The following is a 144,179-nucleotide window of genomic DNA, read 5'->3' on the forward strand; positions in this document are numbered from 1 at the left end:
GATGCAGCATGGTGTCATCTCGATCGAGCAGCGACAAGGAGATGGCGGTGGTTATTTTTGAAAGCAATCCCAGCCTTCCTTGTAAAGGCTTGTCAATGATATGATTTATGTGTGCAGCAGCATTCTCCCGCTCACGAGGTTGAAGATCTGCTCATTTGAGGTTGTCCTTGAGCATGTCTTTATACCATTTGTTGGGACGGCCTTGTGCTTGCAAATGTCGTACGTGTGCCAGCTCGCTATAAAAGAGCTGACGAGAGATCTTCGACTCTTTTATGCGCCTGACATGGCCGGATCATCGAAGCTGAGCTTGGGGGATTTAACATTCAATGCTTGTTGCCCTGGCTCTGTCCAGGACATCCTATAATTTGTGATGAGATCTTGCCAACGTTTGTGCGTGATGGACGGCAGAGAGCGCATGTGATACTGTTCGACCTTTTTTTTTCCGTATGTCTGCGGCACAGGGTCTATAATACCCCGTTTATACTGCTAGCGGGTTTCAGAGCCTCCTCTAGGAGGTTCGAAAGCCCACTCTGAAAAAGCAGCCTCTCGTCTGTTTATACTGCTCACCAAAAGCAGACCCTAGCAGGCCCTAGCAGGCCCAACCTTCTCCTCCCCTCTGATTATTGTTTATGGCGCGGGCTTTTGAGTGACAGTGTGCAAGTTGAAAGGCTTTCTGCAGCGGGGATTGGTCGAGATGGCTGGGTTGTTTATGCAAGCAGGCGATGACCTTCAGCAATTACCTCCGGGTCGGCCAAAAAGCGGCTTCTCGAACCCCCTATGCGTTTATACTGCAATCGAACCTCCTCGAGGCGGCTATAGCCGCCTCTGAAACCTCCCCCTGTAGGTGGATTTAGAACCCGACCTGATCGGATCTCCTTTTCTGAATTCTGTCTGTTTATACACTGAGCTGAAAGGCGACTCGAGGCGGCTATAGCAGACTTCAGAAACCCCTTTTTCCTTAGTATAAACGGGGTATATGTTTCGCAGTCGAAAGGCAGAGATGAGAGGACTGCTGCGTTGTTCACCTTGAGATTGGTTGAGGCAAAACGTTCTTGTGCTGTATGATTTTCGTTCGTAATTTTCCAAGTGCCAGGCTGGCCCATCTGTATCCTTGCTGCGATTAAATCGTCCAGAGTAACATCATTGGAGAGTGTACTGCCTAAGTATTCGAAGCTGTTGGCATTCTTTAACTGTGTGCAATTGATAGTGATGTTTTTTGATAGTGATAGCGATGATAGTGGTTTTGGAGAACTTATTGACGGTAGCCTATAGGTAGTTCTCCTCGTGGGCCATCAAAGCACAATCATCCGCAGATCTTCGAGAGTGAATCTCTTTTAATAGCACCTCGCAACCAGGTGCCACAGATCAAACAGTGATCCTTCAAATCTGTATCTATTGTAGATACTACACTCCAAGTCCATGACAACATGGAACAGGACGTGTGTAAAGAAGAGGTTGAACAACACAGGGGCTAGCACACAGGCTTGTTCTACACCTTTGAAGATGGCATTTTTTTTTTCGGATGGTTCACTATTACACAGTGCTACTCCAGTCATATTTTCATGAAGCAGTCTGATAAGTGTGTTGAACTTTGCTGGGCAGCCAAATTTCCTAAGAATGATCCAAAGTGCTTCTCTGTTGACAGTGGCGAATGCCCTTGTTAGGTCTATACAGACTTCATAAAGGTTTATATTCTGCTCGATGTATTTTTCCTGAACCTACTCATTTCAGACATATGTCGACAATGCCACGATTGCCGTGGAATCCACAATGTGAGGTTTTTCTCTGCAGATAAGCCTGTTGAGGATGACGCGGGAAGATTTTTTTTTTCAGCAATGGACAGGAGGGATATGTCTCTATAATTCCCGCAGCCTGCTCTGGAACTTTTGTTTTTGTATAAGACGACTATCATCTCTTGACTTCGACCATGGATGGGGGCATCAAGTTAATCTTTCACTGTTTGCAGAGGGACCTGGTCAAGCGCAGCCTGCTCAACTGCAGATGGGCGACTCAGGAGTTGGCTGAAGTGCTCCTTTCATCTGTCGTTAGTACCAGTCCGGTTCCTGATGACACAGGAGTGAAACCGGTTTAGAGAAGTGGTGACAGATGCTGCGAAGTTAGAGATTGGTCCCATGAAAAAAGAAAAGAAGAACGCATTCATGGAATGGCAGAACGATGTAATCTTCACCTCTGAGAGGGATAGATTCAAATCTTTGCAAACAAAGACCAACCAAATTTGCGCAACATGCAAGATAAGAGGTGGTAAAAAAAGCTGAAGAGATTCAAAGCTTTCCTGACTCAAACCAATGTAAAGAGTTCTTCAGCTCCATTAAGAGAGTCTCTATTGGTCCTGCAAAAGCTGACTCCTATCAACTGCTGCCAGCAGAGGGAATCATTATCATCAGTGTGACCGTATACGTGATGCAAAACGTGTTGGTTGTTCGTCCACAGAGGCGAAGATTACCATTTTCTCCATGAAAACAGCGAAATTTAGGAACGTATTATTGAACATTATCTATGTTAACGCGTAAGTGCTCCGTATATCCCGTGTTTTGTAATCACGACCACAGGGATACGGCAGATAGGGGGAGTTGCAGTGTAAATATTAATGAGAACGCGGGTTTTTCGCTCCCTGTGCTTTTGTTCTGCATCGGTGGCCCTTCTCACCTTCACAGCCTTTGCGTTATTCTTGATAATAGCTCTCCAGTCTATGCAATAAACCAACTTCAATATCAAACTCCTCCAGGGATCGTCTGACAGCGTCCCAGGCAGCGCTTCTCAGGGGCACCAACTGGCCTTTGCCCATGTCGGAGCTTGCCATGTGTTTTCTTGGGGAAAGGGTCATCCGTTATACAAGCTATATGGCGAGTCCATCTAAGATGGGCCTTCTAAAGGAGAGTGTGAAGTAATGGTAGTCAAGCCAATTTGTATCTAGAATTTTGTCTAGCCATCTGATGCAGAGAATTCTCAGAAGGCAACAAAGATGGGAGTTGTTTAGTAGCTTGGTATGTCTCCTGTACACGGTCCAAGTCCCACAGGCATTCAGGCAATGGGGACATTTAGCTTTGTAGAACGCCAGTTTGGTACGGCCGGTTACACCTCATCGATACCAAAAGCAGAGATGACTTTCACTATTCGGTTAATAACTCTTTTTTTTTTTTTTGGTCAATGTTAAAAACATCAGAGAGGGTGCTTCCCAGGTTAGACAAAGTTGTCGACCGCCTTGAGGTCTTGTCTCTGTAATACACTGTACATCACTTCAGTCTTGTTTGTGCTATTAACTTGGCCAAAGTTGTGACAGGCAGAAGAGAAACGATCCTTATCAAGCTGCATGTCATGCTCAGTGACTGAATTTGTAAGGCACTGTCGTCACCAAACAGGAAATAACATAAAGTGGTTTCTTTCACTTTTGTGACGGATCTTTGACGAGGCTTTGATACCCTCATTTTGTGTGGAATACATCCAGTAACCTGGGCGAGAACATCATGACCTTCTAGAGACTATTTTCTGCTCACCGTGTCGAAAACTTTGGTGAGATCAACAAAAGTGATATCGAGATCAGATTTTTGCTCCCTACATCTCTCCTGGACTTTTCATGCAGCAAAAATTAAGTCCAATTCTCCACTGTCAGCATGAAAGCCACGTTGATATCCAGGGAGGAGGTCTTGCTCTACATGATCTGAAAGGTGATTTAGTAATATCCGGGACAGAGTCTTTTCCATAGTAGACAAGAGGGGTACACTCGTATGGTTGTACCAATCTTTTCAATTACCCTTTTCTTGACGTGGACAATGGTGGCTTCCTTGAGCTGATGGCGGAAGTTTATCTTCCTTCCACATGGACTGAAAGAATCCTGTTACTTTCTGGAACATGGTACTGACTCCCTCCTGCAGACCTAAGCTGGAATGCAGTCAGACCCAGAAGCCTTACCACATGTATATTTAAAAGCTATCTTCGCTCTGAAGGGATATGGTTTATCTTTACCTGAGGTAAACGAGTTCCATCTTCATCGAGGACAGTCTGGGGACTGTTTTTTTTTTTCTGTCAGCAACGTTGTTCCGTCAACATTAAGCAAGGGAGATGACCAAGATGATTCTGATCCATGCACCTCTTTGAGTGCATCATAGGAACGCTTGGCATTGTGAGATTGTGGGTACGAATTTCTTTAGCTCTACTCGGAAGCCACTTATTCCATCATTTTGAGCTTCGCTTGTAGCCCTTGCCTCATACATATCAAAACTGCTTTCTTGAAAGGAGAGGACGGGTTGTTATGGGCTGTCAGGAGACCGTGCTTGTCTCTGAGTAGGGCTTCAATTACTCAAGTACCTCATCAAACATGTCCTAGCATTTGAATGAACAGTATCCCTGGAAGGAGGCCCACTGATCACCAATAATAGTCAGCTCAATAATCTGCCAGCTTAGACACATACAGTCTCTTTATAGGCTCCTCACCTTGTGGCCTTATCAATGACTGAATATAAAGTGTAGACTTTGAAATTATGAGACGATGTCTGTCCAACAGTCAGCACCACTCATAGTCTTTGTAATGAGTATATCCGTTCTGTCATATTTCCTGATGATGTGTTCAATCATGCGCTAGTACTTTACCGGGTGGGGCAAACGGCACAAGGTCTTTGTCTCAGTGGGACTGTGGGTATCACATAATCTCAACAGAAGGGGGCCGTTGCTATCATATTCATTAATACGTTCTACCATCTCTGTCGATGACTCCTTTCCAAATCTGAAGATCAGATCCTTCCCTTTGGACAAACGGAAGATGGTATATGTCACAGTGAGATCGTGTGTAGCCAATAGTCTCAACAGTATCAGACCATTGCTATCAGAATAAGTTTACAATCTAATCATACCATATCTGCCAATTTATGACTCATTTCGAAGTCATATGATTGGATTTTACCCTCGGCTAGTGATTTGTCTCAGTCGGTAGTGCGTTTGTTTCCCCACTCCAGATGACCCGGGTTCGATTAACCGAGTCTAACTGTACGATTTTTGGGAAATAATATCGTCCCCCTGTAGTAAGAGGCCAACAGCGTCCTTGGAACATTTCGGTTCCGTGTGTGAGTTAATCATGACTCATGCACCATAAAGATTAAAATTCATTCATTCATCGCAAAGAGCAGGTTGCAACTAACTCGATGAAGTGATTCACCTAATTACGTACACAAGAAATTCCAGGATAATGACGCCGGCCCCTCGTGGTTTGCCCTATGTGACTAGCAAAACACAACGAACGGTATTAACTAGGCGCAGCAACTTGTAATAACAAGGCACACTGCGTCATAGAAGACCCTTGCATTGAAGTCACCAAGAATGATGGGCTTCTCACTTCTAGGGACTCCAGTATTCCCAGAGTAGATGATCTTCACGGAAGTTGTCCTTCAAGTCAAGATTGATCATAGTTGGGGCATAGGCATCTTACAGCAGTTCCCTTATGGCCCAGCGATAGGTGTCATGTTATTAATCGGTCATTAACACTCATAGGTGGCTGAATAAGCGTATGCACCGGATTGTCTTTGATGGCAAAACCGACGCCAGCCTCTATGAATACCCACTTCAGAAGAAGGAATAGCTACTACCAATTTTGATGAAATGACCCGTGTATGGTAGATAACTCTAACTCAGAGCTATGTCGATGTTGTATCTTGCTAGACCATGTGCAACCAGTGTTGTTGTAAGGTGCGCACATTCCATGCGTCAATAGTGACCCCTACAGATCATTATTATTTTACCTTAGTTGTCGCCCGCTAGGAGGGATTCCCCACCAGCTGCGGTATGCTGGCCGGAGCACGGTGAGACAGCCATGTTTGAAAGGACAGCGTTCCTGTAGTCCATTCTTCCTTCCAGCTTACCTCAAGATCTTTGGAATGTGCAGACAGGTGAGACAGGTTGAGTAGAACTCCCATGAACTACGGCCAGTGAGGCGATTAAGTGTCTTCCAGGCCATCCTGCTATAATGAGTAAAGTCGACACCCAAGACCATTTCCTCCCAACGCTCCCTGCGTTTCTTGTCAAGACAATTTGCCAGCTCCGTGGCAAAGGAGGCGCTTTCTTCTTCACAGTCAGCATGTATAAAGGCTACGTGCAATTTATCGCACTCTTCATCCAAGATAGACATGTAACATTGGAGAAATCCTCGAGGAACAGCACTCTATGCCGAGTCTATGAGAAGCTTGCAGAAGGCTGAGTAGCATCTGTCCAAGTTCCCAGGACCTGGTAAGGAGAGGAAGGGTGTCTGTCCAAGTTTCCAGGAGTTCCCTGTATAGTGGTCCCACTTGGCTTTCCTGAATTTCCACCACTTCACAAGTCTAGAAGTGATTGGTTCAACAGGGTTATCTGGAAGGATCAGTGATGGTTTATGCTGAGACTATAGGGGAAAGGATCCAGAACAGTGTGGTGTGGAGATGGACCATTTAAATTCACAAAATCTAGATCAGGATTGGAAGTTGTGTTCCATACTTGAAGGTATCAGACTCTTTCGAGTCACACAGAAAGTGGACATCAGAAGCTGAAGCTTTTTTGTTTTTATTCATCACAAGCTAATCTTGAGTTTTTACTTTCCTTTCTACAATAGGTCTTCCATAATGACAAAAATTATACTATTCCATTTGATTTCCCGTGATGGCCATCACGGTTCACGGTTATGAAACCGAAACACACGAAAAAGAAATCAAAGGAGCATGTTGAAACCTACTGAAGAACTCATGGCGTGTATAAATATTGTTCCTCATCGCTTTCGGGAAAAGCGCGACATCCATTCATCAAACAAGTTTAGCCCTTTGACCTCAAAGGCTGTAATGAAATAGCCGTCGAATTACTGTGCTGCCACTTGACAGTGAAAGAATAGAATAAGATGCGTTGAAACACGAAAAAAAAAAAATGGCTCAAACACACGCATTTAGCAGTGAAACATAAGATTATTCCCCAATTATTTTTCTTCTGAGAATATTTGAGACGTTTCCCACTCCCCCTTGCTTTCCTCTGACAAAAACCTTCTCCAATCAGTCCTAATGTGAGCGTGATATTCTGTCTCTTGAAGGGATAGTCCCGAGATGATCCTGATCTGATTCTTATATCTTTCTATATGTTCTTGAAGATGTGAAGTCATAGTTGTATGGATGGTATACATGGTCGAAGGGAGAGAATTCCCGTAACAAACTAAGTCATTTGCCGTTTGTCGATTTCTTCGGTAATAATTCTGTCGATATGAAGTTTTCATCTGACGTGAACATTTCTCACTCAGTTTTTAACTCTAGCAATGTCCTCAACACGTCTCATATTAAATACTTCAAGTTTGTTTTTGTCTTACCGTCTTAGTGCCAAAGATTTTAAGCTACACGGAACAACTGGTAGAATTAGGGCTTTGCAGATTCTCTCCTTGATAGTCCGAGAGATGTTTTGGTTAGACCAGATATTGTATCTTAGCCTACCAACCTCTCTAAGCTGCAAGATTGATACGTCTCTGGACACCATTAGCAACTGCAGGAACCATCTCCCGATGAAGGTGAATTTGTCCACTGTCTATATGGCTTCCCCGGTTAGAGTTACACTTCTCTTGTCACTTTATATTGCTTTGTGTTTAAGTTCATGCCCAGTTTAAAGGGATAATACAGTATTGGTGGAGATGAGAATTGGGCTTTTGACTTTTTGTGAGATACCAAGAAAACACCTATGATATAGTACAGAGCATACCATTTTAAGAGGAATTTGATGAAAATCAGGTTTGGGATGACTGAAACATCCAAAAACAAAGTAAAACAAAGCAATCGTAAAAAAGTGTGAGTCCCACACTTTATTAGAATCGCTCTTTTTTGGATATTTCAGCCATTTCAAAACCAATTTTCATCAAATAAATGTTGAAATCCTCATAGAATAACATGCTCTTTCATATTTCAGAAGAGGTTTCTCATTATCTCACCAAAAATGTTAGAAATCTGAAATTAGGTCTCAACCAATACTATACGATCCCTTTAAGGGCCCATCCCAGTTTATCTATGGGTATCTCTATCTATCTATGGCCATCATATCGCAAACTTTCCCATTTTACAAAATATGTAGCTGGTCAGTGGTAACGTTCACTTATCTAGATCTATTGCAAACCGGAGCCCCAACATGCCCACGTAGTTATTACCAGCATATCATACAAGACCCGTCAGTTTATGGACTACAGAGAGACTATACTCTAAAATTACTTATCAAGTAAGATGACGTAATAATATCAGTGTGTTTAACGTCAGCAGTGACCCATTAATCATTGCATCAAGCTGTGGCCTGAGAAGTCTCTTGAAAATACAGTATATTAAAGACAATTTGGTCAAAAAGCAAGACTCATACTTGTCTCGTCTACTATGACATGGATCACGATACTGACAAGCACTTTTACGTTGAGAAAGTTGGATATCTCATTGTTGGAAGAATCAAACACCCATGTTCAATTAGCAACTCTCACAGCAATTACCACTAAGAATTCTGCCAAGTTTTTTATTTTTTAATGACATTCATGATCAGATTTGCACGAGTCAAATTTCAGCACAGATAACTGCCAGGTTTTTCAGTGCAAGAGATACACATACAAATAGATATATCCTCTGTTGTCCTCCCGCTCTCTCCTTCCCAGATATAGCAGCCTATAGGTTACCAGTATAATCATGTCCTAACTGTGAATCGAACGGTGTTATACACAATCGTGAGGAAGCATCACTGCCACATAAATTTTCATCAGAACTATCATAGGGTATGAAAAAACCCCAGTAATTTCCCAGCATTAGCAGGTAAAGAGGCGAACGAGATGGCGAAACTTCAATTTGTCGAGAAAAGTAGCACGTAACTCATTTTCGTTTGATCAGTGGTCACGTCATTGATGACAGTCACTGTAGGGAATGAATAACATACGCTCAGTCGTGATTAATATCGGTCCTCCCTCAGCACCCTTCTTCTCTTGTGGGCTCTGAAAAGTGGACGTGCTTGTTCACGGTTAAATGGGCCAAAGACACATACAATGCTTTGCCACAAAACACTAGGCAGCAAGTTGGTGTCACGACTGAATCCTTACTGCGCTTTGTTAGCCGTCTGGCACAACTGCTGGCGTGCTTGTTTGGAAAAACAGCACAGCTGTCCTGAGGCTAACTGTCAATAAATGTGGATCACACTATCCACAATTTCAGAGCATCTCAGAGTTGTCTGTGGCTGAAATCATATCACCTACACTGTATGTACATCAGTATACTAAGTTTGGGAGTATGCACTGCATGCCCATAGCAGAACTTGGCAATCAAGTTAAGAAAAGTGCATGACACCGTAAAGACTCCTCGGGGCAGGTTTCATTGAACAAAGGGAAAACTAATCTGTGTATCAAAATCAATACAAATACTTGGCAGGTTTATGTGAGAGGTTGTTATTTTTTTCTCTCTTCTTCAGTGAATTTCGTAATCATTCTCTGCTACATTTTCGCACTATAAAAGGAATGAGTACCCTGAGGAGGTTATCTAAATCAATGTGAAGCAATGTGTAATTGAAGCAACCAGTCAAATAAATAGCGAACAAAATCAGTAAAAGGATAAGAATCATCTTGTGGCAGCACACATTGCTCCATCTGACATGCTGCCCACTGGGACTGCATAAGGCAATGTTCATCACCGATCTTGGCTGCGTACATTGGGATTATATTTCTTGTACGCATCGTCATTTCATGACACATATTATCAAAGATATCCACGCTTTACTCAAGATCTCACGCTTCGCTTGAGACAACATTGAGTTCTTTATACGCACTCAGACCACCGAGTTCTTGAAGCTAAATGTGGAGAACAGAGGAGTTACGCCGGAGTCGCTGGAGCAATGAAGCCATGCAGGGGCTATTTGACTTTTTCCCTATTCAGTATGGTGTGAGGTGAGATATCGCCATTAAATCTGTTATGGCTTTATCAATCATCAGCTGAGGTTTTGAATTATATTTTTGAGAGTACATTACTGAATTGTTATATGATATATATATATATTTATATATATGTATGTATATATATATATATATATATATATATATATATATATATATATATTAATCTACTTTTGTTTTGCTTGTACTAGTATATTAGGTTGTTCAATACTAAGATACCGAAATATTTGCGGAAAGCAAGTATTTATCATTAGGAATTAACTGGTTTCCAGTATATATAAAACAAAGAGTAAGAAAGCAAATGATTTGTGTAGGACATTCCATACAACATAGGTATCGAAGTTGGAACATTAAATCTTTCTTGGGGTCGACGAATATGCTTGCGATTCAATTCTCGACTGCATGAAGACTCGTATGCCATGCCATCTACCATGAAACCTTTACAAATATCGCTATAACGGTACATGCCAAAATAGAATGGCCATTGGTAACTGTTTTTCTTCTTCCTTTCTTTTTTTCAGAGCTGTGTTGGATTTTGTCCTCGAGACATTTCACCTTTCCAGTTCAGAAAAGCCTCTGGCGCTGATTTGATAAGTATTCAGATATCACGACATGAGATGTACTCATCTTGGGAGTCGACTGAATGGCGGTATGATCATAAAGGAGAGAGAGAGAGAGAGATCAGAAGGAGAAAGGAGACGGATGGGAGAAAGCAAAGAGAAAAGGATTAACGCAATCATGGTTACAGTGGTTCAGGTAAAATTAATATGGTTCGAGAAATTAAAGACATGGACCGTCTACAATTTTGTTTGCATGAGATGTGTTGTTAATCGAGGTCACACAGGAAGACGGGCAGGTACGGGAGAAAGAGAAAAGAGTAATACGTTCACGTGCATGAGGGAAGGGGAGGGGGAAGAGATAAAGTGTGTGTGTGTGTCTGTGTGTGTGTGTGTCTGTGTGTGTGTGTGTGTTTGTTTATAATAGAAACAAACAGTAGGCATACAGGTAAAAGACTCGCGTCTCCATTCACTCAAAGCGCAAGTACACTACGTTAAAATTACAATTGATACATACAAAGGAATCACAAAGAATGGTGAACTGTTATCATTTCGGGGAAAAAAGAAATCATGCATTCATTCAGCACCAAAATCAGTCGCAGTCATACAATAGTTGTACGCCTAATAGAGCATGAGATGTTCTCACATTAGAAATCCCAGTTGACTGGCATATAGGCTCAATAAAGTCTTCTGTATCTTTGTCTTCCTATAAACGAAAACAAAGAGAATAAAATCATATTCTTCGGGCCAAATCAACCGAGTGTGCGAGTTATGCTGATTCTGGAATGACAGGAGTTTTGTAGTTCCTTTACGATTTTACCATCTATGATATAACTCTGTTGAGAAAATGTTAAGAAAACATAGTGTTAAAATCTATAAGATTTTATTCAAGATTGATCACAGTGACCTTTTTACTGCTTTCTTAAATTCACTACAATTATCCTGAACATGGAGCGCAGATTCACTTTTAAACTGCGCACGAAAACAATCAAAAACAAAACAAACAAACAAAAAACCTACACACAAATATTTGCCGTGAAAAGAATTGCAGAGATGTGTCGATGAGCAACAACCATTACTGATCTGCGAATTGTTTTTTTTTTTAAACTGCGTACCTTTTTGCTATCGAGGTTCAAAAACTGTTGATTGAAATTAAAGAAGCATGTATATCCTTGACTGCCTATTGCATACATGGTCCAAATATACGTTAGAACAAGGAGCCTTAAAAACTCCATGGTTAAATCATCATTACAGTGAAAATCGGCAGCATACACGCGCACTTAATATATCTCCTTTTTCACTGGACGTTCATTCACTATCATGCGTCTCCCTATACTATATGCAGCTGTATCCAACTGACTGAGGTAAAACCAGTGAATGGTATTCCATGCTTAGATTACTTGCTTGAGATTGAGTTCTTTATTAAGAGGTTTGGAAGAAACAATTTCTCCTGTATTGTCTGAACAGGTAGCATGCTCAAAATGTTTCTCATATTCCAAATTTCATTATCTGGTTAAATTTTGGGTTGACATGAATTGTGTGCAGCACACATCAAACGCAGAAGTTTGCCAATATTCGTTTGCTCGTATCAGCTATTGCCTGTTCTTCCCTGTCACTGTGGCATACGTTACCAAACAGGTGAATCGTGGTTTAAGTGGGAGCTGATTTGTGCTCGCACAGTAACATGTGAAATGAGGCTAAAGAGAAGTTATCCCCTTTCCCTTCCTCCTGCCGAGCACGGTCAATTTAGAGCAGGCTGTAATTGACGCGCGGCATCTGCAAAGCGCTGCTTTGCAAAGCAGTCGCATAGCAATATCAGAAACAGCTTACACTTGAGAGGGAGAGCGAGCGACAGGAGAGTAAAGGAGAAAGGGAACGATAAGGAGAGAGGAAGAAAGGGGGGGGGGACTATGAAGTGGATGTAAGAGATTATGAAAATGTATGTAAAATGTCAATATCCTTGAATCATTTGTATACATTGATAGGTAACAGCTGAATTTAAAGTACTGCTGTAGGAATAGAAATAGCAATATACAAAAAATTCAAGCGTATTGCAGCACTTAAGACAAATTAATATAAGATGGGCACTATTTGAAGTAATCATTATCGACACTACGCAAGTGGACATGTATATTGATCTCGAAGCGAGAACACTTTATATAATAGGAACTGGATCTATTGTAACAGTAGTCACATCCATTTTTTTTTTCAATGCACCAGGCACACTATCTTCCCAGTAAGCCCCCTTTTGCGTGAAAGTCATCATCCGTAGATCGTACGATTTAGCGGCTGAGATAATGATCTCCCGCTAAGGTAGAAAATTCATGCTAACTCGCAGTAATTCTTGTGAGAAGAGGGATTTTGTTATCATCGCAGTGCCCTCAATCGAAAAGCTTGGGTGAACTTCTCCAAGCTTTTCACTGAAGGAAGCCTGAATCCGATGATAAGATGAATGATGAATGGCGAGTAATCTAAATTTCTCGTCAGAGTTGCCGAGGCTTCTTGATAGTAGAAGTTGTGAAACCATTTTAAAGTTTCAGCAAAGCTCTTATCTCGTATGAGAAGTTAGAAATGTGCCTTTACACTGTTAACACAGCCAATATTATTTTTGACAATCTCTGTAAAAGAATACACGTCAACGACAGTGACATGTCATTCATATCTTTGTCAACGTTTTTTGAATTGTATGTAGCTCAGAAGGTCAAGAAATAAACGCAACAAAGGTGTTCAAGAGACATGATTGTACTTTATACATATCGCACTAAACAAACGGTTACGTTTATTATACTCGGGGTTCTACCCCATTCCAAGGATACTGAATGTGAATCTGGATGATGCAATTCTTGCCCCCTGATTGAGGGATTTGTACTAAGATTCCCCAATTAATGTTCTTCTCAATGTTTCATGCGCACTGACAAGTTTGATATTAAAGGACAAGTCCACCTTTATAGACATGTTGGTTGAGTGAATGCAGCAATATTACTAGAACACATCAGTGAGAGTTTGAGGAAAATCGGACAATCCGTTCAAAAGTTATGAATTTTTGAAGTTTCTGCTCAGTCACGGCTGGATGAAAAGGCTACTATAGCTTGTGATGTCACATGAGTACAACGATATAAAAAAAGAATAAAGAAAATTCACATATTTCCATTTTTCTCGCATAACAAGAGAACACTCGACTTCTCTCTTTCAGAAGGCAGGGGGAATAATATTACCCTTAACATACATCAGTATCAAGTCGAAGAAATGAACACCTTATTCATAAAGTAAAGTTTTGTGAAATTCTCTTTTTATTTTCCTTATATCGTTGTACGCATGTGACATCATACACTGTAGTAGTCTTCTCATCCAGCAGTGACTACGCAGATACTTAAAAAAAAATCATAACTTTTGAATGGATTGTCCGATTTTCCTAAAACTTTCACTGATGTGTTCTATTAATATTGCTGCATTCTCTCAATCCTTATGTATATGAAGGTGTACTTGTCTTTTAACATTCTCACGTACGTTCTTGCAAAATGGCCGCCAATATGGCTCTGTTAAATAATATAAAGTTACCTATACCTATTGCGTGACATGTGAAAAATAGTATTTTCTATTTTTGGAACTCATAACTGACGACTGGACAACGGGGGGAGGGGACATTTCATGAACCGTTTTGTCATTTCTGACAAACTTTTATAAGCTACTGGAATCCTTGCATCCGATTGGTTGAGAGCAATGTCAGATAAAATACCAGACAAAACGCTTCATGAGATGTCCCCAGATCTCTATTTTGATGAAGCCCTCTTTTACATGTTATCAGTAATGACTGTTAATATGACCATCATTCTTTAGATGCAGAGTGTTTTGCGATGTGAATGAGTTTATATGCTTTGTTTTCCTTACCCGTTTTTTTTTTTAATCATGTTAGTGACATTGACATGGACACATGCAAATTATGCTCAGTCTAGGAAAAGGTGCAATCCAATGTCTCTTGTTAATCATATTAGTACTAAAGGAACGATTGACAAATGATGTCATAGGTAGAATCTTGGTTTGGAATATCTTAAACTATAAGGCATGTATTTAGATATTCACTTTTGATCACATAAAAGTGACGTTGAAGGTAATACTATCATGAATCAACACAAGTCAATATAAAATGCATTGGGATTATACAGTTCCTTTAATATGGAATGATCTAGTGTGCCCTTTGACTTATGCTACCTTTGAAGGGTACACGTACCAGGAATAGAAGCGAGTGTAGTGAAAATGTTGGCACCCGCATTTAGTCTTGTTCGACTCGTTTACGAATAACAGGAAACCGGAACACACATGCCTTCATTTTCTGCTGCATGAAGGCTAGTCCCAAGGGTTTCAAAAGTTGTTGCCCGTACTGTTGCGCATTAGCCGGTCGACATGCGCCTGACACAACAAATTCAGTGCTAGGGGTGAGCAGCATAAACACTGTCATGGTAACAAAAACGAATGTGATCGAAGTTGTTATATCTCATCAAGGTTAAGGACAATTGTTTATTTATTGGTATTCCCTTCGACTCGCTGCTTGAAAACCTATGACGGGTTGTCTGAAAAAAGGCACTGTGGATCTTCATTGAACTCCTGCTTCGATCCCTTTCCTGTTCCTCTCACTCTTGACCATACGTGAATTAAATCGCATTGACAGAAAACAAATACACTGTACCGAATCACGTCATTCCACTTCCATGATGTGGTTGCTACTAGCATCAGTTTTGTGAAAGCATCTGGACCCGTAACATTTCATGTATTTTTTGTTCATCTTTTTGTTATAGTCAGGGAGGTAGTATAGGCGGAGAAAAAACCAATTCCTCTCCTCTGATGCCATGTTCGACACCGTCAGAAAAATTCTGCACTCAACTACAAGTGGTATCCACGTGCTTTGACAAAAGAGCGCATCACTAATCAAGGACTTGCGCTCTCGCAGCAGGAAAGACCTTTCCCTTACTGTAATTCGCTTTATCTTTCAATGGTACTAGCAACAACGAATGTGTGTGCTTTGAATTGGAGCATCGAATGAAAAGCAATGCTATATTAAACTTTCAGCTGCTAAAAAAAAATGAAAGAAAGAAAGAAAAGAAAAGCACGCTAAATCAAATATGCCAGATTAAAAGATCGGAAACTAACATGCGTAAATGTGCTCCCTATGAAAAAATATCACTTTCAACTAAACCCTTCAAAAAAAGTTTGGAAATCTGAGTTTGATCAAATCATTTCTCATCTTTCCTTAAAAAATGATTCACTTGTGCTTAGTACCACACAAAGATTGTTTAATTCTCTTTAAAATGATACCATACTTGTTATGATTATCGTATACATGGAGGTGCAGTACTTACAAATATGAGGTAAAGTCAGAATTGAAAAGCTGCAAAATGGCCCGATTTTTGACGTCCGTAGTGCAGTTTCCTCGTGATGAGTGAGTTCCCTATTTTTTCTTTGGAGTTCATTTACTGTAACATCAGCATTTTTATGGAGTGAAACATGTATGCGTTCAACAAAACAGATAAACACACACACACACACACACACACACACACTTACACACACACACACACACACAAACGATCATGACTCAAACCATTTCATCTCACTGAACCTCGCCACATTAACCGCAACAAAGACATAAAGAGGTGAAATGGCATGGTGTTGATTTTATTGGAGTTTCATCTTTATTTTGTCTTCATTTTGTGTTTACTTTATGTTTACTTTGTCTTTATATTGTCAATGAACATGATCGGGGCTCAGCATCTGGTGAACGAGCCAAGTGCTTGCACCACCGCCTAGCACCGTGTCCTCATGCCGTTGATTAGCGTCAACCAGTATCTGACAGAGTCCTGCCTATGTCGTTGCATTTGTGACCCTCTTCCCCACAGCTCGACCAAGTTGATCCCCAAAAATGTGCTATGGGGTTGAGGTCGGGGCTGCATGAAGGCCAGTCCATTTCTAATGATGCCCTCTCGAGAGAGAGAAAGTTGCGCACAATCATGTCTCGCTCTATTTGGTTTTGCGTTGTCATCTTTTTGAAGCATCTCAGCTTCAATTTGCCCTATTGGCGCGTTTTTTTTTAAACATTGCTTACAAGTGGCATGATGTACAACCATAAAACTTGATGAGCTATCAAAATTGCCTGGCATGCCACCACTGAAAGCTTGAATGTGAAGTTAAGATGTCTATTAAAATTTGCCTTCATGGCTGACCAGTTGAGAACAAAAGACATCTTCACAAAAGAACATGTTCTTTATGTACTCTTCACGACCATTCTCATTCATAAGGACAGTTCTTGTTCGTTTTGCAACTTTTCAATGCAGACCTTATTAGACACTGTTGAGTATAGTTCTTTACTTGATAGCATAATCATAATGTGTAGGATATCATTTTAAAGAAAATTTAATACTCTTTCCACTGATATAAAGCACGTATTGTATAGTGCTTACAAACTGGAGAAATTTACAACTGAAGTCAGATTTCCAAACTTTTTTGAAGGGTTTATATAGAACGTAATGTTCATATAAATTCGATAATACAACAAAGAAAATAACTATAACTTTGAATTCTTTCATAGAAATTTTCTAAACAGATTGTAGCATTTCATACAAAATTCTACGTTGAAATACAGCTTGTAACTTAATAAAATGTGGAACTTTTTCTTCCTCTCCAAATGTATCAGAGTTAGAGCATTGGATGAAAGCGTAAAGGAATGTTAGACAACCCAGTAAGATGCTTCATAAACAAAACACGGATGTAGATTGCGAAGAGTTTCTACTCCTATAACACCATCCTGATGATACAGCCAACTTGACATGAAGTGGAACTGCGCTTTGAACGCCGAGCGAAAGGCTACCCACCCACCGAACTCCAAAGCACGTCGCTTACAATGTGAAGGCGACGCCAAGAGTCAGCTTGATCTTTAGTGCAGACGAGAGGGCGAGAAGGTAACATTCCTAACACCACCTTGTTTTCAGCGAGCACAGAAAGCGACCAGGCGACTCGCGCAAGACCAAGAAGAGCCTTGGTGCCCTTGGCGAATTAAAGATAAGAAAAAGCCGCCTTCGTCAACTACATGACGAGTTGCGTTCTCGACTTCTCGTCCTAAATAAGAAACCCAGACGCTTGTTTTAATAATCTCCAATAAGCTTCACATAAAAACGAAATTTGAACTTCTAGGTACAAGTATGAAGGGTTCCATGACATTGGCTCCTGCGACAATATCTCCCATGAAAATATCTGGACACAAGGCCAAACATAGAACCTACCCACAAACAAAAACTCTAAACCCTAATCCTAATCCTCACATCAAACTAAACCTAAAATTATATCACAACCTGTTCCGCAAGTTCTTGGGAGAAAATAGACAGGAGCGATATTCCAATTCGGAGTGAGCTCATGTGCACATGGGTATAATAACCTTTCTGTGTTTTTTTTTTTCTCAGTTGGTTAGGCACTTCACTCGTTTTCAAAGCGACAAAATGTATAAGCTTGCCCGATGTAACATGGCGGAATTCATGAGCCATGTTCAAGCACAAGATGAAGTTGCATAGAACAGATGAACAGAATGAGGCCAAAAAAAAAAAATTGTTTGTTTGCCCTTAATTGTCAAAACCCAAGAGGGTCGGTAGGTCGTTTTTTTTTTTTTTTTTTTTTTTTTTTTTTTTTTTTTTTTTTTAATACAGGGTACCCTTTTTTCCACGTCAATGCACTCAAAACTCCAAGAGATTCATTCAAATTTACGTCTTGCCAGGGCCCGGTACGCGAGGCAGAAACACTCACTGACAAACACTTATAACGTTCATCTTTGTTAAATTTTGCAAACAGCTCCAAAAAAGTACCTTCCAGTGAGATGCTGGCAACTGAACTACAAACAGTTTTGGTGCCATGACAGCTGGTAACGGATGCTGCAAAAGTAGCCATCTTGTGAAGGGCTGCACACTAACCCATTTTTTCTGCCGGTTCGACCTGTCTTTGTCGGACCGGTAAATGCCCCGTTTTACCATTTTTTACAGGTCCGAACAGAAAATTTACCGGTCAACAACGACAACATAAAAAACATTAAATGACTTGCAAACTTATTTTCTTGTTTTTTATGGATGTACCCCCCCCCCCATGTACATTTTACAGATTAATATTTATTTAACATTTGCATTATTTATTGCACAAGAAATTTAGAAATAAAGACAGGAAAAAATTAGAATGTTTGTTTGGATGTAAATTAGTGTAAAATGATAATGAACAAAATCAGATTGTATCAAATGCGTTTGTGACTTTTTCTAAACATCACCGCACGTACTTGCTGCGTAACCTGCTCTTGGTGGTCAGTTGGATTGCGATGATTTAATGAATTATTTTAGCTGTGACATTTTCTGATGCACGCGATACAAGGGGTTCTTTATTTTTCTCCCGATAATCTCTTCGCATTTGTGCATGCGTTCTTGAAAGTACACGACATGCAGGGCCGAATTCGCAATCCTTTTTGCGCCCATTTCCACCTCAAATATTAGCGGGATTGTGACGATTCATAAATTACTTCGGCTGTAATATTTTACGATGCACACGCCAAAAGGGGTTGAAAATGCGTCCTTTATTTTTTTCCCGATAAACTCTTCGAATTTCGTAAGTTCGTTCTTAAAAGATGTACCACACGGCCGAATTCATGATACTTTTTTGCGCCTATTTCTACTTCAAATGTCAACGGGATTGTGACGATTTCATAAATTACTTCGGATGTAATCTTTTGTGATGCACGCACCAGCTAGAATGGTTGAAAATGCGTTCTTTATTTTTCTCCCCATAATCTCTTCGCATTCCGTACAAACAAAATGCGTTCTTAAAAGATATACGACACGGCCAAAAATCATGATTCTTTTTGCGCCTATTGTTTCCTCAAACTTCAACGGGATTGCGATGATTTTATGAATTATTATTCGGCTGTAATCTTTATGATGCACGGGCCAAAAGGGGTGGAAAATGTGTCCTGTATTTTTCTCCCTATAATCTCTTCGCATTTCGTACATGCGTATACGTACAACACGGCCGAATTTGCGATCCTTTTAGTGCCTATTTCTACATCAAATATCAGCGGGATTGCGATATTTCGTTAATTATTTCGGCTGTAATCTTTTGTGATACATGCACCAGAAGGGTTGAAAATGCGTTCTTTATTTTTCTCCCGATAATCTCTTCGCATTCGTGCATGCGTTTTCAAAACTATACACTGCATGCAGGGCCGAATTCGAGATTCTTTTTGCGCCTATTATTGTTTACACAAATTTCAACGGGATTGCGAAATTTTCATGAATTACTACTCGGCTGTAATCTATATCACGCAAGCGCCAAAAGGGGATGAAAATGTGTCCTTTATTTTTCTCCCGCTAATCTCTTCCCATTTCGTACATGCGTCCTTAAAAGGTATAGACACGGCCGAATTCACGTTCCTTTTTGCGCCTATTTCTACCTCAAATATCAGCGGGTTTGTGGCGATTTCATTAATTACTTCGGATGTAATCTTTTGTAATGCACGCACCAGAAGGGTAAAAATGTGTTTTTTATTTTTCTCCCGATAATCTCGTCGCATTTGTGCATGCGTTTTGATAACCAACACGGCATGCAGGACTGAATTCAAGATCCTTTTTGCGCCTATTATTTCGTCAAATTTCAACGGGATTGCGTTGATTTCATGAATTTTTATTCGGCTGTAATCTTTTATGATGCACGTACCAAATGTGTCCTTTATTATTTTTTTTTTCTCCTCTATAATCTCTTCGCATTTCGTGCATGAGCTTTTGAAAGGTGTACGACGCGGCCGGCCGAATTCATGATCCTTTTTGGGACGATTTCTACCTCAAATATGTAAGCGGGACTGCGATGATTTCATGAATTTTTTTTTCTCCATAGTATTATCTCTTCATATTTTGTGCATGCGTTCTTAAAAAGTACACGGAAGGGCCGATTTCGTGATCCTTTTTGCGCCTATCTTCATTGTGAGATCATTCTGAACGAATGAAAATATTCATTTGTGAAATGACTGTGTAAAATGAAACTGTACGCAATCAGATTCATTTACTGTATCGCTGAATATCGAATATGTTTTTACTTTTCTAAAAATCGACACAAGTAAATTAGTTCTAACATGTCAACTGCCACGCTGCTGCGAAGCCGGGATCGGATCGTGAGTAAAATGACCCAGAAATGCGTCTCTTCTAATTCTATCAATGCTTCTTGTCTGGCATGACCGCCGATCGCAAGCAAACGAAAAGCAGTTACACTGTACATGCTTTGCATGTATTGCATGGCATGGCAGTGCGTGAGCAGCGCCAATGCGCAAGCTTGCGCGAATACTAGTAACTGGTCGCCAGTGTGCAGCCCTGTACTAAGTGCATATGCATTGATTGGATTTCGTGCGCGGCCCGAACACAGTACGACGGGTCGATGAGATGAAAAGAAAACAAACATTTTTCGACTATTTTTTATTCTTTCTCTAGCTTAAAATTGATAATTTTGGGTTTAAAACCATTCACAAATTTGTAGAAGATGAAATTTGTGGAAAAAAATAAACTTGAAAGAGCAAAAATAAAAAAAAAAAAAAAAACGCGACCCGAAATTTCCGTGATTTTCGGTCGGTCGCGAAGGGCAAACAAACCATTTTTTTTTTTTTGGCCTGATCCATCAACCATGGACCTACTACACATGGACGTTCACCGCTCGTTAATTAATTTGTGCACCTGTTTCTGTCAAAGGCATCACAAAAACATTTTGAACATGCTTTCCTGCTTTCATCCAGTGTTGTCCACCGACAGCCAGCCTGGATAAAAACAAGACGGCGCTTTGAGAAATCTAAAAACTACATGCACGATTACACAATCGTCATTGTCCAAACGTCTGAATTATTTCTTTTGTTTAAAAAAAAAAAAAAAAAATGAAGAGGAGGCGCGCGTCCGGTGCGCCTCCTCTAGATCTGCCACTGCATCACAGATGCTTATCTCAGTGAATTAAAAACCAACATGCTCTCCTCTGGTACAAATGACCTTTTTCTGCTCATGCTCAAAGTTAAACCCCGAACTGGCTTATTGTCGCAGGAGCAAATGTCATGTCACTAGTATGAAGACAGGCATTCTCTGGTCAAGTCAGTCTACAGTCTGACAGGGCGAATTAATATTTCCGCTTTCGATGACGCATATCACGTGCATATATAATAAATGATACACGACGTCATGTACATGACGTAATGTTAAGCGAACGTCGATCGGCTTAATGGCAGACTCTAAATAGACTTCTGCACGAAAGTTAACTGTGGTTTGGATAATTAAGCGGTGCCTTAGATGGGTATGAAGAAGAATTTCGTGTCACGACATGACGCAAATAGTTAAAACATAGTTTCGCAAACAGTTTCTATCTAGATATGCGCGAAGGATCTTGTAGGAAAGGGTTTTAGCAGCAAATGATTCGCAATGCAGTCTGAAAGAATAGCGATTACCGGTAGATGTATTAATTTGCATCAAGGCCGAGGTGATTGAATTAGGTTAATGGTATGGGCAAGAGAACATGCAATCATTTTCTCAAAACAAAATCATAACAAGGACGCCTGTATCCGTAACATGACATGTGTGACGATAACGAACAGTCTGAGCGACGATTGAATCATAGTATACTGTCTCAGAATGAGGTAAATCTAATTTAGATATCAAAATATCGTCGGGTAAAATCACGTTCATATCATTCAACATGAACATGACCATCTAGAGAAACTGCTCCACAATGGCCTAACAGAGTATCAAACTATACTGTTAACAGTATAAATATGAACGGAGAATCTCATAAACTTACCAATGATGCATATACACGTAATGTTACGTATCATTGAAAAGGATGCCGATAAAGACACAGTGACATTATTCATTATGCCAAAGAGTACATTTGGGTGCGACGATATGCCACTTCAGAATGGCTATCAAGTAACAAGCCATTAAAAGGACATTCCAGATGCTACATATAATTTTGCATCATGTATAAAGTACACAAATCGATAATAGGCGCGGTCAGACTGGCAGAAGATCGAGAAGTTTAAGATCGCGATCTTTAAGATCTCGAAGTTTTGCCAGTGTGACCGCAAACTTCCCGCGAAACTTCTCAATCTGTTTGCGGGCGGTGTCTCCGAAGCGCGAGGTCATTGTCATGTACAGATGTGCATTGTTAAACTTCGCGATCTTAAACTTCTCGATCTTTTGCCAGTCTGACCGCGCCTATTAAATGCCATGTATAGATTTGTTGAATTAAATTGTGGTCCTTCAGCAGAGAAATCAATACTCTGATAAAACCAACACATAATACATTGAACAAGGATGATAACATAGCAGATTAACATGTTCCAATAATGTAGCAGTGTAATTCAATTACAATACCAATTGCACAACTCCACATGTATAGAATTTATGCATGCTTTCTTCATTTCTCATTTTGTTCTGCTTCCTTGAGCACTGAATCATGTATTCTTATGTGAAGCTGCTATGTCATCATCCTTGTTCATTGTGATATGTTATAAAATTTCGAGAACATTCTTATTCCTTATCCCAGTCAATATAAATTCTGCAACTCTGTATCAAGTTTAACGAACTTTAATATAGATGTTCAAATGCAAAAGTCTAGAAATCTTAAAAAGTCTCCTTTAAAACACTACTGCATGGAAAATTCAAATGCCATGTCTCCAGTGTTCACATATTATATTCATGTCCCTTTCATGCTTTCAGAAATGTCACTTTGCAGGTGACTGAGTGCTCATAAGATTGTTGTCATAATTCACATTTATTTTTTTCTCTTTTTTTTTTCCTATATGAGTGCATAGAAATACCTTCTGAAGGATTGTATAACCTGAGTGAAGAAGAAATTCTCAGATGACTACATGTATTACCTATACAATGGGGACATGCAGTGGTTGGTTTTTGGCTGCAAGAGACAAGAGACTCGGCCTAATCTGCAGAAGAGAAGGTTGATTGTAGCACTGGCCCTGTTGTTTGATGCAGTAGATATCTAGAGCTGTATGTGATATTGCCACCCCTGCATGATCACCATGAAAAGTACTCTATGAAAAATTACACTCATTACAATTACAAAGATTTGACATGTACCTATGAGATTTGTCAGCTCCTTCAAACATACACCAATCTCCAGAAGAAGTCATGCGCCCATGCATTCCCACCATGTGCACGTAAACTCTGGACTTGTGCATTCATAATCACCTGGTGGAGCCCTACAAATGTAGTCCAAACCTAAGTTTGATGGACCTACTCAGCAATCAAGGATACCTGCCACACTGTACAGTGCATTCATTGCTGTTTAGTCTAAACTTGGTTGTAGTTCAGTCATTTTTTTCAATTGCTATTTGGTGAATGCCCTCTTCATCCTCCGTGAATAAAAATAAAGAAACCACAAATCACATACAAAACAACAATGAAAAAAAAAAATCCACCTACAAAGTGATTTAAACAAACCCATTCAAGTGTATAAATGCATCAGTCAAGTTCAAAGGAAATAGTAATACAAATCAGGGACACTAATAATTGTTTTACTGTTTTTTATTGACAAACACTACAGCCAAAAGAAAGAAAAGAAAGGGAAACACAGCAGCAGATGTGTAAATTGGCTAACAAAGTAAAGGAAGGATCATAGTTTGTTATAGGCATTAGCAAATACACAGGCACACAAACACTGAAAGTACACACTGTGTCTTTAAAGATGGCCAACCACTACCTTCCATTGATCTCTGAATGCTCAAAACACAGCTGGCTCATTTCACCTCAATGTTTGATGAAATACAAAAACATGGGTATTCTCACCATAAACTAAAAACATTCATACATTTTTGAATGTCCTACAATTCCCACGGACAATGTCTTAGGATAGCTTGTTGGGAAATGGTTTGAAAAACTGTAACACATTTCAAAACTAAAATGTTGCTATGGCGACTGGTATGGTTCCCCTATTTCGTACTTTTACCCCAATAAGTCTACAGAACATCTTTCAAATGTGATAAAATTGTTCCTATGATTAGCAAATAATCACTATCTGTCCACATCAATTTTCATGACAATACTTTGAGGCATTTTCAATATCAGTGGAATTTTAGCAGTTCCTCTTGACCTTTCACCCCATGGCCCAAATCTTTCCCTACCGAATCATTGTGCAGTATATACATGCCTAATTAAGGGTATTACAGCTGTACATGTATATTAAGTTATATCGGAGGTACATCTCTATAGACAAAATAGTGTAATTGCACCATGAAGTGTAATTTTAGCATTATAACCTGACCTCCCCAAACCTTGATCTTTAATCTCGTTACTGCAAACTTCTCAACAGAATTATTGTCAGGCAGCACATGCATATGCGTAATATGTACTAAGTTTTATGAAGACAGCTTATTCCACTTCCAAGACACAAAGAAAGAGTGAATATTTGCATTTCACTTGATTTTTGACCTTGACCCACCCCACGACCTTAAAATTTATCTAGAGAATCTTTACCTGATAATACATATAGTTTCATGTAAATAACTTTGGGCATTGCAGCTCTATGAGGGGAAATAGTGAAACTTTAGTATTTGACCTTCACCTATGACTTTTTCACCTTCAGTGTGTGCTCCTACAAGTTGATATTTATCCATGCTGTCCTGCTAAAAATAGCATCATCAACGGCATTTCCAATTGATTCCAAGGACACTCCTACGTATGTTTGCAGTCGCAGTCAATACACAGAGATTTTGTAGTAATGTCCCAGGAAATAATGATTCACATATTTTTTTTTTCCTCGTCTGACAGTGAAAGATAGCTAAAATGACATAATTTGCTCCTGCAGCAATTCATAATCTTGGCGGGGCTCTGGTGGACACCTATGTAAGGTTAGCCTCATTGAAAGGTAAATACTACTTGGACAAAATGCATCATTAGAAGACAAAGAGTGATAATTTGCTGCTCTCTGCTCACTATACACATGTCTCATTGAAACAGAAATGCACAACCCTGATTCATCTCCTGCAATTCGATCATATAGATGTCTTACCGTTTACTCTCTCTAAATTTGAATTCACTATCTTCAATATTGGTGTGAAAAAAAAATCACTATAAGCCATACAAAAGTAATGCACAATAATGTATTTTCTTATATAAAAATATTCTCTTCCACTAATTACACATGACTACTGACCTAGATAAGATACAACAAACTCTGGAGGTCAGCTGTTAACACACCTCTAAATGATTACATTCTTTAACATTGACATGGAAGGAACATAAAGATCAATCACAGGAAGAATAATATTCTTTAGGTAACAAGAACCTTGTGCTCAGATTTGAAGCAAAATTGTTGATTATGACAGAATTGTGCACAGCACAAAGAATATCGTTCCATTTATTTGATTAATCATTACAAATGAATGTGTCTACTTTTAAATGATATTCAGACAAAATCCTTTGGGAATAAAGGAGTTCATGGAAATCTATAGTACGTAGCAGCTAGGAATTTCATGTCTGGATTACGAATAACTAATTTCATATGAGCATCATGACAAGAATTTTTCAGTTACTCACTACTATCAAAGAATGACATATCTGTATAAATGTTTAAAGAGAGCATTTCAACAATATCTCTCCACTAGTATTGCCAAAAAACTAAGGTTAGTCTTGGGAAGCATTAGCTCCAAGCTTTAGTTCTGCAGTCATATCTTCTGGCTGGCAAAGAACTCTTTGGTCTTGCCACACACTGTATTGACACACATAGGGCAGCGGAGTGGCAGCTGGCGGGAACACACTTGGCCCGACTTCAGGTGGTCATTGACAAGGTGAGCCATAGCCTGCACAGGTGAAGATGAGCAGACAGTTCACAAGATATGCCAATGACTGAGCTACAGGGTGAAGTGAAAGGTACTAACACTGTTTTTGTTTGCACCTGTATAGGCAAGTCACATGGTTGGAATATAGCAAGAGTTCACTTTGCACAAATCTGTTCCTGGGGCACAACTCTCCTTAATGTGTCAACCAAAGGAAATATGTGCCTACTTTGTCATGTCTTACTCTTCAGATTCAAACAGAATGAAGTGAAATAAAGGACATTTGGTCAGAGACAAAATAATAATAATCAGCATCATCATCATCATCATCATCTTCAACATCACCATCAAAACCATGTCAAGACAAGATGAAAAACATGAGAATTTTGCTTTCTAAATATCCTTACCAAAGGAATAAACATACAGATATTATTAAGCAATTGGTATGAAATATGCTTTAGTGAATAATGTGTGTGTATATATGAGGGTGTGCCTGTGAGTTCCCACAAGCATGCAAGGCTGTTTGCAATACACTTATTGAGTCAAGCGAATTGGATTGATCCACTGTGAATTGGTAAAAATCGTGACAAGGCATTATTAATTCTCATCTAAACATTTCAGAGCATTTCTTCTAAAGAAAAGAAAAGACATCTTTAAATCTCAAAGAATAAGATTTTCAGAAAAGGATTTTCTGTTTCTATCAGGATTCAACGATGTGTTTTCCCTATAATCTTCCTGTGTTTTCTTTCAACATTTATAATACAGTAACTAAGGTCTCCTTAAATCACCAAACATGGTGGTCCAGTAACTTAAAAAGAAATAATGGAATACCTCTGCATTTTCTCAGTTTGATTTTTTCATTCTACAGGATTCCTACGAGCACCATAACTAACACTGCAGGATCACAGCCATTCCAAGTACATGATTAAAAACTACCTACATATTTCATAGGGAAATAATTTGCCACTCCAAATGTTTTTTTTTTATTAAAAAAAAAAGCTATTTTATACTCTGTCATGTTCCATTACAGTCTATCACTAAGTAACATCCCATTTTAGCACTGAAACTACAAAAAGGCAAAGTTAGTCCAAAAACTACATGTATGTGCAACAAGTAATCATTTATCTTTACTCTCACTCTAATTCTCTCTCTTCTCCTCATTATCTCTCTCGCATATATATTTCTCTTCCTCTTTCATTCTGCATAACTTTCTATTTTGCAGCTCAACTACGTAACTTTACAACATATCTGTGTGCCATTTTATCATGAGTGTTCCACAAAGACACAATAGCAAGTAATTACAAGGGTGCATTATCACCAAGTCAAACATTAATTTCTTCTCATCAATTGTGCATACTTTTTAAGAATCCTCAAATCTAAATACATGTACATGCATCAGTGCTAAGATATATTGACTGCAATATACATTTGTCTGTCTTTGTACTCTGATCAGGAGGATATGGCTTGATACATGAATTTAAGAAGAAGAAGAAGTCTGTAGTCTCTTTATATGAAGAATGCTGATTAGGACAAAAAGATCACATTGAGGACATAATGACTTTTGTGCATAATGTGTTATTATTACACTCTGGAGAAATATGTGTGACCTTTACTGCATATACATTATATGTGGATACACATATCAGGGCTCGACATTAGTGGTGGCCAGTGACCACTAAAATTTGATGTTGGGCCACCAATTTTTTTCTTTTGGTAGCCCTATCAGGCAGCTGAAATCAACAATGAATTTTTACATTTTCTATTATTTGGGGACAGTACATTTTTTTTTTTTTTTTTTTTTTGGGGGGGGGGGGGCAACTGAATTTCAATTCAAAGATTTTAGTGGCCTGAATGGGCAATCAGAGAAAAAATTATTGTCGAGCTCTGCATGAATATATGTATATATATATATATGTGTGTGTGTGTGTGTATGTGTGTGTGTGTGTGTATTAGTGGCCAGAACGGGTCACTAATTGATTACACATGTGGTCATATAAATCTAATCAAATCAAAAATAACAATAAATAATTATAGAATATAAAATTCATTATATATATATATATATATATATATATAGTTATGGTCTGCACATCACATGAGCTTACTGATGGTTTTTACCTCAATAAAGATTGGGCTGTCATTCAGAGAGGCTGCTCTGCGGATGTTGTCAACACCACACTGTCAAGCAGGAAGTCAAGAAGAAAGAGGAGAAAAGATTTCTGTGGGTGTAACCTACATATAGATGGAATGCAGGAGGTATGAAGGATTTCCAGAGGATAATACAAGTAAAAGTGTGGCAGGCTGTCACAATGGATGTCTATTCAAATAATGCTCTGTGGTGATGATATTGCTGTTCAAGGATAAGGGATGATAGCACAGGGTGTAAAAAAGCTGTTTGTCAACAGCAAATTAGTCACGATGTGAATAAATATCAGTTCGCAGAGTTCGCAGTGTGTATTGGGGCAGCAAGTTACATTACTGGCTGTAGAGGGCTTTCATGGGACCAGAATTAGAGAGAAATCAAATTGAAAAATTGCTCATGGACACCAATGATTTCCCTGTAGTGAGAATAAAATTGATATTACACTCTATCACAGAAAACATTACTCTACAAACATTTTCACATTGTGGGTAATGAAAGATGGAGGAATGAACTCCAGGTTTGAAAAAGTCTATCTGCAGCTGGTTGCCAAATGAGAGGACTGAATCAGTGCATGCAGTGAAGGATGCCAACACCATTGACATAAGGTGACACCCAGTAAACAAGAAAGGTTCTGTTTATCTGACAAGTCAAAGGAAGCAGACTTTACTATCTGTTTAGTCATGGACATGTAATTTGAACAATAATACAAAAGTGTTTTATAAGATTATTGCAATCATATGCTTTTTCACACTAAATCCCAATTGATGATGCAAGAATTGAATGAAAGAAATGAGATTTGTCAGTTGCAAGTACAAATTTGTGCTCTTATAGTTTGATTCTTTTTTTTAAGATATTTTTTCTCTCCAAACAGCAAAGATAAATCCTCAAATGCATTACATCACTCTATTCTTTTTATATTTCTTTATCTTTTCTTTTCTAAAAAAAAAAAAACCCATTGGACACAAACCATGACCTCTGGTATTCAGAAAGTTAAAGCAATTAGCATCTTCCTAGCAACCAAATGCCAATCATCAGCAGTCATTAGCAGTGAAGCAGATTGAAATAAGCTGTCACAATTGCAAATTAGTCAGTTCATTTTTTTTTTCCTGCAAGATGTTTAAGTCAGCAGGGACAAAAAACAGAAATCCTCAGATTGACAATGTTTGTTAATTCTGACTATGCTCACTACATATTGTACAAGTGTATGTATAATGAAAATCATTAAGAATGAAAATTTTATCAAAAAATTCTTGAAGTATAATCTCCATATAAGGGAGGGCAGCATTATCACACACATTGGGACTCTAACCTGAGCCACGGAGGTGGAAAAACTTCCACCTCCCTGACCTGAGCCACTTAACTACATGGCAAATAATGCCACTGAGTATTAAAGCTACCTTGCTGCCAAACCAAACAATAAAAACAAAGTTATCATTTGCAAAATAGGTATATTGCAATTCATATCTGCAACTTTTTCAAGAATAAGATATACAAACAAAAATTAAAATAATAATGACATTTATAAGAATTAGTGAAATCTACTTTTCTAAGTGAAATCTACTTTTCTAAGAAAAATCCAATTTTCAAACCTTCCAAAAACAACTCTGATACAAGATACAATAGATTATTGCATTTTCTCTTTCATAACATAGCTAAAACAGCTGCAGGGGCCATCACAACAAACTTCCTTATCCACAAAGAAGCTTGATGAGATGACAGACTTTTTTTTTCATAACAAAACTAAGGAAACCATCTCTTGGATTTACTCATACTTACACAAACAAACAAACAAACAAACAAACAAACAAACACACACACACACACACAAGGAAAAGAGTGTAAGTGAAGGGGGTGGGAGGATGCACAAATGACATGGTTTCATTTTACTTAGAAAAATAATGGATAATTAATGTGGTTATGCTTGAGATCACAAAACATTCACATATTGTACATTTCTCAGCAGCTGTTGTCAATACTACACTTTATTTCAATACTGTTTTCAATGTGTCTGATTATTCAACCAAAGAACAATATTTTCTCACCATTATTTCTTTTAATTTTCCCTTTAAAGGTCTGAAAAAAATGTGAAATGCTCATGATGATTTGGGAGAGCATTTCATACATCAGGTGCATGGTGTACTAAGGATTTGTGAGCCAATAAAATTCTTGGGTTACTGTAAAACGAGGAATGTTCGCGTGCATTTTAATTTCGCGAATTTTGTGAGTGCAAAGATTCGCGAAGTTAAAATGCACGCGAAAGTTCTTGTCTACACTATATGCATTGAATACCAGCGGAAGTTCGCAAAAATTTCATGCCGCAAAAAAGGCCGTCGGCTCCAATTCGCGAAAAATTCATGCCGCGAATATATCATGTTTTACAGTATTCCAGTGAATGTAATTGTAGGTGTGTATTGGGTATTAATGAATGTTTTGTGGGATACAAAAAAGAATGTTGAAAGCTTGAGGTAGAATATTTTTTTTGTGTGTGTGTATATATATCAGAACACAAATGTTGTTTTTAAAAGAATATTTATATTGTCTTGTTTAAGAACTTTTACATGGTGGAATAAAAGGACCAGTATGAGTAAAAGAGGAATGTATACAAATTCTTACAGCCTTCTTAAAAAAAAAAAAATTTGAACGCTATTCAATTTAGATTTTTTGCAATGCCACAAATAAGATTACAATATGTTACGTACGCAGGGTACTAATAACAGTACAGTGTATAAAGCATAACGAAGGATGAGGCAAAGGCTGTTTCATTCTATACAATTTACCTTTTCTTTTGCTTAATTTTAAAGGTGTATTTAATAGCTGTCTTATAATTTATATATTATTTTTTATGCAGTCCTATTAGGAAACACTAAGGCAAATAGATTAGGACACAAACAGATACAGTTTGACCTCGATTATCTGGCCATGTCGGGACCGGCGCTCATCCAGATAAGCGAATTGGCCAGATATGGGAGACACAATGTTAATGTATATAGCTGCCGTCCAAGCTGCCGTCCCAGTGCACTGGCAGCTAGGCAGGTAGAGTACCCCGCAATGGTGGTGTAATCTATGCTAGCCTGCGCAAAATTGTAGTCCCTTCTTCACAAAAATAAAGTATATCTTTATGTGAAAAATAATATATGTTTTACCTCATTAGATATTGAGAAACCTATTATGCACATCTTATGAAATTAGTGAAATAGATCCATGAAAGTCACTGTTTTTTCTCAATTTTTGGATGGAAAAAAAAGTCCTTCACTGCGTCCTGATAATAGAGATTTCTGGATAAAAGGAGGCCGGATAATCGAGGTCGAACTGTATAAGGAAAATGTGTCATAAAAGGAAAAAGTTCTCAGAATGCCTAAAGACCATTTTTTTTTCTTTCAGGTGCAGCAGACTTTCCATGACAAATAGAAGCAATGTGTTCTCAAAGTGCTTTGATGGACTAACATCATGAGATTGATGACTTTTGTTTTTAAAACAATATACAGAATGATCCATCTTAAAGGTTTGCAACAATATGTGACCTGCTACAACAAAAGGATCCTGAAGTCGCTGGTGGGCGAGCCGAGAAAATCGAGTTTGAAGTCAGATCATCAAAATCCGTCAAAACATTCGGATTTCTGTTTTTGACATAATTTTGTGGTGTGATGCATCCTCTATCGTCTGCCGAAATTTCGAAGCTAAATGATCAAAGGAAAGGCAAGAAAATAGCATTTTTCTGGGCCATGATTTTCAGACTTTCAACGGAATAGAAATGTGTCCGAAGATTTGGATTTAGCGCCGCAGCTAGACTCCGCCCCTAACAACGAGGGAGTGATCTCATTGGTCAGTGCATGGCATCCTGGTTACTGATTGGTCGTGCGTAGACCGCTGGCGCTAAGCTTGAATGAACATCGCGGAGGTTGCTAGGAGCGTTTCCTCTATTGTCAAATGGTGAAAACTGTCTTGCATCCCCTTGATCATGATAGCGTCGGAAGGAAAACTTTGAAGGCGGTTTTCTCAAAATGGTGATTCCTTAGACCACTCGACATGCGCTTATAAAATAATCTACATCTCCGTAACGGAGTACTTTTGTGAGTCATGTTATATATGACATTAAAGTGGAAGAGTAAGGGAATAATGTCATGTCATTTTCAGAAAATTGTCCTCCCCCGACTTGCGGATCCTTTTGTTGCAGCGGGTCACATATATCAGTGAGGTTAAAAGTCCCTTAACAGCATTTCAAACCCTTCAGCTGGAATATTCTGTATGTTACCTCCCTAGCCAGACATCATGAAATTGATATGATTTTCACATGCCAGAGTTGTCTCATTACTGTTAAAAGCCTTCTTTAGTAGGTCTCCCCCCGCCGCCAATTTCTATGTATTACCAGATATTGATGACAGCAGATGCAAAATTAATAGTTTGGGCACATCAATAGCATATTAAAATAATTATTATCATGCTACTGGCCTTTCAGAGGACATCGAGTTCTTACCTGATTTGTTCACCTGTACTTCGGGGGTTTTTCAGGTTTTTTTTGGTGATTTGCATACAGATTGTATTTTTTTAACACAATGATACAAAAATCCTAAAATAGCAACTGTCATTCTTTTATATTGTACTTGAATTGTTGACAGAGTTTTGTGAATAGAATGTACTTGCTAAGATGGAGTGTTAACAATTTAGATGCATATATACCAGACATGCTAATTGGAAAGTACTGAATTTTTTTCTCATTACCTCCTCTGCCAGTTCTGTTGCATACTCAAGATCAAGCTCATGCAGGGTCTCGATGTGGTCATTGACAAAGGCAATGGGGACGAGAAGGATGTTCTTCTTGCCATTCTTTGTCAGTCCCTTGATGGCCTCATCTGTCTGAGGACCCAACCATGGTAACGGCCCTACCTTAAGATGGAGACAGACAGAAGCAGACCATAATGGCATCAATGCACAGGTACGTAGAATTATGACATTAAATGTTACGTAATTATACATTTCAAGTAGTCAATTTATAGCACTCACAATCAGAGTATGAAAGAGCAGACATTGTTACTAGTCACTATGAAAATGATAGCTGTGGCTGATCACACTCGGTTTCACATTCAATGACAGGAATATCACATGAGCAATGGGATGGTGTCACATTGTCCCAAAATTGACACAAGATGGCAATACCAATATAGAATTATCTATTTCATGGGAAGATGGCCCAAACATGGTCAAAAGTCAACTAACAGCCAAAGCAGGTACAGAAAGTCACATGATGGCATATGAACCACACACAAAGGCTACACGAAAATGTGAATGAATATTGAGAAGTTTACCCGAAGATCACACCCCGGAAAGACAATGACTACACAAAGATTCTGCCATCACTCGTGCTGCTGGAGCTGAGAAACTCCACTGGTGGTTACAACAATGGCTCAAGATTACGTCACCAATGATCCCATGTTTATACAATCACAACCAAATTTGAACATTTCATCTATCATTTGTCCATCTTTAATCAACTTTGGAACAGCATGACGACTGCTTTAAAATAATTAACAAGTATACCCCTAAGAAAAGGCTTGAGATTAGTGGTGGCCCAGTGGTCCATGACCAACAGAAATGGATGACAGGCCATCAAAAATTTATGAGTGTGTATTTGAACTATGTGTATTCCTCAAATAGCTACAAGGTATTTGGTAGGCAAGGACTTTGTGCCAGCTATGCGACTGACACATCACTCATAAACTTATCTATGTAACATCTATATTCAGCTCAAAAGACTAACATTTTTGGAGTCTTTTGCTGAAATGACACTCTAAAGTGATATTTCACTTGATGCATGCATAATATTCTAGGCTTTATCTACTCTACACATGTGCAGCTGAATGCTTTGAAGCACAAACTGTACTGTTGTGCTGCTGAAAAAAAATCCTGAAGGCATGTGACAAGTGATCATAGCCATTAAAATAACCCTTGTATGAGTAATGATTTTTTTTTTTTTTTTTTTTTTTTTTTTTTTTTACATTCATTCAGTGTGGATCCAGGTAGGTCTGAAGTCTCATGATTGCTTTATGAAAATTTATCGATTTCAAACTCTTATTTGGAATTCTGACAAACTTTGTATATCACCATGTCAAACTGTACTGCAAGCAGGCCCACATGTATTTGATGACTGTTTGTCTGAACTGCCAAAATTGTCCAATCACAAACAAAATTAACAATTTACATGGTCTGCTGAAATGGTACACTTGCTTTATTTGTACTTATGTATACAATGCACTGATAAAAGTCTGAGGTTGGAAAAGGAGGGAAATAGTCTTTTTTTTTTTTGGCACAACATCAATGTCATTGTGTTATAGCAACGCACAGTATACAGAACTTCATGCTGGTAAAGAAGAGGTTTTAGTTTTCGCATGTCCTTGCTTAATCTTGAATTGTGCTAACAGAAAAGTAACAATTCTTAGCATTATATCTCTCTATTTCCAAAATGCTTTGGTTTTTGCATCACTGCAGGCTTTCATGTCTTTTACAGTGGCATATCTTTTTCATCACAAAAGAAGTGATGTGAACATAAACACATTGCTGGCTACATTTAGAGTAGTTTGCAAATATGGTAAGTGCAGGTTATTCATACCTCTAACTAAAGCACATTATATGTGAGTACAACTTTCTACAGAGTGGTATATACAGAGGTGTTCTTGCATTGATCTTGACAAGTAATGAGTGAGTGATCCATGGCTACAACACAATTCCTACACTATCATTGGTCTGCGACAGTTGGACAGAAAGATCCGTCTGTCAGGAGGAGTCTTATTTTTCTGACGTTATCGCTCTCTTCCATAGAGAGGAGATCCATGAAGCCAGACGCAGTCTCCGCAGAACAAATCCCCAACAACCAGATGCAGACCAATCTTTCGGTGAATGCGACAGTGTGCTTGGAAGATGACGTATCATGCAGCTCCTGCTGCATGTTTCTGACTCTTGTACAGGGGTTTACTGTGGAGGCAGATGCCATCTACTCGTTCAAATATGGTGAAGTCCACGGATCTTTTTCACAGTTAATTCACAATCAATTGCTCTAATTTACTGTGATAGATTATATCCTTGTGACTTGAACTTGGACAAAAATGTGCCCAGAGAATGGCATCATCTCCAGCTTGTCAACTTTGACTGGTTACGAGGGGACAGAGCTTAGGAATGAATACACCTAGGTTTCGGTTACGCTGTGAAATCAAATCGGATATTGCAGCCCACAATGTTTTATAAGAGACTCGCCGGTCTTGTGTTCACCTCAGCAGGCAGAGCTTATGAACAATCCACAATTAGATTTTGCTCAAGTTGTGAAATGCAAATGGACAAGCAAAAAAGAAAAAGATATCTTCAAACATGAGACCTCCATGTCTAGCACTCAAATGACCAGTGCACTCTGTCTTCATGGCACTCAACCTGAGGCAAATTATTTTGAAAATCTTGAAATTTGGCAATACCATCCTAATTGAGGGTATTTGGGGCCCCTCTCCTAGAGGCCCAAATAGGGGTACTAACATCATTTGTACAAACTACGATCCCCTCACCCATCGCTGACTCCTGCGATTAAAACTCTGCTATCAGTTTCCAAGAAGGAAATGAACCTGAAAAAGCAATGCATGACTCTGTCACAAATGTACACATTAGTAGTTATGTACATGTATGATGTACTATATGCATGGTTGTTTTAATGTGTATGTACACAGGGTGACCAGATTAATGGAGTACATTCTATTTGGTATAGATATAGCACATACAGGCTGACCAGATCAGTGGAGAATTTTCTAGGTGGTATACAATGTAGCTACAGTACAGGCATGTGACAGGAAATACATTATAGCTCACTCAATCTAGAATGATTTCTCACCCAGTCTAGAATGTTCTAGGAAGTGCTAACATATTTGGCTGAGTGAGGCAGTGTCCTTGTAGCCCAGTGTGATTGGTAGTTATTTTTGGTAGGATGTTATGCACATAGTTAGGCAGTGAGTCAGCTAGGATTCCTGGAACAGTCTTGGACTTGCTAGTATAAACAAGGGTGTGGTCCCAGGTTGGAGAAAATTACAGAAAGTACTAGAAAGGGGTGAATGGATATGAAAGCCGGAGAAATTCTGCAGTAGGTAGAGTACCTAACACCACTGCTCTGAGAGTTACGTCACTTCTGGCTTTGAAGCGACATGTTATAGTCAGTCCTGTGTTACCTTCTGACCTGTTATGTTTGTGGAGATAAGGCCTGGGAGACATTTTGCCTGCAGAGAATTAACTTGCCTACATTGGAGATAGACTCCATATTTTAATGTCAACGGACATTGCTACTGTACGGCAAAGCTGTGATGGGCTGGATTCCTAGCTGGACAATATAAAGTGAATCATCATTCAACGCATCGACTGGATGTGGTCGTCATAACGATGGATTCTGCACATTTCACTGTGGACATACACGGTGTATACCCTGGATTTATAACGTGGACTATTGCAACCAGCACCTCTGGATTTATGTCAGAGGAATCATTCATCGGTGCATCAAGGATCATTCATCTGTGCACTGAACATTGTATTTGGACCTTTCCAGAGGATTACATGGACCTTGTGACCTAAGATTTGGCTGTAATATGTGTAACTGATTTCATTACCGATTTATAATTGTTTCTATTGATCATTATTGTACTGATGTGAAAACCGATTACGGGTCTATACCCACAATATCACTGTTAATAAACCGCCTGAACATTAGTTGATTGTTTCTTTTGTGCGATCATTCTCAGAGTGATTTTGGTCGCAACAACTCACACTGCACACCATAAGATAGATGTATGATGGACAGTGAAAGATTGCAATAGCTTGCTTGCAACATTTAGCTCATTTAACGTGAGCTAAAAATGGAATATCCTACACTCTTCTAGATAATGTCATTTCTTGAAATTTCAGCTATTCACAGATAGACAAAACTCTAAACATTTCCATGAGCCAAGAATCCAAGTTTTCTTTTTTCCTTGATACCTTGAAAAGAGCCTGAACATTCTCTATTAATATGGCACCAGCAACTTACAGTTTCCTGATGTGATGGTTAACAAACAATCCCCACATCATCAGAGGCTTTTATATGACTGTTGTTACACTGCTTTTACTATCAATTACAGTCACACTGTCGCTCCCATTGACAACCATGGTTTTTCACGCCATCTGGTGCTACACTGAGATGGGGGGGGGGGGGATAGATATGGCAATACACATCAGTATCATGTCAAATGTTCATTAAGGTTCAAGGATATAAAGAAATATAAGTACCTCATTACACTTCTTACCCCATTCCCTTCTAAAAGTTGCAGGTAGAGGCGCATAGTCTTCACAGTTCCTGTGTCAAAATTTTGTTGGCATGGTGTCTCTCTCTTTTTTTCCCTTTTTTTCATAATTTTCTGAGGTTGGAAAAAGGCTAATCACTTGGCAGTCTTCTCCAAATGTAGTGAGCTAAAGGTAGTCCTCACAAACTACACAAAACTTTGAATATTCAAATGTTGTGATTTCCAGCTTGGTTGTACTGAGGTCTCAATGCCACATTGCACAGCTTTCCCTTTCTTTTCACTGGGAATCACACACACACACACAAAGAGAAGAGATTTCCCTGGGCAGTTTTCACGATTACTACGGACTATCTATTGGCACACAGGCATTTTCATGGTGAATTACCTAGATATGCACGTACTTGATGTGTTGAACACATGTTACCTGTTGTCTCTAGAACCCACATGTATCCAGGCACAATATCAGAAGGGCTGCTCAATGTCACAACATTTGGGCTTGTCAACTCATTATCATAAATTGCACCGAAAAGGTGCATTTTGAAAATAAAATTATGGACTGTGCTGTTGTGTAATTGTGTTTTTTTTCTTGTGAAACCTGATCTGTAAGGACTAGAAAACAACATAATCAAAAAGAAAAAGAAAATATCAATACAGCTTTCTTTTGGGCTCATATACTGTACTACCAATACCAAAGTCCTTTCTTCATTACATTATTAGTTTTCTCTGCCAAGGAAGGAGGAGGTTAAGTTATCATAAGCATTGGTTTGTCTGTGTGCAAAATTACTCAAAAAGTTGTGTATGGATTAAAATGAAACTTGCATAAAAGGTCGATATTGACACAAGGAACACCTCATTCAATTCTAGTAGTGATATGGGCATTTTCATGGATTTTTGAAGGATTTTTCATCTTTTCATCAATACAGTTTTCTGTTGGGCTCATACGGTATATAATTGTACTACCAATATCAAAGTCCTTCCTTCATAACATTACTAGTTTTCTCTGCCAAGGATACAGGAGGTTACATTGGCGTTCAAGCTGCACGTACTGGAGGTTTACATACATGCACTAAAGCGCATGCCGCACTCTGCTCAGGCAGGGCACCATGCAGTGACATCAACAAAAGGCTTCTATTTTGGGAAATGAGTTGCTGGTTTAGCAGAGGTCTGTGCTCTCTGAGTGCTTTTCTTTTTAAAGTTGTGTTAAATGTTATCATCTAGTGGGAACTAGCATTTATTTGCTCCATTTAAGCAAAATTCTTCACAATGTTCAAGTTGGCTGAAATAACAGCATAAATTAACCCGTTCCATACTGAATTCTGAAATGCTCATAGACTGAATACGCAGGCTACCAGGTTGGGGAATGGGTTGAAACAAGTACTATGATAGAGATTTCATCAAAATTGGACCAATACAAAAGAAAACATTCCCCCATTTTCACAAATAAGCAAAATCAGTAGAAACCATGTGTGCAAATTCAATAGCTAAAAAAATGGTTGTTGTCTATAAAGTTTCAAACTGACTAAATTCTTTACTATTTCTTATTTGTTTTTTGTCTTTGGCATCAAATCAATACGAACTAGAGCAATTTGACTGGTGCAAAGATGACTTGGATGCCTCCACTTTCACACAATCACTATGGGAGCACTGTGTGTGCATGGATCTCATTCATAATTTCATGAAGTTCACTGACCACTGACCACGGATTGAACTTTAGTGTATTCAGCACAATGGCAATATTCTTAAATCTATTTCTGCCCACTAAACCAAATATCATAACTGGATAATTACTTTATGGAATTTACGACTAGAAAATGACATAAGCTATTTGTGAATTTAAAGGCACACAAAAATATTTACTCTGCTCCCTACATGAATGTGGGGTGCACGCATACATTTTTCCTTTCAGTACTGTACTTCTCAAAATTTTGCAAATTTAACCACTCACGAAATCATTGGAGAGTCTCAATTCATGAAAAATTAGACTTGCTTAATATATGGCATTATATACAGTATCAGGCAATTATTTGCATTCGACATTTTTTACCAGATATCACCACTGGACATTTCCCAGCTGCAGTCACGGCTAGAAAATGACATCTTAAATAAATGTACGGTGACCTTTGACCTACTGCTACCACCATGTTCATTCCAATAATTGTTGATTTACATCTACTCCATCTATTACCTCACAAACGCCACTGGACATTCCCAGCTGATTCAAAGTAGTAGATGGCAAAAAGTTTTTGGCACAATTACTGTGACCTTCCATCACTCGCATTTCGTGAAAACATATCTATTTACCAAATCATATTACATGTACACTACTTCCACATAATACAAATACTAGGGAAAAACTAAATTTTAGTAAGTTCATAGGAATTAAATTATGCAGGTTTCCATACCTTTTTATGAAGAAATGAAAATTTTAATCAATAAAAAAAAAAAAAAAACATTTCTTGCACAGTGTCATGTGTTCAGACCTGTTTGGAGGAAATTTGATATATTTCACTGGCATCAGTTCAACTGAAACATTAATTTTTTGTTATTTTTTCACACCAAAAATCTAGGTTTTTTTTTTTTTTTTTTTTGAATAGCACATATAAAAGTCCATCAGGCAAATGCAGTCATCATTACTTCTGAATACTGCACTGACAACCTTATTCAATGACATGAATATTCAATTGACTTAATGAATGAAAACGACTTCACATTGCAAAATTAGATGATTTCCCATCATGCAGATTCAAAGCATCCTTTTCAATCTTGATATAATATACTGTAAAATGTGGAATGTTTGTGTGCATTTTAATTTCGCAAATTTTGCAAGAGTCAAAATTCAGAAAATTAAAATGCATGCCAAAATTCTTGTCTACACTACTATATGTGTTGAATGCCAGTGAAAATTTGCAAAAATTTAATACTGCGAAAAAGCCTGTCAGCTAAAATTTACAAAAAAATTCATACTGCAAAAATATCATGCTTTACAGTACATGAAACTGACTCGTTTGGTATACTGCAGGAGTACCAGACAAGTGAGTTGTTCACTGAACTTCATAGCTGGTCATTCACATTACAGTCTGTTTCCTGTGTGTGATGATTTATTCATTGGCTCTTTTTATCTCCCACTGTCCCTCTGTTTGTCCCTCTCACACTCTCTCAGTGATCAGTTTCAGGAAGAAAAAACAGACTTGATGTTCACTCAGAAGGCAAGCCCTTTAAGTCGATGAATACACTCATCATCAAAACAACCTCTCTCCCAGCTTCAAATGTAGTGCAAATTTTGAGAATTTCTTTGGGGGAAAAACAGCTCAACAACCATAATAATGCCTGCTCACATGGCAAGAACTGACCCACAAGGGCATTTTCTTCTCTGCAACAAAAATACATGTGTCAAGGAAGAGGTGTCTACATTAGATACTTGGCTAATATTAAAAAAAAATATTTATATATGTATATATTTTCTTTATAAGGAAGTGAACAATGTAAAGCATACAAGTGAATATAATGTCCCCTGACTGGCAGAAGGGTGCCAAGGCATCGTGCTAAAAAAAATTACAAGAAAAAAAAATGGTTATATCATATGAAAGAGCTTTCAAAACTATAAAATCATATCACATCATGTCACAAACCACACACAAACCATTATGTCACAAACCATTATATGAAAGAGCTTTCAAAACTGTAAAATTATCAAATTATGCAGCAGACCAAAATTGCCTTTAGGGTCAACATTTTATGCAAGAGGCCTTCTGCTGGGCAGGTGATAATAATAATAACTTGTAAAGATGGTTCCATGACACTAGCTCCTGCGACAATTGCTCCCACGAATACCTGCACACTAAGCCAAACATAAATTCTACCCACAAACATAACCCTAACCCTAGTCCTAGTCCTCACATCAAACTAAACCTAAAACCCTATCATAACCCTAAGTCCTCGGAGAAAATATGACTGAAACAATTGTCACAGGAGCAAATGTGGTATCACTGTAAAGATACCCTTTAACACCATCTCTGGCCTCAGTGAACATATCAATCTATCCATCATGACAAGTAGAATAACTACATCATCCACGCTAGAATTCAACAATGCATGTATATCCACGATGTCCATTGCCACCAATCGTACAGCATATGTGTGGTACTTGGCCTTCAGAGGCATTTTTCATAGTAACAGATATGCATCCTTGATTGAACAATAACTCCTCAGGGACAGAATTTTTCACAGTTGCATATTAAGGAAAAGCATTCATTTGAAATACTAAAATGACTTCACACCTCTGTGAATATGCTTAAATAAACAGTGTTGTCTAATCCAGCACCAAGTCACTCTACACTACATGTATGCTGCTAAGGAAATCAAATACGATGTTGTAATATGTAGGCATAAACTGTAATTCCTGAAATGAATAAATATGACATCAACAGATATACATCTGCTTTGATCTTCAATTCAAATATTTGTGATGAAATAATAGGATATCAGTACTTGTCTTTCACCTTCTCAACCGAGACAGTGATTCATAAAAGATATGAATTGACTTGGAAACAATAGAAAACATGAAACAACTGTGAGTGAACTTTGCAAAGCAGAGAGCAAATACCTGAGCAATTGAAGCATTAACATGAAGAGTTATAGTGATGGTTGGTGATTGCCAGGTATACAGTCATGCATTTTGTCTTTTTTGTAGATTGTTACAACTTCCATCTTTCTTGAAATTCACACCAATGATTTCATGACTTCAAATACACTTTACACATAAATGATATGCAGCCAGGCATGACAATGTATTTTACTGTCTACTGATCAGCAGTGAGCATTGAAGTTTTTGTAAACTATTGTCCAAGTATGCTCCAATGTTGACTGCTCTTGTACAGCTTGCACATAAAGTTAATTATGGCCTTATTCTCTACTCTTGGGCTGATGAAAATCTTTCTCTAAATCACAACAAACCATCATCCTGTCAATGCTTATGCTTGTTCAGTGACATTTGGTATCAAGGTTACACCTGACACAATATATTCACAAAAAAGTAACTTCCCCCTCAATAAAAATAACATAACTTTCAGACAAAAAGTATTTGAGCAAATAATTTGGTGGGGGTATTACTGCACTTATGAACCAATTCTGTGTGAGAATAAGAATGATTCAACAACAGCAATATTTTATGACCAGAAAAAGAATGCTTTACAGACCCCTGGAAACAACTTTTATTGTGACTTTTGAAAAGTGACCACTTTATCTTTAGTGTGTGCTCACTCATTCAACAGATCATTCTCAATTTCAAACAGAAGTTACTCAATAAAGTGTATGAATGAATATCCTTGCCAAATGATTTTGCTCAAAACCTGTTCCGTCAAAAGTTATGCCATTTTGATTGAGGGGGGTTGTTGTTGTGTGTAGACTACATTACTTTATATCCTCTGCAAATTGATGCCCTTAAAGGAGAATGAAACCTAAATTTATATGTGAAATAAGGGAATACAGCAATAGCAGAATCATCAGTGAAATTTGAGGAAAATTGGAGGATCTGTTCAAAAGTAATGAACTTTTGAAGTTTGGTACAGCCATTGCTGACAAAACTAAAACACTTTGTGCAATGGCTGCACCAAAACTTCAAAAAATTCATAACATTTGAACCTGCAACTGATTGTATTATTTTTCACAAGCTTCACTGATATGTTTTACTAATATTGCTACATTCACAGCAGTTTCCCACAATTAAAAAAACCTCAAAAATCATGGAGAAAATGCATCGGCAAATAAAGACCACTATCCATAAGTTCTAATCTATTACAATTGTTTCACTTCCCCAACTATAAGTGTGTTTGAGTATTAAAGACCACAGGTATTAATGTATATCTGCTCGTGGACTGAGGGTGCATTCATGCGAATTTCGTAGCCAGAATCACAAACATGAATCATGATTCAAAACGGCGTTTCAAATCATGGTCTCCGCGGAAGAGCGTTCATGCGGGCTTGCGCAATGCTGATTCTGGCTCAGCTCATCCTTTGCCATTGCGCAGCGCACTGCGGAGTTTGACCTTGTCTCTGCAACTCGAGCCTGGCCTCCTGTTAAATCCTTCTGCCAACTGATCAGTCAGTTTATTGTAGGCCTTTACATTTTTATTTTGGTGAATACCTTCCAATAAGCTGTGGCATTCAGGCTCTGTCCACAGATCGAGGAATAATCTTAATTCTTCGTCTCTCCAATTGTTTCCCTTGGTAGACACAGCTGCAGCCATTATATTATCAACTCAATCGGAGAGTAATTACATGTATTATCATAATAAACAGCTAGATACTGGCATAGAATCGGTGTATGGTCTTGATGTAAACAAACTAGTGCAGGTATGGTACCGAAACACACGATTCATATGACGTACACAAGCACGCGAACAGAACCAGAAGCCGCGGGATACCCCATGAGATACGCATGCGCACAGCGCACAATGACGTCCAGAATCATGATTGAAATCACGGTTGCGTTCATGCAGTTTCTGTGATTATGATTCTGGCAGAACCATGATTCAAAACGCCTTTTTTTCCGCGTTTCAGATCGGCGTTTTGAAACGGCTAAACACGTTTAGCGACTAAACGCGTTTAGAAACGCAATTCTAGTTTCGCATGAATGCAGCCTGAATATCATTTGCAATCAACATTTTTCATATGTCATCATAAAAGGAAAGCATTCTGGTTGGATGCTTAAGGGCCTATTTTGCTGTAGAGGAGATGTTGATGCGACAACCTACTGTGACTCCTGCGACTTGAAAGACAAAAAAATGGTGTGTGCTCTCACCAAGAGGGTGACTCTAGGGTGACTTCTGATAACTTATATGACCAAAAGTCATGGAGATGCCACTGCAACATCTCTAAAATATATTCTCAGTTGCAGAGACATCTCTGCAACATCTCCGGCAGATCTCCAATGGGGGTCTCTGCAAGGTCACAGGGACCTCCCAGAGACCTCTCTGACAAATTAGTCTCTGTGACTTGGTCGCGACTAAGGAGAAGTTGCAGAGACATAGCAGAGACATCTCTCTGAGACCAACTGGAAAAAGGGAAAAGTTTTCCAAAAAAAAATGAACATGTTCAATTCTCCCATGACTCCCCACAGACTCGGCTACAATCCAAGAGATGTTGTGGAGACTCAAGTAACTAGTATCCAGCCCACTGAAATATCCACTCTAGGCTGCACGTGCCTGCCACCTTGCCCTGACTAAACCCGTGTCCTAAAACCTGTGTCCTAAAACTAACACCTTGTTCTAAAACTAAAATCTGACGAGGCCGGAGTACACTCGGGCAGGTGCCTATGGGAAATATATGTTGTAGCATCAGCCCATCCTCAACGGGTTAAACTCTCTGTGGAATTGACATTATTTACATTTGTTTGACTTTATTACCAAATCTTTCAAAGTGCTCACTCTCTAGAAAAAAGTCTCACTCAATACAAATTTACATATTCTCCTCTACAAGATTTATAATGATATGAAACATACAGTACCATTAAAAGCCTGACATAAGAAAAACAAAGAAGAAAAGAATTCCCTTTTCATTCACCTTTAGGAACTGTCACTTAGGCAATACAGTGAATGCAACAATATTTGCAGTCTACATGTATATTACTATGTGTCATGAACAAAGCTGGTGGAACAATAATTCCTAGTTCATTAAAAAGAGACCTTGGCAAATCTGCCCTTGGAAGATACGTGCACAACTATGTTTCTATGACGACCATTCAGTTTGGATTAGATTTTCCACACACAGGCATTTGATATGTGGTGTGATTTGCTATACCTGAGTCACACTGAATCTTCTATAACAGTCTTTCTATTACGTAGGTGTAAGCTCTATGGTAGCTCACAATGAGCTGCCACAAAAAGTCTTCAAAGAGTCTACAAAGAACATTTTCTGATCATCTGATTAAAAAACAAACCTAAAGCAAAGAAATAACTTTTGAGTTTGGTGACAAGAGAATCTATTATTATTATTATGTTGTGTTTTTGTTTTTTGTTTTTTTGTTATTGAGGTTTTACAATCGGCATATTTAGTACGGGTGATTAGATGTCCACACTTTACCAACTATCTCTTGGCCTGGGTAAGATCTAGGTGCACAAATGTCCCTGATGTAACTTAATGCAAAGGATTTAGGGAGGCAATAGCCTCCAAGATTGACTGAAAAAAAAAGTTATAGGCAATGTATTGGATGATAAAAACAGCTTGACTCGTACAACTATGGGCCACAGACAAAATTTAACACTTGCTGAACATTGGGTAATTCTCCAGCAAAAACAGATACCAGTATGTCCAACAGGTCTATCAGGATGCTCTCAAGAAGTGTGTGTGCTGAGCTATGAACAAGGTTGATTGACAAGGTATCCATAGACACACCACACATCCTGACTACAACTCTTGCATTAAGCCAGGACATGACTGTCATGTGAGAACAGTTGGTGACCCTGAAAATGTGAATGTCCACATGCATGATTTAAGGCTCAATGAGAAAAAATGGTTAATGGCTGATATAATCTGACATTATTTTCAGTTTGCTGACTATGAGGTTAATCTAATTCTTTGCCAAGTCTTGCTCTTCACACAAAGACTTATTCTGGAAGCCAAAAGGAAATGCTATATTTTGGATTTACTATTCGATGAAATTTAGATCATCAGGTAATTTTATCAAAATTACAAACCCTAGCAATTAGCATTGCATAACTTACTAACAATTTTCTGCACATGAGAAATGATTTGATTTGCCCAAGGGGGAAAAATGACAGAAACAACTGTCACATCTATTGCATCATCCCGAAAGATATCAATCATGATTGTAACAATGTAATTAAATTGATCATCCCCATGCTAGTTTTGCTGGCTTCTAAATGTAACCAGTTTTGGAGATGAGAAACCCAAAAGATGCTTGTTGTTTCACCCTTTTTTGTGTTGTTATAACGGAAAGGAAGAATGTTCATTTGAAGAGGACCTGCCCCTGGTAAATACTTCCACATCTGGTAACATTAAATGTAGATACCAAGCATGCAGATTGTCTTTTGAAAATCAATACAATAATATAATCAAAATCAGATGAACATCTTAGAATCAAATATTGTTTACAAATATTCTTATACAAAGTATCAACTACTTATCAAACAACATCATTTTGATAAGGGAACAACAAACAGAGACACTTCTTTACAATCCAGTACATGAGTATCTTACATAACACACACCATACTCAAAACAAGCATATTCCCCCCCCCCCCCCCTTCCTTGTAAGAGTGATTAATGGTAACAGAATTTAAATATATAAAAACAGTAACTGCACTGGTTTCTGACAGCAAAAAAATATGAAACACAAAACTGACAAATCAACTCCCACACAATGGTTATGGAAAAGCAAAAATACAATGCGAGGACCCATAATTTTTAACATATCCATCAGAGCACGTTAATTGTGAAATTGAATACTTTCTGTGTTTGCGATCCTGATTTCAAGGTTTTCAAGGTTCACCATTGCCTAGGGCTGGGAGAGGTACTTAGTTACATCTCCAATGGACATCTGAGCCTTTGGTTGTTGAATTGAACACTACAGCCTACAGCTGTCAAAGCTTTGAAAAGGGCAGCAATTTGTTTTGTCATTGCAAGACATACACTGTAAATTATGAAACCACAAAAGAGGAATGTGAGTATGGAAAGCTTTTGTATCATCATCAATATATTTGCCTTTGAATTTCATTACCACATTGGAAATCTTTATTTATCATAACTATAATCATTATTATAATTATCATTACAAAAGATTGTACATATTGTACTATTGTATTGTTCAGCTATATCAAATGTACAACAATCAAAAGAATGCCATGATTGGCAATTATTACAACTATGTATTTGCATTTTGTATATTACTATAACCTACTTAGGATATAGCTGTGTGGAAATGATTGTTTTTCCTTTCTTTCTCAAAAAAGTGAAAATGTAAAATGACATCTCATTTTGTGGGCTACAAAATCAACACCAAAACCAAACTATGAGAAACAGCTAGAATTATGACTGTTACTCACTGAAATACATTACACTATTCTAATCGAAAGAGAAGAGTAGAATATCTAGTATGTTCCTACTGTTGAGTTCAACATAATAAAGATACAGCTGTATAGAAATATTTTCTTATTCTTTTTTTCTTCCTCTGAGAAAGTGAAATGACATCTCATTTTGTTGGCAACAAAATCAAATCTAACACCAAATTATGAAAAAACAATACAAAACAGAGAATTGTTACTTTTACTCACTGGCATCGTCAGTATGACTTTTTTCCCCCACTGCTATTTTTAGAGCTTTGTGTGGTTTGACTGATTTGGGGTGAGGCAATGTGGATGCACTATATCTGGCTCAACAAGTCTAGTAAACTGTCATCCAAAATATAATATGCAGTGCTGAAGTGGTGACCTTTCTTGGGAGAAGTTATGGATTACATCACTAACACATTCAACTAACCATGATTCAGAAACAACATCATGTGGGTTTGATGAATGATAATCTTTAATCCAGTTATATCATGCACTTTGCTGTATATAGTGTCTACATCTCAATGCTTTATCATCAAAGTGCCGGAAGATAATTTGCACCAGAAATACCTTCACTGGATAGCATGAATTTATCTAATATAATCTAACACATGTTTCATGAAGGTTATTTGCTAAAGGTCTTTATTAAATGCAAGCCATGAATACAATGCAGCAATTATATTTACAAACACCGCAAAGTTACAGGGAAAAGAACAAAAATCTATTGAGATATTCTGAGACGCGATTTCTTGATTTTTTCACATTATTGATGTAAATGAACACATTAAGATTGCAGAGGGTAAGAAAAGGTTACACAAACATTGGGAGGCAAAAAAAGGAATATACTAATGAAGCAGAACAGGACACCGCTGCGAGACTCATTGGGGTGTAATGATCAATAAATGTTCCCCTATTTGGATGATGACAGGGAAGACTTATGGCGGAAAGGGTGCAAAGCATGGAGCTTGGTATAGAGGTAATGAAACAAATTGTGAAAGTAACCATTATGGCTGCTCCTTGATGGCCTTGGGATTACTTTAGGAATCTAATGATGCTTACATACACTACCATGCTGGATAAAAAGACACCGAAGCCATCTATCTGGACTCCAACAAGATGAATTAAATTATGTTACACCAAAGGATGGACTGCTTCCCTCGGTACTCTGAATGTTTGACTGTGCATCACAGAAGAGACCTTTTTTCTGTGCTGAAATACTAGCTTCTTAATCAAATGAGCACTGCAAAAACAAAAACAAAAACAAAATCCTGAAAATGCAGTATATATTTTACTCTCTCGAGAGAAGTATTGGACTCATCAATTTGTAGGTTTATGTATGCAAATATTACAACTATTTAGAGCATAAATTTCCTCCAAATATAAACTCAGCCGTTCTCCTGTGAGTTAATGATATTTTTATGCAGCTTCCCCATGTCTGTGAGGGATGAATGACTTTTCTGTATTGGACATAACATATAATGCTTATCTATAGTCTTCTAAAGGTTTGATATTGAAAGTCCTGAGAAGCATCACAGCTTCTACAACAAGACAAGATAAAATGATAACAATGTGACATATCCATCCATGGTAAGCTTATCAGCACAAGCATCACATTTTTTTTTTAAAAGGCCCCACCCAAGATTTGGACCCAGAACTGTCAGATACCAACTTTTACTCCCGGATCAAGAGGGATTATGGCATATGAAGCAAAACACAGAAATATTAGGTGGAATGTTTGTTCAGAGTGAAAAACCACTCCATATATATGTTGACTTTTTAAAAAAAATGCAAAAGTTATAATAAAACAGCTAACTGTGGAAGATTCTTAGTATTGGACATATACAATGAGAGAGTCATTGAATGTTTGATTTTCACTTGTTGTGAATCACATGTCGGCAAATCAGATGAAATGATGATGGTCTTGGCAGGCAAGTTTTTCATTGGTCTGAGTACAAATGTCTATACAGTTATTTTACCTAGGTGCTTACGTCCTTCATTTAATACAAAGTAAAACTAGAAATGTCGTTATGGCGACTGGTATGCCTCCGCCATAATGCATGATTCTCCAAATAGGTCTATAGTACACGTGGACAATGTGTGATTACATTTTCACAAAATAGGCAAAATATTAAAATGACAAGTTTGTCACAATTGTGTTGAATGTTCACCTTCCTTGACCTAGGTCTAATTGGATGAATAGGAGAGCATATATTTGGGAATTTTGAGACTTTAACTTGACTTTGACCCATTCATAAGTTTATGCATTGAGTAAATATCAAGGTATGGAGAAAAAGTGCAATTTCTGTATTGAATAGTAAATTGTCACCATTTTCATCAGGCCTTTGACCCTAAAATTCATAAGATAATCACTGTCAGGCAGAACATGCATAAATATGTAGTAAGTTTCAAGATAACTTGAGCCACTTCTGAGATATGGAGGAAAAAGTTAGTTCAGCACTTTTACTTGATCTTTAACTTTTGACCTTTGAGGCAAAAAAAAAAAGAAGAAAAAAAAAAACTTCCCAGAGAATTTCTATTGGGTTATACATGCATACACCAAGTGTAAAAAAAAAAAAATAATCCTGCTGGCATTGAATAAATATGAGGGAAATAGTAAAATTTTGAACTGTTGCCCTTGACCTTTGACCCTGACCTTTGACCCCATGGACTCTAAATTCTCTAGATAATCACTGCCAGTCAGTACATGTATATACTATGTTCCATGAGGATACCTTGAACAATTTCTATGGTACGAAGAAAAAAGTGAAATTTTGATATTCTTACTTGACCTTTTGACCTTTGACCTCATGACCCCAAACTTTCTCCAGAGAATATTAATTGCGTAATACATGTATACACTAACTTTCAAGAAAATATCTTCAGGCATTGCATAGATATGGTGAAAATAGTGAAATTTTACGTATTTGACCTTGACCTTTGACCTTGAGCATGTGCACCCAAAAGTTGATAGGCACAACATCACCCCCTAATACACATACATGCCAAGTTTCATTAGGATACCTCAAAAGGTTTTTTAGTTACGCTGTCCACAAAATTCATTACGGACGGACGGAAGGACGGACAACACGAAAACATAATGCCTCCGGCACCACTTCGTGGCAGAGGCATAAAAAGAAGAAGCAATATCCTTTGCATAAAAATGTCAATGTCAACTTGGCAATGAAGAGGGGAGGGACTCTAGTTGCAAATTACTGCCAAATGTTATTCTTTTTTCAATTTATAACATACTAATGGGAGAGTTTTTAGGTGATGACACCACTATCATTATTATACAAATAGTTTGCAAATGTGATTACAACTAGTATCTGTTTCCTGAGAACATGGGAAACTTGAGATTACCATAATTTTTCTCATTTTCAACATTGCTACTTCTCCTTGTCTGCCACAATGTGCCTCGTTGATACCAGATGCTGACCATAATAATCAAGTCTTCTTATCCATGGTAGCCTCTTCAGTGGTGCCACTGCTCTACCAGAGGGCTTGCCATTATTACTACCCTAGTGTTCCCAGGTACCCATTTATACACCTGGATCGAGAGGGGCATGGTGAGTAAAATCATCTTGTCCAAGGATGCAAGCACTGGGCGGGAATTGAACTTGAGTCCTCTGCTTGGGAGACGGGAGTCTTATCTACTATACCACAGTGCCCCCTAACTAAACTGTTAGTTGCCTAAACTATGTTAACACCATACCATGTCCCCAGCAGCCACATTTAAGACCACCATTTTTTCATTTAATTTCATTTATTAAGTTTCCACACAAATCATACAGTGTTGTGTTTACAACATCCACCCATGACAATGTAAAGTAACACATGAATTATAAGTTATAAGTGCAGCATAATACAAATAGCATTTATATGACACAGAATCAAAACTGAAATCATTCTCAAGTACATTAAATTCATGATGGATAAATAAAATTGTGTGTGGTGGGAACCTACTAACCTACTATGGGCAAGCAATGAGACAAAAATGTGTGTGTGTGTGGGGGGGGGGGGAACTGGACTGGATGGGTAAAACATGACGGGCTGTGATTGCCGCAGATACATGGCAAGATTTCAAACTCCTAAAAATATGCTGCTGCAGTCACGTTACGAATGAGAAACGATTATCCCGATCTATACTCAAGTATGGCACGAATGGTTCCCGATTAACTTGATTCAGGTTCAATCTAATGATCAACTTGATCACTTTGCAACTGCTGTAGATCACTACTCGACCAATTCAAGAGTGTACCAATTTAGCACTTGCAACCTTTCCTCAGAAGACATTTTTTGCTGCCTCTGGTGCAAGATCATACATCTTGCCCTCCTCTAAACTTTCTTGCAACACATCAATGTGTTTCCTGGCATGAACAAACCAAGCTGCTATCCCATAATCAAGGATAGGCAATACAAGTGACTTGTAAAGACAAAGGTTTCACATACTTTTGGAATAACAAACTGTATTCATAATGTAACAAGTACTGCCAAAAGACAGCACTGGAAATAGTATTCCAAAGAATTCAAAGCTCACAAAAAGTAAACTATGACTGTATAACTTAACTCAGAAGGGTTCAATATCTTATTGTATGCACACTTCAAGTTAAGGGTACTTTCAAAAGAAAAAATAGCTTTGCCTTATAGTAAAGCTAAAGTCATTAAAACACAAAGATTTTTTTTTTTAAACTGTATTATGTTGTCAGGAAAAGATGACTATTTTTGCTGTAATGTTAAAACTACAGGTACGATTTCATTTTTATTAACACCAAATTTCTCATGACAAACAACCTTCAGTGTACATGTAAATCCCTTCTAGTGAATGATGTAGCCTAATGTGCAAATGATGCACACCCACATAACAGAGTTCAATAAAACAAACTACATCTGTAGAACTATTACTAAAGGTGATTAATACCCCTGCTCCAGCAGCTCAGACTCCTATAAAAAAGAAGAAGAATTGAACCAGGGTTTGTTAAAGGTTCTGTTTATGTGTGTATGTGCATATGTGTGTGTGTGTGTGTGTGTGTGTGTGTGTGTGTGTGTGTGTATGGGTGTGGGACCTTGTGAGAACCTTATGAGTTTGATCAGGTCTGCCGTGCTCTTTTTTGTACATCCCAAGTTTATGTAGAAATCCCCAAATGTCAAGGTTTTGGTAAAATTGTGGTTACCGTGGTAATGCTTTGTCTGGCAAACACAAAAATTAGGTCTCCACATCTATACCTCTATGTTATAATGTCCACCAAATTTGATTTCAATTGCTTCACAATTGTGGAAGTAGTTCACGCCACAGGATTTTCTAGAAAATATGCAGTTACTATGGCAATACCTTGTCAGGTACAAACACAAAGCATGTCTTGCATAACTACACCTTAGGTCATTACACATACCAAATTTGAAATAAATTGCTTAAATACTGTGGAAGTAGTTCGTGCAATAAGGTTTTGGGGAAATTGTAGTTACTAATGGCAACGCTTTGTCTGGCAAACACAAATATCATGTCTTCCACATCTATACCTCAGTGCCATAATGCCCATCAAATTTGAGTTCATTGCTTCAAAATTGTGGAAGAAGTTCAATCCAGAAGATTTTCAAGAAAATATGTAGTTACCATGGCAACACTTTGTCAGGTACAAACACAAAGAGGGTCTTGCATTACTACACCAATAGATCATTATACATACCAAATCTGAAATAAATTGCTTAAATACTGTGGAAGTAGTTTGCTCCTCAAGATTTTGGGAAAATTGTGGTTACCATGGCAACACTTTCTCCAACAAACACAAAGAACATGTCTTGCACATCTACACCTCAATGTCATAATGTACCCTAAGTTTCATCTAAATTGCTTAAAAACTGTACACGAAGTTTACAATGGAAAACTTTGCAAATGACTGCCTAACCGACCGCTCAACCGACCACACATTGATTCCTATATACCCCCTTAAACACTTTGTGTATGTGGGGGTATAAATAAAATGAACATTTAGCAAATTGAGACACGTTGATAGAAAAGAAAGTTTGCTATGATACGTGTAGGCCTATTGACCGATTCGGGTTCGTTGAGGGCAGCAGACATTTTATGGCACTGGGCGCAGCCATGAGCTCAAATTGCGGTGTCTCAGCCGACCCCCCATGCTCTCCCCCACCCCCCGGGCAACATGTTTATCGCGCACTTGTAACAAAGGTTCGCGCACTAAGCAAGCATTCGCGCACTAAGCAAGCATTCGCGCACTCAGTACGAGACGCCCATTGGCTAAAGCAACCATGCATCAGTTTTTCATTCTGCGCGCGTGCTAATGTAGGGAGAGGGGTGGGGAGTGGGAAGGGGGGGTCGGCTGAGACACCGCAGTAATGGCGCTGCCCATGCCAAAAATACACATAGCGCGTCACAGAATCGGTCAATACTTTCAGTAATATTCCAGCCACATTTTCCAGACTTGGCAAGTAACATTTGAAACAATATTGATATTGTCATAAAAACATAACATTTAAAGTCAAATACACTGTTTATTGAAAATATTTAATGTGCATGTGTGTGTGTGTGTGTGTGGGGGGGGGGGAAGTATATCCCCTCCCCTGGATATAAACTGGTGAATACAAGTCAAGACATCATCATGACTTGCGCAACAACAACCCATGCATGATTCATCTTCAACTCCCGTATGAGCAGGTAGACCTGCTCAAGTCAAGACTGTGTAGAGAACATGTAGATGTCGAGTTGGTCTATATGATCTAGTACAAATCGTATATTAATGGATTGTGGGGTTGAGTAGAGGTAGAAGCCAGTGTCGCGTACACATCATGCAGAAGTTGTGAATAGTTGGATATAGGTTGTAAAAGGTCAAGTAATGATCAAACATTTGGTTAAGATTGTTAAGGGTAAATGGGGTGATCACGTTTGTTCGGACTTGATCGAGTTGATCTGATCAGCAGTGGGAACCCACCTTAATGTAGAAAGTCTTTAGAAAACACTAGGAAACTCCTGTAGTATGTGAAGTGTCATAATTAGTACTCGTATGAGCGACTGTTAGAAATAGGACTTCTGTACCTCTATTAAAGGTAACGTGAGACTGAAAGAAATCAACATATGTTGATTGACCAAAATAATATCACATACAAGTCATATTGACATCAAAATGATGGATGTAGACCTTGCTAGACCATGGAAGAAATTGCTTCAGATTCACACATTGCCTACAATCCTTGCACAGTGACCATACTGCCTATGGGACATGAGTAATCATACTGGCAGGCATCTTTTCACACATTCGAGTTGGTGAAGTGCACTTTAATGTGAATACAGTAAAAGCATGTACATATGAATTGAGATGAATGAGAATGCTGATCCAGAAGGAAGTGTACAAAAATATGTTCATCATTGTCAGAGTAATATCAACAAAGAACTTTTGTGCTAGCTTACTGCATAAGCTGTTATTTTCCTGAGGGTTTAATTTTCACAAATTTTGCAAATCATTGTTGGACTGCGAATTTAAGAACACACAAAAATCTCGCCATACAAGGGTAATAGTGCACGTATGATAGTCTCGGTGTCAATTCGCGAAAAACAACATCTTGCGAAAATGTCTGTGACCTCCTCATTCGCAAACGTGTCTTTATGCCAAAATAATAGCTCATACAGTACATGCAATCAAATTTTTGACGTAAGTGTACAATACAGGACATGAAAACTACCCGGGTGAGTCTTTTAAAAATTTCTGTCTATACAAAGGCATGTATGCCTTAACTACTAAAATGTGAAATATGTGACAACCCTAGTGTAGGCAACTTTTGCAAAGGTTTAATAAGTATAATATTACATTTGTAGATGATGACTACCATGGGAGGAAACCAACAGAATGACCACAAAGGCTTTGACATGCTAATGAATGAGGCTTGTAACCTCCCCAAGTTACATTTCAAACTATAGGATTAGAACATGCTGTATATTCTTGACAACAGAAATCATTATTGGCAGTACTGTATGTCAAAGAATTGTAAGAATAACATGATATTCCTGCATAATCTGATTTTTCTGTGAAAGCCATTTTTATATAATTACCATTAACCATATATTTACACACATATGCACAATACAGCTCCAGTGCCTCATGCGGGCACAGTGCAAACCATAATTTGCCTAGATGTGTCAGTATGTGCTGCTTCCCTACAGTGTACTTCATATTTCTGTACACGCTGCAAATCATCAGCCACTCTGGTTTTAGCATTGTGTAGAATGCAAAAATTAATTTTATTGACTATGCTGAAAATAACATAGTCCATATTTTTTTGGTACTGTTGAATACCATTTATCAAAAATATAAATAATGTTTTCCCATGTGACAACAATACCCATCTTGTAATATTTTGCCAATGGAAGAACACTAAAATTGTCCACTTTCATGTGAATTCTGCTTATAAAATCACTGGTTGGTATTTGACTAACCAATGTAATGGTATGTTGTGGCTAATTCTATATATAACGTAGTTTGGGAGTAGAAATTCATACCGGTACTCGTGTATCATTCTTAGTATTGTTACCTTGCATTTGAGACAGCAGTATAATTTGAGACAGCAGTATGCCTTAACTACTAAAATGATATGAGCCAGTGATGTCAGAGATGTACTTCACATTCCAATGTACTTTTGATGCACAAATAAATTTACACCGCACCATCATACACACGAAAAGAGTATGATTTCTATCACAACAAATACAAACAGTGAGATAGAGTACAGTAAATTTGTAGCACAGGAAAATTTAACATATGATGAAAGTTTCAATAGTCGGAGAAGAAAAAAAAAAGTGTGGAAGCACTTTACCCTGACAAAAGACAATGATAGCTAAAGTACTCATTAACTTGTGAAAACTGGCTTTCAGATTTTGCAGTCAATCTGCTACGAAAAAAAAAAAAATCATACAGACTACATCGCCTGAAAGTGTCTTGGCACTTTGACATTCAATAACCTGTTCCTTATCGGAGCCTGGTATACCAGGTTCCCAAAATGCAGACATGAGTGTCTACATTAGTGGCCTAAATTTGTATTTATTTGTGTTATGCTGATGAGAAAAATCACTTTCATCGAAAGATTAGAGTTTCTTCTATCAGTATCTGTTCCTTTTTTCTGGTTCAATATTGCATGTATTCTTGTCTAATTTACCTTTTCCAATGTAATAGTGTGATTGTTTTGCTACAAAACTTGTATGAAGACATACGTAGCCATCAAGGCTGAGCTCACTAGATTTTTATTTCTGCTGACCCCATTTGGGTGTTCTTATAGGCCCGAATTCTCAAAGCTGGAATAAGTTATTCCACCTTTGATAATAGATTCTGGGGAATAAATCGCGTCATTTTACGTCATGAGGGCCTGATTTGCATAAGAGGCGTAATAAATCGGCAGAATAAGTGGTGTAATAAAGTTATTCCACCTTTGAGAATTCGGGCCATAGTGTATAACAAAAGAATTCCTGAGCCCATTAGCGCATGTTCTATTCATACCATATGTCCGATCGATATTTTGCATTGTTCGATGGTACAGACAGTTGACTGTGTATAGGGGATACATGCAATGCTTGACTGCTTTCGCACAGGCTGATGACAAATCTGTCCGTTTTCTGTCAATGGGCAAAAAGAATCTCATTTGGCAGCATTGACGGCTCTCACAAAATTGCAGAGGGAACCGGTTAAAGTACACATTGTGAAGGAGTGCCAGTAACAAGAAATATCCCTTGCTATACAATGGAAGTGTGCATGGCCAAACACAAGACACTGATCAAAATATGACTCTTATTTTGATCCTATAAAAGGCGCGAAACTGGGAGCAGCGTCCCCCAAAACATTAAGGGGGCTACATTTCACAAGGATGCACCTCCATACAAGTCTTAAAGAAAATTTATCTGGGAATGTGTACGGAAGAGCATTCACAAGAAAGATAACATGGTGGGTGCCATTGACCCTTTAGAAGGCAAAACATTTGGGACAGCAATCATGCAAGAATACATCAGATATTACCATGATAATTCTCTGCATAAAACTAGAACAAATTCTGTTGAGCAATGTTGCCAGTCAAGTGCACACAAGCAGACCCTCAAAAAAAAAAAATCAAATTTTTGTGTATAATAAAGACGAAACAAGCAAGGGCGCTGCCAGGAAAAGCTATGGGTGGCTACTTTTTTTTTTAATATGATACACATCCACACTGAATTTGAATAAAATCTATCAAAAAACATGGCCAGTACTGCACACACAAGTGTGACATGACGGTAGCATGACACAGCTGAATCGAAAGTCTCCTCCAGTTCACATGGACCAGGGAGACAAGTAGGAAAGTGATATGAATAATTGGAAGGGAAAAACCTTATCTATAGCGACATTTTAAAAATGGCTTGATCATATAACTACATGCACGATGTACATCATTTTTTACATCATTTGTGTTACTTCTTGACTACACAGACATACACCAATAGCGCTGCAGCCATACTTGATCCTACTCTTACCTTGGACTGCCAGACCAGCCGGTATGGATGTGAGAAGTTCAGTCTCTCCATCACTCTCTGCACAGTGGCACCAACCTCCGCTGGGTATGGATCACCTCGGTTAACAACCTGGTCAAGAAACAAATCCATGATGTACAGAAGAAATATGTGAAAAACAAGACGCAAACAAGGTGTCTTGCACAACTACACATTACACTGATCATATGTGCTGAGTTTCAGGCAAATTGCACTATACCCGAGAGCATAGTCTGATCCTCAACACATTGGTATGATTTTTATAAAATATGTCACTAACAAGGAAATGCATTATTTGATACTGATGAAAAAGGTGTCTTGCACATCTTCCTATGATGGGGTTACGCTTGCCAAATCTTAGGTAAAGTGCTAAAAAAATAAGCGAGTAGTTTGCTCCACAAATTTTGCGATGGAACGAACAACTGACCACCCAACTGATCAACCACCCATCTGGCCACCCGACCTCAGTGATTCCTGTATACCCTCTTACACACTTTTGCAATGGTCACATTGGAAGATACTACACATAGTTGACATAATGGTATCTTCATTTCCTCCAATAGAGTCATTCATTGCAGCCCTACGCTGAATTACAAATGATTTCGCAAAGTATGTATGTAGTATAATTACATAAAACATATAACATAGGAGCTTATACAAAACAAGTACAATTCAACATTGCATCAATATACATTATCAATTCAGCAATTTTACATCCTGACAATTTCTAGAAATTTGAGCACGTAGTCATACTACTGACAAAACTATGTGTACTTTGAGTGATGTGAAACTGCTACCCACAGTAAATGTCTATTTTACAATATGCATGCTCTACATGGGTAAAACTTGTGCGCCCTCCTTGAATATCAAAAATGCAAATGCGCAACAGTGCACAAAATAATGCACAATGTGCATTAACAACATTTCAAGGATCTAATCACATCACACACTTTCAGACAGTGGCGTACCGTGGGTCAAGACATTGGGGGGGGGGGGCACCTCATGGAAAAGTAATTTTGAGGGTGTGTATGCTTGTGCGTGCATGCGTGTGTATGTGTGTGTGCGCTGTCAGTCTGTAACTTAATGGGGACTACAATACATAACGGAATGTGATACATTCCACAGCGCAGTCATTGAGCAACATTGTAAGTTTTCCTTACATGGATCACGGAATGACGGTGTGAAACGACAAATTACTGGCAGCAACATCAGGAGAATTGCATAACAATTAAATGCGAGCGAGCGAAGTGAGCGAGCTTGAAAATTTTGACATTTTACAGTCCAAAAACTGCCGTTTGAAGCTATATTTTTTTGCTTTGGAATTTAAGGGGTGGGGGGCACACCGGGCGCAACATTACTGCTGGCAATTACTGGCAGCAACATCAGGAGAATGGCATAACGATTACATGCGAGCGAGCAGAGCGAGCGAGCTTGAAAATGTTGATATTTTACAGTCACAAAACTGCCGTTTGTAGCTATATTTTTTCGCTTTGGAAATTAAGGTGGGCGCACCGGGCGCAACTGCCGGCAATTACTGGCAGCAACATCAGGAGAATGGCGTAACGATTAAATGCGAGCGAGCAAAGCGAGCGAGCTTGAAAATTTTGACATTTTACAGTCCAAAAACTGCTGTTTGTAGCTATATCTTTTTGCTTTGGAAATTAAAGGACAAGTTCAACTTCATAAACATAATGATTGAGAGAATGCAGCAATATTAGTAGAACACATCAGTGAAAGTTTGAGGAAAATTAGACAATCGATGCAAAAGTTATGAATTTTTAAAATGTTTGTGCTGGAACCGCTGGATGAGGAGACTACTAAGGATCGTGATGTCATATGAGCACAATAATATAAAGAAAATGTAAAGAAAATTCAACATATTTTCACTTTTTTCGCATAATAAAAGAGCACTTGACTTGCCTCTTTCTAAAGGCAATGGGAATAATATTACCCATAACATATGTCAGTAACGAGTCAAGGGAATGTGTACTTTTTTCAAAAGATGAAATTTTGTGAAATTCTCTTTAAATTTTCCTATATTGTTGTACGCATGTGACATCATACACTGCAGTAGTCTTCTCATCCAGCAGTGACTGCACAAAAACTTCAAAAATTCATAACTTTTGAACGGGTTGTCCGATTTTCCTCAAACTTTCAATGATGTGTTCTACTGATATTGCTACATTCTCTCAATCCTTGTGTTAATAACGGTGAACTTGTCCTTTAAGGGGAGGGGCGCACCGGGCGCAACTGCTGGCAGCAACATCAGGAGAATGGCATAACCATTAAATGCGAGCGAGCGAAGTGAGCGAACTTGAAAATGTTGACATTTTACAGTCCCCAAACTGCCGTTTGTAGCTATATTTTTCGCTTTGGAAATTGGGGGGGGGGGGGGGGGCGCACCGGGTGCAACTGCTGGCAATTACTGGAAGCAACACTGTTGCCCCCCCCCCCCCCCCCCCCCTGGATCCGCCACTGTAATTGTCGGTTTATGTTCATGATTGGGGGAGGTATGACCAGTGAGGGGGCGTCGAAGTGGCCACACGGGGGAAAGATGTCCAAAATCCGCACTTTAGAGCATCCCCTAATTGTTTGTGTTTGTGTGTGTGTGTGTGTTTTATATACATGGAAAAGTTAGGAAATAGGCAAATAGCCCAGGTCAAGTCTTATTATTGCCAATGCAAGGCATTTTAGTATAAACTAGTATGTAATGCAACACTGCAAAATCAATGATCCAGCTTTGATATAACCAAGCGTAAGGTACAAAGGTGTACATGTATTCTACATCACATTGTGCAACATTGCAGCGACTCTTTTTGCTGTTCAGATGTTCTGAGTACACTGCGCACATCCTGCTTATATTCAGAATGCCAACCATGAAATGCGCTGAATCACAATCTTTTGTCAGCTCTGGGCTTTTTGAACAATGTTTCACACTGTATACCTCTTTAATTATGGTTAAAGAAATCTTAGAAAAATATCTCATTTCTTGATCACCCTTTCATGTCGATTTCAAAAGCAGTTTACTAACCGTTGCATTACCATTTTGGTAATTTTTTTTTTAATCTTTTTATATTTTATTTATTTTTTACAAGCAGATTGGTTACGCCACTGCTTCCAGAAGTTTCTGCCGTGCACGGTCAGACTACACAACACTACGCAAAGTTTTGCAAGCAGTGAAAAACTTCTTTAAAGTGCAAACAGGAAGTCTCAAGGGAAGTTTCACTGGTAACTTCTCAAGAAGTTTGAGGTCACACTGCCCAAACTATGCGAGGTAAAATACCGGACACTGAAACTATGTTTAGTTTTGTGTAGGCATAGAAAAGTATATCAAAGCATATGAAAAGTGTGAATCCCATTAATATTGAAGAAAACACAGTTGTGATACTCACAGACATTGGCAGAGAGTGAGCAGAGAAGAGGATGACAACATCATCTTTGACATGTTCTGGAAACTTGTCTAGTTCAGCCTCAATGTGTCTGCTGAATGCCTGGAGAAAAATGGAAGGAGATTATGACAGTGAATTGAAAGTAACTTCTCATCACATTGCTAGTGAACTTTAAAAAGCTTTTATTGTAAAAATAAGAAGTATAAGAATTTTATATCTCATTGATTAATTAATCTGGGAAAAGTTCTCTGCCTCATAGCTTTTGTATATCAGTCACATTATACCTTAGCTTTATTCTTTTTTTTTCTTTTCAACAATTTTCCATTCATGTGCTTTTATTGATATTGCTTTTACTCCCCCCCCCCCCCTCCCCTTGCAAAGTTGATTTGACCTTTGGCCAAACAAAGATATGACCCATTAAGTAAATGTGATATTCTCTGAATGTTTCCACATTATAGGAGGCTTGGGTAGTGGTTGTCTTCATGGTTATCTTCATGGCAAACACTTCAGTTCATAAATCACGCAAGATAGAAATTGTAATTGCATCACCCCTAACTGGGGTCAAAAGTTGTCTCCATGTGGGAAAGGGTATGTATAATGTTATATTGTTCTCTTGGGAAAATATTATGCTCTGACTTTACTTCACCAACAAATATATTTTGATGGACTGTCAGTAACAAGACGAAAAGAAAATCCCTTGAAAAGTCAATGTCTCAAATTCTTGCATTTTGCAATCCATGCACTCTTATTCAGTTCAATGTGACAGTCCATTTAGGTGTGTTGTTTTCTGGAGGATAGGTCAACAACAGCCATGTGCTAGGTACAATGAATAGTCAGCTAGGCTAGACAAATCCAGAAATGCGTTTGGCGACGTATCATGTGCGGACTAGTAAAATATTTCTTCAATTCTCGGTATCGACAATTCCTGGGTGCCGTGCGCAGAGCAGTGTTTTAGATGCATTATGGGATAGCTCAGGGGACAAACTTGCTCCGGTTTTGGTTGCATATGCACTCAGGTCACGTTCTGTCTTTATCCAGGGGTATTTTTTGTTGAAGATTTCCTCGCTTTCCATCACGTGACCAGCACATTGATGCCTTGTAGTGAACCATGACTCTAGTAACCTCAAATCAGTAAAATTTAGAAACTTAGACTCTTTTAAAGCTGAATTATAGCCAAGAAAAAAAGGAATAAAAACACAAAAGCAGACAAATAACTCCATTGAATCGTATGGGAATTGTGATGCGTGCGAGACAACCGGAAGCGACAACGGCACCGAGGAATCCCACAGTGGATCTGTGACAGAGCTCTTCAGCGTGCACAGAAAGTTTTCTGTGCATTGGCGATACCGAGAATTGGTTCACTTTCTTTACTGCCTCTGCCACTTTGGAGACAGCTGTTGTTGATATATGGTAAAAGAACTCCAGTAGCAGTATACCTTAACCCTATATCAACTGGGGGTCAAATGACCCCCCTCAACATTTCGTGCCACGATTCCGCAACACGCACAGATTTTGCTGCGCCGTTTCATGACTTTTTTCTCTGAAATCTCCCGCATATTTTGAGACCAAATTTGCAACATCCGGGTACACCGTTATGAAGATACGTAACAGTTTGCATATGCATGTCAACCCGAAAACAGCTCAAATTCATGATATCGTGTGCAAATCCAATGCAAATTGTGTTTTTTTGTTAAATTGATATAACTTCGATTATTTCAACTTTTAATTTTAGAAATTAATCAATTCTAATGAAGAAAAGCTTGAAAAAGGCTCTGCAACAAATCTGGGCCAAAAAACAATACAAACAAAAGGTCGAAAAACAATGAAATACATAAGAAATCAACAAAACAATAAAAACAAAAGAAATTGATTTTGATTGTGCTGTTTTTTACAAGAAAATTGTTCGATGTGTCTTGAGGAATTTTGACACAAAACTTAAGCAATCCTTCAGCCTTTTTAATGGAGTTACAGGTTGAACTATCATTTCATGCATAAATTTGCATAATTAATTTACTAAAAAATAGAAAGTCAATATTTTTCCATTGTATGACGACGTAATCTTGTAGATGACATCCGGCTCCATGTTCAGGCAAAATTTAGCGGCGATCACGCGATCGGCGGCCAAGATCTGAAGGGGGGTCAAATTGACCCCCCAGTAAAAACTTGGTCTAAAATAGCCCAGTTAAAATAGGGTTAATACGCTCTTAAGTACATGTACATACAGTGCTAGCTCCACTGTCAACCCACAAATGGAAAAATACAGACGGCAGGTCTCTTGTGATATAGATGCTGGTGGTGCATGGACTGACAAATGGGAGAATTCCTCCATTACTCTTTCATTGGGGAGATAAATAAATCCCATCAAGATACAAACCTACTGACTTTAACAATTACTCAATTACTCTCTGTGCCATATATTTTGTGCTTTTACTTTTGCAAATTTCATAAGGGGACAGATACTTGCACAATTATCATCAACATGGCAATCTATATCTAATGTATAACTATGATCTCTGAGGTGGGTAATTGCTACTTTTAGCCTGAAGAAGGATAACAATATTTCTCATTCTGATGCTGAAATACTCAATTCCACATTCAATTAATGTTCTAATGAATGAAATATCATGCTAAATATAAGATATATGACATCAAAAGTATCTTATAGATCCACAGCATTCAGAAAAAACCCTAACAATGACAATAAACCCTTCCAAACCTCAATCAATCCACTGTTCACTGGCCACCTGTCTATCACACTCCATCGCAGATTGCTGTTAGCTGCCAGTTTAGGATTCTTGCTGTAATGTCGATATATGGCATTAAGACTGCTGCCAGTGGTTGAGCAGCTATACTGTGGGTACTGGGTGAAAGCTACAGCTCTCTCAATGCCGTCCCTATCATAGTAAACAAAAGAAAATGGTCATGTTTGCTTCCACATAGCAACTACAAGCATGCTCATAAGTCTTGCAAAAACTAAGAACAAGACACTCGCAGAAAATTAAAACCTTGGGTGCTGCACAACTTAATATTACATGAAATTTATATACATTTAATGGAATTGATTGAATTAATGTCGATTGAAATAGAATAGCGTCCCAGAGGTTGAAATACATGCAGTTTAATATAAAAATACAATACTTAGCAATTGATGAGGTGTTCATGATATATGAAAAGTCCAGGAATTATGTATACATCAATCTAAACCATAAACATATGAAGAGTTAAGTCCATATTTGCCAAATGGAGATATTTGCGATTAAAGGTCAAGAAAAATAAAGAGAATAATAAGAAAATTTTTGCTTCTTTTGACCATAACTTCAAAAATGTACCTTTATATCTAGTGACCAATATATCATTTAAAAGGTATTATCTTGTACTTTATCACAGAGACCGTACTTCAAAATCTTCAAAAATGGACTTATCTTTTTTTGCAAACAAACTCTTCATAATATATATACAACAAATGGAAAATAACTAAAATTTACAAATTATCTTCTTTTCAAGTTCACATTCATGAGATATGAAATAGTTTTACATCATAATCTTAAGAAATATTGATCAAATGAGCTGCATCACAAGAGATTTTATGGCATAAAATGTGGTAATAAATTCCTGACATCCCACTATATGTGAGTTTATGCTGGGCTTAAACTTACTGCTGTTGCATATTGACACTGCTATGCTATTAGTGATTGCAAAAATCTGCACTCATTACAGTTCTTTTTTTTCCCCCTTCAACATATACCTCAAATTTTCCAAAAATATGAACTTCAAAAAGGCTGGAATAGTTAATAAGCGTTGCTTTGTATATTCAGATGCTTAACCCATTGACTAGTCCTGAGTATACCCGGGTAGGTGTTCATGTGACATGTGTGTTATAGCAAAATCAGTTTGTCCTCAAAGGGTAAAGATAAAAATTGATTGTAGTGTAAAACAGACTGTTAAGAAGAGGACTACTTGTGTCTAGTCTTTAACCCTAAAAGGGCCGGGGGGGGGGGGGCGGAATCCGCCCCCCCCTCGACGTTTCGCGCTATAATTCTGTAACGCGAGAAGGCCTCATCGCGAGGCTTCTTGACTTTCTTCGTTCAAGTCTCGCGCAACTTTTGAGACCAAATTTGCAACGTCCGCGCATACTTTTGCGAAGCCACGCCCATTTTTGTAACGGAATGTCGCTCCAAAACGGGCACAATTTTGTGATTTTGTGTACATTTCCTATGGAAAACAGTGCTCTGTCATGAAAGGCATACAAACCTGATTATTTTTACAATTAATCACTTTCATTGATTAATTTTGTGCTAATTATGGTAGAAAAGTGGTCAGTGACAATTTCCAATGAAAAAACAAAGAAAAACAAAAGTTGAAAAACAAAGAAATACATAAGAAATTCTGAAAACAATAAAATACATAAGAATTGAGATGAGTTTTGGAAGTTTTTGTGATGTACAATTGTTGAATATGCTAAAACAGATTTACAGATCAAAAATTAGACTCTCAATGCTTTTAATTAAGCTAAAATATCACCTTGAGCTTAATTTGCATAATTAATTAATTAAAATTAGAAATTGATTGTTTCAAAAAATCTTATAACACAATCTTGTAGATTATGACGCGGGTCTCACGCATGCAAAATTTCATCGCGATCGCACCACCGATGGCCGAGATCTCAGGGGGGGGCGGAATCCGCCCCCCCCCCCGGTCTGAGCATAGCCAAAAAAGCCCGGCCCCTTTAGGGTCAAAGTGGCAACTGTCTTGGGCAAAATAGGTAACGGCAGCTTTAATCTGATCACAGACAAGTCCACTCAGATAAATGCTGATAAATGCTGAAACTCACTTTTCCATTTGGTCAATGGTATCTTCAGTCAGAGGGTCGACATAGCGAAAGCCAATGTAGTACTTGTGAGGAGCTGTAGAGAGAAGTGTATATGAGCAGATAAAACGTTTAGTAAAAAAAAAAAAAAAAGAAAAGATAATTCCTCAAATGATGGATTGGGGTTTGGCTTGATAAGCTGTAAAAAGGGGAAGCAAAATAAGTAGGACTGATATTTCAATTTAGCTACCTCAACCAAAATAAGAGGGCTGCATTACAATTTGAACTAAAAAAGCACTCAGAGAGCACAGACCCTTGCCAAGCAGCTCATTTCCACCCAGTGTCCCAATAAAGAAGCCTTTTGTTTACATCATCAGCTGCCAGCCGTGCGGCGCCCTGCTAGAGCAGAGAATGCGTTTTGGAGTCTCAAATAAACCTCATGTACAATAATATATGTGCAGCTTGAACTCCCAAGTTCACTGACCCTATCAGCCAAAAGATAAATAATCCTTCAAAAATCCATAAAAATTCTCAGATCAGTACCAAAATTTAACCATCTGTTCCTTGTGTCATTATCAACACTTCCTGCACGTTTCATTTAAATCTGTTAAGAACTTTTTGTCTGTTTTTGCAAACAGACAAACAAACAGACAAACCAACACCGATGAAAACATGACCACCTTCCTTGGTGGAGGTGATGATTTTATATTTTTACTCGTAAGGATGACTCATGCTGGTCAAGTGTTTGAGTGAATTTAGAAAATATACAGACAATGGCAAACAGCAAATACAAAAATCATATTGAAAAAAACCCCAACAAATACACACACACAAAATTATTCTCTTGAACCTTTAGTTAATATCAATGGGTTTAAAAAAAGAAGAAGCCTGGTTAAATGGAATATTAACAAATTGCCAAAGATAGCATACATGAAGAAAAAAAGGAATGCAAGCACTGTAGCACTCATAATTCCATATGATATATCATTGTTAAATCACCTTCACAATTGCCGAATTACACAAATAGTACATACCTGGTATGTGTTTCAACAAACCAGCAGTATTCCTCCAATTCACTATTACAGCAATGAGCTCACTCCCAAACATCCTTTAGATTTGATACAACCACAAATTGGTCATTATTACCAGGACAAGAAATGCACAATAACCTAACAAACCACATAGGAATCAGCAAATGAAAACAGTAATACATTGTATTTTATTTACCTCTATTTTGTTTTGTTTTGCTTTTGCTGTTGTTTTTGTTTTTGTTTTTTTTGAGGGGGGTTCTTCTTCATTTCAGGCCTACATTTTCCATGCTACTGTAGAGCAGAAGGAAATAAGAGCCATGCTTGAGTGCTAAAAAATAACACAAATCAAACTTAACCATAATGTACCATGCCATGTTGGGAGCGCTCTGTAGAGGTAGCATACCTCATGAGCTATTTTTAAACTTGAGGCAGAAATGTCCCACTGTAGCAACAGAGTCATGCACTTAGCACACTAGGCCTACATACAAGTGTCCCCAACAAAGATAATTACAAAAATTTGTACCTCTTTGTATCATGATGTACATAGTGTGTGTTATGTGCATTTTTCTCATGTCAACAGCTGATACTCCTAACAGTATGCTTTTTGACCACTTTGCGTTTGAGCGCTTTGTGGCATGGTACAATATGTAGCGATACGCTTGTGGAGCATATCTGGGCCCTGTTTTATGAAGAGTTAAAACTGATTATAAAGTTGATTTCAACTGTAAGTCTATGGCAGACTGTGTGGTTAGGAAATTTTAAATCAATTTTATCTTTTGATAAAACGGGGCCAGGAATTGATCCACTTTTGGCACCAAATGATACTTGTACTTCATGGTACACTTTGGGAGCATTGGAGTGCTCCTCATCAGGAATGGGTACAGCACGGTACGGTACACTAGTAAGAAAGCACTTGAATGCACCCTAGCTTTTACCCTTTGAAACATTTTTTGACACTAAAAATAAAGTCGTCATGCATAATTTTCTTTGAATATCTTATTCTGGAGTGGATGGACAATTGGACAAACAGATGAACAACTCCAAAATAATAATTCCTCCAGCAACCTTCAGGGCCGAAGCATAAAAATCAATGGCAGAGATCTCACATCTGTCCCATTAGGTAAAAGTGATAAACATGTGTCATTGATCTAGATGTCTGTTCCACTACAGAATTCACATCAAAGGAGTGAAATCCATCACTTCCTGTTTGACAAGGTATTGCACAGTGTACCGTTCAATCAAAGGGAAAGGTGGACAATACAATGTATATTGCATGGTCTACCATTTGATTTAAGAGAAGAAATAATTTTGGGAGAAATTTATTCCTGAGAGTGCTGTGGCCATAATCAAGTGCTTAATTTCCATTCAATTAGCACTTAATTAGCAAACTAGTATTTTGAGAGCTCAGTCAAGTTGGGGGGGGGGGGGGGGGGCGGGCTATCAACCACCATGACAACAAGTGTTTTTGCGGGAAAGTCTCATGCATTTGTGCCCATCAATGTGCATGCACCTCTGGGAGGACAGAGTAGACAAATTGGTATTCTGAGCGTGTAATTAGAAGTTAAAACTTAATGATGTCAACAAATGTCATTACGAATCTCCTGTATCAGGGCTGCACACTAACCCATTTTTTCTACTGGTCTGACCCGTCTGTCGGCCCAGTAGGTACCCATTTTTTTTTTCATTTTTTACTGGTTCATTCCTGAAAAAGTGACTGGTCCGACAGTGACTTTTACTGGTCCTGGACCGTCAGGCCAGTGCCAGTGTGCAGCCTTGCCTGTATAAAGCTTTGCAATGTTAATTATTGCCCATAACAATGCTTACCGTCTCTGGTATTGAAATTAAGGAGCAGTTAATTCTAGTTGTCATGGATCTTGTAGAATTCAGAAAAATAGTACGCAAACTTCAAGGCACTTTGTCAATTTATGTCACAATGTAGGTGAGGGGATGTAATCAAAGACTGAAGTCTGTGCATGCCAGTGAAAAGTTCTTTGGTTGCAATTACACAGAGGTACCAGATGGGGAGGAGTGCACATCAAGGGCATATTGCATGAGTAATCATCATTTTGGTTTTTAACAACGCATCTGATTGGATAGAATAAAAACTAGGTGTGAGGATCTTTAAAAGATAATCATAAAAGACTTAATGACACGTTAATTAATTCCCCAAAATACCAATTTTTCACGTGATAACAGGGCTATCAACTTTCCAATCTAATCATGAAGTTTATTTACACACTTAATCAAGACCTCAGAATACCATCCCTAGAAATAAATTAGTGGATTGGTGAAAGTTTTGGTTAACTGTACAGAAAGGCATACAGAGCATGCACTGAATGTATCAATATAAAAAATAAAATGCCTCCCTATGCCTCCTGAATAAGTAGTGACCACTGTGCAATTTCTTTTTTTAAAAAAACATTTTCCAAGAACCATGCAATATTTTTGGAAAAAAAAAAAAAAAAAACCCAGTGTGAAATACTGCAAAAAAAAGTAACAGTTGGCATTTCTAATAAAGTTTGTGGTACCCCCATCACGTATTCAACTGTACTGCTGTTAAAGCTCAGACACTACATGACCCTTTATCTGACCACTGACATGTCAGCAGCTTCCACACAGCTACACTATACCAAGTGTGTTTGTGTATCATTTCTGTGTCTTTGTAATTTAAGGTCGGAGCTGAGGCTTGAAGCGAGTGTTGGAATGTTATGGCATGCCCTCGAGCGTTCTCCTGATGTGTACCGTACTATACTGTACCTATGCCAGAGGAGCGCTCGAATGCTACCAAAGTGTCCCATACTATACTGTGCCACAGAGCGCTTGACTGCAAAGTGGTCCAAAAGCGGACCATATTCGAAGATGGCATGATAAGAATGTGCATAACATGTACTGTGTCATAATTCATCCCGTTGAGGACGGGCTGATTTTGCTACAACACACATTTCCCATAGACACTTGCCCGAGTATACTTGGGACTCGTCAACGGGTTAAAGAGTTGATTCTCTTTGTTCATGACACCAGTATGTACCGTAAGCGCACCAGGTGCATGATCCTGTTGCAATGAAACGTGTGCCCCCTCTGGCTTGATTCCAAAAATTAGCTCATGAGGTATGCTTTCTCCCCAGAGTGCTCAAACCCTCCCAATCTGGCATAATATGATAAGGTTCAGTTTCGTCCAGTACAGTTCAGTTCACTTTTGAGCACTCGAACACTGCCATGGTCAAGTCCTTGAAATATGCAATTTTCAAACTGAGCCAAATGTGAACAAATGTTGAGACCCACTGCAACCAAAGGAGCCAAAATTAATTCTTTAAAATTAAACACTTGGTATGCATCCCCAAGAAAATCATTCACAGGTCTGAGACCTGAATGATGAACAGAACATGATAGTATGTTCTTGGAAAGAGAGAAAGTATTGGAAAACTAGTTCTAGGATGGTATCATTGCAACTAAGTTTGAATGATTTTTATTTCTCTCTTGCTCACTAGCACTTCTGACTCATATTATCTATTTAGTCATATTTCTAACTTTCATTTATTCATTCATTTATTCAAATATACCTTCAACAATGAACACTATGTATGGTCTTAATTTCATTTTTGTCATACATAGTTACTAACACACCTTGAACATCCCCACATACAAGAACATTACATATATTCGTCACGAAATAAAAGATAGGACAAAACTGACTAACAACCAATATAAGTAGTTACTGCAGGAATGTATAAATACATCACCTGTTTCAGGGGAAATTCTGTCCAGGATTTTGACAAGTCCTTCTCCCTGTAGCCTTGTCCACTTTTTTATAGGTGAGCCTCCACCAATTTTCCTGTACTGAGCCTGGATTTTTGGTGTTCTTCTTCTGGCTATGATGGGTGCTAACTTACTGAAATAGGAAGCAAACCAATACTTGAAAACATGTTTTATGCAAAGTATTATTATTATAAAATATTCAGTATTGAAGTTTAAACTATAATAATGATTATCAAATTCAAACTATGCATGATGGAATAGACTTGCACTATTGAGTAAATTGACCACACAGAATATATTTTGCTGTATTACTAAAAATTGAAGTTTGTTAAAGACCATACAACTATGCAGATCATCAACCCTTATGAGAAATGTTCATAATTTCATTCCTCATACTGATGACAGGTATACAGAGGTATTCATGACACATAACTTAACTTATAGAGAAATGTGACCCTGCACCACAAAACCAACAAAAAGTCACCAGACATGGATTTTTAGTTAAGGACAGATTCTGAAAGAGCAGACTCTAAGCTTTAAAATGATGTATGACACAATTCAAATGGACTCCCGTAACCTATATACATGTAAATCCTGGAAAGAAAGCACACACTCTGGAAAAGTGTGAACTGAGGAAAGAGGCTCTGAAGTACAGGGTCCATTCAAGCCCTTGATCTTTATACCAAGCCGTGCTAGCTGTGTGATGAAAGGGACAAAACACAGGCCTGGGTTAAACTATCGCAGCATCAACAATGAAGGGATGATCAGATTAGGCTGAAATTGAGTATGTTATATTCACACATTCTGTCCATGATTAATGGCAGCTTTCAAAGCAATAGCGTTATCCTTTCAAAAGTTATTAGACTTGAAAGTGAAGAATGTGCAAAGGGTTTCAAGAAATGAAAAGGGGCCTCTAAGACATACTTGAACATTCTACTCTCCCCCAAAGAAAGGGTTGTAGAAAAACTGCTGAAAACACACTTTCCCGTTCAAGTTATGATCCTAAACTAAATAATAGTGTAGAAGAATGATAGCCCTTTCAGAAAATATGAAAAACTCAAGATTGACTCAGCTGACCCATTTGACCTTTTTTGAGTCCTCATGTAAAATCAATGGGTGTGACTTTTTGTTTCGTTTTGTGATGCAAGGTCACAAATGGTTGTTTTCAATGTATATATGTGATACATGTACATTGTAGTTGACACTCTGTCATTGTCTGTTAATCATCTCTACACACATAGTTTTTTTTTTTTTTATATATACATTACTCCATTTCTTTCTATGACTTTTGTTATTGCACAACAATTAATGCCAAAACATGTCTTAAACTGGGATGAACAGGTACATTCTCATCACATGGTGACCCAGCACATTTGCTATTGTATGTATTCACTATGGCAAAGATGGAAAAAAGCAAACTGCCTGGAAGATTGCTAATCTTGTCCTTTCCATTGACACATTCCAGTGGTCATTTAAAATTCCTACCTTTGTGCTGGCAGGGGAATGATGTCTTTATCCATAAAGAGACGCAGAAGAAAGCTGTGAACCTCATCGGTGGTCTCAGGGCCACCCATATTCAGCATCATGATTCCCGTCTTTGGTTTTCTTTGTAAAGGTACAAACACAATAAAAAGGAATAAATATCAGAAGATACATAAGCCCATCATGTCTATTACTGTTCACAATTTTCAACATCTTATTTGCCAATATCACATGTCTATGATGTGTTTGCACACACAAAGGCTTTAATACCAAGTGTACTATTCAGCTAACTTCCCATGAATCAAAGTCCATGGCACAGGAGAAAGTACATCTATAGTTGAACTCAATGCGGTGTACATTTGTCTCCTATTGCATTGGCAATAATACCGCTAATTTTATAGGAAATTTGACCATGCATTTTCAAAAATATAAGACAGAAAATCAAATGAGAAAACTGGCTCCCAATTCAGCCCTGGCCCAGAGGGGGCCATCCCTGGACAAACAAACTTTGAACGCAAGTACACAGACAAATCTATTAGTCAGAGCATTTCTAGTTTTATAGACTTGTAACTTTTTCTTTCTTTTCAAGATTCTCGAATTGGGGGATTCTGGGTCCCTTGGAGGTTGGGGGGGGGGGGTGCAAGTGTCATGGTACCCATTTAAACAAATATTCTATCACCCTAATGATAATGCCTGCCAAGTTAGGTGATAATTTTGACCATGTGTTTTCAAGAAGATAAAAATGTGACAAACATGAAGATCTATGATGAAAATGTAAAATTTGGTATCCCCAATTTGGTATCCCCAATCTGCCATAAACAAACATGAAAGTACAGTCACTAATGTACTTGCTCATATATAGCACAAACTTTAATAGCCCTTGGTTCTGGAAGATTTGTAAAAATTCCTTAAATTAGGGGCCCCCTGGGGGACATGATACTCATCTGCCCAAATTGAGATCCTATGACCCTAGGGACGTTTTGCTCTGGGAAAACTTGGCTCATGCAGAATTGGTAGTTTAAAAAAAAAAGAATTGATGCACAGTCAGAATCTACTTTTGTGTTACTTCCTATGCTATTTGTCACATTTTATAAAGCTGGAGAAAAAAAGAAAAGAAAAGGAGAGATAAGAAATGAGCCTGAAATACAGAAATTTTTTCATAACTTAGTAAAATCTGGAAATCTGTCCCAAACCTAAAACCTTAACATAATTTCCACACAATATCACACAATTTTCAAAAGATTTTCAAGACAGAAGGAAAATTACACTGTATATCACTTCTGAAGGCCAATATATATAGACCATTGTCTAAAACCCTTGATAGATAGATGTGAAAGGGTGGTTAATACAGCCAGTGCATTTGAGTATTCAGCCAATGTGCCACTTTTTAACATACGGGAAGCACCCTCTCTGAAAATGGAAAATAAAATTCCAAGCCCATGCATGATAAAACAAATCATGCCTAAAAATGGCATAAAGCAAAGTTTTGTCAACCTATGATTGAACTCTAAACATACCCGGTACCACAACAAAGCTTTATGTACATAATTTGACATTGAGACAATACAGATAAAACCCACAGGCAGTGGCACAGGTTGATTTTCTAGTCGCTCTTAAAATGTGCATTTTGACAGTTGATGACTATGGCCCCGTTTACAGTGCGGGGCTTGGCTGCGGCTCGGCCGCGGCCAAGCCCGCCTTCATTTCAGTGTAAACGCCCAAAAGGCCAAATGCGGGGCCAAAATTGGCCGCGCATTTGGCCACGCTCTGGAGGTGGTCTCGGCCGCGGCCGAGCCGTGGCCGAGCCCGGCCTTTTCTCAGTGTAAACACAAACTGGGCCAAATGCGCGGCCAATTTTAGTCTGGCTTCCAAACCCTCTGCCCGTACTATTTCGCCATTCAGGATATTAACCCCCTCAACGTCGAAAACTAATATAGTTTATGGTGGTTTTGTCCTGCAAAGGATTTTTCCTTCGGCAAAGGCCTTTGCCCGAACGGCGACTTCATCGCCATGGAATCCAGTTGGCAAAGGGTCTGAAAACCAGACTATACCAAATTGCGTTTGTTTACAAGCAGAGCGCCACTATGACAAAATATTGAAAGGTATGAATTAAAAGCGCAGCCGAGCCCGGCAGTGTAAACGGACAAAATTGCGGGGCTCAGCCCCGTAAATTGAGGCTGGGCTCGGCCGCGGCTCGGCCCAGCCCCGCACTGTAAACGGGGTCTATGTGCCATTGATAAAACAAGTTCTGAAATATGACTATGAATAAAAGCCACAGATTGCAGAGAGAATAGAGAACACAAGTGTTTACATTCCACTCTCCAGAACTGTGTCACATCATGAAAACGAACTCTTGCAAAAATCCCCCAAATATCTGTATGCTAAAAGAACAGCTTTTACGGTACTAAGTATCATACATTAATATTTCACTATGTAAATGATCCACATAATGGTTACTACAGTATGTTGTACAGAAGATAAAACAAATAGTAAAGTTTAAAACAAATCACCTCTGCACTCCTTGACCATTCTCTGCTTGTGTTCTTGCCCATGAAGAGGTTGAAAAAGCTGTCGCTGTCAGCCTCATCACTTCACTGGCATACCTCTTGAAGGCACTAGTATCTGAAACAGGGCGATGCAAAGCAACAAAGTGATTTTCAAGCGGTACAAATTACCTGTCAAGATTAAACAAAAACAACAACAGCAAAACATCATCCTCTCAAAACAAACACAAAAAACTTTTCTGATAAAGCAAATTGTGGATGGTGTCTTCATGCCTCCACCACAAAGTGTTGCCAGAGGCATTGGGCTGTAAGCATCAAAAGTAGCAATTGCTTCAAGTACAAGCACAAGCTTGTCAAGCAAAAGACTGAGCTCAAACAATTGCTTAAATCCATATCTAAATAACCTTTTGCTTGCTCTGCACAAGCAATTGCTTGTAGTTTTAACATAAAGAACATCACACCTGTGCGAACACAAGAATGAAAGTGGGTTTTATGATGTACATTTGAAAATTTTCATATTTGCATACTTAATTATCCAATGATCAAAAAATAATGACTGCATGATGATTAAATTACTTGTGTTGATGCAGCTTGAGTTACTTGATGTGATTGCAAAATTTTATCTTGTTTCATTTTTAACTCTTCGAGATCAGGGGTGGGGGAGTGGGGGATATGCTGCCCCTCAGCTGTGAGGTCCAGCCTCCCTTAAAATTTTAGGCTTCAGAGAGGATCTATGGTGGGATTGACTGCTGAGTTTGAAGGAGAAAATTACCTAAAGAAATATGTGGATTGAGTGAATGCAGCAATATTAGATTACATTAGTGAAGTTTGAGGAAGATCGGACAATCCATACAAAAGTTGCCAAGGTATACGCTTTGAAAGTTTTGGCGACATTATTGCTATGATGAGAAGACTACATTAGTTTGTGAGGTCACTGTAAGACAGCAGTACAAAGAAAATATAAAGAGAATTCAACATATTCCTTTTTCTAGCATGACGAAAGAGCACTTGACTTAAAAGGAAACCAAAACCCAAAGAGAAATATGGATTGAGTGAAAGCAGCAACATTAGTAGAGTACATCAGTGAAAGTTTGAGAAAAATCGGACAATCAATGCAAAAGTTGAGAATTTTCAAAGTTTTGGTGTTGAAACCGCTGTATGCGGAGACTACTACAATGCTGGCGGAACGTTTTCAAAAGTTGGGGGCCCACTTCCGTGTTTCATGAGCTAACAAGGAAAAAAAAAGACAACTAGAAATGTCGCTACGGCGACTGGTGTTTGCCTCCGCCATAATGCATGGTTCTCCTAATAGGTTTATAGTACAATGTCTTGACAATGTGTGATGACAGTTTCACACAATTGGCAAAATATTAAAATGACAGGTTTGCCACAAATGTGCTGAATGTTCACTTTCCTAGAACTAGGTTCAATTGGATGAATGATTAAAACATCAGAGTGCAGGTATTTGGGGGAACTGATGATTTTTACTTGACTTCTGACCCTTTTATAAGTTTATGCATTGCGTAATTTTCAATGTATTGAGAAAAAGTATAATATCAGTATCAAATGGTAAAATAGTATTATCTAAACCTGGCCTTTGACCTTTGACCTCACAGTTCCAAAGAGAATCACTGTTAGGTAGAACATGCATAAATATGTAAGTTTCATGATAATACCTTGAGTTACTTCTGAGATATGGAGGAAGAAGTGCAATTTAGCACTTTCACTTGACCTTTTGACCTTTGACCTTTTGGCAAGAAACTTCCCACAGAATATATATTGGGTTATACATGCATACATCAAGTTAAAAAAAATCCTTCAGGTATTGCATAAATATAAGGAAAGTAGTGATATTTTGAGGAGTTGACCTTGACCTTTGACCCCCTGACCTTTGACCCATGACCCCCAACTTCCCTAGATAATCACTGCCCATCAGTACATGCATATATACTAAGTTCCATGAAGATACCTTGAACCATTTGCGAGATACGGAGAAAAACATGAAATTTCAACCTTTTTTCACAAAATAACCAGTGACCTTTGACCTTTGACCCCGTGACCCTAAAATCGAAACAAAGTATCATCCCCCCAGGATATACCCTCATACCAAGTTTGACGCAAAACCACCTCACAGTTCTTGAGATATCGACAAAAACAAAACGGGACGTACGTACGTAAGTACGGACGGACGGACGACCCGAAAACATAATGCCTCCGGCCACTTCGTTGGCGGAGGCATAAAAAAAACAAGAGACCCGCGGGTCTAGCGCTCACCTGAGTATCGCAAGTTCACCTTTCACGCAGTCACTAATCTAAATTATTCACAGCTTTACTAAAATTTGACCAGGCATTCTCAAGTAGAACATGAAAATGTACAATAAGGGCCAAAATTTTTTAAAGATTCCTTAATTTGGGGGCATTGGGGCCCCCTGGGGCCCACTGGGTGGGGCATGGTGCCCACTTTGATAAATTGAGATCCTGACCCCCTAGGGATGCTACCTGCCAAGTTTGACGAAAATCTATCATGAGGTTTTCAGGAAGAAGATGAAAATGTACAATTCAGGCCCCCATTTGGACCTTCCCACCCCCCCCCCCCCTGCCCCCAAGAGGGGCACCCCTGGATCTGCCATGAACAAACTTGAAACTACAGTCATTAACGTACTTACTCATAGTATTATCTTAGCTTATCTTAGAGAAGATTTTTAAAGATTCCTTCATTTTTTTTTTTTTTGGGGGGGGGGGTGGGCCCCCCTGGGGGCCCCCTGGGTGGGGCATGGTGCCCATTTTAACAAAATAAGATCATAACCCCCTAGGGATGCTACCTGCCAAGTTTGGTGAAAATGGGTCATGGGGTTCTCAAGAAGAAGATGAAAATGTACAATTTAGGCCCCATTAGGACCCCTCCCCACCCCCCTCCCCTGGGTCCCAAGGGGGGCACCCCTGATTCTGCCATGAACAAACTTGAAACTATAGTCATCAATGTACTAACTCATAGTATTAACTTAGCTCTATCACTTCTGGTTCTAGAGAAGAAGATTTTTACAGATTCCTTAATTTTGGGGGGTTTGGGCCCCCTTGGGGGCCCCCTGGGTGGGGCATGGTGCCTATTTTAACAAATTGAGTTCCTAACCCCCTAGGGATGCTACCTGCCAAGTTTGATGAAAATCGGTCTTGGGGTTTTCAAGAAGAAGATGAAAATGTAAAAAGTTTACGCACGACGGACGACAGACGACGCACGACGCACGACGGAGCCGGACGAAGGGCGATCGCAATAGCTCACTTGAGCCTTTGGCTCAGGTGAGCTAAAAAAAAAGAAGGGCTTCATTATTTTTTGTGGAATTCCCCCTATATTTTCTTTATATTGTTGCCAACATATACATCATAACCTCTAGTAGTCTCCTCATCCAGCAGTTCCAAAACCGAAACTTTTAATGAAAATTCATAACTTTTGCATCAATTGTCTGATTTTCCTCAAACGTTCACTGATTTGTTCTACTAATGTTTCTGCTTTCACTCAATCCACATTCCTTTTGGGGTTTTGGTTTCCTTTCAAAGGGACTGTACAGTACTGATTGAGGTGGGGATTCATGTTTTTAACACTCCTAAGTGTCTGAGATAATGAGAAACCTCTTATGAAATATGAAAGAGCATGTAATTCTAAGAAGGATTCAATGTTTATTTGATGAAAATTGGTTTTGCAAATGGCTGAGATATCCAAAAAAGTAATAATACTAAAAGGCGACAGGCCACGCCTTTTATTAGGATCTCTTTGTTTCACCTTGTTTTTGGATATCTCAGCCATTTCAAAGCCGATTTTCATCAAATAAACTTTTGATACCCCTTAGAATTACATGCTCTTAGACATCTCATAGGGTGATTTTTTAATATCTCGCAAAACGTTAAAAGCTAAATCCTCACCTCAACCAGAACTGTACACACTCTTTAATATCACTTTCAAGAAAACAGGAAATACTTGATGAATGGAACTACTGTACGAGCAGAAATTTTTGCGGTGGTTTTATTTTCGTGAATTTCGCGAATTGCCTTTGAACCGCGAAAATAACAAACACGCGAAAATAAACAATGCGCAAATAACTAATTTCAGTTAGATCCTCGCAACCGCGAAATTAACAACACGCGAAAATATCCTCCAAGTAGCAATTCGCAAAAATATCTGTTCGCAAAAATATCTGTACGCGAAAATTTCAGCTCGTACAGTATCCTCTAAGGGGTAAACCATCATCCTCACTTTGGAGTGGAACTTGCCAAACAACTTATCCTGGGAAATTCAAGTGGGTGAAGTAATTACCACTTAGGCCAACCACTTTCTCAGAATGATTTGTAACAATCTGTCTGGCTTCTCTACGAAACTGATCAGGGATGTTGCTTACACGGGTCTAGTGAGACCTCACCTACAGTGTAGAATATTCCTGTAGTGTATAGGATCCACATCTAAGTAAACACATTCAGTAAACTGGAAGGTGTTCAAAATGGAGGGGGGGGGGGAATTTGTCACCTTACACTGGCAAATAGTTGCGTACTATTTACTTTAACCCTGAAATGTCGATGGCAACACACATTACAAACACATGTCGATCTGTATTTGCGACTATGCAATATTCACAGTATCAGGAAATCATTATCACACAAAGTTGCAGCCTCTGTTATTCATTTGTATGTTTTGTCTCGTATTGATTAATGGAAATGCATTATTATTCAAGGCATCATCTTACCAATTAGCCAAACTACAGCATGCTCAGAACTCTGTTACTCGGGTCCTGAGGAACACCTCACTTCTCCAGCATTACCCCAGTTCTTAAAAATCTTCACTGGCTACCAGTATCCAAGAGGATAGAATTTAAAATTCTTATCCTTACATGGAAAGCAGTACATTCTTCAGCTCCAAAATATTTGCAAAACCTTGTTTCAGAATACGTCCCTGGCAGAAATCTCCGTTCATGTAATAATAAACAATTAACAGTTAAAAGAACAATCTCGACTCTTGGAGAAAAAGCCTTTGTTTTTGCAGCCCAATCTCTCTGGAATGCTCTTCCACTGAGGATCCGATCAGGGCACCATATTCTATCCTTCAACAGTTTAATACCAAACATTCAACAGCTGCAATAGTGACACCTACCGCTCTACCTTCTTCCCAGGATCCTTTCGGCCAAGGAACCTATACTCTCAACCACTGTAATCGATAGCAACAAGGCACAGCATTTCAAAACTAGGCTTTGGGAAATGACACAACATGAAGGGAATATGTATTTATAAACCTAGTCAATCCCTCTATGCGCAAATTAATGGGACTCGTACTCTAAAATGTACAAAGTACAACAAACATAGTCTCTCAAGAAATAGTGTTCCGAATTTGATCATCTATAACCCGCCTTGAGGATCTGGACCACGACTGAAACAGATTCAGATTCAGGTCCATATTCTTATTCAGAATAATATCACCCTAAAAACATGTAGACAAACAGACTTTTCATGAAAAAAAAGAGATATTTGTGAAATTCTCTATATTTTTCTTTACACCATTGTCCTGAAGTGGCATCAAGAACTGTTGTAATCTTCTCTTCACTCATATCAATTTAATTCAACCTACTGTGGCAAAATTCTACATTTCAATCATTTATAAGTTTGCACATAAGTGCATGCAGTATCTCTCACACCTTGGAAAGACTTCCTTTTGCGACAGTCACCATGGTCACCTAGAATTGATCAGGAGTCCGTGTCACCCTAGGACATGACACAAGGGTTCGCATCACCCGAGGACATTGGGGTCCACATCACCCTAGGCTAGTAGGACCCTACACAAATTTTCTACCACTCCACATTACCCTACCCTTGCTAACTTACGCACAGGTTCATTGTTATAACAGGAATAATTGTCATTGCCGGCGGAACCCTGGGTGCCGTGGGGGCTCAGGCCCCCACACTTTTTGTGCACCATACAAAGGAATATATAAGGTGTCATCACTTTGGGGCCCCCACACTTTTTTTAACCCGAAAGTACGTAAGTGGCACTAAATAGAATGGCACTATTAAAATAGAAATAGAGATCTTTAAGTGTGAGTGCGGTAAGGTTATATTTTTCCACTGAAGACCTTAATTTCATTTTGTTATTTTTATTTTTTTGCTTGTCAGCTGAAAAAAAAAACTGAGCTGAGGACTTTTTTTTTCCTTTTTTTTTTTTTTGCTTGTTAGGTCATGAAACCCAGAAGTGGGCCCCCACACTTTTGAAAATGCTCCGCTGGCCCTGGTTGTAGCCCGACCAGATGCTATGCGAGGTGGGCTGTGTGTAGTTAGAATAATTGAAGTATGGAGTATAAACACTCTGAGTCTGATCTTCATATAGACACTAGGAGAGTATTAATAAATTATGCTTAAATCTACTTACGTGCACTCAGAATATTTTGTCAATCTAAAGAGTGTACTGAGTCTAAGTAGGGATTAGCCTGACCAGATGCTGTGCTTGCACTGCGTCAGACAGTCGAAGCCTCGCCATCAAAGTGGGGAACCACAACACAACTACAAAACTTATATCAATTTATACATTACTTATAGACATTTGTACGTTACTCACGTAAAGTGCATCCTTATATTACAGAAGGTACATAAGTCTATAGAAAGCCCTCACGATAATCCATTGAACAAAAAAAATGGCACTTTCTAGCGCAATCCCCAACCATCGGGGTTCATCGTTGCAGAATTCAAAATGGCGCCTTGACCACTCAGCAAATTATGTGTGCGCATGCGTGGCTGGAAGTGCAGCGATCTATTGCGTGCGTGTGCTCTTTGGCAGCAGCATGGTCAACAGCGTGACCTTTTAAAAGTGTGAAGGGATTTCGTAGTAGGATAGTTAATAGAGCGTAGAGAATATATCTTTCTACTCATCATACATTGATTTTATAACACACAATATCTCCCGTGCTGCCGAGCTGCACCTGGAGTAGATGATGTTGCAGGAAATGGTCCTCCAATAATTGAAAGTTCAGTTATTGCACTTTTCCCATTAAGCACATATGTTTAAGAACATAACGCGACACAAACTATGATTCCCTGAAGTAGCACAATGATGAAATAGCACAATGTTGAATGCTCCATGATACGGTGAAATATAGATGGGAAGGGAAAAAGATAGATTGTGAGAGAGAGAGAAGTTCGCGAGTCCGATGTTTGATGATGAAGTTTGGTGAGTTTGCAACTTGACGTTTCCGTGCTTTCACGTTGAAAGCTGGTCAAGAAGTGTAGTGTGCGTGAAAAGTTGAATTTTGTGAATGAAGAGTTGTAACATGCGTGCGAAACTTCTTCGAGACATGGAGCGAAGAAAGGAGATTGGTTGGAAAGGATGACCATCTCACGTTGTCATGGTGACCGTAGGAGCGACCGGAGGTGAAGTTACGTTGTTAGCGAGGAATGTTCGGACAGATGATATATGAGTGCTCGCGATACAGAGGGCCAGAGGGTCGTAAAAATGTGCTTGTAATACGCTGAAGAATATGGTCAGCGAGTGGACGAAAACAATTCTTAGTAGAGTGAGAAAATGAAAGCATGACTCATTGTGCTGCTACTGTACAAGTGCATTAAGATCGCGATATTCAAAATGGCCTGGTGCGAAAGACGATGTACCGTTCGCACATGCTGCATATAATCACCATTTTCAGTAAGTTGTAAAATGTGTATGTCAATACTGATAGCATAAATATGAAGTCTCATTTATGAAGATTGACATTAGAGGAGTTTGAGGTGATAAAAAATGATCTAAAGTATCAAAACTCAAAGCGATTGCCATGCGATCGCTGAGCTCTCTTTGTGTTGTGGGTCGTGACGGTACAGCCCTGTCGCTATTTATACAGCGACTGGGCTGTGCCTGTGTATAGTTAAGTAGGGATATGATCAAGCACAGAAGGGGAGGGTGTGGGAGGGGGTTGGCCAAAAGATCGGTCTGTATCTGGTCGTTGGGGATATGTTCCGCGGAGACTGCGTGCGGCTTCACGGATTCCCTCCTATCCGGATCGGATGAGAGCGATAACGTCAAAAAAATAAAAGACTCCTCCGGACAGCATGGACAGATGGATCTTTCTGACTTGAAATGGTTGAAAGAGAGTGGCTACACATGCAAAGAGTACACACGCAATTTTTCCTTCTTTATTTTTTCCCCGCCTTCCAAATCTGGGGGGGGGGGGGGGGGCACCGCCCCTTTAGGCCTTTCTGGCTACGCCGGCCGGTGGTAGACATCATCTACGTACGACATCTCACTCCGCAGGAGTTGACATCAAACGTTACCGGTATTTTAACGAGTGGGACTGTAGTATAGTGTAGGCAAGTCGGTCGACTTCTTCGTTAATTAGAACCTTTAAATATTGGCAAATATACTAGAAAAACTTGAATATAACGTAAAGCAGTAAACTTACGACATGAAAACAACTGCAATGATGAAGACATGGTGAAAAGATGGGTTTAAGAATTTCCGAAATTCCCACAGTATTTTCACAAGCAGATAAGCAGGCGACCCCGTTTTTCCGTGTTTACGAAACAAAAAGTAAAATAAGTCGACTATTATTCTTGAATGTTGTCCACAGTTCTATGGTGGCGTGGTTCCACCTCAAATCACCGAGGTGCGCCAACCTTGCGACGGGCACATCGTAAGGGGATGCCACCTCCCGTGAGGGAATTTGTGCATTTTTTTTTTTTTTTTTTTCAGATGAAACAGCTGATGCACACTTTTCCATGAAATATCAGGAAATTTGCCAATCTCAAAAGTGTAAAAAGTCAATCGAAAGGGACCGAGCGGGAGAGCTTTTTGCATTTTATTGATTGCAATTCAAAGATCTATACGGGCCTTATATATTTTATATATATATATATATATATATATATATATATATATATATACAAATATATAATTTTGCATTGATAAAAAAAAAAAAATTGAATACTTTGTGAAAAGTGTGTACCACTCTCATTCCCTCTTCCAACTCTGTCCCCGGCACATTTCCCTGAATACAGTATTGTGGGGCCTATACAAATTCACTTTTATTCTTTAGAAACAGAAATCGAATATTTCAACAAAGGGGTGCACCAGGGCTTCATTTAATAAAAAGTAAACATGATGGCAACTCTTACTGGAATGACAATTGTCATGGTAATGACAAGAATGCAGCTTTCTGATTGGCTGTTACTAACAGAAGTTGCCATCCTGGCAAGAGTTGCTATATATCCTAACATCTTTTATGAAATAGGGCCCAGATATCTGAATTTCAGGTCTGAAAATGCAACAATCTTCTACGCGTGGGAGGGGATTTCCTACACCCTCCTCCGCTCATCTTCCTGAACATGTATATTTCTTGCCTTTTCGATGAAAACAAAAATTGAATATTATTTTCACCAAAATACGTGTGCACGGGAGATCTCTGAATTACAGGTCTTAAAGGGGAATTCCAGTGCAGTTGAAAGTTAGTCTGAGGAGTAAACTTTTCTGAGCACAACAATGAATAGTTATTTGAATAAAATCGGATGAAAAAAAGAAAGTTATGACACTTTGGAGTTTCGTTAATTTTTCAGGAAACACTTTCACAGACATGTGGGTTGAGTGAATGCAGCAATATTAGTAGAACACATCAGTGAAAGTTTGGGGAAAATCCGACAATCTGTTCAGAAGTCATGAATTTTTAAAGTGTCTGCGCAATCACAGCTGGATGAGAAGACTACTACAGTGTATGATGTCAGATGCGTACAACGATATAATGAAAATAAAAAGAGAACTTCACAAAACTTTACTTTTTGAATAAAGTGCACATTTCTTCAACTTGTTACTGACATATGTTAAGGGTAATATTATTTCCCCTGCCTTCTTAAAGGACAAGTTCACCTTCGTAAACATAAGGATTGAGAGAATGCAACAATATTAGTAGAACTCATCAGTGAAAGTTTGAGGAAAATTGGACAATCGATGCAAAAGTTATGAATTTTTTAAATTTTTGTGTTGGAACCGCTGGATGAGGAGACTACTAAGGCTCGTGATGTCATATGAGTACAACAGTATAAAGAAAATGTAAAGAAAATTCAACATATTTTCACTTTTTTCGTATAATAAAAGAGCACTTGACTTGCCTCTTTCTAAAGGTAATGGGAATAATATGACCCATAACATAATATGTCAGTAACGAGTCAAGTGAATGTGTACTTTTTTCAAAAGATGAAATTTTGTGAAATTCTCTTTATATTTTCCTTATATTGTTGTACGCATGTGACATCATACACTGCAGTAGTCTTCTCATCCAGCGGTGACTGCACAAAAACTTCAAAAATTCATAACTTTTGAACGGATTGTCCAATTTTCCTCAAACTTTCAATGATGTGTTCCACTAATATTGCTACATTCTCTCAATCCTTATGTTAATGAAGGTGAACTTGTCCTTTAAAGAGAGAAGTGGAGTGACCATTATTTTGTTATGCGAGAAAATTGAAAATATGTTGAATATAATTTTCTTTATACTTTCTTTATATCGTTGTACATGTGACGTCACAAGTTATAGTAGTCTTCTCATCCAGCCGTGACTGAGCAGAAACTTCAAAAATTCATAACTTTTGAACGGATTGTCCGATTTTCCTCAAACTCTCACTGATGTGTTCTACTAATATTGCTGCATTCACTCAACCCACATGTCTATGAAGGTGAACTTGTCCTTTATTTAAAAAAAAAAAAATGAAATTTCCAGTTATTCATTCAAAGGCATGATGTAGTCCCCAGTCTGAAATCCTAACTATATACCTCATCTTTATTATTATGAAGTTATTCAATTAGCCAGAAATAACATCATGCTTTACATGTCTCGGACAGAAACAATGAATTTTCATCATTTTTGTGAGGTTATAACATCATCAGCTCACTCATTTTCACATTCGTTATAGTTACTGTACAGGAACTAATGTTCTGCAGAAATTAGCAAAACTTCACAATTTCATAGCTTCCATAATGTTCATCCAATTTTGAGCAAATTTTTACTGTTGTATCCATAAGTTTTACTCTTTCTTATCAGACTATAACTGGACTGGATCCTATTTCCTCTTAAAATGCAAAATCTCCCTCGTGTTGTAGAAGGGGTATCCCCTCCCACACGCTCCCCTCCCCCTCCCCGGCTATATGGCTAGGTCGCTCCGCTCCCACGCAAGTATCTTCCAAGTTTTGCCTCCCCCCACCCCTATTATGAAAAAGGATCGACTCCCCCTGAGGATAATCATAAGTCCGTTAGAAATAAGGAAATATCTACTACATGATATACAGACATACCATTTTATTACTTTACAATTTTATTTTATTTTTGAAGAGTGTATAGATTACTGTGCGTAAAATGGTTTGTGCTCGTGCTTGTAAGTGTGACTATCGCCGATCACCCCCCCCCCCCCCCCCCACTCCCTTAACCTTAACCTCAGCTAGCTCGGTACGGATTTACGCGCCCGCGTACCACTCCTCAGCAGGGGCAGTCTTACCCCTATATCCATGGCAGCATGCATGGGGGGGGGGGGTGGCAGAAATTTCAGCAAAGCATGCAAAATACCCTCCACTACCCTTCGATCCAAGGAGTATTGCTTCGATCATACATGCAACAGCGTTGTAAATAATTGGCAATGCAAAAATACGAGCAATTAAAATCATGTTACTGACCTCAACCTCGAGAGGGGTGGAGTAATGAACAGGGTAGTACCCTGGGAACTCTCGCTCTAACCCGTGCTGTGACGTTGGCATGGCCCCTTGTACTAAGGTCGAGCTCCCTCTCATCTCGACTGCAACTACGAAGCTGTGAAAATGGCAAACTCTGATAAACTCTTTCTTGGCTTTGATTTCAGCACACAAACGGTAAGTTTATTTACAAGTCTAAAAGGTAGTCTACTCGTTTTATCTGACAGGGACAGAGCATAACGCCTAGTTACAGCTGAAACAATCACAATCGCTCTGCAGTTTTCCTTCGTGTCGTGTTTCGTTGCGTGTAGGCCTATCTACAGGTACTATTATTTCCATGACCACTTCCAAGCCAAATTCCATTGAATTCTATGCAGTAAGGACTAAGGTGCAATCCGTCGACTTCCCTATCTTTAGTTTCAGGACCAACACCAAAGCTTACTTAAAGCCAAAGTTTGAATTCCGTACACAGAGGATGAAATTTCGGCTAAAAATAACATCACTTAATAATTCACAGACCCCTGGAAATTACGAATTCAGCCAACTTATGTCAATTGTTCGCTCCAGTTTTTAGAAAATATGCTTCAAACATACCCCTCTAAAAAAGTTGTCTTTTTGCGCCGTGCAAAATCGCATTGTATTACCGGACACAATTTTCGCAATGAAATAATCGACATCTTTCGCACCTAGTCCTTGCACCAGAATCTCAATTTATCCCACAAATCACCGTACACATTCTCGCCGAGCGGATGACAAAGAAAATATCAGCAAATGAGGTTAAAATTTCGTATGTTACGCCTACGGTAAAATGTCTGTCTTGAACATTTCGAACAGTTGCACGCAATGCCAATTGTGAGAAATCGACAACTGCTGGGCCCCATTTCATAAAAGATGCTAGGATTGCAACTCTTGCTGGAGTGGCAACTTCCAATAGCAACAGCCAATCAGGAAGCTATATTCTTGTTGTTACCGTGGCAATTGACATTCCAGCAAGAGTTGTTATCATATCAACTTTTTATGAAATGGGTCCCAGGTTAGACTCTACTTCTAGTTTACGTGCTTTGTCTATGGGAGCTGCACGTGCAGGTGACGAGTTGTGGGCCCCTTAGCGCACAACTATTCCGCATCGTTCACGTTTGAGGACAATAGAATACAAATTTGCGATATCGATCAGTGAACTTTTGGTTCTATTGGCATTTTCAGCATTTTTCCTGAACATATGTGAGTGGGATTTCATAGAATTTCAGTCGTGAATTGTGATTCAAACATGCATAAATATTAACTATGACGAGGTGCGGGTCACTCAACTATAAATTTGAGGTAAAATGTGAATTTCTTAGTGTTTTTACATTTTTATGTTGCGTTTTTTTTTTTTGCGATTTCGGTCCACACAAAGTTCTGTGAGGCTAATCTACAAAGTCTCGCGCGTATATAACTATAGAATGTCATTAGTACACAAAAATTTGCGTGTCCGGTAATACATGTATGGTTGGACCTACTACTCATCGACCGCCTAATGTTTACTTGCTTGATAAGAATATTTAACACTGAAATTCACGTAAAAAACCTGACCTACGTGATTGAGAAAATCCAGCACTATCAAATGCCGTTGTTCCCTTTTCGATTCGAAGTTTCAGTGCAAAAATATCGCCGTCGAACTTGCGTGGCCTCGTTTCAGCTCCCCGCGGTAAAGCTCCTTATTGAGATCGACCGCTGTTTTTGCACTGACAATGCACGCAAACCGAGTTGTATTGAACACCGTGTTGTACGAAGCTTTTTAGAAACTTCCATGAATGAATATTTTCACCGAATCGTAATGTAATGTCTATAGACATTACATTACGATTCGGTGAAAATATTCATTCGAAATTTTGTCCTTGATTAAAACCATTTTATATGAACAGTGAATTTTCGCGTTTTCCCACACCATCCTCATCTGCAGTCAAAGCCAATCCATTTTTATGTGCTCTGCGCGCAGTGAAGTGCGTACTAAGCGTTCTGTGCGCCAATGTATACGCGGTCGGTTTCAAAAAGGGTGGTCGATATGTAGTAGGGCTACCATACCATGGTGTCTGGTGACATCATGCTTGCCTATACTAAGTATTTTATAGACTAACTAGACTCTATACACAGCCCAGTCGCTGTAAGTAATAGACCTAAAATTTATATTTAGGTGATCCGAGTGGATCACCTTCTGTATCTGTACTGATTCTTTGTTTTTCTTCTTCTTCTTTATTTCTCGGCAAAAGTTGTGCAGAGGTTAGCTCAGAAAGTGCATTGCCTATCATTGTCAAACTTATACCATATTTATTATGTATCGTGTCCCAAAGACAACAGATCTATAATGTGATCAGTTGACCGTGACGTCACTATGACGTCATTATATGAAAACACATTTTCACTCCTATCTCATTAATGGAATGGAATTTTTCAATGAAATTTACGTCACATATAGTTCAAGTTAAGCTGATTCTATTCATGTTGTCAAAATTTATCTATACCCTTAAAACGTGCGTGTACGCGCGCATTGAAATATTTGTATGCTCCAATCGAGCTCAAAATTTTTTTGCACACGTTTCAGACCATTTGGAGCATTTTTTGAAAAATTGAAAAAATTGGACGGACGCGTACGCGCGCGCGCATATACGTACACACAGATCATATGCAATAGAAATTTCCCGTTTTTCACTTTGATCGGATGTCTGAAATGTCAAGGAATATTTCTACCAAGTTTCAAGTCAATCCGACTCAATACGACGTCATACGGGCCCGTCAAAGTTGAAATTCCGCGCGCGCGTCAATGGCGATATACAGTGCAACTATGCCAAAAAACCGCCAATCTTAAATCCGATTTTACTCGTCAGGATGGATGGTGACCCCCCATTTTCTTTACATATTTTGAAAGCTGATGAGTTGTACATGTCATTTCATGGGTTGGCGATACTGAAAAAATGATTAAAAGATATCAAATTTCTTAATAAAGTAAAAAAAGTAAATTTTCAAAATGACGTTATCAAATTTCAAGTTCACTCGAGCGTATCTCACTTATCCTTTGCCGATTTTCACCTAAATTTCAGTATGTTGTAGCTTATTTAATGATCTCTCATTAATGTAATAACACAATTTTGATTGCATGACGGTATCACCTCGTAAAAATGGATTGAAAGTAACCTTGTCAAATTTGACCAGTTTACGTGTTATCTCTATGGGAGTGCAGTTTTTCTGGAAATGAAAATTGACATGACTATCCTTATCGAGCACTAGCTCACTTATGCTTTGGTGAATTTCTCCCAGATTTTAATATGTTGTAGCTGAGACTTTGGGCTATCGTAAGTGTACCCTTTGTTTTTTGATGTCGGGATCACGTCAAAAAACTTGCTTCAAATTAAAGCTTATCTTCGATGTATTGAAATATTTCTTTCTTTCTGTAACTTTCTTTGCAAAAACTCAAGAAAAACATACCCTATCACCACCATATTTTGCACATGTTTAGTTCATGTCACGTACATTATGTCATAAGATAACAACTACTTGATCAGATGCCATCTTGGGTATGTAAATTAGGGTCAAAGGTCATAAATGTTTCATCCTGTATCTTGGTAAATACATGTCCTATCTTTGCCATATTTTGCACACGCAAAGACCATGTTACAAGAATCATTTCACAAAATAACCACTTTTTGCTCAGATGCCATCTTGTCTGTGCAAAGTGGGGTCGAAGGTCATATGTACTTCTTTCTTTATCTTCGTTATGAAGTGTTATCTCTATGGGAGGGAATTTTTCTAGATGTGAAAATTGACATGATTGTCTTTATCGAGCACTAGCTCTCTTACCTTTCCGTGAATTTCTCCCAGATTTTAATATGTTGTAGCTGAGACTGCGCGCTATCGCAAGTGTGCCCTTTCTTTTTCATACGGTGTCGGGATCACGTCAAAAAATGTGGTTGAAATTAAAACTTATCTTCGATGTATTGAGGTATTTCTTTCTTTCTGCAACTTTCTTTGCAATAACTAAAAAAGAACATATCCTATCACCCCCATATTTTGTACATGTTAAGTTCATGTCACGTACATTATTTCATAAATAAACAACTACTTGATCGGACACCATCTTGGGTATGTAAATTAGGGTCAAAGGTCATAAATGTTTCATCCTGTATCTTGGTAAATACATGTCCTATCTTCCCATATTTTGCACACGCAAAGACCATGTTCCAAGAATCATTTAAAAAAATAACCACTTTTTGCTCAGATGCCATCTTGTCTGTGCAAAATGGGGTTAAAGGTCAAATATGCTTCATTCTGTATCTTCGTTAGTGTATACGGAATTCGGTACCAAAGATGGCAGGTCTGACTCCCTTTTCTAAATGAGACTCCAAACATCACATGGCCAATGTCCCCTCAACACAGATGAAACCTGCAATGGTCATGTCTATTGGGATCAGGACTCAAATCATTGATTTCCCAATAGATCGGATCACCTAATTTGTCAGTGTTGACAAATTCCGAGTCTAGTGAAATGTAGCTATTCGTTTGGTCTATATCTACTGCAGTAGTGTACAAAAGCCTCCCAAAACACTGGATTTTTTTTTTTATTGTTGCTAATACTGAGCACTACCCTACCAAATTAATTTTATCATGCAAATTAATAAATCACTGATGTTACAACTTACAAGTTTAAAACAATTGTTATGCTATGATTTAATTGAGTGGTCCATTCTATTTGCTATATGTTCCATATGTTTTGTATGGTATTGATAGTGCTTGTAGCATTTCCTTGCTTAAAAAAAAAAAAAAGTTTAAAAATGCCACTGAACATTTACGGTAATGTTTGCATCACACCAATAAATATCAAGAAAGAATAATTTGCTCTCAGTGTGTATGTTTCTTAAACTGTGAGAATGGCGCCTTCCACTTGGCTCAACTTTCAAAATTTGACTTTGCTGAATACCACAGTGTGCACTTCTCAATGGTCTACAACCACCTATTGGTTTACCAGTTAGCATCTTAGAGTACTGTATTGCCTCAGTCTGTTTTCTTGAATGTTAGTACTGTATCTGGTATTTGTTTGTGTGAGTGCATGTGTGTTTAGGCCTAGGGACCAGTGTGATAATTTGTCCTGTCAGTGTAACCCATGATACATGTTGTATTGCCCGGGAGTGTCTACTGCTGAAATATCTAGAATTAATCTTCTCTTCTTTGTACGTAGGCTAAAGCTATAGCAATCAATGATGCCCTAGAAGTAGTTGCAGAAACAAGTGTCAGTTTTGACCATGATCTTCCTGAGTTTCGGTAAGTAGATCTTGAAAATTCATGACAAATTTTGTTTTTGTAAAAGATTAAAAATGCAAATACAAATCTTATAAAACCTCGAGGTAACATTTTGAACCTGTACATTTGTTATGTGATAGATTTAGAAATTTTGTGGATTTAATGTGGCTTTACACAGGCCCCTACACATCTAAAAGTGATATTGATATGCACCATAAGAAAACATTTACAGTTTACCGGTATACAGAGTTTGATCAAGCATCACTGCTCTTAGCAGTAGTGGTACAGTACTGTACGTACTTCCTGAATGCACTGTGTAGTTGTCTTTTGGATCATTTGTCAATGAAAATGCTATTACCTGTGCTTTGGAATGACTCAAATCTAGAGCCTATTTGGCTGATAAGCCACCTTCACAGCGACTAACACAATTTCCTGAGGTTTAATTTTTATGCCTCCGCCACGAAGTGGTGCCGGAGGCATTATGTTTTCGGGTTGTCTGTCCGTCCGTCCTTCCGTCCGTCCGTCTGTAATGAATTTTGTGGACAGCGTAACTAAAAAACCTTTAGAGGTATCCTAATGAAACTTGGCATGTATGTGTATTAGGGGGTGAAGTTGTGCCTATCAACTTTTGGGTGCACATGCTCAAGGTCAAAGGTCAAAAGGTCAAGGTCAAATGCTTAAAATTTCACTATTTCCCCCATATCTATGCAATGCCTGAAGATATTTTCTTTAAACTTAGTGTATACATGTATTACCCAATTAAGATTCTCTGGTGAAAGTTTGGGTCATGAGGTCAAAGGTTAAGGGTCAAAAGGTCAAGTAAAAATGTTGAAATTTCACTTTTTTCTTGGTACCTTGGAAATTGTTCAAGGTATCCTCATGGAACATAGTATATAAGCATGTACTAAAGGGCCGTGGTTATCTAGGGAATTTGGGGTTCATGGGGTCAAAGGTCAGGGGTCAAAGGTCAAGGGCAATACTTCAAAATTTTACTATTTCCCTTATGTATGCAATGCCAGCAGGATCATTATATTACAACTTGGTGTATGCAATGTATAACCCAATAGAGATTCTCTGGGATTTTTTTTTTTTTTGCCAAGAAGGTCAAAGGTCAAAAGGTCAAAGATCAAGTGAAAGTGCTGAACTTACTTCTTTCTCCATATCTCGAAAGTGGCTCAAGTTATCTTGAAACTTAGTACGTAATATGTATGTTCTGCCTGACAGTGATTCTCTTATAAATCTTAGGGTCAAAGGCCAGATGAAAATGATAACAATTTACTGTTCAATACAGAAATTGCACTTTTTCTCCATACCTTGAAAATTACTCAATGCATAAACTTATGAAAGGGTCAAAGTCAAGTTAAAGTTCTTAAATCCCCAAATACATGCTCTCCTATTCATCCAATTAAACATAGGTCAAGGAAGGTGAACATTCAACACATTTGTGACAAACATGTCATTTCAATATTTTGCCAATTTTGTGCAAATGCAATCACACATTGTCCACATGTACTATAGACCTATTAGAAGAATCATGCATTATGGCGGAGGCATACCAGTCGCCATAGCAACATTTCTAGTTTTATTCATATTTGTATTTGTATTTCTTTTTTTTTTTACATTGACTCTGAATGTGTCATAACAGAACAGAAGGTGGAGTGCATATCCAGGCTGACCAACTCACTGTGTCCTCTCCCACCATAATGTGGGTGAAAGCCATGGACGTACTTCTTGACAGATTAAAGGCAGTTAATCTGGACTTCAGCAGGGTGGCTGCTCTGTCAGGAACAGGCCAAGTATGTAATCCTTTATGAAAAAGATGCAGCTTTGCCTACATTCAGTGAAATGTTAATAAGTGTATTGTGCCAGCTACATGTAGGTTGCAACTCAGATCACTCATGTTTTAAGAATTTAAAGTATAGTTTGTCACACCTCTAATCTGGCTTCTTTACATTCTGCCCTTTGCATGCATGTAATTGTGGCCTTTCTCCAGACTGATGTTATGATTGATACTATAGCAGTGATATTCTTCACAGTTACAGTTCAGTAGACATGTCTAACATACATGTAATTGAAGGGGGGGGGGGGGGTGTGCAACAGGCAGATCAGATTGGGGACCTAGGGTCTATCATGACCCATGGTGGGATGCATCTCTGGCTAAACTTTTCTTATAATTATACATGTGTTGTATTATAATCTTCCATTTCTCTTCCACAGCAACATGGAAGTGTTTATTGGAAACTTGACTCACAGTCTGTCCTGAATAATCTACAGTCAGACAAAACTCTGCATGAGCAGTTACAGGTATGTCATCAACCCAGTAATAAGTGCAATGTTGACAGCATAATTTGTTCAACACTTTGTTCAGTTTGAAGAACTACATGTAGCTTCTGGGGCCGTATTCTGAGGGCTTATTAAGTGTCTGATTAGCACTTAATTACCGAATTGGTATTCTGAGAGCTTAATTAAGTAGGGGGTCTATTAAATACCATGACAACAAGCGTTTTGGCGGGAAAGTCTTACGCGCTTGCGCGTATTGACGCGCGTGCACTTCTGAGAGGACTTAATCACAGAGTTAATTACAAATCGATATTCTGCGCATGTGATTAAGTATGAAAGTTAATGGAAAACTTAATGATACCAAAGAGTGTCATTAACTACTCCGATATCACGCATTACAGTGTTTTTCCTCGTCCAAAACGATGCTTACCATCTTCGGTAACCGAGGAGCGGTTGAGTCTTGTCATGGTATCCATAGAATTCAGAGAAAAAAAGAAATATAGGCGATCTTCGAGGAATTTTGTAATTTTATGTGAGCTCTTCGCATGGGTAGGTGAAGGGTTTTAATAAAAGACCGGAGTGTGCGCACGGAGCTCTTGCGTTGTGATTACAGGGGGTGTGTGGAGGAGCGCGCATTGAGGGCATATTTGCACGCGTGAACATCATGTTGGCTTCTAACAACGTGTCTGATTGGATGGAATAACAATTAGATGGGAGGAACCTAAGATAATCATAGGGGACTTAATCATACCTTAATTACGTCCTCAGAATACCGATTTAGCCCATGATTAAGGGCCTATTAACTTATCAACTTAATTACAAAGTTAATTACAGACTTAATTACAGCCTCAGAATACCACCCCTGGTGAATATATTGTTTTTAAAGTACAAGATTGGCCTATGTATCTTGCAGGAGAGTGCCCCTAAAGTCAGACCATTCTCCACGAGTGTCATGTTGGTTGTAGCAAGTATCATTAATATATTTCAATAAATTGTTGCATGATTTCAGTAGTTAATATGGAAAATATGTCCTAAAGACAATCACTCAAATTATGATCGAGGGCAATATTATGCAAATAATGAATGTTCATGAGCGTAATGGAGAGAATATTTCATGAGGTGAAAGATGAAACGATCCATTCGAGGTTGTGCCTCGTTAAATGAATCAATAATTTCATCTTTCACCGAATTCATCCATTGCCCTAATGAAAAACATGTATTATATGCTTTTTATAACACCTAAAAAATAGATCCTTGTCATTTGATGTATTATAAATTTAGAAACAAGAGAGAATGGGAGATCTGAGATAGAGAGAGTGCTCACTGAGCACTATATGCTAGCGAGCTGTCTGTTGAATATACTTGATTGCATGCACACTGCAAACACAAGCATTTTTAGCTCACCTGAGCCAAAGGCTCAAGTGAGTTATTGCGATCGCCCTTCGTCCGGCGTCCGTCGTGCGTCGTCCGTCGTGCGTCGTCCGTCGTGCGTAAACTCTTTACATTTTCATCTTCTTCTTGAAAACCCCAAGACCGATTTCCATCAAACTTGGCAGGTAGCATCCCTAGGGGGTTAGGAACTCAATTTGTTAAAATGGGCACCATGCCCCACCCAGGGGGCCCCCAGGGGGGCCCAAACCCCCAAAAATTAAGGAATCTGTAAAAATCTTCTTCTCTAGAACCAGAAGTGATAGAGCTAAGTTAATACTATGAGTTAGTACATTGATGACTGTAGTTTCAAGTTTGTTCATGGCAGAATCAGGGGTGCCCCCCTTGGGACCCAGGGGAGGGGGGTGGGGAGGGGTCCTAATGGGGCCTAAATTGTACATTTTCATCTTCTTCTTGAGAACCCCATGACCCATTTTCTCCAAACTTGGCAGGTAGCATCCCTAGGGGGTTAGGATCTCAATCTGTTCAAATGGGCACCATGCCCCACCCAGGGGGCCCCCAGGGGGCCCCAAACCCCCAAAATGAAGAAATCTTTAAAAATCTTCTCTAGAATCAGAAGTTATAGAGCTAAGATAATACTATGAGTGAGTACATTAATGACTGTAGTTTCAAGTTTGTTCATAGCAGATCCAGGGGTGCCCCTCTTGGGGGTGGGGGGGGGGGGGGGAAGGTCCGAATGGGGGCCTGAATTGTACATTTTCATCTTCTTCCTGAAAACCTCATGATGGATTTTTGTCAAACTTGGCAGGTAGCATCCCTAGGGGGTCAGGATCTCAATTTATCAAAATGGGCACCATGCCCCACCCAGGGGGCCCCAGGGGGCCCCAGGGGGCCCTAATCTCCCCAAATTAAGGAATCTTAAAAAAATTTGGGCCCTTTTTTTTATTGTACATTTTCATCTTCTACTTGAGAATGCCTGGTCAAATTTTAGTAGAGCTGTGAATAATTTAGATTAGTGACTGCGTGAAAGGTGAACTTGCGATACTCAGGTGAGCACTAGACCCGCGGGTCTCTTGTTTGTATGTAGTATGCCTGGCTCTCGGCATACGTGCAATGGAGCAAATTGCGTGGATCCAAGACTGCACACTAAATGGAGCCACAATTGCACGAATTATGACATATTAGTAAAATGAGACAAATGATCAGTATAAAGCAACCGACCAAATGACAAGGATCTACATGTATTTAGGTGTTAAATGTTGCATTTTATATTGAAGCTTACACTGTGTGTAATATATGTGCTACCATTCCGAGTCACACTAATACCAAAGTACTTGTCTTGCAGTGTGTCAGTCATCATCCTGGCTTAATCTCTTTCCATCTAAAAGTAGAATGTGTCAGGCTTTTCATGCTCCAGTAAATCACATGTTGATCACATGCAGGAAAATGTGAATAAAGGAGCATGGTTATATGGTTAGTGCTTTCTGCTTCTATATCACAGAATTCTTTTGCAGTCACCAACTCTCCCATCTGGATGGACTCCAGCACCAGTGCACAGTGTAAGAACCTTGAAGAAAAACTTGGAGGCCCTCAGAATGTAGCCACCATTACTGGGTCCAGGGCATATGAGGTAATGATGATATGGGCTAGAGAATGCAATGACTGAGGTGTATTAAGAATTTGTGCAATCACAAATCCTCATGGAATTACATGCTCTTTCATATTTCATAAGAGGTTGTTCAATATCTCACCAAAAAATGATAAAAACCTGAAATTAAGTCTCAACCAAAACTATACGAGCTTGCTTGCTTTACAAATGATAATGATGATAATGATAATAATAATAATGATAATAATAATAATGATAATAATAATAATAATAATAATAATAATAATAATAATAATGATAATAATAATAATGATAATAATAATAATAATAATAATAATAATAATAATAATAATAATAATAATAATAATGATAATAATGGTGGCTATACTTGCACAGGGTGCAGGTCCACTTTTTTTTTCAATGCTCATGGCGTTTCAAAAAATAAAAAGAAATATATATCATACATGTTCAAACATGAAAACACAGAAGAAAATGACAAGCAACAAACAACCACATACCAGATAAAGAATGCAATCGTTCCGAACATTATAGATTGCAGTTATAGTCCTCAGTGTGAGGGGAACAGATACGTTTTAAGTTTGGATCTAAATATTTTGTAGATGACAGTTGCCTCATCTGAATAGGTAGCTGATTCTACAATTCTGGTCCTATAACGGAGAAAGCCAATCAACCCATCCATGTTTTCCTCTGGAATTTTGGAGTAACAACAAATCAGATGGTGAACGTAGACTTCGTGTCGAATTGTATTTGGGAATAGAGTAGGTATACTGGGAAAAGGGTATAAACCAAATGATGAACTAATAACAAGATCTTTAAAATGATTTTTTTTTTTTTTACTACAGGAAGCCGATATAAGGAACGGATGATTGGTGATATGGAATAAAACTTAGTATAGTAAAAGGTAACAACCGGGCGGCAGAATTTTGCAACCATTGAAGTTTTGTGACATCTTTTTTTGGAAGATTGCACAACAGCGAATTCGAAAAACCCAACCGAGAAGAAGGCAAAGCATGATTAAGCATATCAGCCATGGGCGTAAATCCCCCTGAAATAGAGGGGGGGGGGGGGATGGCCTGTACAATCATCCCCCTCCCCCAAATTTGAGAAAAAAATGGAGGAAGCAGAAATGTGATTGTATCAATTTTGGCATATTGCATGACGTTCGTACGCCTGCCTTCAGACAAGTAACAGAGCTGAACAGTATTCTATCTTGTAGGATAATGTATACATAATTTTCTCAATTTTCTTAATTTTCTTAATTTTCTATCAACATAACGATGATGACTCTGATGACTCAGTCAGGATACATCTATGGGCATACCCAGGGATAGTCAGGGGGTTGAATCTATCGGGGGGAGGGGGGGGGGCAAAGACGGAAAATGTTGGGGCAGACAAATCATTTGTCCCCCAAGCAATTCCCAAGATGAGGACAAATCTCAAACCTTCTTTATGGAAAAATGAATTGCAATCATAAACATGCAAAAGCTCTGCTACAGGGTCCCTTTCAATAGACTTTGTACACTGTTGAGATTGACGTATTTCCTTATATTTTATCAAAGAGTGTGCAGCAGATCTTTCACTTACAAAAGCTTCCTCATATGCAGAGGCGTCGATTGGGGGTGGGGTGGTTTCCCTCAGAAAAGTTATAGGGCACAAACATATCATTTTGCTCCTCCTCGTAACTCCCGAGATGTGGATATGTTCTTATTTTTTTGATAGAAAACTGTCTAAATATTTCACCCAAAGATGGCTGAATTTCAATTCTGAAAATACAAAATCTCCCTCACGTAAGAGGGGGATAGGTCTAACCCCTTCCATACCCTCCCCGTTCAGGCCTTTCTACTTAATACACTTTAGATTGACAGATTTTAAATGTTTCATCTCAAGTGTGCACCAGGTCTGTCACTTCAGTTACAAAAAAAGCACACAGAAGATCCACCTTGGATGGGAGGGGATATCTTTTTTCAATCAACCCTTTCCCTACTTTGTTTCCCATTAAAAATTTAAATACACTTTGGGAATTGACAGCTTTCCGAATTTTCCATCAGAATTTTTCATTTGTATTTGTATTCTAAGAATGCAAAAGCCCACTCGTATGCAGGGACGTCGATCCTGGAGGACTTGGGGGGGGGGGGGGCAGACATGTCATTTTGTCCTCCAATAATTTTTGAAATGATGAAAATTTTCTTGCGTTTTATTCAAATATCTTATCCAAAGTGTGCACCAGATTGCTGAATTTCAATTCAATAAAATGCAAAATCTCTTGTTCTTGGGAGTGGGAAATTATGCTTGGGAAAGGCAAATTGATCAATAATAATCTACATCTAAATATTCTGCTACCGTAAACAAGTGGGACTATTTCAAGTCGATAAAACAAGCAAAAACATGCATCATTTACAACATCAAAATGCAAAAAGTTCTCACCGTGGGAGGGGAACATCCCCCTCCCACACCCTCCCCTCCTTTGCTCGCTCCGCTAGCTCGGGTTCTGTCGCTTTCATGATATTAAATGTAAAAGTTAATACAAGAAGTTTATCAAATCATACAATTTTATAGGCAAAATTGTTCAATAATAATCTACATCAAAATGTACTGCTACCTTAAACATTTGGGACTGTTTCAAGTCGATAAAACACGGCAATAAAAAAAAAGAGAAAATACTTCAAATTGCACCATTTACAACATCAAAATGCAAAAAGTTCTCACCATGGGAGGGGACCCCCCCCCCCCTCACTCGCTTCGCTCCCTCGAATCTAACCGCTCCCCCTAATGATCATATCCTGGCTACGTAAGTGATAGCCCCACTATTTAGTAGGCCTTCACAGTGATGTCGCACAGGCGGAGCAAGAGCTGAGATACCACGATTTAGTCATTCAGTTATCTATGAATATTTCTTTTGCTTACTTGTTTTTTTTTATAGGAAAAAAATCCAAAATTTCACCAAAAGTGTGCACCAGATCGCTGAATTTCAGGTCTGAAAATACAAAATCTTCCCCCCTCCCACACCCTCCCTTGCACAGATATCCCAACTCCAAGTCCCTCCCCCACCCACCATCATTCAAACGGAATGATGCCCCTGGGATGATTGCTTTATTGACTTACAAGAAAAAATACAATAGCTACAGGAAAATATGTATTCTAATTATTACATAATTTTATGACATAAAAGGAATGTTACCATTTTATTGAATTTATTTGGGCATTATTTAGAGCTGTGCTACGTTTTTTAAAGGGTGGGGGGGGGGGGTCAAAATTGCCTTTCAGTCAAGAAGAAAGAAAATCAAAAGACTAGAGAAACAACAACAAAAAAGTCTTCATACTTTTAAGATGTGACTTTCCACCGAAAGTCGGCTGACAAGCAAAAAACAAACAAAAACAAGATCAAAAAGACTGTTTAGCACGCCACTTCCCTCCCACTTTATATTTCATGCAAAAGAGTGGGACATTCGATCCCTGTAAAGTGTGTGTGGGGGGGGGGGGGGAGGCACCAAGCTTCTCCCCCCCCCCCCCCCCAGAAAAAAAGGCTGTGCCGGTCCGGTTATGGGCTTGTAATCGTGGTAATGGTGACTATCGGCAATCACATCCCCCCCCCCCCCTTACGGATTTACGCCTTCGATATCAGCTGCAGATTTTGACCAAAAAATAAATCTTATAAAACTTAAATTACCCAACTCATATCTAACATTCCGCTGAACTTGAGTTATATGACTTCGAAATTAGATTCCCCCCCCCCTTACGGATTTACGCCTTCGATATCAGCTGCAGATTTTGACCAAAAAATAAATCTTATGAAACTTAAATTACCCAACTCATATCTAACATTCCGCTCAACTTGAGTTATATGACTTCGAAATTAGATTTCGTGATCAACTATCACACCTAAGTTACCAGCTGTTTTTGATGAAGTATACAAGTGCTACAGACAGGACCGATATGGACAAAACATCATTAATGATCAACTTTCCTTAACATATAATTCTTTTAACCAACATATGTGTATATATAACAACTCGAGATTTATCATCATTCAGTTTAAGGCCACTGGATGTAAGCCAGATTCTTCAGGTCCTACCAACATGCTTCAAGTTTTGCAATGGCCGATGACAGTGAAGACACAGCAGTTATCCAGGGGGTAGTTCTCCGGGAGGTAGTTATCCAGGGGGTAGTTTACCAGTGGGTAGTTATCCGGTGGGTAGTTGTCCTACGGGGAATTGCCCTAGGGGGTGATTGCCCTAAGAGGGTAGTTGTGGGGGGGGGGGGGGTACTTGCCCTAGGGTGTAATTGCCCTGGAGGTTAATTGCCCTAGGAGGGTAGTTGTCTGGGTGGTAGTTGCCCTAAGGGGGAATAACCCTGGGGGGTAATTATCCTTGTGGTGGTCATCCGGAGGGTAGTTGCCCAGGGGGTAAGTGCCCGGATACGGTATTAAACTGCTAGGTTTTCTTGAAAGTGATAGAACCAGCTGAGATTTGGTATGGTTTCTTCTATTTGCAGTCATAACACTACTACATGTATACAAACACCTCTTTAATCTTACAAGCATGTGAAATGTTTCAAAGTTTAACACAACTGCATCTCTTCTCTCTCTCTCTCTCTCTCTCTCTGTCTACAACTTCAGAGATTTACAGGTAATCAGATTGCAAAAATTTACCAGTCCCAGCCACTCGACTATGAGAATTCAGAGGTGAGGTACGAGTAGTCAGTACCATATTTGGTGTTTTCCAGTTACATGTAAATGGGTGCGTTTGAGCACTCTCCTAAAGCCAAACAAACCATATCGAACCAGTACCAGAGGAGCGCTCTAACGCTCCTAAAGTGTACCATACTGAACCAAACAGAACCGAGCCAAAAGTGGACTACTTCCCGATGTACTCCAAAAGGGTACCAAAAGCATACCAAAAGTTTGCATGCGCATCGCATGCACAGACATCATAATGCAGAGAGTTCATACTCTTTGTTTGGGACATCTGTAAGTAGTTTGAGTGTGCCAGGTGAATGACTCTGTTGCTACAAAATGTGTGACTCCCTTTAAAAATAACTCACGAGGTACGCTTTCTCCACAGAGCGCTCGAATGCTCCAAAGCTGGCAAAGTACGGTACAGTTCACTTTGGTTCAGTTCGCTTTGGTTTGTTGTGAGCGCTCGAACGTACTCATTGTTTCATCATTTTAGCCATCCATTAGTGTGTTTTCATCAGCATTGTTTTGACATTGGAATGTGCCTCAAACTGCCACTTTTGCAAAAACTGTTGTATGACAAGCATTTGTGTAGCACTGAAACGTGTTACAAGAAATCAATCGATAAACTCGGGCACTGTTTTATGCAATTATTCCATAATTCACAATATTTCGTGATGACCTCGTATTTCCATCATTTTAATCTTGAAGCCATTTGGCATGCTGCAGATGCTCAATACGATTCCAAATAGGTATGTAGTACAAGTGTACAACACTCAATAAAAGTCGAAGTGTTTATATGCCAGAAATGTCTCAAGGAGATACACTTGATACTGCAGGTATTAATTTCAGGAACCTGAATTGCATGTCTGAAGTAATAGTGTGATAATGTTTCTACAGTGGACACCCATTATAACGAAGTCCTCGGGACCGGCAGTTTTCTTTCGTTATATTACTATAACTGAACAAATTAACGTAAAAAAAAAAAGAGCAGATGAGTTTGCGATGTGGATTTTTATTTCGTGGTAACCGGAATATGGTTATAACGGGATTGCACTGTAGTAAGAATATCATATTTTTCACAATTTTATGAGTTTGAATGGCAATGTCTTTTTTGTTTGTATTCTGCTAGTTACTTATTTGTCAATGAATCCTTGATTCTATCTGCAGCGCATCTCGCTTGTTAGCAGTTTTGTTGCCTCACTTTTGCTTGGTGATTACGCTGCCATTGATAATAGTGATGGTATGTATGCTATCCATGTATTCACTTCACCCTTGTGTAGTGTTTGTGTGGGTTTTTTTTTCTCCTAACTCAAAAGTTATTGTATCGATATCTTCCCATTTGCATGGATTCACTAAATGACTCAATAAGCTGATATTATGTAATATTACTGATGGCATATATAATGAGAAAATGTGCAAAAACTTGTGTCAACAGTTGTGATGCATGAATTCTCGCTATCGCCAGTGATGTAAAAAACTCCTGCGCACGCTGAAGAGCTCTGTCACAGGTGCACTGTGGAATTCCTCGGTCCCTTGTGCGCTTCCGGTTGTTTCACGCGAGTCGCAGTTCCCATACGATTCAATGGAGTTCTTTGTCTGCTTTTCCCTTGTTAGCCCTTTTTTTCTTGGCTATAATTCAGCTTAAAAGAGTTGAAAGTGTCTAAGCTTTACTGATTTGCGGTCACTAGAGTCATGGTTCACTACTGCAAGGCTTCAATGTGCCGTTCACATGATGGAAAGCAAAGAAATCTTCAACAAAAAATACCTCTTTATAAAGACAGAGCGTGATGTAAGTGCATGTTTAGCCAAAACTGGGGCAAGTTTGTCCCATGAGCTATCCCATAATGCATCTAAAACGCTGCTCTGCGCACGGCACCTACGTATTGGCGATACCCTCAATTACCAGTGCATGCTCTAACCTCTTTGAAAGCCTTTCTTGAAATTGGGTTTTCTTACCATTCTACCTCACATCACTTACGTTGTATCAGCAAAACCTTTGATGTTTGAATTTTGGTATGTGGTAACTTGCTCTGCAGTTGATCAATTGCTACATTGTAAATTCTAATCTTGTGTTCATCCTGTAGGATCAGGAATGAATCTGCTGGACATCAGCTCCAAAAGCTGGTCTCAGGCTGCCCTTGATGCGTGTGCGCCAAACCTGGCAGATAAGCTAGGACAACCTGTACCTTCATTCACAAACCTGGTGAGGTTGACTGACTTTCAAATTCACTCAAAAATATGTGTTTACCCCTCCTGCGTGTATTATGCACACATTTTTTTTTTTTTTTTTGGACAATGCTTCTTCATTTGTCCAGTCACTGTTTGATAAGAAGAACCACAACTTTTACAGGGTCATAATCTATGACATAAATGAATTGACTGAATTTCATTGATAAGATAAAATCAAAGATTCTGTCAAGATGCCACCCAGCCAAATGTTGTCCAGACTTTTCACCAGTTTTGGGTATGGAGGCACTGTATGAGGCAGGAGCCATCCCCACAAGCCGCAAGCAATGAAGACCTTGTGAATATGGACTACATGCATGGCCATTCCCAAGATTTCAGAATATGTTCAACATTCAGGGGAAACACACAGGCAAGGAAAGTATGTATGTGTGTGTGTGGGGGGGGGGGGGGGCATGGGGGAGCATGGGAAATAAACGGGTTTGTAGCCATAGTATCACCATGTAGCGTAATTCAAAAAAAGAAGAGCAATAGTACTAAAAAAAAATAAAAAAAAAACACCCAAGCAATAACACTAGCAAAGGCATATTAACTGTATATTATGCAAACAAAAAAGGGGGTGTTTTAACACCCTGAACACACCCCCTCCCTTCAGTATGTGTATGGCAGTGGGTATAATCATTAAGCTATGGTTTAGTTGTTTTATTCATGGATGTGAGAGTTTTTTGAGATGTCCTATTCAACATTGATTGTGATGGTCTGGGTGCAGTGAATTTTGAAGGCAAAACAAGGTATTAATACATTTGACTAATTCAAGATGACATACTATTTTATTGTTCATTCTCTTTCTTAGGGTAGCATATCCAACTACTTTGTAGACAGGTTTGGCTTTTCACCTGACTGTGCAGTGATTGCTTTTACTGGAGACAATCCAGGTCAGTTTGAATCTGCAGCATTTCACAACTTTTGTTTTTTCTAAAGCTATATTGCTTTTAGTGTATACTACAATATCTATGCTACACCTTTGCTACAAATAGTTTTCATTACAAATTTCTTAATACATGAAATGTGATGTATGTTTGCATACCTATTTGTACATACTTGTATTGGCTAGGTACTACTGGTAATCAGTTTAATTCCTAAAGATTTAATTTGTTTACATTCATTTCAGCAGGTAGACTAATCTCCCCCTCCATCAGATAGTAGCCTACAGTAGAAAAATCATGTCATGAAATGATTACTGTTTGTATGATGTGCCCTGACATTTCTTTGGGTTATGGAATGCATGTTATAGGAGTTAGCCACTTATTTATTGTAAATGTTTATAGTAATGATGACAGTGATGGCAATGGTTGATAGACTAGTAATAATAATGAGAATATTATAATTGCAACAGTGGTTTGACAGTACTATTGTAGCCGTTATCATTATTACCACAATCACCATCATTAGGATTGTTATCATTATTATCTGGGGGGCATTTCATGAAGGAACTTGTCGGATAAAATGTCCGACAAGTCAATTATATCCGACAAGTTCAGAGAAATCAGCCAATCAGACTAAAGAATTTCTCAAAACTTGTCGGATATAATTGACTTGTCAGATATTTTATCCGATAAGTTCCTTCATGAAATGCCGCCCAGTAGTAGTAGTAGTAGTAGCAGCAGCAGCAGTAGCAGCAACAGCAGCAACAGCAACAGCAACAACAGCAACAGCAGCAGCAGCAGCAGCAGCAGTAGTAGCAGCAGCAGCAGTAGCAGTAGTAATAGTAATATTAGTGCCACCATTGTTAACAGTAGGCCTACAGGAATCATAGAGACAATTCCTCTGGACAATGATGTGCAGATCCAAAGACAATTGGTTTCCCTATTTTGTTGATATCATCTATGTCATCTATGATCAAGCTGATAGAATGATAATTCACTTCTGCTTTAAAGGCAGAAAAGACCTAACACCATTTATATGAAGCATTTGTTCAGACAAACACTAAGTCTTTTTATTGGTGTTAATACAGTATTGGCATGTCTGTTTATTGCACCATGTGTATCTATAATTTTGTATTCCTTTCTTGGATAGCATCTCTTGCTGGTATGAGGCTGCAAGGAGGTGATGTAGCTGTCAGCCTGGGGACAAGTGACACCCTCTTCTTGTGGCTGGCCACTCCTAAGCCTGCCTTAGAGGGCCACATCTTTGTCAACCCTGTCGATAATAGTGCCTACATGGCCCTGCTTTGGTTAGTGTCAGCATGTATTGAAAGCCGTGGATATCTCTGAACCTGAAATGATTGTCAATAAGGATTTGTACAAGACATAATCTATTGTTCAAAAAAGGTTTCACTCAAACATGATCACTCGATATTCTTTGTTTTACATAGAAATGAGGGATATGAATACAATCATGGTATCTGTTTTGAGGAAAACTAGGGAAATATTGTCTGGAATGGCCAGCCAGTATGATGAACCCAACCCATTTCATTCAAAACTACATGCTTTGTCACTGCTGTTTGTGGAGTGCTTGGAGAAACAGAGATGAATATCATTTATGATGACGAGCATTGCAGTGCACTTTTTTCTTAAATATAAGACATCGTAATATGTTTGACTTTGCAGGATTTTATCATAATTTTGGGAAATGTCACAATAGTTATCAGCCATAGTTCATGTAATATGGACCCAGACAATGGTGGCAGTCTCTATGTGAGAGGCAATGGTGCAATAATTGGTCCGTCATACCCATGCTTATCCCTGTGGTACGAAAAAGAGTAGAAATCAGTATTTTGCTGCCGTTTTCAAATACATTCAAAAAGTACCACTAACTGAACAAGCACTCAAGTAAAGGGAAGTGTTTTGCAACCAATAGAAGACCTGATTTTAACAACAACAACAAAAAAGAAATGACAAAAATGTCCTGAATAGTTTGTTTTACTGCACTATAGACATGACAAAATATGAAAGAACATGTTTAGCCAGACTTTTTACTTTTCTTGGCAGTTTCAAAAATGGTTCTTTGACGAGAGAAAAGATTCGAGACGCCTGCAGCAATGGCTCTTGGGACACATTCAACCAGCAACTCCTCAGCACACCTTTGGGCAACAATGGCAACATAGGTAGGGATGGTTTGGTTAGCTTTTAGCTTGGTTTTTTCATGCCAGGAAACACATTGATGCATTGGAAAAAGTTCAGAGGAAGGCTGTGCGAATGATCTTGCACCAAAGGTGGCAAGAAATGCCATATGAGGTGTGGAATGTGGGGTGGACGGTGTGATTGTTATTGTCCGTTACCATTGTGAATGAGACCACCTGTTGGGCTCATTGTGATGCTAAATTTAGCTGGAAAATAGCGAGGTTTATTCAAAGGCATGATTGGCAGTGACGCGAGTTCATGACTGGTTTAGGAATTAAGCCCAACAGGTTGTCTCATTCACAATGGTAACGGACAATAACAATCACACCGTCCACCCCACATTCCACACATTGTGAATGCTACTGATTCTATGGCAAGCCGAACTGTCGCTGGTTTTGGTATCTCTGAGAGTGCAAAATGATCAAATTTTGAAATTTGCAAGGGTTGACAAAAATGGTCCTGAAATCAGAAAGCATTAACTAAAATTAAAGAATGTGGTGTCATTCTATTGAAAAAAAAAGGCCTTTCCAATTGTATGCATAATAATGACATATTTGCAACAATATTGGTGAAATTAAAGATCTTAGGTGTTCCGTTTTTTGGGGGGCCACCCTGTATAGGGCCTACAGGGTATATGTTGCCCTCCTCATCCTTTTTATTTTTTTCCTGTACCACCGCATGTTAATACACTGTAACTGCTACGTGCTATTTTATGTACAGATTTTTACATAGTTGATTGGGTATGGGGTAAAAAACTTGCAGGTCATGGTAATTAACTGTACCTTTTCTTGCCTTAGGCAACCCTGTTTGTCATGTCAAGATCTAGGCCTGTTTTTATACCCCCGCCAAACGAAGTTAGAAGGGGGTATATAGGAATCAGCGGACGGTCGGGCGGACGGTCGGGCGGTCGGTCGGGCGGTCGGTCCGTTGCAAATCTTGCGTCGCGAACTACTTCCTCAGTTTTCAACCGATTCCCATAAAACTTGGCACAGATGTGTGCCTTGGGTTGTAGATGTGCAAGACGTATTTTTTGACAGTACCTAAAAGTACGTTGCCATGGTAACGGCATATTATGGGCAAAAATGGGTACAAATCTTGCGTCGCGAACTCCTCCCACAGTTTTTGATCAATTTTTATGAAATTAGGTACAGATGTTCATCTGAATATGTTAATGTGCAAGACACATATTTCCGCAGTGGCAAAAAGTGCATTGCCATGGTAACGGCATGTTATTGGTAAAATATAGGGCAAAATGCTTCATGGCAAAAGTGCTTCATCAGTGTTCTTCCAATTCTCATGGAATTCATATTGAATGTTTGTCTTAGGATATAGGTCAGCATGACACATTTCTTGACAGTGACAAAAAGTATGTTGTCATGGTAACAGCTCACAAATTATGAGCCAAAATGATGGAAAATTTTGTGTTGCAAACTACTTCCTCAGTTTTTGCCCAATTTCCATGAAACTTGGTACAGATGTGTGCCTTTGGTTGTAGATGTGCAAGACGCATTTTTTGACAGTACCCGAAAGTACGTTGCCATGGTAACGGCATATTAATGGCAGAAGATCAAGGAAAGATCTTGCGGATTTAACTACTTCCTCAGTTTTTTGACCAAAGCTTATGAAATGTGGCACACACCTTGATCTTGGTGGGAAGATGTGGAAGACATATTTTTCGGACGTGTCGGAAGCTGCGTTGCCATGGTAATGGCATATAAATGGCAGAAGATCAAGGAAAGATCTTGCGGATTGAACTACTTCCTCTGTATTCGACTGAAGCTCATGAAATGTGACACACACATTGGTCTTGGTGGGAAGATGTGCAAGACATATTTTTTGGACGTGTCGGAAGCTGCGTTGCCATGGTAACGGCATATTAATGGTGGAAGATCAAGGAAAGATCTTGTGGATTGAACTACTTCCTCAGTTTTTGACAAAAGCTTATGAAATGTGGCACACACAATAGTCTTGGTGGAAAGATGTGGAAGACATATTTTTTGGACGTGTCGGAAGCTGCGTTGCCATGGTAACGGCATTTAAATGGCAGAAGATCAAGGAAAGATCTTGCAGATTGAACTACTTCCTCTGTATTCGACTGAAGCTCATGAAATGTGGCACACACATTGGTCTTGGAGCGAAGAAGTGCAACGCATATTTTTCGATGTGTCAGAAACTGTGTTGCAATGGTGACAACATTTTAATAGCAATAAATCTGGAAAAACCCTTGCAGATTGAACTACTTCCATCGTGACATCAAATTATTGCAGTAAATCTTGGAACCTGTCGTCACGGGGCGGGGGTATTAATCACCTTCAGTGATATTTCTAGTTTTCATTTGTGCTTTGTTGCTATGTTATGATTTATTTTATTATTTGTCATGCTGAATCAAATTTGTTTTGTGTCTGTCTAGGTAGAAATGTCTGAAATGCCGAATAGATAATATGATAATAATAATGGTTATAATAATAATAAGTTTTATAATATAGTTTTATTTTAACAGTGCAAGTTGTACCAGGAAAAAAAAAAAAAGACAATGTCTAAGGTTCACCACTGAAGATTGTCAAAACCATAGCCATTGTTGGTATTCATGTTTTGCAGGGATTTATTTCCATGTTAAAGAGATCACCCCATCAGCGGTTGGAGAACATCGCCTTAATGCAGACAATCAGTCTGTTGTGACATTTGACCCAGCCACAGAGGTCAGGGCTGTAATTGAAGGTCAATGCCTAGCCAAGAGGTTACATGCTGAGCAGTTAGGTTATAATATTGGTATGTATTCAAGTGTCTGCTTTGATGACTTTAATTATTTCATAGTGAAGTATTGATGATATCTGGAAAACAACAACAACAACAGCAACAAAATCCATGTACAATCACATCACTTTGAGCCTTGTTCCATATTAGCATGTAGTATGTTGAGAGTCCAAAGTGGTGGGCACAACACTCATGAGAGGGGAGCACAACACCAATCTCTCATGAGGTGATGATCGAAGGTGACAAGCACCACCAAACAGGAATTAATGGGAAAACAAACAAACAAACAAACAATCCAAAAGCTTCACAGCCAGAAAAGAGGACTTGGCCCTATTGGTGTTGGTCTCAACACATGACATACATTGTAGCAGAATATACTCTATCATACATTCATCCACATGTTGAAGTTGTGCATGAAAAACAGTGTTGTTGCACCGTTTGCAAGACTAAGGCAGTATTAGATAAAGTTTATGTATATTGTGATTTCATTATATGTATGTGGGAAAACACAAAACCAGATGTCTCCCAGCTTTAATACCTTATTTCTATGAACTTGCATTTGTACAACCTTTCCATTATGATTTTAGCTACTTGAAACATCTTTCAAGTATAATTTTGTTAAGATGAAATGACTTCAGAGAGAAAGTTATTTCAGTAAAAATTTTACTAGTCTCACAGGAAATCTGTTCAAATTCCAGATGGAGACTCACGAGTTCTGGTCACTGGTGGAGCATCTGCCAATACTGCTATCCTGCAGGTCCTTTCTGATGTCTTCAATGCTCCTGTTTATGTTCAGGATGTTGCCAATTCTGCCTGTTTGGGATGTGCATACAGAGCCAAGCATGGTGAGGTTATGAAATGAATATAATATTTCTGTGTACAACCCATGCCGTGGCTCAGTGTTCTATCCCTCATCTAAAACTCCACTCCTCTTTCACAAAACAGTCTTCCCCTAACGATATATTTGACAGATCAATGACACCCATCTATCTGTTTATATATTATGTATTACATTGTACATGTATCTTCTTGCTTGTTTCATACTCTTCCTCTTACTGCAGGCTGGCTTGGCGACAAAGCATCCTTCCAGGATGTTGTGAGGGCTGCATCAGACTACAAACTAGCAGCAAGACCGCAGGGAGAAGCTCCCAAGGTATAAAACATTAAATGCAGTAGGTTCCACCTCTACATTCTCATTAGTATACAAATGATGTACACTACGGAGTGGATCAGTGAAAACTGAATAAGCAAGTTTAACTTTGGAACACTGTTTAAACCCACGAGCACAGTTAGTGGGTTTTAGACCGTTTCCGAAGTTAACCAAGGGCATTTCATTCTCACTGATCCATGAAATAGGCCTGTGCATCAGTTGGTTTATAAAATGGGCCCGTAAATTCAAGAAATTCCACCTTTTTCCCCCATCATGAGTCCGCTACACCTACAATACCACACAAGGCTTTGGCCATGCGTTTGAATTTTACCGGACGCATGATTCAGTGTGGATCAAAAAAATCAGTGCATGATAAATGACCAATCAGATTACAGAGATTTTAAAGCCCATTTTATAATTTAAACTAGTGAATGATTGTCACTAAAAATTGCGACCTTTCTTTCAAAGCACAGTGATGTATTATTGTGAGCTAGTGAGCCTGATTGTCTCAGACAGTTCATGTCAATCAATGTAATTATTCATAGAATAATCACACCCTCCCCCCCCCCCCCGAAAAAAAAAAAGTGCAAGGTGTAATCCACCTAAGCAAACCACCGACTCATAGTGTAAAGTTTGATGTCTTTTTTCAATTTTTTTTTAATGAGGTTATTTCTAATACTGCAAATTTATAAATATGTGTGAAATTTAAACATGTGAACATGTAAATCTGCTACAAAAAAAAAAATCATGCAATAAAAGTTGTAAACTGATCTAAAATGGAATGGTGCCAAGAATTTCCTCTTTCAATCAAATATGGCTACTGCAGATGAAAAAGAAAAAAGAAAAAAAGAAAGAAATTGATAGACAACTGGTTCAAGATTTTATTTTACATTGGAAAGCATTCACACTTTAACATAAATATGATTCATTTTCAAGCATGTCATTCAGGTGTGAAATATATAAAGAATATTTGATTATAACTCAAAATGTATTTATTTCATATTCTTACAGGTCTACAATGCATTGCTAGATCGTTATAAACATCTGGAATCAACAATATCGCAGTAGAGGCCATGCAGCATCCAACTTCATACATTCACTGTTTGCAGAATGTGACGTAGTGTAAGGCTCTTTTACTATTGCATGTACTGTCAACCTCAAAGTCAAATCCAAAGGGACAGGAAAAAATCCTTTGACTTCTGTGAGTTATTACGTACACAATAGAATATTCAGGGAAGAATTTTTCTTCAACTCAGCCAATTTTTTACCTCGGCCAAGTCCAATATTTAGGGGAGGTTGACTGTATTTTATCTACATTGTATGCATTTACACTTGTATGGTTTATTTCATCAACACACATGTGCAAAGGTATTCATGTACAAAGTGTGTCGACTTGAAAAATATACATGAAAGATGAGTGTCAAAATATCATGAGAAAAGAAAATTGATAAGAAATATGGCAGTGGTTAAAGTGAATGATAAATGTGTTCAAAGGAACTATTTACGATGGTTGGTTCATGTGAAGGTTAAGGTTAACCTTGAAGTTACAAGCTTTCAGAGGTTGACTGTATTTTATCTACATTGTATGCATTTACACTTGTATGGTTTATTTCATCAACACACATGTGCAAAGGTATTCATGTACAAAGTGTGTCGACAAGAAAAATATACATGAAAGATGAGTGTCAAAATATCATAAGAAAAGAAAATCGATAAGAAATATGGCAGTGGTTAAAGTGAATGATAAATGTGTTCAAAGGAACTATTTACGATGGTTGGTTCATGTGAAGGTTAAGGTTAACCTTGAAGTTACAAGCTTTCAGGGTATAAATGCATTATTTAATATGCAATTCCCCCAAAGATTGAATACTGCCTTTTGTTAAAGGGAATGCCTTTTGGAACTTTTGTTATGGTTTATTCCATGCAAGTGGCTTTGACTATGTGAACTAAATAAGTCATATTAAAATACATTCCCTTAAATATGGATCATATGCAGGTAGCTCTGTTATTGATCTGCAAGAGTAAAGTTTTTCTGGAAATATGTAATTCATATAGAAAATGCATAAATATACACATATAGATGTATAGCAAACAAACACAAGAATGGTGTAGATACTGGGGGACTGTAGAAAAGTGGTTGGCAAATAAATTAAATGAACTACTTGAAATTGAATACTGTATAATAAAAATGGTGCTTCCATTTTCTTTGAGAAAAAAAAAGAAAGAAATAAACAGTAAATTGATACTTTGGCACAAATTCCTCGCATCCACCAGATCGTTTTTGAGCAGTGAAGAACAAAAATTGTGCTTCGTACTAGAGTGGCTCATGAGTTTGTATTCTCATCTTCTGTATCCATACACTGATTATTTCTGGTTGTGTAACAACAGGCATTGATGAGCTCCTTTAGAATCACTGGTTATCAACTGGAACAATTTTTTAATGTGCATTTGATAGTGTACTAAAAATTAATCCTTGTTATGAATTTCATAGTAACAGATTAAAAAAAAAACAACTGATAAACCCTTGAATGTTTTGATATTTATATTTAGAAAGCCCATCATTGAAGTATTAAATATGGACACAATTTCTAAACATTTGATTAAAATGTCCTGATGCATGTACATTTATTGTCAAAGAAAAACTATGCAACTAACGATCAAACAATAGAAAAATCACTGTCTTGTAATCATCATTATGGATTCTTGGTATCGCCAATACCTAGGTGCCGTGCCCAGAGCAGCATTTTAGATGCATTATGGGATAGCTTGTGGGACAAACTTGCCCCGGTTTTGGCTGCACATGCACTCAGATCACACTCTGTCTTCATCCAGAGGTATTTTTTGTTGAAGATTTCTTCGCTTTCTATCATGTGACCAGCACATTGAAGCCTTTGCAGTAGTGCACCACAACCCTAGTGACCGCAAATCAGTAAGACTTAGAAACTTTCAGCTCTCTATAACTGCATTATAGCCGAGAAAAAAGGGGTAACAACAGAAAAGCAGACAAATAACTCCATTGAATCGTACAGGAACTGCAACTCGTGTGAGACAATCGGAAGCGAACAAGGGCACTGAGGAATCCCACAGTGCATCTGTGACAGAGCTCTTCAGCGTGTGCAGAAGTTTTCTGTGCATTGGCGATACCGAGAATTGTGATTGTAATCTTCATTTGAGTCTCGGAGTGTTCAGACACTTCAGTGTCATCATGTTCTGAAAGAGAAAGGAAATTGACCAACCTGAGCAAAGGTCAGGTTTACTTACAACTTTCTAATTTTTCTGGGGAATCTCCTAACATGAAAACAATTAAAAAAAAAAAACATATTAAAGACCCTGTCTTTCAGACACATAAATTTTATTCATAATGAATCTGCAGTCATTATGTAATGGCAGTAATACTGCAGAAATGACATGGTGGCATTCAGTTTTTACTAATGAAGAAATAAATATGAATACACGTGCATACGTATGTTTGTGAATAATGAATAAAGGAGAATAAGATCTTGCAAGCAAGTTTAAGGTCTGTTTTGTTTTTCTGTGTGAGTGGTACAGACAGCATCATGTACATTCATCTCTGGCACAAACATGCTGTTGGTGCATTCCATTGAAAATACATGTACCCCATAGATCCTCAGCTCTGGAATTTTGCTACTCTGATTCTCCTCACATATCAATCTACATGTACAGTGAGACAAATACAAGTAAGATTCTGCTATCTTTATAGCTCCACAAGAGTTTCATCATAAAATTTGCTTCCAAATTACTTTTAATAAGCACTTTTGTGTACAACGTAGTGCAATCTGACTGCCATGTTCAGTCAACAGGGAGGCCTTCTCCTCTTGTGATCACTCTATTCCATGTGATGTATATGTATTAGGGCCTTACATTACATGAAGATGAAATTTATTGATAGTGGTTTAAACCCCTAGAATTGATCTTAAATCTCTTTTCATGAAGAAAATGGACAGTGCACTCCAGGGGGGTGTTTCATCAACGTTTGTCAGTGCTGACAACTGTCAGCGCTGACCGATTTCAGCAAAATCCTTGGTTTTGATTGGCTGAGATGCTCTGGTCACTGACTGTTACTATGGTGATTCAAGTTGTCAGCGCTGACAAACGTTGATGAAACACCCCCCTGTTGTAACAAAGTCCTTGGGACCAGCAGCTTTCTTATGTTTTATTGCAATTTTGCTATAACAGAACAAATACAGTACACATTCAGTTAGAAATTAATTATTCCAAAGGTTTTTTTTTTCAACGATTCATTATATCAAAGGTTTCGCTATTCCCAAAATCCATTATTCAGAAAATTTGTTGTTTATTCTCCATTTCACATTAAAAGATGCACAAAGCAATAACTAAATCACACATGAATCAAAGAAATATTACAAAATGGATGAATTGCCCATTTGATTCTGTTTTTCCATGGGGTCCAATTCATATGAATGCTGAAGTATAGACGGCAAGATACATGCATTACATAATACTCAGACACGTACAGTAAATGATAAATGACTCCACCATAACTTGAAACAGTGATAATAAAAGAAAATCATTCCAGTCAATCACATGTCAATTAGTAATTTCAAAAATGAAATAAGGTTAATACATCATTCCCATCGGACCAATTTGGCTCAACAGTGAAAGATTGACATTGGACAATCATTGGTAAAATGTTTAACCAACTACATTTGTATAGGGTCTTCCCATATTACGGGCAGACTGGTCACTATGATTCAGTGACCAGGCTGCTCATGAAACAGCTGCCTTGCAGACATCCTGCCCCCCAACGTCCTACCATCTATACTTCAGCCACCTATTGTATGTGCAGACATCTATCTAGCAGCTTTCAGATTTTTTTAGTCCTGCTGCCATTGCTTTTAATCCATGTCTGTAAGGCTTATATGCATAATCCTACACATTGGAACATAATAAAATGGTCATGGTACACATACAGTTCGACCTCGATTATCTGGCCTCCTTTTATCTGGAAATCTCTATTATCCGGACAGTTCACGCAGTGAAGGACTTTTTTCTTTCATCCAAGAATTGAGAAAAAACAGTGACTTTAACATCTTTTCATGGATCTATTTCACTAATTTCATAAGATGTGCATGATAGGTTTCTCAATACTCTAATGAGGTAAAACATGTATGATTTTCACATAAAGATATACACTGTGTACTTTATTTTTGTGAAGAAGGGACTACAATTTTGCGCAGGCTAGCATAGATTACACCACCATTGCCGGGTACACTACCTGCCTAGCTGCCAGTGCACTGGGACGGCAGCTATATACATCAACATTGTGTCTCCCATATCCGGCCAATTCGCTTATCCGGATGAGCACCGGTCCCGACATGGCCGGATAATCAAGGTCGAACTGTACGTGTATTAAAATGGATATTCTCACCTTTGCTAGGATTATAAAGTGCAAGATATTACAGTCTTTACCTGTCGAGGTATTTGAAGGTCTATGCACTTGCAACAGTTCAACTGGATATAGATTTGATTAAATGTTCTTTCGGACTCTGTCATTCTTTTCACCTATGTCACGTACGTGTGCAAGTGTGGATATGTTTGCAAACATGCTGTGTTTTGTATATTCAATGTATGCATACACAATGTAGGTAGCAATATACCTCGCTTGTTTATACATACTCTTTTACTATCCTCTTTCCACTTCCTTCTTTCAGATCTTTATATCTTTAATCTCACTTGATTACTGTATACATAAGGAACATGACATACCTTAGTGATGTCATTTGTGTGGATTTACAATCTATTCAAATTAATTTTAACATTACTGAAAGCCTTCTATAGTTGTGTATGGGTCATGCTTAAGCTTTAGTAATTGTGGAGTATGTATTACATGTATATGATTTTTTTTTTTTTTTTTTTTGGTACACCTGGGATTTAGGAAAACACAGTTCTGGAGACTACTGGTAACTAGTTTCATATGTTCTACTTTTTCCCCTCCTTGTAATAGTATGATTGTTGTTGCAATGATTGTTGTTGCAATGCAGAATTAGTGTTATGCATTCACACTTTGGTATTATTGTGATACTGCCATAACTGTTCAAACAAATATGCAATGTATTGGGGCTGCACAAATGATTATATGATACAAATATAAACTAGAACTATCACTCATTGTGATATACCCCCACCCACAACTGAGGGAATTAGCTCAACCAGGATTATATATATATATATATTTTTTTTTTTTTTACTTTTTAATGGAAAAAAATTACTATGGCAATGCACTGTTCAACAGTGAATAAATGTTTTGCTCACTGTTAGTCACATTGTCCCACATTTCAAGTCAAGTGCTCAAAAACTGAGTGAGCAAGATAAATAAACTGACGATTTCTATGGTTTTTATTAAAAATTGTGTAACCATGGCAACACAGTGTTGGACATTAAGAAAAAAATGAAGTTTGCACAACTATATATCATAGCTGTCACATGTGCCAAATTTCAAGCCAAATGCTAAAAGGATGAGGGGCTTAGTTGAATTACAACGTAACAATATTAGTGTATCATTTTCATTCAAAATATACTGTTACCATGGCAACACATTTTCCACACTGACAAAAGATTTTTTGCACATCTAGGTACAAATGTAGAGGTAACATGTGCCAAATTTGAAGCCAAAATGCTCTAAACAGAGAGTTAGGAGAATCAAAATGTTTGTATGATTTTCATTCAAAATGCACTGTTACCATGGCAACACATTGTTCAACAATGATGAAATATGAAGTTTGCATATTTCTGTACTATGATGGTTGCATGTGCCAAATTTCAAGCAAAATGCTCAAAGACTGAGGGAGTTACCTGAATCCACAATATTTTTGTATGATTTTCATTCAAACTATGCTGTGACCATGGCAACACATTGATCAACAATGACGAAAGGTTAAGTTTGCACATCTACGTACCATCGTGGTCAGGTGTGCCAAATTTCAAGCTAATAATGCTCAGAGACTGAGGGAGTTGGCTGAATCCACATGCTTTTTGGTAAAAAAATGTTGTTACCATGGCAATGCATTGTTCAACAATAATGACAGATTAAGTTTGAACATCTATATGCTATAGTGGTCACATGTGCCAAATTTCAAGCCAAATGCTGAAAACTGAGGGAGTAAACTGAATCCACAATATTTTTGCATGATTTTCATTCAAAATATACGGTTGCCATGGCAACACATTGATCAACAATGACGAAAGACTATGTATGCTCATCTACACACTATAGTGGTCACGTGCCAAATTTCGAGCTAAATGCTCAAAGACTGAGGTAGTTACCTGAATCCTCAATATTTTTGTATGCATTTTAGTGAAAAGATGCTGTTAAAATGCATTGTTCACCACTGACGAAAGATTAAGTTTGCACATCTATGCTATAGTGGTTGCATGTGCCAAATTTCAAGCCAAATGCTCAAAGAGTGAGGGAGTTAATTGAATCCACAATATTTTTGTATGATTTTCATTCAAACTAGAAATGTCGCTACAGCGACTGGTTATACCCCCGCCAAACAACATTTCATAAGCTTTGGTCAAAACAACATTTCATAAGCTTTGGTCAAAAAACTGAGGAAGTAGTTAAATCCACAAGATCTTTCCTTGATCTTCTGCCATTAATATGCCGTTACCATGGCAACGTACTTTCGGGTACTGTCAAAAAATGCGTCTTCCACATCTACAACCAAAGGCACACATCTGTACCAAGTTTCATGGAAATTGGGCAAAAACTGAGGAAGTAGTTTGCAACACAAAATTTTCCATCATTTTGGCTCATAATATGTGAGCTGTTACCATGGCAACATACTTTTTGTCACTGTCAAGAAATGTCATGCTGACCTATATTCTAAGACAAACATTCAATATGAATTCCATGAGAATTGGAAGAACACTGATGAAGCAGTTTTGCCATGAAGCATTTTGCCCTATATTTTACCAATAACATGCCGTTACCATGGCAACGCACTTTTTGCCACTGCGGAAATATGTGTCTTGCACATTAACATATTCAGATGAACATCTGTACCTAATTTCATAAAAATTGATCAAAAACTGTGGGAGGAGTTCGCGACGCAAGATTTGTACCCATTTTTGCCCATAATATGCCGTTACCATGGCAACGTACTTTTGGGTACTGTCAAAAAATACGTCTTGCACATCTACAACCCAAGGCACACATCTGTGCCAAGTTTTATGGGAATCGGTTGAAAACTGAGGAAGTAGTTCGTGACGCAAGATTTGCAACGGACCGACCGCCCGACTGACCGCCCGACCGCCCGACCGGCCGCTGATTCCTATATACCCCCTTCAAACTTCGTTTGGCGGGGGTATAAATATGCCGTTACCATGGCAACACATTGATCACCACTGACGAAAGATTATGTTTACACATCTACGTACCACAGTGGTCATGTGTGCCAAATTTCTAGCTAAATGCTGGAAGACTAAAGTTAGCTGAATCCACAATATTTTTGTATGTTTTTTGGTTAAAAAAAAGCTGCTACCATAGCAACGCATTGTTCACCACTGATGAAAGATTAAGTTTGCACATCTACATGTATATACTATAGTGGTCATGTGTGCCAAATTTCAAATCAAATGCTCTAAGACTGAGGGAGTTAACTGAATCCACAATATTTTCGTATGATTTTCATTCAAACTATGCTGTTACCATGGCAACACATTGATCAACAATGACGAAAGAGTAAGTATGCACATCTACGTACCATAGTGGTCACATGTGCCAATTTTCAAGCCAAATGCGTAAAAACTGAAGGAGTTAGGCTAATTTAATCCACACATTTTTGTATGATTGGTAAAAAAAAAACAAAAAAAAAACTGCTGTTGCCATGGCAACAGATTTATTAACGCACACATCAAATGTGTTTTACACAAATATACATTACATTGATCGCATATCCCAAACTGAATTGCTACAAAACTGAGAGAGTAGTGCCATCCACAACATTTTGTAAGATTTTTATGAAAATCTTCCGTTGCCATGGCAACATATGAAATACTCATAAAGGTGTCTTGCACATCTGCCTGTGATAGCGGTCACACATGCCAAATTTGAAGTTAATTGCTAAAAAAATGAGAGTAGTTCGATCCACAAGTTTTTACGAAAATATGCCATTGCTATGGCAACGCATTATGCAATAATAACCAAAAAGGTGTCTTGCACATCTAGCTTTGATAGTGGTCACATATGCCAAATTTGGGGTCAATTGCTCAAAAAATGAGAAGTTCGATCCACAAGATTTTGCAACAGACCGACCACCCGACCGACCAGCCACCCGACCTCAGAGTGATTCCTATATACCCCCCCCCCCTACACACTATGTGTGGGTGGGAGTATAAGTATCCACTGTCTTGTCATCTATCAGCATGCCTCTCTCTCTCTTTCTCTCTTTTTCTCTCAGCTAGTTAAGAACAAGCAAACTGACACTTCAAGCAGAACTTAGCATTCATGAATATTTCATACTACAGTATCAAGATTTGATAAAGCTTTGATTTATATTTAAAGTCTACAATCTATTCATGTATGTTCCTGGCTCAAGTTTGAGCTGATATTGATGTCACAATTTACATCAAACGTGTACTCACATGGAAGAATGCCTTTAATACATATAAACACATATGCATATACATGAGTACATTTAATGGTGAATAAAGCAGAATTCACATTTTACATTTCATGGCTCACTCATTTTACTACCTCACACATGCAAAGCATCATCAACGACCACTTTTTTTTTTTATCATTAATACAATGTACATCAACTAAGATGAGAAAGCTTAACACTATTTTCTTTTGTGTCCTGTGAGTGCATTGACAGAAATCATGAAATGCTGGAGAGGTACAGTATGAATTTTTCTGAACTCAAGGATTATACAAATACAAATGTACTCACAAATTTATGTCACATACATGTACTTAGAGAGTCTTGCACACTTTTCTTTTTAAAGAAATGTAATATTTGTGAGATTGTCATGTATACCATGCAAGGAATCAACAAGTGTCTTGACCGGACAGCAAGTGATAATACATGTATACTGATATGATGCAGTTTATGAAAAGGTGTGAGAGTTTTCTTCAATTTGTCTTCGTCTCCATGATGCAATTTGTCCTACTTCACTCAAATTTTCACACAAAGAAAGTGGTGAATTGCTTAAAAAAAAAAAGGAAAAAAAAAGTGGTGAATGATGCCCTTTCAAGAAGTAGATGAAAGTGAGAAAAATTGGGCCCAAACATGACCTCCCCTCCCCGTCCCTTCCCCCAATCTGCGACAAACAAACATGAAACTACAGTCACCAAGCTATTAAACTTATTCATAGCACTAGCTCAGCTTGTCACTAAAGGTTTGAGAAGATTTGCAAAGATTCCTTAATTTTGGGATTTGTCACCCCGCCCCGGGGCACTGTGCTCCAGGGGACCCCCAAGTGGGGAATGATGCCCATTTGTACAAATATCTATTCTATCAGCCTATCAATAACATCTGCCAAGATGCCTCACAAACGCCAGATGATGAGTGATCGTAATAGTTCACTTGAGCCTGAGGCTCGGATGAGCTAAAAAACTGAAAATTGACTAGGTCGACCCATTGTACCTGTTTTGAGTCTTCATGTTAAAATTGGGTCGTGTGACTGTTCGATGATTTTTTGATGCATGGTAACATATAGTGTATGGCTTTCAGAAAGCGTTTGATTTTTATGCAACACAAGTGCATATTAAGCTGAAAAAGATTGTCAGCCTTGAACAGGAATCCTCACAGATGTCGACCAATAGCAACACAATGAAAAATTTGGAATGTGGAACCATGTGGAAGTTTAAGAAAAGAAAAACCCATAAAACTTTGGATTTATGACATGCACATTGTAAGTCCTTGGAGTTTGCCTGTTCCCATATGTGTCAACTAATGTGAGGTTAACTGTATTTCAATGCACTTTGCAAGAGATCAAGGAAGAAGGGGTTGTGGGAGAGGTTTTTCCTCCTCTACGTGAGGATCTCTTCTATTTCCATCATAAAGGTGTCCTGGTGATAATTCCAGTGAAACATTCATATTTCACTATAGGAGCTATCACAAACTCAAATTATAATCTTTGGATTGTGATCTAGTATTTAGAGTGCATTAATTTGTGTATCTTAAACATGAACAAGGAATGGAAATTGGACAAATCAACAATGGCTCACTGACATTTTATAAAATCAAATCAGAAGAAAAGTTAACCCCTGACAGGCCTCAAAAAAAAAAAAAAAAAATGAAGATGTACAATATTTGCCATGTATAAGGTGAACAACAGTGACACATTTGTGGATGATAAAACGTGAACACATTAGCAACAGTGCTTTGACATCTTATGTACTGCTAAAGTCAAGATCTGATCCCTTCGATTCACTGGCCTTGATGTAAGCCTAGAGGCTGCTGCTGCTCTTGGTAATTAGTATGGAGAGCAAATCAATCATGCTTGATTCAGACACACCCAACTTCTCTGGGCAGTCAGGGAGGCTAAGGCCTCCTCTATAAGGCATCCATGTCAATGTCACAGCAGAATCTTTGCATTTTCTGTACACTGATGTGGTGCCTGTGACTTGTTTTCGCAAGCTGAAGAAATGCATTCATATTGCAATAATGAAAAAAAAAAAATACAAACACAATGAATTGATAATGAAAATTTAAACACGAGCAAGCCACATCAGATCACAACTCAAGCTATATATAAGATTTTGAAGACTTGAGCCTACCAAGTGCGTAACTGTTTTCGTATTGATTTTGCTCAAGTGACAGATTTTTGTTTACAACACACAATTGTACATTATCCATGCAGTTTTATACATATGTGAACATTCAGTATAATAATTTTTTTTTAAAGTGGGGTTTCTGTTTCATCTTCAATGGTAAATAATGCCTATAACAAGCCTTATTTCATTTTCGGAATAATCAACCTTCACTCATTCTCGGATTAACAAACCTTCAGAATAACAAACCTTATTCCATTTTCGGAATAATGAACATTCAAAATAACAAACCTTCCTTCATTTTCAGAATTACAAACCTTCCGAATAATGAACCTTCGCAATAATTAACCATATCTTGTTTTCGGGTTAACAAACCTTATTTCCTTTACAGATTAACAAAACTACAGTGCAATTCCGTGTTTGGAATTACAAACCTGATGAATACCGAGCCTTTGGAAAAACTACCCTTATTTCATATTAACAAACCTTGATGATGAACTATAACCCCAAAAATATGTTGAATTATTGGTCTCGGTTAAAACTGGTACTGATATTTGATCTTCCCACCATGGTTCGCTTTGCATAAAACGGTACACCTGTATGTGCTTTACTATCTGGATGGAGTGAAGGATGCACCTGTTACACTTTTCAACAGTCTCTTCTTTTGGATCATGCACACTCCTCTTGCTCAGTATTTGCCTGTATGTGTTCTTATCTGGACGGAATGAAAGAAGTAACAGTATTACATTGATAAATAGTATCTTCTTTTGAATTGCATGCTCCTCTTGCTCATGTACACGTTGTAGCTGGCTGGGTGGGGGAATTCTCACTTTTGTGCATCCTCCTCTTCCTCTTCTTCACTTTCAGAGCTGAAAATCAGAAAATCGTGATATGGTAGATGAGCCATACTCTGAATGTCACAACAAATTATTGCGTGATATTGCAGTGGAACCTTGTTTTAACAAGGTCAGGTACATGTAAAGCAAGATACCTGATATTACAAGGTAATTTTGCAGGTCCCATTCCTTTTATATTGTTTTTATCCCTGATATATATGATACCCAATATAACAAGGAAATTTCAGAGGTCCACAGTAGCTTGTTATAAGGGTGATATCCTTTTCACTTTCACCAATTGTTAGTGTTCAGCACTGCTGCATGCAGAAAATAATAGGATATGACAATTGGGAAATCATTCAACTACTGTACGGTACATCTGGTAGTCTTCCAGGGTTCAGTGCTTGTACACCTCTACCATTTATATCATCGCAAAGAATTCTGCTGGAGCCGGTTTTATAGCAAATTTGAATTGGGATTAGCAACCTGCAATACTCGTCCATTTGTCAGCAGATGAGTTGTGATGACATTTATGAGGATCAAGTTTCATTTCGGGAGACAAAAACCTGAAAATTTTCAGCACAAAGATATGAATTATGATTTAACTATGACAAAGAGGCATACAAAAATAGCTATACAGTTTTAACTGACCTACAGGATGAGGGTGAGCAAACAATGCAGACTACTGTCCACAAGACAATGAGGAACCTAATGTGTGCAAAATTTCTGAAAGTGTGCTCAGGGCCCAAATCTGTAAGAAACTCTAAAAGCTTCGGTTTGCTCAGTCATAATGAGCATCACAAATAACATGAATATCATCCGCTGGAAAGGGAGGTATACATTACAATTTCAGGGTCAAAGTAGGGACAAGAACAAATTGTGTAGGAGTTGGAATAAAACAGCATAAACCAAAGAGTAGAGCATTGCTGTACACTTATTTTTTTCTTCGTTAAATATCCAATTATACTAAAATACACTGTATCAGTAGCCGCATTTACACTTACTAACATCGCGATTTTTAAAATCGCGACATTTTGGTTCCACCGTTTACACTTGCGCAAAAGCATGCAAAGTTTGAGCTTCACAAAACATCGCAATTTTTTGGTCGGTAGTGCGCATGCGTAATTTACCTCTTTTCAACACGGTAGCTGAGTGGAAGCGCACGCTATTCTGTTCGTTTTCGCTGCAGTGTGTAGTATATTTTGATCACAGCTAGCTGGTTGGAACGTTGAGCCAGGGCTTTTTATCAGTACAATGCACCAATGCACACATAAATTTGTGCTTCTCGAGACTGTTTACTTACGGTAAAACTATATAGCTTGCTATATTAGATCACATATGTAGTAGGTGTGTAAAACTTCATCTAAGTATGGAAAAGTTGACGACAGCAGCATTCAGGAGGATCATGAAATTTTGCCAATATGACGAAAGTGCATGAGAAGTAGGACTTGGAAGTTAGGACTGGTATTTTATCAGGCGACAGCAAGAACTCACACTTGTTACGTACTCCTGTATTCCACAAACAACGTATATCGAGAGAAGTATGGACACTCCCACAATCAACGCATTTCCGGGAGAACATTATTTTGTTAAGTCATCATGGGGTGATGATACGTGGTTGGAGAACTTCAGGTTTGCTACTAGTAATAGTTTTCACGTACTAGTTTTCATCAGGGAGAGTGAGGTGAGAGACCACGAGGCGATCGAGGATCGGCCGTTTAGACCTGTACACTGTACCGTGTACTTAGTACTCTGGCCAGTGACCGACGTACTCTCTCACGTTCCAAAGAGGGATCGGGAGCGCGCGTAAACTCCCGATACCGAAAGTCACATGATGAAAAATCGCGATATTTCTGCAGATTGGGTTTACACTCGCCAACTTCGCCTCAAACTTCGCGATGTTTGAAAAAATCGCACTCCGGCTGGCGATTTTTCTGGCGATGTTTCGAGGGCGTTTGGGTGTAGTTGCTTAGCAACTTGCACCCAAATGTCGTGATTTTAGAAAAATCATGACTTTTCCAAGCAAGTGTAAATGGGCCTAGTGTCACCTGGTACTATTTTCCCAAGGTTATAATTCTAGTCACCTGTCACTGTCAGAATCTTCTTCATCACTGTCTGTTTCCTCATCCTCATCTTCATCGTCATCTTCTCCTTCGCTTTCCTCATCTGAGTCTTCATCACTGTCACTACCCCACAACTGATGATCCCATTCTGATGGCAAACAGACATGAACACATTCATGAGAGTACCAAAAAACTCGATGCTCGCATAAGCTTCAAGATATACACATCAAAGCATGCAGCCTCAATGTTACACTCCCTTGATGGTTTGTCATACATTAAATTGCAAACTACCTCTTTATAGACCTTATATATATATGTATAGAGATGATGATTAAAGTGTTTTGAACATTAGAAGTTCTGGTAACTCTGATAAGAATGCCTATTACAGATACTGATGAAAAAAAAAAATGGTGAAATATTCTTCAGGGTCCATTCTTGGAACTGCTACATCAAACTTATCTTTCCCCTATTTATGTAAGAACACATAATACCACACCAGCATACTTCCAGATGTAAAAATGTTTTATACTCTTAGTTCCTAGGTTATTTCAGGGATGGCATTGGGGCTTTGCTTTACAGGGGTTGTACTTCTGGGCTCTATGCACGTCTTCTGACAAGAAACAAACGAACAACAACAACAACAACATTTACCCCTCCCAAACTCAACATTCTTTCTGACATGCATTTCAGCTTTGCTGCACTACCATAAAATTAGAAATGATTGTATTCTATATTTTCATGGAGAAAATTAAGTGCTACCTTTCTTACCCTGGGGTCTCATCATAAACTGCTGATAAACTTGCATTGTTTGTTGGTATTTGAGGTGTTTTGCTATGATCAGCAATGATGTTTATTGGGTTAAATTTCAAATGTACATTATTCTTTGTGCAACAAGGTTTTGATGCAATGAAGAATTTTGATCAGCCTGGGATATGGTTTGTAAGAAGAGTTATTTGTTTAAGAAACTCTTCTACTATGTACTCATCACTGTCTCTACTAACCTCTCCTCAGCATTTCTTCAATTAAAGGCTTGAACTGCAGGCATTCCTTATTGTCAGGCTCATAGATGAGAACTAGAGCAGAAAGCATTAAGAAATGAAGAATATAAAACATATTGAAAGATACTCCACAACATTTAAATTCTCTGTTTTTCATGTTTTAATTTCAAATTCAAATTTGATTGACACATAATATTTTGTCATGTGATATGTAAAGAGCATGCATACAACTTTTGATTACACAAGAAAAACATTTCCAGAATATTTTGGAGCCTTTTGAAGAATAAGCATGAATGGTACATTCAACAAAATTTGTTTGGACTCCATATGAACAATTTGAAAGTGGACATATCAATTTTTAGTGACCCCAGGCCACCAGGCCACTGCTAATATCGAGCTCTGATGTACACGCATATACCCACAGTGTGTTTAAAATGTGAAGTAATTTCACTCCATTTCCCACGTAGTGCACAAGTGAGAACAGTTCACTTATGACCTCATAAAAAGTGAGTGTATAGATGGTAACTTACTCATTTTACACAGCTTGTCTGCTGTCTCATACTCCTCATCCATGACTGCATCTAAAAACTGAATTGAAATAAGACTTCAGTATTCATGCACTGCAATGTGCTATCATTAGGTATAAGATAATGACACACAACTAACGCATGTATACATATGCCCAGCCTCCTTTTCTGCATATGTACCACAGTGAGACACAACTAAGCCATATAAAACAATTAGAATTTGAGGCTCTTTGACACATTCTCATACTTTGTATTTATAAACCATTGCACCTCACAGTCTAACCTAGAAATTAATGCCTTTCACGTCTACAAAGTGCAAGACAAACAGTACAAATCTCGTGTCCAAGTGTGATGACAACCAAATTACCTCCCCCATGAGTTCAATGGGAGCAGACGGCCCTTCCTCCTCTTCTTCCTCCTCCTCCTCATCCTCATCATTGTCAGAATCAGTGTCATCTTCTTCCTCTTCTTCATCCTCTCTTGCTTTCTCTGTGAGGGTCCTGTCCTCCAGGAATGGTGGAGCAGCATGTGATGGCTTCTTGCTGGGTCCTGCTGCATCTACAGAGCAAAGTAAGACAGATAAGACAATTTATTTAGTTTCTGTATCTCCAAAGGATTCATACAATAGCAGTCCATTCTTTTAAATGCACTTCAAGAGTTAGCTGCATTCTTTGCTTTACTGGCTTGGGGGTTTATGAAAATTAAAAATGATTTCCAATTACTCAAGAGAAAGATAATACAACCAAACAATTTTGCTAGCTACATCCCAACTGACAATATCATGTAAGTCATTCCTAAAAATCAACAATTTTCCTTAAGAAGAGCTGTTTATACACAATCTCTGTATGGCCTTCTAACCTTATTTTTCTCAGCATGTCATAAGACTTCACCTAGTAGAGGTGCTATGATTGATACAATAAGCCATATATTTCTTGAGTCTAAATTTTCGCGAAATCGGGCATTCCCGTCAATTTCGCGAGTGGTAAAATTCGCGTTCGTGGCCCTGGAGTTCTGTACTGAGTGGAGAAATGTACATGCGTACGCCACATCCACATCGTGATCAGAGTCAGTATTTTTGCGTGTTTTTAATTTTGCAAATAGCACCTGACTCGCGAAATTTGCGAAAATAAAAACCTCACGAAATATTCGGCGTATTCAGTAAGTGAACAGAATTTTAATACCTTAAATACATCAGTAGTATACTACACTTCATTTTTATATTCATAAAATATGAACAATTATCTTGAGAACTTTTTAAGAATAAAGATACAACACAGTTTTATGTCTATCAAACTCACAAATCAACTTAAAATGATGATGGAATCCTAGAACCTACAGATGCCATGCATCTTAATACAAATTGTATATTGAAGCTGTCATCACCTTCTCTGAGCTCTGCAGGAGTACCTGTACTGACATAGTATGAGTCACTCATCACTGTACTTGGAAACTTTCTTGTGTCTGACGAATCTGTACAGAAATTGGGGGGGGGGGGGGGGGAACAATCATAGGAACAAAGTACAGTACTCTCCACATAATCGGGTAGGCTCGAGCAAAGGGTTTCTTACCCGATTAAGTGGAGTATCCAATTAACAGAAGAACACGTCTCGTTCTCAATTGACACACACAATGTGTATGTACATGCATTGTACACTGTACCAAACACTTACACTGTATGCTTATTATGCGTGCTTGCACAGCACATTATACATACCTTATACTTGCTCAGTCACAAGCATTAATTTGCACTCTTTTTATGGACAAATATGTCTTCAGAAAACATTGTCGTTTGACTATGGACTCCTCGCTAACACACAGGCGTTTTCCAAAATGAACACATCTCTTTGTGCATTAGTTACGTAGAACGTTGGGTTACTTTTCAAGAAGTGACTGGGGAAAAGCAAAATTATGGAGCTGGTGCACGGCCTGATTTTCGTTGCAAACTTCTCGTATTGTAAATGTTGTTGTGGAGCAAGGGAGGAGAGCAAGTGTGTTCAACTCCTGTCTGTCTATGCAGTTGTGAGTGCCAGCTGTATGTGTAATGTTCGTTTATGTGTGGCAAGTCGGTACTGGTACATGTATTTTAATGTTTAATCACTCCCCAAATGATCGGTCTTCTTTGCAAATTAAGCAGAGAATGCGATTAGCCGAGGAAATTTGGACATTCATGATTTCTTGAAATGTATCCTCGATGTATCCTCGATTTATGGCTTGTGTTTGTAATTATTTTCCTAAAAAATGGTAAATTTTTGAAGAAGTAAATAGCTGTTTGGATGGATGCATCTTCGTTTCCTGCATCATTACAAATACCTTGATAGTTGAACATAATATTAGCTGTGAATCCATACTAAATCCACACCTTTGTTGATGACTACACCCCTTCCAGATCATGTAAAGCAAGTACAGTGCACTGCGACATTGAAGATTTTGTGAAATATTTCCTTGTAAATTTAATTTCACAACTGCGAAGATTACACAGATTCTTTCCTTCTTTTTTTTTTAAAGGGGGTAAAAGCAAGAATAGCTTTAAAAGGTCAGCGTTAACGTGCGAATGAGGGTGCTTATGTTTTCTTGGAATTGAAGTGGAAAGTTCTGGTGCACACTTTTTAGTGAATTTTGTTAATTTTTGCACACACACACACACACACAAACAAATAAAGGTCTTAAACATTCCAAGGGATTGAAGGAGGGCAACTGACGTGGTAACACTCTAGCGCCCGTTACAGTAAAGCAACTCCCCTTTCCCATCACTTATTCCTTCCTCATGTCATTTAATATCAGGATACCCTGTAGAATTACCCTCTCTTAATTGGTTTATAGTACTGTTCATCCTGTCAAACTCGTTGGCCTTCTTTCCGTAGTGTCAGTCTCGTGAGCTTCTTTTGTGCAGTGTCAAACTCCTGGGCTTTTTTTACCTAGAGTTGTGTCTTGTGAGCCTCTTTTGCGTAGTGTTGCACTTGTGGCCTTGTTCACTTAGGCCCGAATTCACGAAAATGGTACAAATTAAACCATGGTTTAAACCATGGACAAAAACCATGGAGCGCCAAGTGTCGCATGGAATATTTCATTACGAAATTGGTCATTTCGTCGACAAAATTACCGTTTCGTTAACGAAATTATCATTTTGTGGACGAAGTGTTCATTTAGTTACAAAATGTTGTCATTTCGTTACAAAATAATCATTTCATCGACGAAATGACTGATTTCACATGGTTTTTGTCCATGGTTTAAACCATGGTTTCATTTGTACCACCTTCATGAATTCGGGCCTTAGTGTCTAATTCGTGGGCAGTATAGTGGGCAGTATGACTTGTGGACTGTATGACTCATGGGCTGTATAACTTGTGAGCTGTGTGACTCCTGGGTGTCAGTCTTGTGATGTGCACCCGTATTAACGGCTGGACAAAGTGGTTCCATCCTGATCAACTTCCACAGAAAGCATACAATTGTATTCTGATTTTTTAAAAGAATTTTGTTTGTGTACAATGAATGTATTTGAAGCTCTGAATGTACTGCAGCTCCAAATGTCTTGGTACGGCACGAAGCATTGAAAAGTGCATGAAATTACCACCTTAACCTAAGACTGCTTTGAGAGGATGCCACTATGAGTGGTGTGTAATACACATGTCGCTAAATTACAATGAGAAATTTAGTAAAGATATGTATGTAGGTCTATCACTGGAAATTTCTGAGGCCATAATACTATGACCTCATCTAAGATGCATGAGGTTACTACTATATCACTGTTCTGAGAAAACATGTAAAACTTACAATTCCATTATTGTCTTACTTTGTCTGACTTGAGAAAACTGCTAACAGTTGTTTGTTTGAATTTATTCTATTGATTATATCTAAGTTGAACTTGGAGAGAAGCAGCATTTTAAAGGTAAAGATACCAGTTTTGATTGAGTGGATATGCTTTGAGGAGCAAAATTTCCACTGCGTAAAATAAACTGACATTAAAAATTCCTAAATTTTGCAACATGAGCTGAACTACATTAATGAATGGCTTATAATCAGTTGTTTGAAATGAAACTAACCAAAATATTATTCAACAATATTACAATTTATGAAAAGTCTCTGCTTTCTGATGTGTTCTATTTGATGAATCATTACTTACAAACATTAAAATTCAAACAGTCAAAATTCTTGAGTATTTATTCCACACAGCTTGAAATATTGGAAGTTTCATGTTTAATAAAGTCATTACAGAGTGCATTAGCAAGTTGTACACATTTAAAGCACCAAGCACCTTCCTAACTTTTAGCAATAATGGTAACATTCATCTCATTACAGCATGTGTGTACCAATTTTCGATGTTGAATTTACTTTTAAAAAGACATAAAGTTCAGATAGAGCTAAAGTGAATAGTGCTGAGTGACCTCAGGTAAAGGCGGTATCAGCTAAGAAATGCACAAGACAGGAAACCTTAGAGATTCCAAACAAGGAGAGATAAAATACACAGGGAAAGAAAACATGCAATACCATACTTCAGGGATTTTTAGATTCTCATTTATCTTTTACTTTCATCATTCAGTTCTTTGCTGATCATTGCATTTTGTACCCTGGATTTTGTTTTTTGGTTGCCATTTTCATTGCAAACCATGTCTCGTTACCACATCTTATGCTCCAGTTCCTGCAAACGAGTCGTGCATAATGTCTTGTGCGATGGGTAGAGACAAGCTGAATACCAGGTACAGAATTAATGTATCTTTCACTTTCATATAGTTTCATGTGAGATTGTGACTACAATAACATACCTGCAAATGGCAATGAGAGGGTTAAGAAGAGTCTGTTTTACCTCTCCTCTTGGCAGCATGACCAGACTTTCGCCTCTCATCATGCTGCTTGATCTCCTTATTCTTGACACTTAGTTGCTCCATTAGGTATTTCAGTCTGTGCTCTGTGCTCTCTTCTGACGACACTGTGTTTTCCCCATCACCATTCCCTCTAATCCTCCTTTCTCTCATCTCTTCCGCTGAGTTATGGAGTCCCTTCTTTTCTCCTGGGATGTCACATTCATGTCTGTGCACAGGACTGCTTCCATTTGTAAGAGTGGGGTTAGCGTTTAGCATATCCTTTGGAACAAAATCCCAGTTTTCATTCTTCGGAATTCCATGTCTGAAATTTAGAAAAGAATGATGAGGAAAGCAAAGTAACCATCAATTTTCTGTGAATGGGGCATTTTGGTGTGAAACTGATCTCTGGCACACTATGAGTTTCATACATTAGTAATGATATGTGCATATACTGTGCATATGTGCACATGAGATTGAAAGGCAATGTATACAGTGCTCATTGAGACACATATTCCTTGCTAAAATTTTTGACAAAAAAAAGAAAAAAAAGAAACGAGACATGAAGCTCGTCACTGTAAAAGACAAGTTAGGTGATACACTAGGAGTCATCAGATATCGGTCACCTGTGATCGACAACGAAAACAATGAAATATTGTGACTTTAAGTTATATTGCTGCAATAATATGTTAGTAAAGTCGATTTTTTTTTGTACCTTTATAATTCAGATCAAATTGTTTATAACAATGGCAAACCACGTGGAAAGTCCCGTACGTGTGTCTGCATGTGCAAGTAGGCCTAAGCAGATTAAAGGTGCATGGTCCTGGTGTTTTAGTCAAATGCGTACGCGGGCGCACGACGCAAGTTTCCTATAGAGACCTACGCTATTGACTCCTCTTTAGCGCTTACGCTTTGGCCCACTTTCCCGAGTCCGAAGAAGTCGGATTCACAGTAGTCAGTGGTGGGATCACAGTTCGGCTCATGATTCGGCTGAGGGGGATGACAGCTTTAGCAAACTTCTTTTGTGATGTCAAAATAACAAACACATATGCACGCACCCTGGCATTACTACAGACTGCGAGTTGCGCAGAGAAGACAACAAAGGCAACGTTACTTAGCGACACCTACGCGCTTTACTCTTGATGACAGCTAAACTTCGGTAATCTTTGTATCAATGCTAACAGTGATCGGCAGTATCATCAACAGCGCCCTCTACACTACCAGGACTATGCCCCTTTAACAGGTTTTCTTTAATAGTACAGTGCATCTGTACCATGTCGTCCTTGACACGATCAAATTGAAATACGACAATAAAGTGTTTCAAAGATCATCTTAACTTTAATATTGGCCTTTTCAAATATGAACTTTGACCCTTATTTGCATAACAAAAACCGCTATATCTAATCTTGTCATTATATAATATGATCATTTGGGAGAGCTCTTACAGCAACAAGCCTTCCAGCAGTAAAGCAGTGAAGCGTCCAATACAAAACAAAGGAAAATAGAGAGAGAGTGTGTCTTAACATGACAATGGCATTTATACCTGACGAAATATGGTGCTATATTGTAACTACTTACTGACCCATTTTAAGGGCTCTGCTGCTTGAGTAGCCATGTTTTTAGCTAAATGAATTGTAATTTGGCGATAACCAAAAAAACATCGGAGTGAAACTTAACTGTCTAAGAAAAAAGAAAAATAAAGAAAGCTTTCAGCTACAAGCCTGTGAAATTTTCAAGCAGTAAAAGCAGTGAAGTGTCCAATACAAAACAAAGGCAAATACAGAGAGTGTGTGTTTTTTTACATGACAATGTGATTTGTACCTGGACGAAAGCGGCATTACCTCAATTAAAATAAAGAAAGAGACATCGCTTCTAACCACATAACTAAACGGTAAGTCTCCTCGAACCAAGAGTGTGGAACGTAAGCTTCTACGTGAAAGATGAATCATGACGATTGACCACGACCGACACATCTTCAAAGGGGACAATTAGAAGTGGAAGGAGTGCAAAGCATATTATTGTCTCAGCAATTCCAAAGCAATGACATCCTTACATTTAGGCATACCATAATTTCGCCTCTGAAATCAATGGTATTAATCATGCACCATTGCTTGCATAGTCCATAAACTTTGCTTTACAAACTTTCAGTGAAACGTGTCATAACATAATTCTGTAACTCCATTAGCAGTGATGGACTACATAAAGAAAGATATATCAAATTGAACGCTTAGCACGTATAACTCAGGGAGGATTATAGTCTGATACTCTGTTCTTCACTGCCCAGATGCCAACAACACTCACCACCTACGGCTATGTATAGAGAAACAGCCATTACGAAAATAAAAGTTTTGCCTTCTATTTGGCAGAACGACACACAACCCCTTCAAACACATTATAATTGGCAGGGAGGGACATGAAAAAGTTCATTACTAATACTAAACAGTGATATCTTCCACTCGTGTGGCACAATTTACCTCTATAGCAACATAAAGCCTGTCTACAACTCCGTTATTGGGTCAAACACTAACAACCTGAAATATCAAAGAGATGACCGGGACGCTATAAACCTGGCTTAGAGTTAATTAATTCAGTTTTCATTCCCACTCAAGTTGATGTTATGTAAATACACACATTCCCACCTACAGTATAACAAAAACAAACATAGCGAAAAGGGAAAAGAAAACGGGAGGTGGTAAAAGGAAAACTGCACAACTGCAATTTATAACCTTGAGTGTGACAAGTGAAGCAAATGTATTAGATGATATAGCAGTGTTTTTTAAAGCATGAACAGACAAATAGAGGATGTCCAGAGAATGTCAAATTTAAAAACCGTCAACTTAATGTCAAAGAAGATATTTTACAAGATGCATTAAAACCGTAACTTAAATCGCTGCTCTCTACCACTCGGCCACGGAACATAAAAAAAAAAAAAAAAAAAAAAAAAAAAAAAAAACTAGAAATGTCGCTATGGCGACTGATGCCTCCGCCATAATGCATGATTCTCCCAATAGGTGTATAGTACAATGTCTTCACAATGTGTGATGACAGTTTCACATAACTGGCAAAATATTGATATGACAGGTTTGTCAGAAATGTCTTGAATGTTCACTTTCCTCAAACTGGGTTTGCTATAATTGCCTGATAGTGCAGGTACACATATTTGGGGAAATGAGGATTTTTACTTGACTTCTGACCGACCCTGTTATAAGTTTATGCATTAAGTAATTTTCAAGGTATGAAGAAAGAGTGTAATTACAGTACAAAATAGACTTTAAAAAAAAAAATCTAAACCTGACCTTAGACCCATAACCTTTGACCTTTGACCTTCTGGCTGGAAATTTCCCAGATAATCTCCATTAGGTAATACATGTATATATTAAGTTTTAAAACTAATAATGCAAGCATTGCATATTCTAGTATATGAGGGAAACAGTAAAATTTTGAGGAGTTGACCTTGACCTTTGACCCCTGGATATTGACCCATGACCCCTAAATTCCCTAGATAATCCCTGCCAGTCGGTACATGCATATGTACCAAGTTCCATGAAGATACATTGAACCATTTGCGAGAAAAGTGTCACAGTGTTAAAATATTTAGCTATCTGACTAATCTAGTAATTATGCATATTATATCAAATTTTGGTCCAGCTAATTGCATTAATTTGTCTTTTAGGACCAGATATTAACTATCACGATGCTACATGGACACGTCACGATGCTACAGGACACCGTTACATTTTTAAAAAATAACTTCATCAAAATTGAGTCTGAATGGCACAAAATTTCCAGGAAAATGTATGGTCTCAATACAAATGTAAAGCCTATAAAGAATATATGTATAGCATAATTAGTATTGAGTTATGCCAAAATGTCACACTTTGTGCCCCAACTTCACGGAATTACCCGTATACATTGTATTTGCACATAGACGTGCGCGCGGAATTTCAACTTTGACGCCAGTGCATTCATTTGTTATAGGTCAAAATCAATCGGAAATCAATGGACGTTGTTACTTAAAGTATCAGGAATCCAAATCAGTCAAAAAAAGTGCATTTTCATGTTACTTACGCCCTGTGTGCGCGAAAATGCGCGGACGGACGCGGACGCACGGAATTGTCTGAAACGCTTAAAATTGTCTGAAACTTCGAGATTTCCCTTTGGGAAGTCATTTTGAGCATTTTAAAATTTTGATGCGCGTACGCGTGCGTCATGATGTCCTGGATAATTAGCATAGAAAAGGGAGATCAAGCGTGACCTGAAATTTATGTCCACCGAAAATGATACAGAAATGACATTTAGTTATGAAGTTATGATCGATCACGTGACATTGTCCGAAAATCACAAAATGGCGCCTAGATGACGTCAGAGATATGTTATCATCATGAAAATGTTATTGTGGTAAGATATTGTCATGAGATATATTGACTGAAAATTTAATGTTATTCCGTCATGTCATTGTTGAGATATGCACGACACAAAATGTGGCAAAAAGAAAGAAGAATAAAAAGAAATAAAGAGAGATTTTGACAATCACAATAGGTGATACGCTGATAGCGTATCACCTAAAAAGAAGAAGAAGAATTTATGAAGACAATCAAAGTGTAGAGATGAAGTGAGATAATGACATCTACTTGTTTTGTTAAAACATTTGCATTTTTCTCACAGAAAACCCTCTGAAATGCAAGCAATAATGCTTATCATGTACATCATGGAAAGTCATAGAATCTGGATATTGGACTGAAAATTTGTATGGCGTTGCACACTTTAAAGGAACAACTTTCACCAGCTGACAGAAAACAATTAGCATTCATTCATTTCCAACTTCAACTAAATTGTATTCGAAAATTAGTCTGAATAAACTTACGTTTCATAATTCCTCTTGACAGTCATTAAGGAAACTTCTTTGTGAGCTCTGCTGCCTGGTCTGCTACCTGCATCCTCCCTCGGTGATGAGAGCACATCATCAACGCTACTTGCCCTCTTTACATTTGCAGCTGACTCTTCACCTTGGCGTGACCTCCGACCTGATGACCCTGCACTTAGAGTTTGACGGGATTCCCTGTCTGCTGACCCTCCGTGACCATGTGGCCCCGAGCTGCGATTTGATTTCTTGCTTTCATCTGAAGAGTCAGTGTTTAGCAGTTAATTTACTGTTACCTTGAAGGTGAATTATCTAACAATATGCTAAATTGTCTTTATTCTTCCTTTTTTTTTCTTTGTAAGGAAGTTGGAGAATATCACCACTTTCAGGAAATACAACTCATGAGGAAAAAGTATGCAGAGGTTTCGCCCTAGAAAAGAGACCAGCTTTTGTTCAACTTCAAAAAAGGAAAAAACATGTTGCATTTTCAAAATATCAAGACTAGAACACTGAGTATGTTTAAAAATGAATGCATAATTTTGTATTTGCCCCTTCAGATATTTTCATTATCGGTGGCTACGTCAGCTCAGGACTTTACTTTCTAGTAGATATTTTGCCAAATTACAAAATTTGTTCAGAATACAAACTACAATTCCTACCCTGGAATTAAAACTGTAATAGCACTGGTAATCAAGCACTTTAGGATTAGACTGTCATATTGTTCAATGTCAATTATGTACATGCAAACCTGTGAAATCTACAGTGACCTTCACTTGTAACCATGTGAGATTCTGAAACAAAACATCTTGGCATTTCAGTTTGAGCTAAACACCACTGCATGTCCTTAAATCTTTATACTGAAATGAAACAATCTATTCATAGGGCAACTAAATAATAAAATCTTGAACACTTCGCTAGCTAGAAAAAAAAAATCTTCACATTTTTCCAAAAACTACAAACAGTAAGATGATTATCATGCCATGTCATTTTACTTAACTTTTTTTTCACACTTTAACAAGAGAAAATCTGTAAAGCAGAATGAAATTGGGCTACTTACTCTAAAGTTATTTCAGATATATATTAACCATACACAAACACATGTTGAACACTTTGCATGTAAAATGAAGTTGTACACTACTAAAGTATCTTACATTGTATAAATGGGAAAGAAAAAAAAAAAAATAAAGCAACAACTCTGACTTTACCTTCAGGGGGTAAGACTTCAAGCTGACTTCCGGAACGTTGTATTGGAGTCTGAATTTAAAGAAACAAACATGATAGACAAGGGAGTATCACAAGTTTGTCTTCCATGCATTCTTGCAGACTGATACCTAAAAAGAACATTGAAAACTTGAGGGGCTTGGGGGACCCTCAGGGGGGCATGGTGTCCATTTGAAAATGTTATCACACTGGCGATAATACCTGCCAACAATGTAGCAAATTTGACTACATTGGTATGTGTTTCCAAGAAGAAGTTGTAAAATGTGGAAATTGGGCCCTAATTTGGTTCCCCACAGGACCTCAGGATCCATCATGAACAGAATTGAAACTACAGCACCAATGTACTCATTGTGCTAACTTACATGTAGTTCATCACATCTGGCACATTTTCACAGATTCCATAAGTTTTGGGCTTTGGGGGCCAGCAGGCCGAGGGGGGGGGGGGGGGCTCCCTGGTGGTGGTAGGGGTGATGCCCATTCAAACACATTGAAGTCCTGTCACCTTAGAAATGTAACTCAACTGCAACTAAGGCTGCTTTCATGCGAAACTAGAATTGCATTTCTAAACACGTTTAGTCGCTAAACGTGTTTAGTTGTGTTGCGTTCATGCGATTTTTCCATTTAAACGCGTTTCAAAACGCCGATCTGAAACGCAGAAAAAAGGGCGTTTTTAATCATGATTCTGCCAGAATCATGATCGCCGAAACCGCATGAACGCAACCATGATTTCATTCATGATTCTATGACATCATTGCGCGCTGTGCGCATGCGTGTCTCATGGGGTATCCCACAGCTTCCTGTTCTGTTCGCGTGCTTGTGTACGTCTTATGAATCGTGTGTTTCGGTACCATACTTGCACTTGTTTGTTTACATCAACGCCATACACCGATTCTATAGTATCAAGCTGTTTAATATAATAATACATGTAATTACTCTCCAATTGAGTTGATAATAGTAATGGCTGTGACAGCGCTGTGTCTACCAAGGGAAAACAATTGGAGAGACGAAGAATTAAGATTATTCTTCGATCTGTGGGCAGAGCCTGAATGCCACAGCTTATTGGAAAATATTCACCGAAATAAAAACGTAAAGGCCTATAATAAACTGACTGATCAGTTGGCATAAGGAGGTCTCCTGGCTCGAGTTGCAGAGACATGGTCAAACTGCGCAGTACGCTGCGCAATGGCAAAGGATGAGCAGAGCCAGAATCAGCATTGCAAAAGCCCCCATGAACGCTCTTCCGCTGAGACCGTGATTTGAAACGCCGTTTTGAATCATGATTCATGTTTGGGATTCTGGCTACGAAATTCGCATGAACGCGGCCTAAATGAAACCCAAACTAAATTTAGTGAAAATCCCTCATGGGGTTTTCAAAAAGAAGCTGAAAAGAAATATACTGGTTTAAATGCACAATGCAAAACGGACAATGAATGATTGCAATAACTCACTTGTGCCCTAGCTGGGGGCAGGTGAGCTAAAAACAAAGAAAACACAGTATAGAGGTGTGTATATGTGGTATTTGATGTTGCCTACATTATAATGTACTCAATTGCAAATGTGCATTTCATACCATACAAATATGAGTTACTGCAAAATAGAGAACATGCAGAAAATAATTATGAAGGAAGGGCTTAATATGGATTCCTGACAGCTTGTATACAGAGTGTGCTGCTTTGTTTTTGTTTTACCACATTCTTAAGTTCTAAAAACTTCGAAAATGATTTTAAAAAAATCCAATACCACTGCTGGGCATTAGAGCTGCTGCTCTTTAAAATGTCATGTAAGTGTATACCACTGTGCTGAATCAATGCACTTAGCTCTCCCTGGACTTCAGTCTTTAGTTCAGACCCTCACTGATTGTACAAATTGTAGGAAAGTTCTACTTGTACATTGTATGTTACCTTGCTTTATTTCATTCACCACTTTGCTACAATCATTGTAAATCATCATTATACAGATCATAATAAAAAGCAAAAAGATGTGAAAGCCTGCATGTTTATTTTGCACTTATGATTCTTCATAGACAAGCGATGAATACAAAAACCAGAATAATTCTACATGTAGCAGAAGATTTGATTGTAGAATCTAGTCATGTCACTCATGTGCTGCCTACAGTATATATAGGGCCTACTGTGTACATGTTAAAGACTGTAAGCACTGTATTATGTAGAAAGGTTTGACTCTTGATTTCTTGATGAATTTATGCTGTACTAGTAGTTTGCATATAGAGGCAATGCTGTGCTATCAAACAACCTGTGAAGCATGTGTTATAATTTCTTTGTGTCACAAACCAAACATTATAGTTTTGAAAAAGACAAGTGAAATGTTGTAATTATATACTCATAGCATCACACATATTCTGCACACAACTTTCTGTAAATTATTTACAGGACTGTGTACATACATACAACCAGATATTAATATTGTACATGGCTCACAATGCACTCTTTGCTCTGTAACCATGGAGCTGGTAGCTAGTTGAGAGCTTAGTGAGCATTGCATTTCCATCAATGAAATGCCATTCTAACTGCACAAATTTGTGTCTGAGTCATATCTCTCGCATCAAAAACACTAGATTTACAAACTTCAAATTCAACACACACCAATAAGAAATTGATTCATCAAGAATGAAATTGTAATGAAATTCAAAAACATGTCAGCAATTACAGAGAATTAAAGCAAACAATATATTTTTGATATGCTTTCTTTGTTTTATCTTCAGGTCAGTAAATAATAATCACATTCTCCCAGATCAGCATAACAAGTGCATATTAGTAGATCTGTCTAATCAAGGGCCTTCCTTACTGCATTTGATAACACAGTAACAGATGACTACTGAGTACATAGATGGACGACCCAGTATTTTTGGAAAACAATAAACTTTACTCAACTTGCATCGACAATGCCTGTATGTACATACAATGGATGAATTCTGCAAACTTTGAACACACAAATTTCCCTTTAGGTTGCTTCAAAAAACAAATTTGGTGCATATTTTCAAGCTTTAGTACTTACCACATTCCTTGACTGTCTGCCTGAAGGAGGTCTGGTTATAGAACAAGAAAGCAAGATCATGAAATTATTCTACAGTACCGGTAACTTGTTCTACCCAAGACTATAAAAAAGTCAAAAAGACACCTTATAAAAATTGCTTGCTGTTTTACATTATGCTCAAGCTTAACTAACAGCACAAGAAGGAAAGAAAAAAAAAGTTTAAATGTAGATGATCGTATCAAAAAATAGCTTGATTGCATGACAAAATAATAACAATGAATGCAGCCAAAAAAAAAAAAATTACAAACAAGCAAGTAACTTCAAAATTTCACAGAACTGTACCATATCATGCAATAAGGGGGTTATGGCTAGTGAGCAACTCAACCAAAATAGAGTATCCCTCTTTGACCACGTGCAGTCCGAAAGCATACCAAACCGTACCGTATCATGCCAGAGAGCACTCAAACGCAATCTGGTTCAAAAGCATACCATACCAGAACTCGACATGAGATAATACAAAGATTTGATTGTCTTTATCAGGCATGCATGTTTGTAGCATAAGAGCAAGAGCTGACTGACCCTGTTGCTGCAAAACATGACCCCTCTGATTCAAGTTCATAAAATCAAACTGGTGAGGTATACTATATCCAGATTGCTCAAATGCTTCCGATAATGCGAACCAGTCTGCCATGGTATGGTCGATTATGGTGCACTATTGACCACTCAAACATGCCTATTCAGACGCCATAAATGAGATTTCGGTTATTCCTATTTCTGTTTCATTACAAATGTGCCACAGCACATCATGTGGATGTGCATTGTGTGTCACAGATGCTTAATTGCAAGGTTTATTGGGAAACTGCACAATCCCATAGACAAAGCACGGAAAAAATGTGTGCAGGTGACCGCAATGATACTGATAACACGTAGTCCTTATATAAATTTAAGATTTTCAAGAAAAACTGTTCGGTTTTCACTTCAGTTTACTTGGTAGTGGTAAAGCTGCAAAGTTTTAAGTGTACTGAACACAGTCCTGGGAGTACATTTTTGTTCAGTGCGCTTGTTGTAGCAATTTTATGCAGGGTGATGATATTAGGGCCCCTGACGAGGTGCAGGTACCTCACTAGAATATCTATGTATACTCATTTACTCCAAGAACTATCACATTGGAACACACTACCACCACCAGTCATCGGCATCACAAACAAGGACTCCTTCAAAACAGCAACCCTCCACTAGACTCTACATCCAAGCAAGAGCAAAGCAACTAGAACTTTTAGAAGCTTCTCTCTCCATGCAGGTACGCTATCATTTAACTCAACACCAGCGCACCCCCTGTCCAGTTGGCCCATACTTTCTACTAATTCTACGTGTACTGTTGGAGAGTAACATATGTAATTAGAACTTACAGAATAAGAAGAAGATGATGAACTGTCAAGAAGTAACGTTAAAACTAACTGTTGATAGACCAGGGGAGGAACCAGGAATTCTGTATTTAAAGGGGAGGCGCCTTAACAAAATGGCTAAAATAAATTGTGGTATCGGTCCCCTCTTGTTCTGCGAATGCGTCTTCTATGTGCAGTCTATGAAGCTGGATAGCAGTCGCTTGACAAAATGAATGGTGGTGAATAGAGTGGTGACTGATTTCAGGATAATGCCAAAAAAATTAAAGGGGGCACACCCGCCCCACCGCGATTTTTAAATTTTTTTTGTTATAACAAAAAATAAAGAAGGGGCACGTGCCTGGTGCGCCCCCCTCTGGATCTGCCACTGATACTATATTACTACTTACTACTTTAGTACTACTAGTGATAGACCTAGAACTCTCTAGTGTAAATTTAACTGTTGTTAGTGTTATTAAAAGTTGAACAGGAAGATCCGTCTGTCCGGAGGAGTCTTTTATTTTTATTGATGTTATCACTCTCCTCAGGGGATCCGTGAAGCCAGACGTAGTCTCCGCAAAACATATCCCCGACGACCAGATTCAGACTGATCTTTCGCCATTCGGTCAAGTAAAAGTCAGCGTAGATAGATCTAAACGACTAATGTTACGTTGTCGTTAGGTTTGTCTCTTCATGGTGGGCTTCTTACATCTGACGTTGGGACATTTATGGATGGTCAGCCCTCCGTTGATCGGTCTAACCAGGGCCCCGTTTCATAAAACTTATCAGTGACAACTGCCTCACTTTTATGACAAATTTGCACTTAGCCAATCAGCTGCGAGGATTTCAGTAAACATGAGAAGGAAGCAGGTAAGAAATTTTTATTTCGAACAAATTTTTCACTAAATTTCCAATTTTTTTTGAACAAATTTTTCACTAAATTTCCTATTTTTTACCTTGTAATTTACCTACCTTAGCTTAAAATCTGTTCTAAGGATGTTGTAGCCTAGAGACGTGTCGTGTCGCTTGCGCTTGTCTCGTTCTTAGCCGATAGAATTCGTAATTTGTTCGATCGATTGTTTATAATATTCTACGAAAGCCGAAGCACGTTACAGCCGCAGAGGGGCAGACACTTTCACGCATGAAACTACATAGGCAGCTGCGCGACCTTAAACATACCCCGAGAAATTGAACGCATAAAATTAAGTCCAACATACAAACGGCAACAGCGCACTAGGCTCCTACTCCGTCATCGTATCATCAGGAGATTCTGGGAGGTGATTTTTCTGCATTTTCGTGATATTTATTG

The 144,179-nt window shown here is 38.4% G+C and overlaps 3 protein-coding genes across 5 annotated transcripts in view; 1 reads left to right on the forward strand and 2 right to left on the reverse strand.

Annotated features, from left to right (window-relative positions):
* Positions 1-24,063: 24,063 nt before the first annotated feature.
* LOC140237689 (ferrochelatase, mitochondrial-like) lies at positions 24,064-97,310 on the reverse strand. 2 transcript variants are annotated; one of them, XM_072317616.1, is made up of 11 exons: positions 97,243-97,310; positions 75,294-75,405; positions 72,787-72,906; positions 71,286-71,434; positions 66,539-66,611; positions 64,424-64,601; positions 61,711-61,809; positions 58,304-58,411; positions 33,162-33,326; positions 28,418-28,477; positions 24,064-26,323 (listed from the first exon to the last, which is right to left on the reverse strand). In XM_072317616.1, exons 1-11 carry the CDS (start codon positions 97,274-97,276, stop codon positions 26,189-26,191), a joined length of 1,233 nt encoding a protein of 410 aa, XP_072173717.1. In that variant the 5' UTR covers positions 97,277-97,310; the 3' UTR covers positions 24,064-26,188. The 2 variants fall into 2 exon arrangements, with proteins under 2 accessions (XP_072173717.1, XP_072173718.1); XM_072317617.1 differs by lacking the exon at positions 97,243-97,310 and adding an exon at positions 83,708-83,817.
* On the forward strand, positions 87,028-114,937 carry LOC140237688 (xylulose kinase-like). The gene is made up of 15 exons (XM_072317615.1): positions 87,028-87,153; positions 92,186-92,268; positions 93,893-94,043; positions 94,465-94,551; positions 97,418-97,546; positions 102,162-102,227; positions 103,389-103,461; positions 104,306-104,424; positions 105,259-105,340; positions 106,482-106,638; positions 107,396-107,511; positions 110,126-110,296; positions 110,980-111,126; positions 111,343-111,434; positions 112,443-114,937. The coding sequence occupies exons 1-15, from the start codon at positions 87,103-87,105 to the stop codon at positions 112,497-112,499; spliced, it is 1,581 nt and encodes a 526-aa protein (XP_072173716.1). The 5' UTR covers positions 87,028-87,102; the 3' UTR covers positions 112,500-114,937.
* Positions 114,938-121,092: 6,155 nt separating this feature from the next.
* The window catches only part of LOC140237575 (uncharacterized), a 23,798-nt gene continuing 711 nt past the window's right edge, over positions 121,093-144,179 (reverse strand). For both annotated transcript variants that reach the window (XM_072317511.1, XM_072317510.1), the window contains exons 2-11: positions 141,510-141,540; positions 138,479-138,527; positions 137,277-137,532; positions 132,418-132,737; positions 129,000-129,086; positions 127,984-128,174; positions 127,620-127,677; positions 127,093-127,164; positions 126,113-126,239; positions 121,093-124,061 (exon numbers count right to left, since the gene is read on the reverse strand). In XM_072317511.1, coding sequence (XP_072173612.1) covers positions 124,019-124,061; positions 126,113-126,239; positions 127,093-127,164; positions 127,620-127,677; positions 127,984-128,174; positions 129,000-129,086; positions 132,418-132,737; positions 137,277-137,532; positions 138,479-138,527; positions 141,510-141,540 — 1,234 coding nt within the window. In that variant the 3' untranslated portion in view covers positions 121,093-124,018. The remainder of the gene's footprint in view (positions 124,062-126,112; positions 126,240-127,092; positions 127,165-127,619; positions 127,678-127,983; positions 128,175-128,999; positions 129,087-132,417; positions 132,738-137,276; positions 137,533-138,478; positions 138,528-141,509; positions 141,541-144,179) is intronic.

This window comes from Diadema setosum, chromosome 14 (assembly GCF_964275005.1).
Source record: "Diadema setosum chromosome 14, eeDiaSeto1, whole genome shotgun sequence".
Lineage (NCBI taxonomy): Eukaryota > Metazoa > Echinodermata > Echinoidea > Diadematoida > Diadematidae > Diadema > Diadema setosum.

Coding starts and splice junctions, on each gene's coding strand:
- LOC140237688 (XM_072317615.1), top strand. CDS start 87,103: ATGGCAAACTCTGATAAACTCTTTCTTGGCTTTGATTTCAGCACACAA. Junction 104,425..105,258: donor TACCTTCATTCACAAACCTG/GTGAGGTTGACT, acceptor TCTCTTTCTTAG/GGTAGCATATCCAACTACTT. Junction 106,639..107,395: donor GCCTACATGGCCCTGCTTTG/GTTAGTGTCAGC, acceptor TTTTCTTGGCAG/TTTCAAAAATGGTTCTTTGA.
- LOC140237689 (XM_072317616.1), bottom strand. CDS start 97,276: ATGATGACTGACACACTGCAAGACAAGTACTTTG. Junction 71,435..72,786: donor ATTCCCCTGCCAGCACAAAG/GTAGGAATTTTA, acceptor TTCCTATTTCAG/TAAGTTAGCACCCATCATAG. Junction 33,327..58,303: donor GGCTGGTCTGGCAGTCCAAG/GTAAGAGTAGGA, acceptor CTCCATCTTAAG/GTAGGGCCGTTACCATGGTT.